We start from the raw sequence: 144,179 nt of genomic DNA on the forward strand, positions 1-144,179 counted from the left end.
TACATTTTTGGGAGTTGATTTTAATCAACTCTCCTATGCAGTTATTCAGAATAACCGAAAGTGAAACAGTGTTTGGACCTCAGCACAAATCATCGCTGCTGACAAGACTTGGTTCTTGAAAATGATCGATGAATTCGATGTAATGTATGCTAAAGCATTGTTTTTCAAGGAAACTTATTTATAAATACCTTGAAAATAGTCAGATTTTAAATGGTACGAACAATTTAAATATTTTTTGTAGTCGTATATATTCCTACGCCAGAGTTCAATATAGTCTCTGTCAACTCGACGCTCGGCTGTCTCCGTAAATGCTTGTCGGAGATTTATGGTGTCAGCCGAGCGTTTGGTTGTACGAGACTAGAGTTCAATATTGCTTGGATCCATACAATTTTCGAGTAATATTTTGTATAACTGATACATAGTTTGATTGAATTAATTTTACTCTAAATATTATTTAACATGATTCATATGGGAGGTTCTCGACATTCTTGTCGAAAAAGTCCAAAAATTCATATTATAAAAATGTGCGTAATTCAAATACAAATTAGAAACTACATGTACTTGTCATGCAAAATAACATATAATCGATTTTAAGATAAACAAACACGACAAAATCAACTCCCGTCAGTTCTTCAGTACTTTGATTTCGAAACTTTCGGTTTATTTATCTTACACTAAGCCTTGTTTATGAAATATATGCTGATCTCTAAGACCTTTTGAACGAATGTTTTGAACGAATTTAATTAAAACATATATCATATTGGTCGATCAGATATAATTGGCACCCGATATAGGATATTTGAAACGGCAGGTCTTAACAGATTAGCAGTTTCATACCTGTAATGCTATGGTATTTCGAGAAAGTGTAAATTAAAATACCATCCCTTCTATATCTACTATAGTACATATATTAAAATGGTGTAAATCAAAGTTTGTTTCTGCATGCAATATCAGCAATGCTACATGTAACGTTAGGATTAAAAAGATGTAAAATTGTGTGCTCTAGCGATATTGCAATACTGTATTTAATACAAAAAGGTGTAAATTAACAAATGCTTGTTTAAACCGTGAAACTGTAATCAAAACTGGTATGTAAACAACCTTGCAATACTGTATTTAGAATCAAAAAGGTGTAAATTGAAAAAAAAATTGCTGAACCCGTAAAGCTCTAACCAAAACTGGGATGAAAAACAAAATTATATGCAGTATTGGAATTAGTTGAGTTCTTCATTTAAGTACATGTATCTATCAAAAAATGCTTAATGGTGTTTTAAACTCATTTCACATTTTTTAAGTTGACTGTGGTATTTGTTTCTGCTATATTCGCTCCCTTCATGCCTTCCTTTGTACAGAAACGTATACCTATACATGTACTTATTATATTACAACGTATTGCCCTTCATTTATTTGTATTGTCAATATTATTATAATGTAGTGTGGTCTCTTATTTATGCAATTATATTGTACTGTATGCTGTGATTTTACATTATTTAAATCACCTTGTTGAATATGATCAGATTTATATATTGCTATCTGCAATATCGACTAAACAAAAAATTGAGTTAAAAATATTGATCTAAGAATGAGATTTTAGATAGAAATTTAATAAAACAAACAATAAAAATGTATATATCATTAACATATCGTTTTCAATATGCTTCCATTTTTTTTTTTGCGAGGCTAAAGCGTAAATATTGTTTCGCGGCCGCTCAATTGTTACATCACATCCCTCTGAGTCTAGCTCTATAGATAGCACATGTATACATACTGACATACTGACAGTGAAAGGTTCTGTGGAACAATATACACTGACAGTGACAGCTACTGTAGAATAATGTACACTGACAGGTTCTGTGGAATAATGTACACTGACAGCTATAGCTAGTGTGGAATAATGTACACTGACAGCTATAGCTAGTGTGGAAAAATATACATTGACAGTGATAGCTACAGTGGAATAATGTACACTGACAGCTATATCTATTGTGGAATAATGTACACTGACAATGACAGCTAGTGTGGAATAATGTGCATGTACATTTTGAATGATTGACCAAAATTTGAATGTTACCATTTATGTTATAAGAGAGATACAGAGGTAAGAATTCACTGTTATGTAAACAAAGCTCGAGTCTTATATTTGTTAACAAGTAACGTAAAGTATGGAATTACCATTTCTTTGACAAAATTACTCGTAAGAAACAAGGCAAACTTGTTCAATTTGTTTATAAGATATATTATCAATAGAAGAAAGCGACATTTGATTAAAACTTATACCAATAAAACACATATGTAAACAATAACAACGCTCGAGCTTTGTTTACAAAACAAAGAATTCCAAACTCTGTATCTTGCTCATAACTAATCTGACTTTCAAACTTTCATAAGGCATTAAAAATACCCATATTAACCATTCTAATTATTAAAAATGGAAAAATAAAATTTAAAATATTGAGCTCAAATCGTGTCCAAGTCCCTTTAAACAATAAAATGCCTTCTTTGGTGATTCATGTCGGTATGAAGGTAGCCGGCATAACTCATCAAAGAAAGCATTCTTTTGTTAATATTTAATTATTTCTGTCCATGAATTATTACAATAATTTCTAAACGTTAATTTAATAACTAAAGTCAATACCAAGATATTTATGCAGCACATTTGGACGATTTTGAAAAAAAAATACACATACCTGTGAGAGAAGTGCAATTAAAATCGATTAAAGGGAAAATATCCAAGATATCTTTGTTGACATATCTTTATTGACACATTATCATCTTTCACGGGGAAAAATTCACAAGAACGACAACCGATTTCTTAAGGAGATTTATGATGGAAGTGTTTTTATCTTTTCTCAATGCGGAAGTTACTCGGAATAAGTCGCACTTTTCTACTTATCATCCGGGTACATTTATGATATCTCTTTTGCAATGCATGGAAAATCCCCGTAGACTTTTATTTTCAGCCGTGTATTGAAACCTGACAAGCTAAAAGGGGTTTTCAAAGGTGACCTCATCGGAATTTTCATAGTATTAATCGAATTAAAATTTATTTTTTGGTTTAAAATTTTAAAAAATGCCTTTTATTATAAAGTCTTTGAAATGACTGTTTAAACTTTTTTTCCGTAGTTTGTGTTTGTTCGTTCGTATTACTTTTTGCATCTTTTATTACTTTTGTCTCATTGCCCTATAAATACCATGCACATCTAAACCATGTTTTTTTTAAGATTTCGAGAAAATTAAGAAAGAAATGAACTTTATCAATTTAAACATACACTGAGTTGTCGATCAAAATATTTACGCAAAAGCTAGGTTGCAAAGGAACGATGTTTTACCCATTATCTCTTAAATTCCTATGATGATGAAATTCGGTGAAATAGTGATTAATTAATCTAAATGAAAGCCGTCAAGAAGAATAGTATCTTTTGCCCATCTTTGTACTTCGACCTACTGATAGTATGAAATATTCTCTCCAAAGAGGTAAACAGACAAAACCATCCATGAAGCATTTTCCTTTCTTTATAATGGTAACATGATCATCAAATCGCCTTTTTATTTTTGTAGTATTATAGCATCCTTTTGCACAATTGTGTTTGTACATTGCACCAACAACCGATTAATAAAACAGAAAAAATCGTCTCTTTCAATCATTAGCGTTATACCTTATCAACTCGTGTAACGAACGATAACTCCAAGTTATGAAAATATCCGAAATAGTGTACCCGATACACATGGGAAGTCTATGTGCGCTTTACCCGGGGACGCTTTGGAATTTAATTTATTTAAAAGATTTTCGTACAACGAACTGAAATCTGTATTTAGATTATAGATAGTAGTAATATAAATGACTGATTCTTCTAGTCCCGGAGAAAGGGGTGGGGCTCCAACCCCTGGAACCTTCCTCTTGATCCGCCAGTGAAGTAGCACAATCTACCTCGTCTCGTGATAACTAATAGGCGTAAGGAATTTCCATGTACAGATGTACAAAGAGAATTACAATATGGGTAATAAAAATGTTAAAGTTTAGCTATCAAACATTGAAAAAGTTCCTTTACATTTTACATTTGTATATTCCAGGCACGTAGCATCGGGGGGGGGGGGGGGGGGGGGCAGGGGGGTCTGCCCCCCCCCCCCCCCCCCCACTTTTTCTCGCAGCAACAATTTTTTTTAAATTTACATATAAAAAATGGAATTATCATGGAGTTGCCCCCCCCCCCCCACTATTTTGGGAGTATGTAAAAAATTGATATGAAAATAAGGAAATGAGGAGTGAAATTGAAGTTATATAGTACGCCTGCACCCCCCCCAAAAAAGATTTTTTGGATGAGTCTGCCCCCCCCCCCCCACTTTCAAAAACGATGCTACGTGCCTGTATTCTATATGCTATAAATAATAAAAAATAATTATACAATTCGGTGACCCGTGTTTCTTCCAGGTCGAACCTAACAACAATATTTTTCCATTTAATAACAAAATTTAAGTACCCGCTTGCCGTTTTTTCGATCTTCTACATGTACACATTCAAAAGTGTTCCGCATTTTCAATTTTGCTAAAATGTTTACATTTAGCAGTGATATTTTTATTCCATTTGCTCACTAACAGATTATTACATAAAAGATTGTTTAGAAGTTTGTAATTAAACTCTGCTAAGGCTTTGTGTTCAGTACAGTGTATTTTAATTTTCTGAATGATTGTATTTCCATACATTTTTGTGTATTAATACACACGCATGTACCATCTTTTTAGCCACTTTTTGTCATATCCGATGATTTAGATCTTTATTTAACACTGAGGTAATTGATAGTCTTAGTCTATCAAAAGTGAAAAATAGTTTACAGAGTTATTTAAATTTCAAAGAAATAAAAAATCAAATAGTCCTAATTTATGTACACTCTGATGTTGAAATAGATATTCACGATAAAAATGTTTACTGAATTTTTACTCACAGATAATGCTCAAAAAGTCTTCTTTTTTTACGAATAAAGGTTAAGGTGGTATGGGACTCCTCGTTGCTTATGACGTAAACTTTCTATAGAAACAATAAAATCAATTTACCCGAGTATAATTTTATTTAATGTTTTGTTTTCCCAAAACTGATACCTAATTTAACGGCGTAGCGCAATGGGTCATCTGAACAATATTTCAGTAGCAAGTTTTGAGTTCGAATCCCACTGGTGCTTTTATAATTTTTACCTTTCCAAAAAACTTTTGAGGATTTTTTTTTATTTTATTTTTTTTTTTTTTTGGTCAAATGCACAGGCACCTGACGTCATATATTTTTCTCATAATAAAAATAATACACCGCTTACCTAATAATACACGTGTATTATTAGGTAAGCGGTGTATTATTTTTATTATGAGAAAAATATATGACGTCAGGTGCCTGTGGTCAAATGCTATAAATTAAAAAAATTTTAAATCGGTGAAAGTATTTTTTTTATTTATAATTAAATTTTATATAATGTACGTTAGGTTAATCCTATGCATCGCTTGCCCCCCCCCCCCTTTCCAATATTGCTGGATCCACTTCAGCTAAGAAGTTAGAGGATTTCATTTTTTTACTATGCAAAACCTAGAATTCATGGTCTTCCGTGTGCTTCTACCCGGGCCTTGCCTTATAAACCCGTTGTTGGGGAGGGGGGGTCGCAGTCGGTATATGCATACCGGAAATCCTTAGCTGAAGGTCAACATCTACAGGGTCTGCCACATGTGTTTACTCGTGTTTTGAAGTGGTCAGTATAACTAGGACAGATTTACGTACTACATGTATTGACCCCTGCCGGCGGTCATTTCGCTTCGTACGGCTGTACTACGAGATCACGTGATGACATACTAATATTTGATTGGCCAGTGCATCGGTCTGTCTAAATTTAGAATCGACAATTTACGTAAATCTTGTTTATCGCACATGCATTGACACGGGACTACGTGTTTACCCACTAGGAAGACCAACCATTAACACAGTTGCAGTACAATTTGACGGAAAGAAAATGAATCTCTTTGATTTTGGCCAAGGAATTACTTTGAAAGAATTATTGGAAAACCCAGATTTGAAGAATCCACCCAAACTGGTCGGTAAGTAGGCAATATTTTAAGCAAGAAAGCCTTAGTCAGACAATTTTATTCTCGAATCTTCTAAGTTTCTGTTGCAACTGTAAGTGGAATTTGCATGCTCATCTGTTCAATATTAATCTAAAATTGCATCATTACATATTTGCGACCAGTCTTTGCCAAATACTATTTCTCGCCAGTGCATTTTTACGTCATTTTTAGTATAATTATTATTTTATGTGTTGATAAAATGACGTAACAATGCACTGGCGAGAAATGGTACTGGGCGAGAAATGGTCGCACGCCACTGGCACAAGTATAAATTGCCTTATAAATGCATTAAAACTATAGCATACATGCATATCCAGAGACAGAGAGAGAGAGTAATGTTATAAAATTTGCAGATGGCAAAGAAAAGGGAAAGACAGCAACAGGCAGGTTTGATTCCTCCTCGGCATTTCTGGGGCCTAATCTCTGGAACAATCCTGAAAACAATGACTTCAACTTGGAATTCATGGATCTTGATGAGTTCTTGTCAGAAACTGGAATGGGTTCTGGTGACAATTCAAACTCCAGTGAGGGAAGGTTAGCAGCTAGCCCTCCACCATCTCCAGAAGGTATGATAGCCTACTTCCAAACTCCCTCCATGAAATTTATGTCATTTATATGCCCTAGATATAAACCATTTTAACAAGTGCTTGGAATTTTGATATTTGTGTCAAACAGCAATGTGACAAAGGCCTGTCTATTTCATTGCTGGCCTCTCAGCCATGGTTCGTTGAAATCAACAAGATTTATCTGGCTTTTTAGCTTAGACTACGCAATCGGTGTATATTTTGCTTGAAACCCATCATTTTTAACTTGTTTTGATGCAAGAAAGAGATAGTCCAACCGAATGTCCAAGGTCTTGTTAAAATAGTTCTAATTTCTGCATACATACCATCAGGTTGTTCAATAAAATCAAACAATTAATTTAACAAGTTTTATGTTGTAAAAAATTGCATTTCTGTTTATTGTCTGGTCAGTCACTTACATTCTGAATTTCAATTTTGTCATGATTGACTATCAAGATTCAAGATCAATCATTTCAACAATGTAACTGATAACATGTATGTATATTGAAAACCATATTTATTGTGGATACTTGAAAACACAGGGATTGGGTCAAATCCTGCGTTAGAAAAATGTTGATAGAATTATTATATATTCATGTCTGTAAACAACAAACATTGAATAGAGACATTTCTACAGACTTCATGATAGCAATTTAGCACTAAATGTTGTCTTTGAAATTTGACAGATCTGGCAGATGTTTTAATCCCACTGATAGAATCACCTCAGAAAGAGGAAACTACAGTAGTCCCATCTTCACCAGCAAAGGATAGCCCTACTGCTACCTCGCCCCCTAGTCCAAGTGTCCAGTATGATATTGACCCCACAGATCTTGCTTTGGCATCAATTCCAGGTAAAAAAAAATTCCGTATGTTTAAGTGGTTTGCAAAAGTAGTTTTCTTACTAAAGTCTGTCAAGTTACTGTACTGTCACTTTTGAACAATGAAAAAAAAATTACTTTAAATATTTATCTTTGTAACCTATTTAGGTTCAAACATTTATTATTGTAAAGTTAAATCAAGGTGGAAATTTTCATTTAAGGTCAGAATTTTGATCCAAAGAGAAGGAGGTTCACTGAAGATGAATTGAAGCCTCAGCCAATCATTAAGAAGTCAAGAAAGGTAATTACTGAATGTATTGCCATCAATGACCATTTCATCTAACACAACCAGCAGGTCTGACCTTGTTGTTTTTCCCAAGTAAATCATCTGAAATGTTAAGTAATGGTAATGAGATGACGCAGTAGATCTTTGTTTCTGTTCTGTAAACAACACACACACAGAGCGAGCTTGACCTAATTTAAATACAAGCTTTTCTGAATTATCTAGACTAAATAATTTCATTGCAATATGGGAATAGTAATAAAAGTTTCAACAGGTATTTTTTAGAATAAATTGATTTTATTGTACACATAAAGTGTGGATGAAAAAAGTTTTTGTCATAATTATAGACAAGGTAATTCTATAATATGGGCTTACATTTTCTACATTCTTAAATGATAGTATCTGACATGTTCCTGTACCATCTAAAAAAAAAGAAATACACAGCTCACTTCTTTGCTCAAGCATAAATGCCAATAGTGTTTATGGAAGGCAAACATTTTACTGTCATTTATTGTCAACAATTGAGTGAAAATTGGCCCAGAATTATTAAGCTGCTGTGAATTGAGACATTGTGAGAGTGTCGATAGAGCATCCATTAACTGTTCTGTTGTAAATGTTCACAACTCATTAGGATCAACTTGTTTTCAGGTGTATGTACCTGATGAGTGCAAGGATCAGAAATACTGGTCGCGAAGAAAGAAGAATAACGTCGCAGCAAAGAGATCCAGAGAGGCGCGCCGAATCAAAGAAAATCAGATCGCGCTGCGAGCTGCCTACCTGGAGAAGGAGAACAGTACTTTGAAAGACGAACTTAAAAATCTGAAACTTGAAAATACACAGTTATCGACTCGGCTCGAAAAATATGAAGGAAAACGACCATTGCTGTAGCTCCCATTAAGGATCAGAAGATATTTGTTTTTATGCGTCTTCATCTATAACTTCATTTCCTCGAATCATTCTGTTAGTGTAAATGGTTGTTATTGAAATATATGTACAATTTCTACCTCTTTTTCATCAAGCACACTCTACTTAAATTACATGTAAAAGTAACAGGTTATCAAAATATTGTTAAAGTTCTTCTAAAGACACAAATGACATAAAATGGAGGGCATTATATATATTTTATCTATATTGTATACTTTTTATATTCAGGATTTTGTTATAATAGAATTAAGTGTGTTTTAGATCATGATATTATAAAGACCTGGAAATGAAGTGTTACGATATAATATTATTGTTTTGATTGTTATGACAATCATTGTAAATATTCATTGTGTATAGAATTCCTTCATAAGAGGGTTGAAAATAGGCCTTTAAATATATATTATAGTATTGTTTGCAAATTCTGTTGTTTTAAATTTGTTATAACAACATATAGTTCCTGAAGCACATTTTATTTGTCTGATTGATGGAAAACTGAACAAAATGTAAAAAAAAAAAAAAAAAAAAAAAAACCAACAAAAGAAACAACAAAAAAAGTTTAAAAAAAAAAGAAAAGAAGAAAGATATGTATTTTAAAAAATGAATTAAAGTTTTTTAGTTCTAAAGTTATATGCTGGTTAGTAGAATGATTTTGTAGATTCACAGTAGTCAAAGTGGATAGAGAAACAAACTGGTACATATAGCTTGATACTGTGCATTTATAGTTATACATGTACAATGTTAACTTTTTTAAGTCGTTTTTTCTGCATGTACAAATCATGACATATTAGTAATGTTCTACTTTACCTGACATTTGTAAAACTTTATTTTTAATTGTTAAATTTTATGAAGCAAGGTAATATATTGTCTGTGTTAAACCTGTTGCAATTTCATATACTATGGTTCCTATTTGAATAACTATTATTCTGTTTAAAAGCAATATTCTTTGATACAGGATTTTTGACTCTATGGAACACTTATCTACATGGTTAAAAAAAATCATGCAAATTTGGCTGTGATATGTGGCCCCTTTATTGTGTTTTGTTAAAAATATTAAAAATTATAAAACTCCATTTTTCTGTTTCTTATTTTAATGGTAGCAAGAAATAAATTACAGTACACTGCTACTTCAATGTGAAAAACAATTGACATGGACTTTGAAAAAAACATAATTTTACCTCTTTTGAGACCAATTTTAAGGTTACAATTTGATGTATACTGATCTGCAAAACTTGAGTAAAATTGATGTACATTAATTGTGGAGAAGAAGGTTTTGGAGGTAATGAGCTACATGAAGAATTTGCTTAGGACAAAATGGTACAGAACATTAAAAATATCGAGAACATGGTTTCGACAATGTACTGAGAATTGCTTTTAATTACTAAAAATGTACCGCTGTACATTTATGGACATCAGATTTCAGATTACCTAGATTAAATCTGGTTTTCTTAGCATCTAAGATATAAATATACCTAGATTGTATGATAAGTCAGGGTAAGTATTAGTATTAACATTCATGTTACTAAGTTATATTGAAAGGAAGATCTAGATTTGGGCCTTACTGAAAATTAAGCAGCAGGTTTTGTGTCCAAATTCATAGTGTGTATGATGTTTTCTGTGTGTCCATCTGAATCTGTCTACCACCGCATACATTTCCATAGCCATGCATATCTTTTAAACTAACAAGATAATTACATGTAGTCTATCTCAACATCATTATTCTTTCAAAGAATACAAACCGGTTAAAGGCTTAATTTTATTAAGATATGATTATGCCCGGCCAAAATTATCAACTCATAATACTCAAAGAATGATTTCCTTAATAAACCAAAGTCTTGAGTTAACAGTAAAACTTGTTCAGTATGAGCATCATGCATGGATATAGTGAAGTTTGTGTGGTCCTTTATAAAATTCTCAACTTTTCTTTATAAGAGTTTTAGGTTATGATTAATATGAATAAAACAATGTTATGAAGAGTCCAGGAAAAATGAAGCATACAGGTATTTAAAATTTACATACCAGGTATCATTAAGATCGAGTTTCAAAAGTTATCAAGTTAAAATTGGCTTTATTTTTTTGGTATATATTTATTTCAAATGAAAGGTCAGAGGTCATAATCAGCAAAATGTCTAGTTTATTGATAGAGATCAAAGGCCAAACTTTTTAAGGAACTTGAATATTTTCAAGGAAATTAAGTTTTCATGTTTAAAAAATCAATGTGTTTTAAAAATCAGTATACATGTATATTAATAATACATTTTAAAAAATCAGTATACATGTATATTAATAATACATACTATTTTTCAAACATGTCTTATTTCTTAAGGAATACTCATAAAGAAATACCAAGCATTTTGATGAAATATAAATTTATTCTACTGTTGCATATAAATAAAGACAAACAAGAAAATAAAGTTTAACTGAAATTAAAATCCCTCAGTTCTTTAAAACCAGGGATTCAAAGTTAAACTACTGTAATCAAAATGCATGCAGTTAAAATCCTAAAAGTTGCTAAAAAGGCCATTTCTTTAAAGAAATGGTAATTTGAGTGGACATACCTACATGTATATCCAACCCAAAATGCCATTTTTTCTCTCTTGATAATATTAATTATGTATAAAGTTTAGAATCATGTACATAAATATTATCAGTCTTGTAATCATGATTATTATAATTAAATAAAATAACAGGTTTCTATAAAATAATTGCTGTATAATACTATCACCAGCTATGACAGCTAAATGTACAGGTAAAAAAAACAAGTAACTAAGGAACATGCATAAGTAAAATATATCAAACAAATAAAATATATATACATAATTATATGTATAGTAAATGCAAAACATTAAACTGCAAAAACAGCAATACATTTACAGATTCATTCTTTTTTTAATTAGTTGATACCATATAAAAGTATCAACAAAATTAAATCCTAAATAAAATTTTAAATACCAGTACATGTAGTCATACATGTATGTTTAGAAAACAACATATTACTACAAAACCATTTTAGGTTGCAAATCAACAAAATTTTATTAGAGAAAAAATTCTGATTCTACAAACAATTTTTTTTCAATAAATTTACTGTGGAATCATTATAGAATTTGTGGTGGTTCAATTTTCACAGGATCCTCTAACCCACAAAGTAACATTAAAATTAATTTTGAAACAGACTTGTTGTATATATCTACAAGTAAATCCATAAAATAGCATTCCCATTTATGGACAATGCAGAAAAAAATGGCCCCCACTTATTAAATTGATTCCATGCATTCTAATGACATCATGCCAGTGATTAAAATTTTATTTTCACTTTTTACTCATCTTTCTCAAAAACAAAGCCTGGAAACTGACCAATAGAAGTGTTTGTGCCGTTCAGTCCATTGTCATTAGGAATGAAAGTAAAAGTAACATCCTCTTCGGTCACCATTTCTTTTCCAGATTTACCGTAAAAACTTGTGGGGCCCTTCATTACCATTTCCACAGTGTAAACAACATCTGCCACAAATTGCATAGGTGGACTAATCCTGATCAAGTGGTATTTTTCCCTTCCATCAGATGCAAATTCCTTGTTAGGAATGGCCTTTTTCACCGCGCCATTCTCTAGTATTTTCAAGTTGACTTTATAAGACCCTTGCCTTTGATGGCTTCCAAACAAATATATCCCATGTAAATATCCAGAGTGACTTGGAATGATTGATATAGCATCTGGGTTATCTCTTAAGTATGCCTTTCCACTCAAGATGCCACCAAATCTCCAAAGAGTAACAGTATTTTCTATCATGGCATCTTGAAATGGTTGTGCACCAGCTAGCTCAGTTGATGAGGACCTTCTAGCTGGCTGGGCCCTTGACCGATTCAAATTATTATTTCCTCGAGGAGGAATGGGAGTTGGACCTTGTCTTCCCGATGCAAGAACATGTTCCGAGGAACTATATGGATCCGTCTCCAACTGCAGTATAGAAGAGGATTGCAACACAGATGTTGAGGGAATTTGGGACGTTTGTGAGGCCATTGCCTGCAGGCCATTGGGTGACTCTGTGGTTGGTGAAGATTGTGATTGGTTTACAGCTGCACCTCTTTCATTGGATGCCAATGACAATGTTTTTTTACACTTTACCAATTTTTGGAATATACTGATTATTTTTGTTGGATCCAAAATTTCTGTATTTGAAACATGATTTGTAAAATACTCCATATCCATTTTTTCAAACTTTATACAATCAACCACGGGTGCTAATAACTCTTTGATATTTCTGTCATTTACTTCACGATTTTGCCTTCTGCACAGACTCTCTGCCCAAAGTTTTGCTACATCAAACTTTTTCTCTTCTGTTAAGGTTATTCTGTCACTTTTAAAAATATCAATCAAACATTTTTGAGGTAGCTCAAATATACCCTCAGAGCTTAACAACTCTTCAGCATCTCGATAGAAGACTTTTAAGGCTCTATCTTTTTCACTTTGAGAGTTCGTATCATATGCCATCTTTAGAAAAAGGCACACATTCTCTTTAGAGATATTTTCTTTCATTTTATTAAAGCACAGTTTCTTTAATTCTTCTATTCCGTATTTATTAGCTGCTTCGAACAACTTTGTGGCTGAACCAGAGTTAAAATCAACATCATCTGTGTAGATAAACCTAAAATTGTGGCATAAATGGATTATATACTGGTACATAAAATATGTTCTGCAATCATAAAACAACTTAAGTTTCCACAAACTGCACGTTTTTCAAGTGAGTGTCAGGACTTCAAATAATTTGCAACAGCAATACGTTGATTCATAATGGGCCATCCTTTAAAAAATATTTGTTTGGAATTGCCGCCTTGAGGTTTCTAGATCCAGGAGGGAGGGTGAATTATTTTTTACTTTTCAAACTTGAAGTTTAACTAATTAAAAATAATTAAAAAAGAAAAATTTCCATATTATTAAAGCAAGTTCTTTATATTTTGCTAATAAGATTTTATTAGTGGGGGTATTTCAATGAGGCGAGAGGCAATTCCAAACAAACAATAATTTTATTTTGGCCTTGACAAAGTTTTTTTTTTTCCATAAGAAATTTTTTTGAAGTTGTTGATTAAATAAACTTAACTATCATAATGGAGAGAAAAAAACACTTACTGTAACATTTTTTTGAATATGTGTGGTTCTATATCTTCCACTTGAATTTCCTGGGACATTCTTTGACGTGTAAGTTGTGATTGGAATACAGCACTGCGACTGATCAGCATGTAACGGTGGGCTCTAATTTCTTCCCCTCCCACAATAAATGTTACATCGCCCTCCACCTCGTGATCAAGCATGTACTTGTTACACTGCACAACATTCCGCCCTATTCGCCAATCCATGTTCCCACCGGTTGCCATTCTTCACTACTCGAGGTGTTAATTTCACTGTCCTATAGTTTAATCAGCAGGAACTGTGCAATAATTCAGCAACTGAAATATATACGAAATTAAAAAAAAACTAATGATTAATAATTTCTTAAATGATATTAGCACAATACGTGCCAGTACCTAACTTGTCCACTACTAAGCCAATTTATATGAAGTATTTACATGTCATACTCTAAAGAATATAGGATAAAATGGTCCAAGATGGAAAATGAAAGTCTACAATGACCATCATTACAGGATGGACTTTTCTTACTGGTATATGTCACTGAAAATGTGTTGTGATGTATACATAAATTCTGAGAAAAGGACTAAGTGCGGTTTTATGCATTTTTTGCCCCCCAAAATCAAAGTTTTAGAAAGAGCTTTAAAATAAGGGGAAAGATAGTTAAAATCATATTAGAATTAGGGGTGTAAAAGGTTATTACCACAGTGACGTCATAATGTAGAAATGACGTCATGAATATTGCATTATTTTGATTAATTGATGTTTTGTAACAAAATATGGGTGTTTTCCAATGGTTAATCGACTGGGAAACATCGAGCGCAGGCTTGCTCAAGTACCATTTTTTAGTATAATATGTATAACTATCTGAAGAAAAACATATGTTAAAATCGCACTTGAGCAGACCTGCGCTCTATACTTCCGAATGCAAAATATAGAGCAAAATTGAGAATATCTTCATTTGTTTGCAAATTTGTGGGAATTATGTCATTTAAGTGACGTCATAGATAAACAGGGAGTGAGCAATGATGACTAAAATCAAGATTAAAGTTATAGGCATCCTCTTTACAATAATTTGTGAAGATTTCATTTTTATACGATACTATTTAAAAATTGGTTGAAATCGGGGGCAGATATTTGACCATACCGCACATAGTCCTTTGCTGTTTAACCTAGAAATCGAGCCAAGAACTTCTGTTCTTCTGACAAATGCTAACGTTATGAAACAGAGATGTACAAACCATTATAATCAATGAATCCACCTTCTACTCAAACTACTGCAATTAACAAAATGGAACAGGGAAAATATAATGAGGTGAGCATCAAATCCTAGATTGCATGAATACAAATTCAACATGTTAAGCTGAACTATAAGTAGACTAACTATACTGTAGCAGAACCTGGACATTCTATCAATATTCAGAATATAGAACAAAATAGGAAAAAATTTTCATGGTAGTCTATAGCATTTAATACCCCAAAAAAATCAGCAGAGAAAACCAATTCACGATGACCTTATGTGAATGCATTGGGTAAAAATTCAACAGTTCTACTTTCGTTTTGAAAATTTGCTTTTATCAAATCGGTATTACCTCGCCCATTTAGAGCTATCTTTGGGCATTTGCATAATAGTTTGATATAAATGAAAATCATCGATTGACCCATTTCTATAACATGTCACCAAATTTAGTATATTGTCCTTTGACAAACTCAGTTCTTAACTTACAAAAAAATCAACTATCAGCCATTTTCCATCAGGAGCAGATAACTCTCTGGTACTAAAAGAACTATAAAAATAAAAGATTTTGTATAAATAATGGAACGAAAGTTTAATTATCAGGAAGAGTGCCAGATGATAGACACAACGGTATTATTATTTATGACCAACCCCCACCCCCCGCCTTAAAAAAAAATGTACGGGTAGGCTCATGGGCCACATGGCTCACCTTGGTATGGAGCAACATAAGAGTCGTCCAGGTGATCACTGTTCAAAGAAAAGATCTATACATTGGCTTGCTATATCATATCATTTTGACCCAAAAATCTTTAGAAAATTCTTCAGAAGAACTTCTTTTCTATCTTGTCTGTGAGCTGTAAGATGTAACTCAGTATGATGAATTCCAGTATGCTCCTCCTGATCTCATCAAGTCATGGTTTTAAAAAATCGCACCAGCCTATTTTGACAACTTTCTTAACAGTAACTTTATAAAACTCTGAAGATTCTTTGATGTAAAATTGAAACATGTAACAACCCCCCCTCCCCCCAATCCTCCTACAGAAAATATACATGATTGTATTTATATAAATATATTTTAAATTTTTCTCCCCCTTGAATGGAACCTTTATCTAAACAACCTTGAAAGACAATAACCAAAACATAATTTGAGTTCAGTTTGATTGTAGTTCTTGAGAATAAGTAAGTCAAAATATGTACATTATGTAAGAGGCTTAAAGACTGACAAAACAAATGCTGTAGATAAGTAGATGTAGATTTTGTTTTAGCACTGTACTTGATTAATAATGGTCCATACTCAGCGAATGTTAGGTTGAAGTGGTGTCTTTTCTCTTGAAAATATTAATTTGACACTTTATATAATTAAAAAGTCCAATATTTCATGTTAACTGATTATTTTTTCGATCATTGGAAACCAATTATTTTTCTCTTTAGAATTTTAGATTTAAATCAGACACCTGATGTTATATATTTTTCTCATAACTAAATATATATACCCCTACCTGATAATACACAAGGTACACATCACCACCATCTTGGGTTTATTTAAGTTGATTGGTTATATTTATCATTGACAGGAGTAATGCTCCGTTTTGGTTGAATCAGTTAAAAACTCAGGTATTAAAAAACCAATCGGATGACAGAGAGGGTCGCAAAATAAATTTAATGATGGGTTTTAAGAAAAAATTCCACCTTTAGATGTGACAGTTTTAAATAAATTCAAGATGGCGGCTATGTGTACCTTGTGAGTTATTAGGTCAAAGATATACATTTTATATCATGAGAAAATCATATAACGTCAAGTGCCTGTGATTTTAATGTGATTTAAATGTGTTGCTACATGTACCAATGCAGTTTTATTATCTCAAGGTCAGTACATGAATTCTGTGATTGTTCAGGAATGATAACTATTTACTTATTTTCAATACAGTGTATTCACACCTATCAATAGAGCAACTATACACCTAGAACAAGTATGCATGTCTTTCATAAAGGGTAGTAAATGTGTAAGATTTGGAAGCTTTCATGCAAAGGTATCATAACTTTTAATGACCACTGACCAGATAAGCTCACATGAACTTTCAGTTCAAGTACAGGTGAGCTAAAATAACAATCAAGAGTGTACATACCCTGTTGAAAAAGAGAGGCAAACACATAAGAGCAATATTTTTAATTTATTATGGAAAATTAACAATGGTTAAATACACATCATTATAGGCAATTTTAACATGTAATTGCACATTAAAAAGCACCAGATGACAGTTTAATATAGTAGACTTACAAAAATAGCAATGATAATACGGAGTGATCTACACCCCCTCAGTTTTCTTTGATCCACTCCTCTATTGAGTCCCTAATCTTTAATGAGCTAGCGTCAAAACAAAAAATCCAAAACAAACCGGGAAACACACAAGGAAAAGGGACAGGGAATGTATGTCAGCTTATTAAGGATATGGTGCTAGCAGAAAACTTGTATAGGGGTGGTGGTGTATTTTTCTGGTTCAAAATATTATGATGATCTTGCATAATTAGATTCAAAAGATAAATTTGAATTCTTCAGTTATGAAACTTTCTTTAAATTTTCTTTTTATACCCCTACTAATTTTGCACACACACAAAAAACTGAATGGGCAAGGGGTTGAAAGAACATATTTTTTTTTAAAAATGCATATCAAAAAAAAAAAGTTTAAAGAAGATGGAGACAGACCAAGAAGACAGACAAGATAATGTCTGAGTTATTGAACAGTTAGGGAATCTCATTTATGATCAACCAACAGGATATGTTTGGCTTGATATCAACTATCATCCCAAAAATATAACTTCCCTGATCAGCACTATATAAACAAAGCACTATAGGTAATACTCAATTCATAAACCAGTATTCTGTATACAAAGCAATTAATCTTTACCCAACAAATATAAATGTATAGGAGGTAGTTACATTTATAAAAGCTTTACTTTTGTGCAGAGGTTATCAGATTTGGTAAGAAATGTAAATAAAGTAATTGTAGCAGATTAACCTCAGATAGGGATAATCTCAATTAAAATGAATTATGCATCAGATAAATGTACTATTAATATAAAATATTACAAAACATGCATTTTTCCTAATTTCTTAAGTGACATACATTCTTTTCTTCAAAATTCCATATTTTTGATATTATGAAATATTTGTATTTTACAGTATGCATCTTTCGATGTATATATGCAATTTAAAGTCCAAGTTCAAGGCAGAAAAACAGATCTTATAAACACACCATGAGAACCAAAATTTGTTCAGACTGCCTGTAATAACTAGTTGGGGAAAACTAAGAATTTCAGAGGATAAAATTATGATAATGTACATGTACCCCCGGTACTTAGAGAAAATATGACTGGATTAATGACAAAATATACATCTGAAAATATAATATTTCCTTAATATATGAACCTACACTGGAGCAAGAACGTTCATTTCTCTGTTAACTTGTTGACAGCTTATAGTTTGGTAGTTGCATTTTAATAAACTTGAATAATTTTACTTTTTTAACCATAAATATAAGTAATAAATAGCGCAGTCAAAAAGTTTACAGGGATATGAATTTTGTTGGTACATGTACATTTGATCAAATCTTCTGCCTTTCTGGCTTCACAATAAACTTTATAACATTGCTTTCTCTATCAGAAACCAAATGTGACCAAATTATAATTTTCAAAGTCCATGTTACATCATGTCATAAAGTTTAAAAGATTTAGCACCATACAGCAGTGGAAGGATAAATATTGATGGTAGCAAATGGCTACAATTAATAAAAGTAAAAAAAATAATGTCAGATTTGAGATATTCAGCTCAGCATTTAAACACAAAATAATGGAATAAAATACACCTCAACATGTAAAAATAAACCACTGTCATTCTATCATGTTGATAAGCTTTTTACTTACGGTAATATGAGCTTAATTCAGTATATGAAAACAAAAAAATTAGCTTAGCTAAACATAATCTTACTTAATTCTGGCCTTGAACATTCATTATTAACTTTACAGAGAAAGAATTGGATTTGATTAATTAAAGAGAACTTCTAGCTGATTTTCTGTGGAAACCTCTCTACAGATATGAATTAATGTATCACAAAAACAAATTCTGCATTTTTCTTTTACATTTTACCCTACATTTTAAAGAAATTGATACTTGACCATGTGCTTTAAAGTGAGTTTCAGTATTTACTACATTTTGTTTTGACACCAGATAACAAAGGGAAACAAGTCATGGCAGAGAAGATGTAGTAGTTAATTATTGCACTGGTTACTCTTTTGTTGCACCAACTGTATGTAAGTGCAGATATATATATTAAATTATTTACAACAAAATTAACAAACTTTTTTTTCATCTTCAAACTACACCACTCTAATGCTTAAACATATAACAAGAAAACAATCATTGAGAGAAAAAAAAACTCACAAACAAAATCACACAAGGTAACATTCTATCACAGTACGTAGCCAACTTAATCTCAGCTTGCTTTGATAATTATTTATCACATACAAGATACCTCTAATTATGTGTGCAGGGACCGAGCATTTCTCCATTACATGGTACTATAAAATGGATTACTCCTTCGATTTTCTAGCTTGGTTAGAGGGTGACTCCGCCCTTGAAGCTTGCGAATTTTCCGCTTTCCTTCATCCATTTCTGGGTCTAAATCCCCTGAACTGTTCCTCTGTTGTAAACGGGATGAGAGTTTTTCTCTCACCGTCTCTAAAGCACAGCCGGGGCTTGTGTTGGAACGCCGAAGCTCTATAGATGGAGGTCTATTGGGAGAGTAGATATTAGTCTTCCGTAGGTTTTCCTTCAAAAGTCTTAACTGTATGTTGTCGGGGGATGAAGATTCAGACTCGCTGTTCGAGTTCTCCTCTTCCTCTGTCTGAGCAGTACACGTAGTTTCTTTTTCCTTTGTTGCATCACTCTTGCACTCAGAAGCTTCTGCCTCGAGGTCAATATTTGAAGGTGGGTCACTTTTGACAGGTGAGTCACATTTAACATTTGGAGGAGATTTTCCTTTCGTTTCAATGAGACGAAATTTTCCAACCAAGTTGCATACCCTGTCTATATGATCCCCAGCTAATGAGCAGTCACTTGAAGATGTGCCAGGTGACACTGAAGATTCTGCAGGTTTTGACTCGCTTGATTTTTCTCCCTCCCCTCTTTCACTACTACCCATCCCCTTGTCTCCTTCTTCCAGCACAGAGATTGGTTGACTGACAGATTTGGCCACTGGTCTTTTGATTTCTTCATTAGCATTCTCACTGCCAGGGACTGGAGCACTGAATCTCCAGTTTCTTCTCTTTTTTTCTTGGGATTCTTTGTCAATGATTATGATCTGTCTTGCAGGTTTTCGTTCCTTTTTAGTGCGAGTTTCGATGTCCCTTACAAAATGCCTTACTAAACTAAAATTACCACTACTATCTAAATCAGCATCAGGTTCGATTTCACACTTAGCTGGACTGTTCATAAGGGCAGAGCCAATCTCCCGTATAAGTTCAAGAGTTTCAGAATCAAACCTAGCCTCACTCTGAGATTTCCTCTTTTGTCTTTTTGCAATTTCTGGACTATCCATTGGAGTAGGAGTTGAAGAAACAGAACTGATTTTCTCAAATGTCAATTTCTTTTCTGCAAAAGAACACAAAAGTGGATCAGGAGATTGGGGATTAGGAATTTGGGCATCCATGGAATCCTCTGATTTGGGACTAGATTCTTTTTTACACGATTCTTCAGGAGTTGGGCTCTTCTCAAAATTTGACTTCATTTGGTTTACAGATTGTTTAGGCACATCTTCCTCAGCTGACTCAGGAGCATTACTGTTGGCACTCATATTTGTGTCCAAGGCACAGTCATTTTTATTTGGCACATTTTTGAGATTATCAGTACACAAATTTAAATCTTCATTTTTCATTGCAGAGGATACCTGCACACAAGCTGTAGTTGGGTTGACTCTGGCTGGATCTTTGGCTTCACTAGCGGGTGAACTCTGACGATTCTTACCTTCGATGCCTACAAACGTATGCAAAATGTAGTTCTCATGGAAATATATAATTCTGAATTACTGTAACCCAATTTTTATTTGCAATGATTCAACTTAGTAATTTACCAGTGAAAACTGATTCACTGTGACAAATTTTTGCAATCCACCCCATGTTTATCATCTTAAATACAAAGGATTCAAAAGAATATGATTTGGTTAATATACTACAAGTATGTACATATACAAGCTGTGTATGTAAGATTGTAAATTTATACCACCTAAATGACACAATAACTTTTTCTGAGAGGAAGCTCAGTAGAACCTCTAAAACTGTTCATGTTGTTACCTTCCTTCTGTCTTCTGACAATGCCCTCTTCCAGTTTGATCTCTTCCCCCATCAGTCTGTACACAGCCTGCTTAGTCTCTGCAGAGGTCGCTGTTTCTTCACTACCAGACTTAGAAGAAGAGAAGGTTTCCCCCGTGCTGTGTCGCCTCCATTCAAATTCCGCCTCCTCCTCAGGACTACGAGGGGACCTGATCAGAACTGGGTTGCAGGTCTTGCGCCTTTCTCTGTCAATGTGGCGGCGTCTAATGTTTTCTCTTGGACTTTTGAGACTCGCTGATCTCTTGAGCTGAAGGGATGGCAAATCCTTACTTCTAAATACTCTGCATTATAAAATTCAATAATTTAAACCTGCAAATCTTTTTCTTTGACATCTAAAAATGTTATTTATATCATATTTTACATTATTTATAAACTCAGCTTCAGTAAGATAATTCAATATTTGTTGTTAGCCTTTAACTTATTTATTCCAACCATTTCCTTGTAACTCTCATTATGTCTCATTCTTATTTCAAAGTACTTCTTATTTTAATGGTACATGTGGTAATGTAATGGCAATGATGTTCTCATAAAGCTTTACAAACAGTGAAAGTGAAACACACACTAACCCATGCTTTTCTTCTATCTCTTTCAGAGTTCTTTTAACAGTCCCTGGTGCCAGGGGAATTTCCTCCTTCTCATAAATGGATCCAGAATTCTTGCTGCTATCTGATGTAGGAGTGCAAGTGTCCTTACAATAGTCAGAGCTGTCAGTCATTGTCACACCAGCCAGATCCAGTTTTAGATCCTCTCTAATCCCAGCATTCTCTGCACCAACAATTGTAATGACTTGATCAGGTATTTCCCCTCCTACCACAAAGTCAGCCTTTTTCCCTTCAATGTTTTCCTTAGTCTTTTTCACTGTGCCTGGGTTCCAAGGTATATTTTCTCTCAAATGTACGAAAGGACTGTTCATTTCCAAACTGCTCTCATCCACTTTTGGCTCTTCTTCCTGAATTTCTTCGTCCTCTTCCTTCTCCTCTTCCATGACAACTTCCACCTTCACACTCTCCTTCCCTTCACCATCTGTAACCTCTTCCTTGATCCAGCTTCCATCAGGTTTGATGATTTTGAATGCTGGAAGAGGGGTGGATTGTGGTTTGTTCCAGTCCACCTCTTCCATCCCTTCCGACTGATGTCCATCATCGTCGTCATCATCCTCCCCTCCTATGAAACAGATTAGACTCTTCTCCCCCTCTGGTTTTGGAGATGGATGATCGGACAGGGAATCCTCTGCTGAGTCAGCACTTCTGGATTCTCCCTCCATACCTGGTTCTAGGTTGAATGAATTTAAATCTGAAAATGAAAGAAAGTGAAGACTGAAAAAATATATACATGTACAATCACATATTTAACTGAAGATGATCATATTTTGTTAAGTGCATTGACAATATTAACATAAAAGCTTTCATCTCATTTACAATATCTGTGTACATTCTAATATCTGCAAGAAACAAACAAAAATTCTCCCCCAAACTCATCTCAAGAAACTACTTTCAAATGAAACCATGCTGCATCAATTATTATTTGATTTTTTACATCTGCCATCCCTTCAGCTTACCCATATCATGAAGGAAAACAGAATTATCCAGATCAGGTAAACTCTGACACCGTGTCATATCTTTGTCCATCAGGATTTCATAGTTTCTGGAGTGTCGGTTAAAGTTCACCTCATCATCAGTGGGTGCATCTAAAAGATCCTGCTGGGACTTGCTCTTGAAAAGTTCCAGCTTTCTCCTAAAAATCACACATGATTTATCATTAAAATTTCTTTTCTATAAATCAACACCCAAGGTAGGCAAAAGTACATGTACCGTTACATGTAATAAAGATTATTTTACCTTAACTGAATGTTCATAACAAAAAATCACTAACATCAAACTGCATGTTTATGTATGTATCATTTATAACAAATGAAACAAAAAAAAATTAACAATACATTAAAAATCTCTAATACAAATACTTTTCATTGGATAATTATTGAGCAATCTTTTACTAAAGAGATTGATTCGGAAGTTGCACAACAAAAAAGGTTGGATGTATCAGAATACACATAATAGATATACATATAGTAAGAATGTGGTGCACTTGGTTGAAAAGGAACAAATCAGAAGGGGGAAGGGGATTCATCAAACAACTGCTTAAATAGAGACACCATATCTACACAATGAAAAAGAATCAAAACACCTAACCGTACATACCCTAGCTTTTCTCTTTATTGTAAATCTTTGCTCTGAATAAGATATTTCACTAATTAAAAAAAATTGTTTTAAGTATTATTTCTGTTTCAGCCATACCTTGTGTGTTCGTGTGAAAAAACAGTATTTATAGTATCACAGAAATAAAAATTTAAAAATAAAAATAAAAAATCACTGTGTTTATTGTAACAAAAAAATAAAAATTCAAATGGAAACTAACTTTGCTTGTAGTATGCCCTCATATGTTTCAAGCTGCTTCCAGAAGGCAGAGTTAGGCATGATGCAGCTACGCTTCTCTTTGACAAAATCGTAGGCTTCCTGTCTAGTCATTCTGTACTCCTTCATCAGGTAAGCCATCACCTACATTCAAATAACAGTACGAAATGCTTACTGTAAAATCCATCATTAAAAGTAAAGTGCTTTATTACAAGCAAGGAATTAATGTCCGCATATAATTGTGAGAAGCACGCCTCGACCAGGTGACAACTTACTGTAGATGCTGATCTACTAATCCCCATTTTACAGTGCACAAGAACCTTTGAACCTCTATTCCTGGAAAATTATGAATATATTTATTTCATTATTTTCTGCACATAACAAATGATACAGTACCTATAGTTATTTTAGGTGAAATGTACTTCTTTATACAGTGGTTTTTTATTTGGTTCAATTGGGGTTTTGAGGGGGGGTTGCCTTTCAATGCTTGCAAACAGTTTTTACCATTTCAAATTTGCCCAAACAGTTAAAAATACAAATGTATATACTCTTTCTAATTAACACTGACAAGGCAAAAAGGCAAAAATAAAATGGGGGCAAATATTTGCCTGTTAACATTTTCTCTACCTTGCTTCCCTAATGAAAAGGAAAGTTCTGTCCCAATGCTTCATAAGGTCTGTTTCTTCCGAGTCCCATTCTCTGATGTTCTGATACTCAAAACAGCCAGGGAAGAAATTGTCAATCTCTCTGCTAACATTGAGGATGTGACCAACACTACAGTTTAAAAGATATCCATGATAATGCTATATCTAAAAAACAAAATTAGCTTCATTGTAAAATATGTCTACAATGATACTGTAAATTCCTAAGTAAACATGAGGAATTAATATCCGCGTAAAATTGCGAGGACGCACATCTCGCGGTTTTTAAAATCTCGCTTTTATTTTTCTGACAGATGTAAACTATTTGAAATTATGAAAAAAAAATTGCCATTTGTCATTTTATATTCTCGCGATTTGATGCAAAACTGTCAAATTGCAGAATTTAGTACTTAAGGTACATAAAATAAGTAATCTACGCTAATTACTATACTTTCAATTACCAAGTACTTGAACATCTGTATTATTTTTTTCAAATAATGAAGAAATTTTAAAGATGTGTTATAATGCAAGTTTCCTGGTTACCCATTGTTGGTAAGTTCATCCATGTTGGAAGCATTCCATTCAGATCCTAGGTACAGGTAGTCTTTGATGAGCGTTGGAGAGTCCATCTGACCCAGAATTCGCATCATTTCTTGGTCTATGTAACTCTTGTGTTCCGACAAATCCATGTTCATAGCTGCCTGTAGCTCTGTTCTTATCTGAAACAAATCAATATACAAGATTGTTTATTAAAATATTTGAGTTGGGGACTTTTGTCTCAGTCAATTGGGAAAAGGTAAACAGTTTTATTAATGTATCGGTATCTATTTTGATTTTTTTGTTCAATAATCCGGTACTGCTGTTGTCTAAAGAAGAAAGGAGAAAAAAAAGGCTTAAAGCCACTCACAGCTTTGCATGTTGCTTCCTCTAGATCCATTCTCATCATGACATTCTTCAGCTCCACATTCAGTCTCTTCTTAAACTGGGACTCTTCACTACGAAAACATAATTTGAAAATTTTATGCCGAATTTCATTGGCTTTATGCAGTGCCTTATACAGAAAAGCTTAGCAATGCTGTGTAATGGATTGTGTAGAACTGCCACAGTTTTAACAGCAGTTTTTTTAGATAAGTAGAAAACAAGAACATTTTATTGGAAGCTCAGTAGTGTTGCACATACAACAAAAATTTGTAATGTTATTTACAACACATGTATAAGATGAGTTTGGGTTTTCATAGAAGCAGAAACTTGGCAACATTTATTTAGTGCTAAAACACTGTTTAAAAAAATATTATACGGCAGACAATTGTAAAATAATTTTAAAGAATCAAATTTTAAAATGTAATCTTGATTTAGGCCGACAATACATCACCTGTCAGTCGTACAATTAAACCACAAGAAGACCTGATATTTTGGAAACTTACTCGTCAGTTTCTACAAACACAGGCATGGACTTGAAAAATTCCACATCTTCATTTGTGTACCTTTGAAAAAAAAGAGAATTCTAGATCAACAAAAATAATTCCATAGCACCTTTTTGTACATATAAGAAAGTGTAAAAATTTTATGAAAATTAAATTGTCTGCTCTTGCATGAATCTTCAGTTTAAAAATAGTTTCTGATGATATTGCTCTACACTTCTTATTTTTTATTACACTGTCTGCAACAACTAACGAACAAAAGTTAAAAGACAAAAAATCTTTTGCCAACATGAAATTTCTTTGAAATTGAATTCTGTTGATAAGAATATACAACTGTTACCGGTATATCTTCTAACTTGATTTATTAATTTCAAGCTTAACTTGATATGCAACGAAGTCTTACCACTCGGATATTTGAACTCGAGTTGATCTGAGACTGTTAGAGTCATAATATCCTGTCCATGTGTGAGATAATCCGGTGGGAATGTAGCGATTGTCTCGAGCCATCTTGATGATCTTGTTCAGGCTCTGTAGAGCTGACCTACAAATCAATTTTAATAAATTCTATTGACAATAGTCACAGAAACAATTCAAGTTTGTTGCACAAAAGCTGTAGACAATACCTTAAAATATCTTTGGACGTAAATACTCAGTAAGCAAGAAAAGTTCTCAAAAAAATACATGCTTCCCGAAAGGAAATCTTCAACAAAATACTTAGATTTCGAATAATATAAAGATTTAGAATGCAATTGTTCTTACCACATTGCCTGTACTGACACAGGTTTGAACACATGAAGTTTGCCATCAGATGACACGACGAACCCACTAAAGATCAAAGAGAAAATACATCAAATCATATACAACACCAACAGAAGACATATCACACAATCTGTTCACATTTACTGTTGATTATGGAATGATCTTATATTGTCTTAAAAATTTCATACATCAATAAATACACCTACTTGTACCAATTAAACCTAAGGATCTAGATACATTATATTAAGTAATACTGAAAAATGTAGTACTTTTGTATTGATGTTTAATCATAAAGAAAGCACATATGAATATACATTATATATGATTATGTGATATTCATCATCTCTCTATTCCATCTTGATCTTTTCATACATGACTTATGTACCAAAGCTTTGATATATCTGGTGTATACTAAGCCTACCCATCCCCATCCAGTTTGAAGCTTGTGTCAGCGTAGATAGGATAGACCAGTCCTATGGTGGCCGATTGCTGACAGTCTATACCAAGTATCACAGACTCCTCCGTATCTTGACGCCCGATACACGATACGACCGCCATGTATCGTGGGATACCTGTGGAATTTGTTGTCTCTAGTCTTACAGCCTAAAATGTAATTACTATACTGTATACTATTATATGTACAAGTCTTTGTTTTACCGACAAATCTTTACATTCTCTTAATATTTGTTTATTAAACATGTAATATTAACCAAAAAACTGCCTTAAAATATATTTAATCTAAATACAAACAAGGCTCTCCCAAAAGATAAAACTACAGTTTCTCAAGCAAAACATTTTAAAATCAAGATATATAGCAGAGAGTGATTTTATTATTGGTGCAAGATTTAAGATTAGAATCACTTAATACTCTCTTTTTAACAAAAGGATGAAAACTGAGTCATTTCCTTTTTAAACTGGCAATAAAACTAATTGATGCAACATCATAAGAAATACTACAACAGTGGCTTAGTCTTTTTTGGCTTAATAGAGTTTTAGCAGAAGTGTGCAGCTAATGCCTGTAGGAATTTGACAATTAATCAAAGGATATTATAAAACAATTTAATGTGTGAAGCCCTTAAACTTTCAATGATAACTTCTTGAACAATACCATGCAGTGATTAACAATGAGACGTCTACATTAACATGAGAAAAAAACCTGCCCTTTGACAAAATAAGCAATCATTTTGAAACTATATGCACACACTACGACATGTGGTTTCTTGTAAGAAATAAAACTGTCTGATATAATGAGGTAAAAACTATTGAGGTCAGTTCTGACAACCCAGACTACACCCACATCTCAAACACAAAGTCTGGGATAAAAAAGAACTGTACAGTAACACCTGAAAAAAAAACCAGCTGATCACCTGAGGTGTCAGTTATCGTGCTTTGACAACACTCACGATTTTGATTGTGTCCTGTGGCCGCAAAAGGTAGAACATGGACTGGAGGTGACTCTGGATCTCGTCTGTAATCAAACGTATGTTAATTAGTGGTGATGATTATCATAGCGCCATAAACAAATAAAAAGTTGGTCGATAGATTAGATTGGAAAAATGACTTGTGTTATATAATATGCCATTTCACTTCTATGAAATAATGAAATTTTCTTACTCAAAAAACCTAAAGCTGTCTAATTTACCCACATACTAGTATACATGCTGAATCAAGTGTTCTTCTCGAAAAATTTGCATTTCATTATTAAATAATTGTGTTAATAAATTTTGTAATAAAGTTTAATATGATAAACTTCTCTACGTATTCATTAAACAAATATTGATTTGATCAAATACATGTTCTCTATTCAATCACGTTTACTTTAGTCACTGAAAGTCTTTGTCAATTCAAACACCACTAACAAAACACACACATTTAGTACTATAACAACAAAATCTTACTGTCACATGTCTTTGTTATTCTCTTGGAGGCGTACAGCGATTCCTGTTCACTCTGTGGCAAGATCAGAGCCGCCCCTTTAACTGTAAAGTAACTCTCGCTAAAACTGCAAATAAATTACATCTGAAAATTATATCTTGCATGATGCATAAATTTATATCACGCAGTTAAATAATCAACACCTGTACAAGAATTATTTATGTTCAGATTGATGTTAATCAAAATTGATCACTTTGTCATGTTTTATACACACACAAAACAGTGTCAGCTGTCACTCTTTGTTAAAATGTTATGGTGTAAATCAATAAAATAACTGTCATTTTACTAATAATTACCTTAACTTAGTTATATTTCATATTCATCATACTTGTAACTTTTGTTTCTGATTAATTTTTCTTGATACAGTATACACATATGTATATGCTTTCATTCCCTTCACCTCACGAGTACATGGTATATGAAATGAATGGTTTTTAACACTAGCAAGTAGCAAGAAACACAGGCTAGAGCATATGTAGCATTAACGCACTGTAAAAAGAGAACATACAGGTTACGTTTGCCATGCTAAGTTTTAATGACATTGCATGAGGCTAGTCCGATTATCAGAATCCAATGTTAGAAGCTTTAATTAATTGCCACAAGTTATGTACTACCGAAGTTAATGTAAGTTGATGAATGAATTTGTAGCTCTGAATTATCTCCCTTTTTCATTTTCTTGCCCTTTTCCAGCTATCATCAAGGAATAGGAATTAGAAATGAAATATAGCAGTCTGAGACATGTTTGGGATGATATCTTTTCTTGGTATTACTTATGGAGGATTGAATGTTACAAAATATCACCAACATTGTCAAATGTTGGACCATATTAATTTAAATTTGGTTTCAAGTCTAATCAAAATGAACATTCTTCACAAAAGGATCGATTCGGTACTATATAATAAAACTTAATGGAAGAATATCCAATCCATTGTAACACAGGTTTACTGCTAATTGACATAACATTGGAACCACACACACATTAAAATTCTTCAAATCATATATTAATAAACTATGTCAACATCTCCATGCTGTTTAAACCTCTATACTAACAGAAACACACATCACTACATTGTACTACCTTATTTTTCTGACATCAAATCTATAACCTTGAATTCAATCCTGACTATCTAACCTAAATTGCTTAATTTTAGTACTGTCATGTGATAATAATGTCAGAAACTACACATTGTAATTCCATTCATGCTATTATATTCTCTGACTGTTAATGTCTAGCATACAGGTATATACATGTACATCTATCAATTGACCACACATAATTATATGTGTACCAAAAAGCAGAACTGGACAGGCTTGGATATATATACCGGTATATACAACGACACACAATTGCATACATATGGTACATGTAGATGTAAAGAGATGTACTGGCCGACTACAGAACATGAAAATGACATGAATTTCACATGAAATATAGTATACACATGCACGTGCATGAGGAGAAAGACAGAGAAACTCACGGCCTCAATTTGGAAATGAATCGGACCGTATGGAAAAATTTCTTGAGTCTTTTGGCAGCTGCCTTGGTCCTAAAAGAGTTTTTTGTTACTGATCAGGAAGGGTGGAACAGAACATGCTGAGAGCATTATATACATAGAGGAATAAAAGTTTTTTTAAAAACAATATCAATTTGAGGTCAAAATGTTGATGGATTATGACCGAGGGGCGGCTTACCTTTCTGTTTCAACAACCAGAGACACCTTGCTGTAAAAATGCATAATTGGTCATTTACCGATGTCAATAGCTGTCATTTTGTTTATGATGGTGAATTTTAGAGCTACATTATCACAAATTCTGTTTGTTCAGCTTAAATTGCTGTCCAGACAGACTGGAATTCTTTCAATAATAAAGTATGAGCCAATAAAAGCATTGAAATTTCATAGACTCCACATTCGTACAATTATATGAATCTCAAGAATTTGTATCTTGCTTTACAAATAGTTTTCAAGTGAAATGTTGATTGTAAGTGTACATGTTTTTGTAAAAGTTAAGATTGCAAAAAAATCAATGCACAATCTTTTAAAATGAAAATTATCTGTAAGCCAAGGACAGTGTGTAAACTTTGTAATAAAAAGATCTGAGGTTTTTGATATTTAAAGTCCCCTTTAGATAACAAAGTTTTTTCAAATGCACAGATTTGACATAATGGAAGACCGACAATTAATGGATCAGTTCAATCAATGTAATTTCTCATAGTATACGGTATTATGTCTCTCAGATTGTATACAATCCTTGTTTACAACATGAGAATTACATAAACTGTTGTACATGTTCCTAAAATAGGCAAATACTCAAGACGCTTTGCATATTGTCTTCCTAAGACATTGAATTACCAACAATTATATCAAATGGGGAGTTGCCAGGATTATTGATAAAACAATTTAACTAGACTGTTCAACTTATCAGCTATGTAGATTTATTTTTTAATTCCCTCCTGATACATTTTTCAATTCTGTAATACAACAATTAATAATTTGTTAAAACGTGCAGTACATATATTTAATTTGATTTTTTTTCTGCCTTTATCAAGTTTTATAAAAAAAAACAGGTTTTTTTGGCTAAAACTTTTCTCGTTTAAATTTTTTAAACTTTAAACGAAAAGACTAAGGTGAAATTAAGGCATTGGTGAATAGTTGACCTGTCCACAAGAGAAGGACCTATTTCCCTTCCATTTCCTTCCTTTTATGAAAGGTCCTTGTTGATAAACTTGCACCGATACCAGCGCATCTAACTCGATTACCGTGGTAAATAAATAACAATTTGACAGTACCAAAGAATGTGAGACACCCTTTCACTACGAGATACCTAAATTTTGCTAACATGAATTAAATTCAACATTAATATAAACAAATATTTCTCTTAATCTCTTAATTATCTTTATGAGTTTGCATCACTACAAAAAAATGTACTAGTATTTAAACCATTAAATTAAAGCATGTATTATATAAAGAAAAAATAAAAAACTTCAAGGAAATAACTGTTGGTTTATTTTTTCCTTGATGTGATAGGCTGTCACCCTTAGAAGACTACAATAAGTAAATTCTTGTACCAGTAAGTACATTTAACCAGGGCCCTGTTTCCTTGTTATTTATTTCCACAAACCCACAAACTCCACTTCAAAATCTTCTTTGGTACTTACATGGAGAGAGAAAGAAAGAGGCAGGACTCATGGAGAAATTGAGCTTGTAGTTATAAAAATTGACCAGTCAAAAACAAATGTTAATCACACTCTTTTTTACGTTTCAGAAAATGAATGCGACTAACATGTGGAACCCAGTGATGTTAAATGTTTTTCTGTTCAGCACAAGATCAAAAGAATTTTGTGCCTTTTTCTAATGCATTCATGTCAGGTCCATGTGTTTAATGATGGCGTCAAGTCCCTGAAATGATTTTACTAATCACTTTCAATTAGCAAAATCAACATTTTAAATCCACTTGAAATTACCCAAGCCTTCACGAAACAAGCTAATTCTTCAATAGTAAAAATCTATGAGGTTGCTAAAGATATTGCAGTCTATGTAAACAGAGACAGAGCAATAGATCAAATACTGTGCTTATTGAGTAAATTAAGATTACTACAAGCCAATTCTCTGAAATTGCATGATTCTCATCTGTTATGCAATTTAATATGAAATAATCTATAATAGTCAATTATTGTCTTCCCCTTGGTACTGTTTAGTAATTACACATCATGTACTTTACAAGAAAACAAATTTGAAGGGTTTAAAAAAAGTATGAATAAAAAAAAACAAATTTGCGTATGTAGTGATATATTGTCACAAGAATCAATTCATTCAGGGGACTATTTTTATTCAACATGCTCAAAAAGAATGAAACTTCGGGAATATACCTATACGAATTTCTATTTAAACGGTAGATTCATGATTACTAGTATTCATTTAACTTGAGGAATGCTGAATCAGTTCCAAAATTAATTACTCAACCATTGACAGCAATTTAAAAAAATATATCAAATACATGTACCTGTATGTATCTTTATGCTATCACTAACATTGAAAATGTCTACATTTTATGTTCTATTAATTTTGGCTGATATCATATTCATCAAAATCTTTGATTCATCTATTTTAAGAAACTGATACTAAAATGACATCAGAAACAAGATGATAATTTACCTGTGGTCTAGCTCTTTAACTTCATGCAAATACATACTCCTAATCACCTCTGTATTTCTTATTTATCCAAACCACATCCTCGGACAAGCTAACTAGCTTGTTTTATTTTCAACAAAGCCAGCAGACATGATCAAAATCTTTTGTCTTCTGCTTGAATTCAAAGCCTATATGAATTCCAGCACTGTCCTTGATTCTGTCGAAGTTCAAATACGGCACTTGTCACTTATTTTACTACACTATATTTGACAGTGCATGGCCCACCGTCAGGGATGATTCCATCACAAGTAAAAAATGTTATAGAGCTTGTTGATGATGGGACAAACTTTAATAATTGTTTTTTAAATGAAACGTCACAGTTCACATGTAAAGTATGTGGTAACACTTCACAGGAATGTTTTCCTACAAAACATGTGTACACTATCAACAAACACCGCCTGCTCTCAAAATAAGACCTTATTCAGCTGCGAGGCGTATTTTATACTCTTAGGTACATGGACCTTACTATGAAATAAGAAACTTTTAATGAGATTCATCTCAGATAAGCCATGGTAGAACAGCCTCTAAAGATGTTTATTTTTTGTTTTCCCAGGTGTAACATGCCAGGTACAAAATAAAATACAGATCACTCGACCAATTATGGGTGTAAACTTTCTCCTGTTACGATTCATTACATAGTCGCAATAAATTGAACCTCTTGATTTCAATATCTTTAAAGCATCTTTACATACCAGAAAGCTTAATGAAATTGGCAAAGTCTAATAATCTATACAATTTGGTTTTTTTTTTAAATGTCTTTAAAATTAAATCTGAAATATCTGCTCAATAGATAGAACAGACAAATTACATTTTGACAGAGTTCATAAAACTTTGAAATTGAAAACTTTTTAAAAATGTTTATCATTGCGCCATTAAAAGGCCAAATCTCGAAAATTAAGATGTATTGATTTTTAAATATTTGTTTGGATTTCAAGTCCGACAACAGTGTTGTTGGTGTTCAAGTGGGGTTGCTGACTGCGACATTGAAAGCTATCTGTGTTTGACATTAACAGGTCAGGGGGGTGGTCTTTATCTGTGTTGATAGTGTCATTTAAGTAAAATGATGTTCTATGGCTGATCAACAAAGAAAATGGCCTTAAGCCACGTCCCATTCGAGTACAGTGATTATACACTGGACAATCGAAAGAAAAATTATCAGGTATTCTTCAATTTGATGGAGACAGGAAATGACAATTGCTATCATTGCCCAAATAAGGGAAAGTAATCACCCCCCCCCCCCCCCCCCATTAAAAATGAAGAGCTACATTGGATTGGTCTACATTTTTTCATCATAAATATATTTTGATGATATATTGTAATTTTCACAATGTCATGAAAATTTTTTCTGAAAAGTGCAAATGACAGCATTTTAAGACACGCAATAAAACACAGCTATGAAATTACAAAAATATTGCTCATTAAGTCATTTTTAATACAATAAATTTGAAAACTCTTGCTTGCCAAAAGAAATTAGCTGGGCTTTTGAAAGTCTTATCTTTCATCTGCAACTAAGTCAATCTGTTTCCATTCCCCTTTCTTTATAATTTTTCAATTTAAAACCATTTCCCTGTACAATACTAGACTCAAATTATAAGGTATTGAGTTACAATTTGGGATCTATAGCCTGTGGACCATTGTTAGTACAACCCGTCATCACTTTAAATATGTAAATTACAATATATATTGGTGCGTACAATAACCCTTCTATAGTTATTTCCAAATTTAGGTCACCAGGGAAAAGGGATACTAACAATAATTCCAGTACAAAAAGTAAGATGCCTAGCATTTTTCACATTTTTTATACTTCGCAGTGGTATATAGAGTAATACAACACAAGTTAACACAACTCAATCTGCCAGCCCAAAAATCTTCAAGTTCAACCTGCAATTTTTCCTTCGGGAAGTGGTAGAAAATCATGTTTTATCATGTACTTCTCTTTGTAAACTTGTTGGATAAAATAAATGTGTTTATTGTTGAATTACTGTGATAACCCAGCTAGGTGTAAAAGAAGAGTACGTTTTCTCACAAAAGATACGGATAACCCTGTCCTTGCAATACCCTTGTTATTTTAACTGTTTGCATGCTAATAAATGTATAATTAAAGAGACCAATCTACAATAGCTATTGGATCAATGGTAGATGCATTATTTGCAAAAAAATATAGACTTTTCAATCATGTAAACACCTGAAGTTTATTTATTGAGCATGTTATTGCTCATCTTCGCTAGCCAAGGGTTTTCGGTCCACTTTGCTCCCCATAAACCCTTGGCGGATTTCATTGCGAAAACTCGGTGATGTGGTGGCGCTATCTAGCGAGCAACTTGAGTTGCGCCCCTTGCATATTTACATTTTAATCGAATTAAACAACGGGTTATATGTACACTACGGCATTAATACAACTTGAAAACATGTTGACTACCGAATATCGGAACATAATTAACGATGCTATTAAGTACGAATTAAGTTATAAACTAAGGAAAGCATGGAATGTTTTATTCATAGTGTTTTGTAAGGACCTGTACCAGGAGTGAAAAAGTCGCGATTTATATCAAAGCTTTCATGTCATAAAACCAGGTATCGTTGTCGTAAATAATGTGAACCAAAGAAATTTAATAAAATAAATCTCATTGAACCTTTAAAAGCAATAACCATAAGCAGGAACGTATATACTAACGGGATGGGCAGCTTCTACATTCGCCATGTTTACTTCCCATGCTATCACGCGAGCCTTGACAAGTTTGTAGAACTATGTTCAATCCCAGTAAAATATATAGGTTTTTTAAGCGATCTGGTTAGACCATCGTTGGCGAGGCACTGTACTCGAGAACTTGTGTCTTAATTTGTTAAAAGCCCCGAATGATTTACCTAAGATCACACACGTGTTTTCTTTTAAAGTTTATATTTACAAGCACTGCGATTGGATCAGCTACTCGCAGCTGCAGCCAATCATAAAACGGAGCTCGTCACCGAGTTTTCGCAATGAAATCCGCCAAGGGTTTATGGGGAGCAAAGTGGACCGAAAACCCTTGGCTAGCGAAGATGGTTATTGCTATAAATATGTACTAAAACCCTGTTCAAATTCAAGTCTTCTAGGCAAATTTTAGCCGACCATATTTTTGTTACAAACCTGCGTTGCCGAGGGGGTGACGCAGGTTTTCCTGCCACATCGAGTTCATCTGCATCTTCTGATACAACATCCTCCTGTCAACGAGAAGTAAAAAATTGTAACACTCCGTGTCATCCACTTAAAGACTTGTTACCATACTTAAAAGCTTTAAACCTCTAGCTTTATTAACATGTTTTGTCTCAGTTCAAATAAAAATGTACAGTTTCTGCAATATTTCCTTTTTAACTACTTTCATCTATCACTTTCACACCTGTAAATTGCCAATCATTGCAAAAACTTACAGTTGAGTGTGTCACCATTTTGTAGCTCCATACAATGAAGAATAATGAACATGCAGTTTTACATTAATCTTGTCACTCTATCTCCAATATTCTCCCTTTTCATTTATCTATCTCATGGGTGTATATTGTGTATTTGGACATGTATTTATGAATGACAGTGCCGGCACTCATTGGTACTCTCATGAGGTAATTTCAGACTGGCATGAACCCTTACATCATTACTGGCTATTCAATGGACTGCAAGGGTACAGAGTTAGCCTATTGGTAAATGGTTTAATTGAAGAATAAATATTTCCCCTCATAACTCTCTGTCCTTGACAATCTAATTCCAATGCAAATAGAATGAACTTACCAGTATGTGAGGGATTGAGGGGATTTAGATTGAGTACAATGAAAGATGTCCTTTTAAATATTTGAAATAATAGGTTCAGCAGAAATCTTATCAGTCAATAACTGTATATAGATTTGCTATACAACATATGCTGATTGCACAATTTATATTTTATACAAATACATGTTCCTGTAGATTTGATGTACACCATGATGTACAATCTTTTTGATAGTCATGAGTGAAAAAGATTGTATTATTTTAAATCAAAATACTACCGGTATATGCCAGGAACAGTTTAATAATTAATTTATAAAAAAGATAAACTGGGTTTTAGAATGGGGTATTACTGTATTACCTCCTTAAAGTAAATCCATCCTCCTGTGACGTCATACATTTTACATAAACCATGAATTCATTTAAATTCTTGCAGGTAGATTTGTAATTTCTATGTTATCATAGGTGCACATTAAAAACTCAAATTATTGTTTACTTGGAGATATTTAATAAGCGTTTTTCATCCTTATATTCGACATAATTCAATAATGACAAAGGGAAATAACTCTTTTCTACTTTTCTCTAAGTGATATATCTAAATGCTATAATTTTTCTAATGTAAACAATTTTTTCTTTTTTTTAAAATTAATTTTAGTTTTCTGGCATAGTAAGTAATAAAATTTAAATAGACAAACAAGTATCCATCCACTTATATTTAATTTTTAAACAAAAAAGTGTGATTTTCAGATGATAATTTCAGCCTTTGGTTTTTATTACCTTACATCTTAAATAGTATGGATACATATATATTTTATTTATTTTTTGATGAAATTCAAGTCCAATAAGTTAAAAAAAAGTTAAGTTAAGTAAAAGTGAACCCATAATTTTATAGGTACGGAGTTACCTTAAACATAGAACTTACTCCAAGCAAGTATTACATCATAATAATAACTATACATAACTAAACTAAACTAAACTAACTAAACTCCTTATAATCATCCATTTTTTATTTATTTTCATACTATCAATTTGAGTAATAGGAAACTATAACTGTCCTTTGTTGTGGGCTCGGTAAACACACTTCTAACATCCTTCTCCTTTATAAATAGCCCCTTGTGTCACTAGGACTATAATGCTCCATTGTGTCTATTTTACATGTACACAAACTCACACTTTTATAAAATGAGTTTACATGCAGAGGAATCAAAATGTATAATGACTAAATGATCTGGGATCAGAAAATATTAGAATTAAGAGTCTAAGTTGTTTTTTTGGAATTGATACTTTTGTGCAATGGGCAATACTGCGTATCAACTCTGTATTTATTAATACTTAGGTTAAAAATTCATCATGGATTTAATTTCATTGATTTATTATGCCAACGAAAATAACAAAATTAAATCCTCAATTAATATTTCTGCTTCTACAGTATTTCCAGCCTGGTACAAACTCTCATACAAACTGACTATATATATTGCAACAGGAATTTACATTTTTGAAATATTAGTGATCACAGTGAAAACTTTGTTTATATACATAAAGAACGATTCGTATGTTGACCAATAACCATGGTTCTTCTTAATCACAATGGGTTACAACGGATACTGATTTAAGGGTCAGTAACCCTCACGATCCCTGTGGCCTCATTTCAGAAAAGACATGGGTAGTGATGAAATGTGTTACCCTTGATTCTTTTAAACCTCTATCGAGACACGGATATTGACACAATTAAGGGTCTTCTTGTAACCCTTGCTGCAATGCATCATTTTTTAATAGATGGTCATACTGATGGAATGTTATCTTAAACTTTAGGATAACTTTACATTTATAGCCAATTTATCCATTCTCTGTGTGACTGAGTTTGAGAATTGCTTTACTGAGAAAGAACTAAACTGTATCAGGCCGTAATATGTTTACAATGGTTATATATTCATGTCAGAACAGTGTATTTTCGTGGCATGAGTTTTCCCCAAAACAATGTCATTTTCCTAATAAGTTTGGACATTTAATGTAAAAAAATCTTTTTTCGTCATTATATATAAATAAACAACTGAAATTATGTTGCGTTCAAAGGTAAAAATACTTGATTTTAAACAGATATAATTTGACCCCCCCCCCCTTTTTCAAAATCATGGCAATGAATTTAATGTGTTTCCAAACGTATGATAGTTAATAAAGAATATGAACCAGTAAAAAATTTTAAATTGCATAAGAAATAAACAAAAGAGATTCTTACACTGTAAGTTCATTCTATTATTTAACAAATAAAACAATGAATCTTACTGATGCAGCACTGTTACTTGGGCTTGGCGATCGCTGAACTGTCACAAGAGCCATCTTCCACTTTCAGTAAAAATCACTATACTTTAAAGCTTTTCACATCATTTCAGTTAAAAATTAGCAATACTGTTAGACACAAAAACCAAAACAAATCAGGTTCTCTTCCTGAAACTTATTCAACTTCCGATTCACAATATACGCATGCACGGAAGCCAAGCACCTTACCAAAGCGTCCAGAAGAAACAGACTTCCTTCCTAGCAACGAATAATGGAGGACTAACAACTGTTTACAAAATGTGAAAATCTTTTTTTCTTTTAATCTAAAGACCAAGGTTGGTATGCATCAAACATACTTGGTTATATAAATTGGATGCAATAGCTTGAAAATGATTTGAATTTTAGTCCTGCATTAAAAAACTATATTCAAAAGTTTTTCAAATTCGGTGATTGTTTTTTATCCTTGTGCTAAAAGATTTTGTATTTGACATTTAAAACATTAGTAAATAAAACTCCTTTCTTCGACGAAGAATTGATTTTATCATTGATATCAGGATTATTAATGAAATAACATTATGACAATGTGCAGCAGTAATTACTGCATAAATTGTTTCAGGTAGGGTACAGGCACTTGTTTCTGTAATGAAAGTATACACCATAGTACAGGAATTATTAGAGATATTTAACACTAAACAGCACGGAGTACAGATGTCCACGAGCATTGTCGTCATTTTCACTTTCAACCAAATTCAGTTAAGACGATTAATTGTTATTACACACCCCTTTCCATTTATCTGATCAGCTATTATAAGACGTAAAATTCAGTCTGCATCATTCAATTCTGATGTCCAAGTATGACGTCAAATAATTACGTCGAGGTCAACTTGGTTTACAAACATACAGCTTGCGCAAATTTACTTAAAAGTTTATAAGAGACAAATATATTGTCATGGAATGATTTGTTGACAATAATCTTTCACCACATGCTTGTTATATTGTTGTTGCTATATTTTAAACAAGTATATGATTTAAAGATCATTTATACATGCATTTTTGTATCGCATCCAATATTAGCCCTTGGTCACTGTATATCCATCTGAGCGCCGTCAGGCTAAAGGGCTGATTTACAGGGACCTCGATCGGGCTATTATATAGGATGCCTTCTAATAATCTATATATATTTTGAGGAATTCTATACCATATAGTCTCAATCACCTGATCTTATACATTTTTCTCATGATGAAAAATATATACCCTCAACCTAATAATACACAATTATATAGGTAGAGGGTATATTTTATTATGAGAAAAATATATAACCTCAAGTGCCTGTGCATATAGACTGCAAAAAGTCTTTTTCAATCTAATTTTTTAAAAACCATTTTCTTCTTCAGCAACATTTTCTTGACTAAAAATATATTGATACAAATTTGGCTTGATTTTTATTACATGTACTTTCAAATTGCAATTATTTACAGAAATGGCAGACATACAAAAACCAGGAAGCCCTACAAAGAGGGTAACCATGGCTGCTCCTCATAGCGCTGGTTCCTCAGGTCAAAGGTCAGCACCAGGAAGTGGGAAAAAATCACCTACGGATTACTCCCGTCCCATTGTAAGAAGTGCTGTCAGAAGATGGAAGCGTATGCATGAACAAAGCATGATGGAGAAACTAGTGGGAATGCGGAATGAGAAAAAACAGCAAGTCAAAACTTCCAAAGAAAGCGCTAAGAAGCTTGCACGCAAGATTCCTATTGAAGTTCTTGCAAGAGATTGGTTAAATGAAAATGAGGCCACATTGGAAGTTAGAACATATATGGTTGACAAAGTTCTTCCAAATTTGATTCTTGGAGTAGAAAAATTATTGTCAGAAGCAGACAAGCGAGGATTGACAGATGGAAATGGTGAAGATCCTGATTTTAATCCTATTAATTTCTTAGCCCAATACATGATGAGAAACAATCCTAGGTATAGCAACTTTTCAGAAGCCTCACCCTATGTGAGAGGAATCAGAGAAGTTTCTGAAGAATTGAAGAAACAACTTTTTAACATCGAAGATAATAGGTAAATCAATTTATTGCTATAGGCATCAACTCACAACTTTAGATAAGACATTGCTATTCTCTAAAGCAAAGCTTTTTTAACTTCTCATTTATACTTGAATAAAGAGTATGCAACAGTGTGCCTTTGGATAAGTATCAAAAAGTGTGAAAATTCATATTTAATAGATTAGCTAGAATTAAAGCTGAAGCCAAACGTCGACGGGAAGAGCGAGATAAATTGGAGAGACTAAAGCAAGAGGAGCGAGACAGGAGAGAGACAAAGTTCATGAAACAATTTGAAGAATGGCATGTTCAGCCAGATGGCAGAGTAGAACTCTCTCTTGTAAGTTTCTTAAAATATTGTTATTTTGAATAAAATCTAGGGGTTTTTCCAATGAATAAAGTAGTTCACAGTAAAAATTGGATGAAGTACTTTTGCAACAATGTAGTTTGTTCATTCAAATAACAGCACATTGGTTAACAACAATTCTTTATATATTTAGGTACAAAATGCCCTAAGATCATTTGCTGAAATAGCTGAGAATTTCCCAGAAGATTTAAAGGATGGGTATAAACTTAGCCGTGCCCTGGAACCAACGGATGAGTCAGGGAAAGCACTATCTGTCAAAGAATTTGCTAAGGTGGGAAATTGGTTTTGCAGTGATAAGAAACATCATACTCTAAATGGTCAAAAGTCAATTTTCATTTGCAATTTCAAAACATGGATATTATTGAAAACGGATGCTTTCCGGTTAATGAAATACACGAATAAGATGCGACCAAGCTTAGCTTAGCTTAGGCCTCTTCATGCCAGGTGGCACATAAGGCGGCCACACAGTCTCTCCACCCAGTCTGATCCTTTGTTTTTGCCACCGCTGCGACCAAGATATGTACAATATTGATTTCTTTTTTGTTCCAGTACTTGACAATGTTTGTTGATGACTTTAACTTTGAGGTGTTTGAGCAGTTCATGCAGCACCTGTCTCTATGTGCTGACTCCTATCGTGCTGCCTCTAACAGGGAACAGAGGAGAATTGTACTCACCAATCTCTTCATCTCGTGCGACCACAGTGGAGTAAGTCAGCCATCAAAAGTATTTAGACTGCCTGGTATTTTGCAGATTGATTTGTACCCATTAGTCTAGTCTAGTCCCCAGAAAAGTTTTACTATAGGCTTCTTAATTTAAAAAAAAAAAGCAAAATTAGAGAGCTCAAACAAACTGAAATTATTATTTTTTTTTACGGAATTTTATACAGGACAGTTATTTACCATATTTGGTTTTTTTTTAATTTTCTCATATTGTCATCAATGTTAATGCTCCTTGTTTATAAGCAAGTACATTTTTGGTCATTTAGATTGGGTTGTTAGACAGACACAGAATTCTCAGTCTTTTTGAGGCATTCTGGGATTCAATTAAAGAGGACATCAAGAAGAATGTACGAAACCCTCGCAGATGTAAGTCAACTTTCTTTAATCAAAGTCCTAATATTGCATATAGAAAAAAAACTCTCATACTACTATTATTAAAGTCCACATGTACGTAAAATTTTATAACATAATTAAATCAAAGTCCTAATACTAGAAAGAACCATTTTGAGTCACGTATTTTATACGCCAGTTTGACTAAAAACTTGTATGTGTAAAGTTATTTTATTCTCCTGCATGCAAAAATGAACTACTCATATTCTATATGTACAAATCTTAAGACAGACAAAATATTCTATCATTCTAAAACAACATCCCAATAATGAATTACACAGATTACATAATTAAGACCCTACCCTACTATTGTTAAATTGTGAATTAATACCATTAGCACATATTTGAAATTAATGCCTGTGAATTTGTTTCTTCATTAGGGCCTGTTGCTGAGGTGGATGAAGTGGAGGATATCTTTGATGATGATGGAGTGACCACTCCCGTTCCCAAAGGTCAGTTGTTGCTGTCTTTCTGTGGCCAAACTCTTTATTTCTCTTTTGTTGTTTTCATCTTGTTTACTTGATTTTTTTACTTGTTAAACAAAGTTAATTTTTAAGAAATTTAATTTCTTGACCTGCTGTCACCAACATCATGAAATTACTTAACTCAGTTCTCAACTCAAATCCTTAAAAATATAAGTGCATGTATTTTGAGGTAAAATCGGATATCTGAGGCGGAGAATTGATATGACCAAAGTAGTGATAATGGCATCTGATATCAGAGAGAGTATGGGAGATGGATTGCAAATTAACTTTTATTTTTTTAATTCTTAATTTTAATTTCAAAATTTAATGTCACAATAAGGAACCTTAACATTTAATCTTTTCATATTTCTGCTTTTGTGTGTGATGAATTATTACCCGGTATCTTTTGTGGTGAGGCTTCAATCCATCCTGCTGTGCTTGTGAAATCCGCATTTTGTTCCATTTCCCACCTCAGACTAGACAAATTTTCAAGAACTATCATTTTAAGATAACTAAGCATCAAATGTTAAAGGTTCAAAACTTACTTGTCTCTTATCAAAATATACTAGCATAATTCTTTAGATAATGCACCAACAAAGTACCACAAGAATTTAAAAAAAAAATTGGTTATTGGTACATGTATCTCCAATTTGATGCTTAGTCAAAGTTATTCAAGTTTTTGAGAAGTTGTTTTCCTGCATGTTTTGTTTTCATTTACCTGTTGTAATCAGTGGCTGAGCCGACTCCTGCTTCCCCAACCCCTGCACCAGCTGAACCGGCTCCAGAAAAAACAGAAGAAACCGAGCAAGGAGGTGAAGAAAAAATAGAAATTCCAGCCACAACTGCTCAAAGTAAACCTGTTACACCAGAAGTTGAACCAGAAACAAAACCAAGCACAGCAGAGCCACCAGCTGAAAAACAAGCTCCTTCACCAAAACCAGAAGAAGCTGGAAAACCGGGAGTGGAAGTGTTGACAGTTTCTGTGGAAGAATCAGATGAGGCCAACAAGTCTGAAGAGCCCAAAAAGGAGGAGAAACAAGAGGAAAAACCAACAGAGGCAACAGAGGAGGCCAAAAGTGAGGAGAAAAAAGAGGAACAAGGAGAAACTAAAACTGCTACACCTCCTCCAACTGAAGAAAAGACAGAACCAGAAAAATCTGAGATTAAAGCTGAACCAGAGAAGACAGAAGAAAAGGATGAGCCAAAAGTAGCAGAAAAAGAGGCATCTTCTGTAGGAGAGGGAGGTTTGTTATACCCCAACTGGAATTTAATTTCTGTTCTGTGAATTGCATGCTTTCTTGTTCAGTTCTGTATTCAACTTGTGTTTGATATATGTTACTCAAGAGTGTGACTGTTGATAAACTGGAAGATGATAGCTTTCTATGTAATCCAGAAGCCTATGCAATATGCTTAACATAAACTGTTTTTATGGCTTAAGGATCCCATCTTTTGCGCATGAATTTCTCTGCTTACTTTTAAGTACTATATTGTGGATAACTTAAAATAAAGATCCAATGTATTTGAATTTTCTAAAGAAAAAGACACAGCTGTTACAAAAACGTCTGAGGCTCCATCTTCAGTGGCTACAACCACAGAGGAAGAGAAGGGTAATGTCAAGTTTGCTGTTGGCACAACCTTCAACAGAGAAAAGACAGGTGATTCATTGACACACTGCACCAAGATAGAACTAGTTGTCAAGACCTTCTGATCTAGTATAGATTACTGAAAAAGTTTGGGTGTTCAAATGACAAGAGTTATTGCCCTTAGTAGAAAAGATTGATGGGGATATGATCATATGATGCAAGTGATGAGCCCCTTGATAAAACTTAAATAAGTATTATTTGTATATTAGCAAGTTTTATACTGCAAGAGAGTAAAGATATGCAATGCAAAACTGAATATTATCAATTAATTCAAGTTTAGCTATATGTATAAAAACATGCATGATCAAGCCATGTAATCAGATTGAGATTTAAAAGTTGCTCCCATTGTACATGAATATACATTTTTATGATCTGTTTCTAACCAATTGTAGCATTAACCACTATGAGCAAGGGCTCTGGACAGTCAGCCTTTGATGAGAACTCCCTCAATGTCTCCCAGTTTGTCACCCTCACAGAAACCTTCCTGGGTAATGAACCGACCAAGGAATCATTTAACATGCTGACTAAATATGTCAAGGATGGCTACGAAGAGACAGAGGAGGAGAAGATGGAAAGATTGATGAAGGTAACAATGCAGTGACGTACCATCTTTCTTGTTTTACATTTAAATATGTGGTTCTAGATTATAAAACTTTTTGGCATTTAAGTTAAACAGTTTGAAAAATTAATGCCATTATTTGATACTCAGAATTATTCTGGAATCATAGGAAAAAGAGTGTGGTGGCATATATACAACTTTTAGCATTAAGATTAAACAATATTAAACATGGTGGTACATTTGTAGCATTTTGTACTTCAAACAGTTATTTTTACCATTGTCTGATGCTCAGAAATACTCTGGTATCATAAGGGCAAGAGCTGAAGTACATGTATAAATGCTGGTTGCTATATAAACATAATCCCTTTTGTTCAGTTCATGGAGAAGCTTTACTAAATAATGTCACACTAGGTGCAATTTCTGTTTGTGTACACTATGTAATTCAATTATCCAGTACAAATTATTTGTTGTGTATTTTTTTGTTCAGCTCTGATCAGTAATTCTTGACTTTGTGAACAGGCTAGAAAGGAGGCGCTGTCTACCCAGAGGAAGCACATGATGGACTCACTCTTTGAGAAGTGGGACAATGACGGCTGTGGATATCTGGACATGGAGGATGTTGAAACTGTAATGCAGAAGTACAAGGAGGGCCAAGAAAACGAGGCCATTGTTAGAGGTAAGACAGACAAAGACCAGTGTAAAATTTTTATTCTTAGGTTGATATATTTTGGGGGGGGGGGGGCTTTAAAAGGATGAAATCATCAAAGTTTCTTAAGAACTGCCAGTAAAATTCTGTATATCCGTTTTTCACAGTTAGTAAAATTTTTGTGAGAATGAAGAAATTGAGTAAATATTTCATTTGTGTAAGTTATATTTTGTAAATATCAAAGCTTTATTTAGTACACAATAACTGATATACCAGTCATATCTTCTGTTTTATTCTTTGCAATTATGAAATAGTATATCACAAAATATTACTGGTCAGGACTTACAGTTTATACATGTACATATGTAATGGGAAATATGTTTTCTTCTAGCCAAGTCTGGATTGAAGAAACAGTCTAAATATGCTGATAACAGACTTAGTAAGAGGGAATTCCGAACGTTTGTACAACTGGTGGTCGATGAAATGCCAGGAGCGGATTCCTTTGATTACTTTGTTGAGTTCCTAGTCAATAGTGTGGAGGTAAGTTTATTATTATATCTAAACGAAAAAATTATACAATAACTCCTGCTTATTTACATGTAAAACATCTTCATGCTACCAGTTATACAGGTAATGTAATTCAAAATTTAATTCCATATTCAGCATCCTTTTGAATGTCACGTAACCAGTAGATAACCTCATCATTTGATGTCTTTTATCAAATGTTAATTGCATTAAGAATTTTGAGGAAGTTTCCCTGATTATTGATATCTATGATTCACACAGCGATCCTATGCTGAAAGGATCCGTGGAGAAGCCAGAAAGAAGTGGCTGCAGCAGATAGTGACAGCAGCAGAGACTGGTGGAGCAAGCATGGAACCAGTTTACAGGGCTGTATTCAATGCCCTTTATAAGGTACACAGTGCAAGACTGTAAATTAAGATAAAAACTGCAAATAATGTTGCCACCAATTTTTGACAATCTATTCTTGATATCTCTTTGGCAGTGTTTTTCTATGAATCATATTGCCGGCTATCAGAAAATAGGGACACATTAATATCTAATAACCATGTTTGACAGATTTTCTATATAACTATGATCTAGGATGCTGAGGCACATGGTGGAGGAAAGAGAATAAGCGCCAACATAGCCATGCTGGAGAGAAACACCATGGATCCAGACCGAGGCAGTGTCTGCCTACGTTATGTGGCAGCTACCATGGAGGATGCTGACTACCTCCTGGGAAAAATTCTGTACAAAGACATGAAAGGCATCAGGTCTGTGCCATGAAAGAGATACTACATGCAATATTCGAGAATCATTTGAAACAAATGCATGGACTTTAATTTTAAGATTTATCTACATGTACAGTAAAAATTTAAAAACAATCCAATGACTGAAAAGAATTGCAAAGACAATTTAACCACAGAAATTTTTTTTGATATTTCTGTTGGTTTGTAGTTTTGCTGCAGTGGAGAGTGGTAAACCAATCCATGTTCCAAGAGTGGCTAACCATGGAAACATTCAGTTCTGGAATCCATATAGGCAACCCGAGGTAAAGAGCAATGCGATTCTTTATCAACATCTGTATGCAACAATGAGCACTGGAACCTTCATACTGATTTTAATTCAATTATGAAATAAGAAATGGAACTCTTATTAGAATATGTATGGATTTTTTAAAATCTGAGAGGTGTTTTTGTGCAGAACATTAAGTATTTCTTGCATTTCAAGGGACATAACTCTTCAGTTATCTCCTCAATTTTTGTAGGACAGGGAGGGCTCCTTTATTGTGGTGCCACTGAAGGACAAGAGGAAGAGAGTGTTTGGCTTGCTGGGCATTGACACCATGAATGATCACCACACCAAAACCATCTTCATCACTCATGAAATTCAGTTCTTCCAGGTAATTTTGTTTCTCATGTAATAAATTACTGTTAACCGTGTTATCTTCACCTCAATGCAATTTACTCCTCAGAGTCCTTTTTGAAGAAACACACTCAGTAGACAAATATTTGTTGAGATTATGTACTTCCTGTATATTTGAGAAGGGACAAAAATTAACCCCATAAAGCAGTTCTGTGGGGCAAAGATACCTGACAAAACCTTTACTTTACTATTCTTATATTCAAACTTTTTACAAGCCCATACCAACAAGACTATGAAAATGATAAAATTTCAACATTCCAAACATATTCTTAACACTTTCAAAAATTCCGCTCTTTCTCTTCACTCCAGGGAGTGGCCAAATCTTTCAGTATTTCATACCACAACATAGATATGAAGAAGAAACTTCTAAGAATTACAGAAAGTGCAGTCTCCTGGATTCATCGCCGAAGTCCGCATGTACAAGAAATCGTTACTTACATGGTGGAACCGGGCATGGATCAGAGCGACTACATCCTGCGAAAGATGATGATTACGGATGAGAAGGGTAACGTCCAGAACCTACTCAGTCCACCAAGGCTTGAGAGAAAGGATAACTTGTTTAGGTACAAACATCACAGTATGATAAATTTGAAAGTTTGATTAAAATTGCTTTAACATTTGGCATTATAATAAACTGTAGTTTTATCATTACTGTATACAGGGAATTTAAATGTTTGCCCTTGATTTATATTCACCCTTTGCCATTGTTCACGGGCGAATTAAAGACTGGGCAATTCCAAGGTATCAAATTGTCTCTCTTCAAACACAACTGTCTCTGGGTGAATTCGAATACAAGACGGGGCAAAACTGCAAATGCAGAAGGGCGAATTAATTACTCAAGGCGAAAATAACCCTGTATACAGTATTCATTGAGCACCAATTTTTGTGGATTATATTGTTAAGTCAATTCATGAAATCAAATGTTCATCAAACTGAGAAACACAACAAATGGTCATTGCCCTCCAATTTACGTATCCTAATAACTTTTTTTTTTAACGTCTACAAAAAGAGATGCCCACAAATATATAGATGAAATCACAGTAGTATATACATGCATTTGATGCCTTTTAAAATAATCATCCAATTAATAATCAATTCTTATTACCTGTTTTGATCATCACTTAATGATTATTTATTAAAAGAATGATTTTTTACAAATGTCCTTTGCAGAGATTATTTATTCAAGTGTGTAGACAACTCAGAGACAGTATCAGCAGATGCCTATGGACAGCGCCATCTAGCGTTCCCTCTCCGTGACGACCAAGGTAAAGCAGTGGCAGTGGTGGACATCAGTATAGGAGAACTCAAGAACTTACCCGAACACGAGAACAGGGAGGTTCAACGAATGCTCAAACTTCTGAACCAGGCTCACAAGGAAATCACAAAAGAGTTCTCTGGGGAGGCAGATAAAACCGTGGTTCTAGGTAACTCTTACTTTAATTCGAAATATAACATCTTTACCTTAAGTTTATATGCATACTATCATCTGAAATGTTACTTTATATCTGTCTTGATATAACTTTGACCTCATTTCTGACATTTAAACATTTAATCTTTTATGTTCCATCTCTTTTGAAACCTGATGTGTTTTGTCTCTTGCTCTCATCATCTTTGATGAATTTATAGCAAGACCAAAACTAAATAATTTAATATTTACTCATGGTGTAAAATACGATATTACATGTACTTATATGTCATGTGTAGATATTTATCAGTATCAATACATGTATAATTAATGTTTCTATGAATATGAGAGAAAAACCTAGTCTAGCAAACATTCTCAGTGTGCAACATAATTTTTTTTCTTTAGAGGCTGAAAAAGACGATGACAACAGAATGGACATCATGTTTGACAGACTTATGCTGATGGAACTCAGAGAAAATGTCTCCAAAATTGACTCCAAGTCTTTTGCTGAATTACGTAGCTACAACGAGCCACCTAAAATTGTACAGAATATTGTCAAGGCAGTGGTTGCTATCTTCCATTTGGAGCAGGTGGAGAGTGGAGAACTGGATGATTGGACTAATCTGAGAAATGTAAGCTGCTGATTCTGTCAAAATCTTATGACATTTTAAACCACTGAGGCCAAAGTTAAAGTTTATTGTGATCAAATGTTGCTGCAAGTGATACTGGAAGGGGAACAACTCTTCTCTTTTTTTTTTCTTTTTTTTTATGGATTTATTTTTTCTCTTTTCAAGTCTTGCAATAAAAATATATCTGTTGTATAATAATTCTTAAGATATTTTGTGGCCCGAGAAACTAAAGATTATTTTTTTCTTTTTAGGTCGAAATATAAAATTTTAAAATTAGTGGAGAAATCCTAGTTTTAAGATGGTTTTATTTTGATTTTAGTTTATCAACAATGAACTGCTGCAAAAGATAACAGAATATGATCCCACAGCAGCCAGTGACCATGCTCTCATCCCTCCAGAAAAACTAGAAGTCTTCTTGAAAGGTTTTGATTCTTTTCAGATATAATATATCAATAACAGATATTTCAGTTCATTCATTATGTGGTAAAAATTTGATATAAATATGCCCTGTCTTGGATGTGACTGGGGCTTTAATCAGCGGTGAATTTTGTCTGCCTTCAATCCCTCTTGCAGTAATTTTTTTCTTTCCTACTAAATAGAAAGTATGATGACATGTATTAACTGTGTAAAACAAGCTATATAAGTGTATAATTAACATAGTTTATCCTCTATTGACAGATGTACCCCATGGAGAGGTTGGAAAGTTTGGATCAATTCCTGCCCAGAATATGTATAATTGGGTGTTTGTATGTATCTCGCTGATTGAGCACACGATAAAAATGAGGGAGAACAACGGAGGCAATGTGGCTGCCTCTACACATCACTCTGACACAACACGCTAAAATGAGAATATGACCTTTGACCCACAAGATTGAACCTAAAATACATTCATCAGACATTATTGTAAAATTCATATACGACTGTAAAGACTGTAATACGACATTATACCATTTGATTACACAAAAAATATATTAATTATTCTTTTTTTTATCCCTTGATTAAATAAATAATGTGCTGTATTGATGTACATATTGATGCTCCTACGTCACATACTGTAGTTGAATTCTGTCTGTGATACTTGGGAAACATTGTATATGTGTGATATTAAAACTGATGTTTGAAATATCAAATTGAATATTTCCATTTTTGTTGAGTATACAATGTCACTTTTGAATTGTTTTCCACTGACTGCCAACTCAGCTAGCTGCTATGTTTTACAGTACTTAGATACAGACAATGACTATTAAAATTGTTTCTTTGTTGTCAACTATATACATGTCATGAAAATTGGTTTAAACAATTTCTTGAACTGTAATCTGTGATCCCACTTTGAAAAATTTATTTTCTTTACTTTTTACTGCTTTTGATGTTATTGAATATAATGTTAGTGCATGCATATTGGTGTACTGATCATTGAATTAAACACAAATGAAAGGATGCTACTTGTTTTGGTTTTAACTAAGCCTAATGCAACACACTGATTTAAAATAAGAATAATTTATGTACCTGTACTTATTTTATATTCTGGTAGGTAATGAAGGAAATTGATATCCCAAGAGAGATGTAAACAATAAAATGCTTTCTTTGGTACGTCATAAGAGGATATGAAGGTTGTGATTATTAAAGAAAAAAATTATAATACAGGCATGAGCAGATTCTTCATTTTCTGCAATGCTTCCTACCTTCATGAACCAAAAACGATGAAATTTTATTTTGGTAGAATTTGGTAGGTTCTGGAGAAGTTGAAAATATTAAAAGTTTTAAAGAAAGATTAACAGTAGCTGGACAGAATGTGATTAGAAAAGCTTTGTACTATGTTGATAGCTAAACTTCTCCAAATCATTAATTTACCCAAGAATCAAAATCAAAAAATTGTGACACAAAATTCTTTATTTTCTATATATTTCTTTCTTAATAATTTCAGCTAACTCAGTCTGTTCCTCAAAGAATGTCTTTCTGTTCAAATTGAATATATATTTGTCCTTTGATTTGTCCACCACATTATACTTTCGCGCAAACTTTGCACTGCAGGCTCTGGTTTGTTGTCCTGGAAACGCATCTTTCCCTGGCCACAATGGATTATTTTCACGATCGTAGCGGAGGTACTCTGTGTTGATGTGAAGATTTTTGGGTAAATCTAGTTTTGTGAGGTCCTCTAAGCATGTTGTGTCTCTCACTTCCGTTAGGAAGAAATTCACAGCCTGATCAATGGTTTTCATATCGTGTAGCTCTGTATTGGGAATAAAGTGGTCAAACTCCTTCATCATCTTTGTAAGAACCTAAAGGATAAAAAGCATACAAATAGTACAATAGCTAGTATTCAACCTGTGAATACGAATTTATTTTCATTGGAATCAAAAGTTAATGATTAAATGGGAGGAATGAGCCAAATCTAATCTTCAGATATAAACAAGTCAGCAGTACCGGGTAAATGCAAGAATATTATTCCACAGTAATGTACCATTTGCATTATATCAACCAAGAAAACATTAATTTTCAAAAAGGTAGAATTTTTACATTTATGCATCATGTAAACGTGAAAGTTTTGTTAAAAATGTGAACAATCTGCAAAATACAGGTATAAGAGTTTGACACTTACTGTAAATTTCTTGCGTCTGTCTTCATCCAAGTCTATGTTCTGCACATCTGCCGTCTTTCCATAAACTTCTTTCACAATGCGATGTACTTTACCCTCCACATCTTCTGGTGGCAAATAAGCCCTTCTTGTTTGAATTGATCTGTTTTCAAAATAAGAAATTTGATATGCCTAATAAAACATGAGATATTTTAAAAGGAGTTAGTCTACAATTTATTATATTTCATGGTTTGTTAAATTGTTTCAAAGTAAGATTTTATGAATTTTATCAAAATAATACAGTACATAATATGTAAATTTATGCAAAATTACGGTAATGTATAATGTTCTATAAATATAATACTCTGTCAATCATTTCGAAGAACAATTTGACTTATTGAATCTGAGTTTATTTGTCAATTTACGTCAACTTCTTTAATCTTACAAATAGGTTTCCCTGGTCTGTGGAAATTGTAACTTACGTTCTTTTTTTCAAGTTATTCTCTGTGTAATTGCTAAACTTTACAGGAGCTCTCTCTGGTTCAATTTCTGCCATAGGTTTTGGCTCCTCCTCCTTAATTCTTCGTTTAAAGATGTTCGTTAAAACTTTTCTGTTGCAACTTTGTACATGACCAGGCTTCAAAATAAGAGTTTTAATTAATAACAGAAAACAAACACATGAAGTCACAATTATTAAAACATTTAAATCCAGATTTATTGACATCCAAAGCTGGCTTGACAGATTTCAAATTTCTTGTCTTTCTTGACAACAATTCTCCCTTGCATCAAGGTGCATGTATAATAATAAAGTATAAAAAATAAGTCTGACTACATTAATTGCACTATGAATTTTTTGCAAGTATTGGTTGGGGGCTGGCGTAGTATATCTATTACTATAACACAATAACAGTTAACTTCAATTCACTCTTGATTTCCTTATTTTCACGTCAATTTTTTTACATTCTCCAGAAAAGTTGGGGGGGGGGGGGGGGGGGGGAGGGCAACTTTATGATAATTCAATTTTTATATATAAATTTAAGAAAATTAGGTGCAGCAAGAAAAAGTGTTTGTGTGTGTGGGGGGGGGGGGGGGGGGGTGGCTGGCCCTATGTACTGCCTAATCCGAGATTCCTCTGACTCTAACCCCCGCTTTTATATTGTGACGTGCGTCACACTATAAAAGCTGGGGTTAGAGTCTGAGGAATCTCGGATTACGTACTGCCCTGCCAGAGGGAACCAGCATAACTGTTACCACAACAGTTGTTGATAAACAATTATGTTTGTTGTCAACAAATTTCCTTCAGCACAAAAATTTAACACATTCTAGGTGGAAATCTTAGAAAAAGATGTATTCTACATTGATACATGTTTTGAATATCCCAAAAATGTTGGGTTCTTACATGTATATTCATTTTTCCTAGAATAACTTTTTTGAGCAGAGCATTCATGATAAAATTTCCGTAGTATCAACTATTCTCTTTTGAGAGGTGGACAGGCATAGCACTGTCCACTACTCAAAAGAGAATATGGTATCGACTATCATACATATTTAATGCAGTTTTCAAATGCAGTTGACAATGCACGACAGTTTTATTCTAGATTTAACAAAACTTTTATGAAACGCGTCAACATTTCCATTTAAAATCTGCATTTGACTAAACAGTGCCCCCTTAAACGTATGCTATTTAAGGCAACAATAATCTATACTTACGTAAACTGCTTTGCTTAAAACTAAAAATGGTTGTGAGGAAAATGTTGTCCTTGCCAAACTCATCTTGGACATGTGTTGTCTTTGTCATTACACTGCGATGCACTGATAGTGATTTTTCCCTATCTTTCAAACGCTCGTGTGATTATTTTGCAGAGTATATAAAATACGAACCAAAGTTGCATGTTGCAAGACGACAAAGTTAATGGGTAGCTTAGTTTTGTATCCATGTATATTTCTTAAGATTGAGGAAAATAATCGCTAGTCTCTCTTGAACTAGCTTGAATCTTATGTACTAAACTTTTCCAATCATATCAGAGGATTAATCAGATGTTTATATACTGTACTGTAGGTGAGTTTTGTGTGTAAAGTTACCGTTTTGTTTATCCATGCAGTAGGCTTATACTGAGTTCTATATGAACGGTTTTAATTATTGAAATTGGACATATATATTCTTTAAGAAGACTATATGCCTGCCCTCTCTAAAGAGATCAGATTTAAGGATATATGGTTTATTTTTGTACAACAGTTGTATTAAATGTATTTCTCTAAACCTTTTTCTCTCAACAAAATCTTCATAGAAAGTTAAAGAAGGGGTGACCATGACTGATTCATAAGAAGTCTTATACCCGACTGAAGGAAGATCTATATTGGAGGACCTGTCAGTGCTCTTTGCAATGTCCATCATTACTATACAGCTTGGACAATGCGGAAACCAGATCGGTGGCCAATTGTTTCACACCTTTATGGAAGATGTTCACTCTAAGCCACTGGCCACACAGGTTAGTGCCTGACAATTAACTGAAGTTTTTTGGCCACAGGAGTTCACCAGAAGTGAGTGCTCGCACGCTCTCACCAAAATTTGTGTTGTAGATATAGGGAATTTTGCAGAGAGCTCAAGAGCACCGACTCTGCTGAACACGCCTCTAAATCTGATAATAGGTCAATATATTTGCAAATATAGTTCTCAAATGTTTGCTCCTATAATAAAATGTATTACTTTGGGATGGTCCGACAAAACTGAGTCAGACTTTTTCCTGGCTTTTTTAACAATTTTGATATTTTGCAGTTTTGTTGGCTAGTGAATTATCAAAATTCCAAAAAAAAAAATAAAAACCCAGAAAAATGTCAGATATTGTTGAGATTGTCAAAAAGCATATATAGCAAACAGGATCGAATTCTCTCCCATCTGGCCATGGTCAAATGAGTATAAGTTGGATGTCTCAAATATAATTAGAATATATGGACTAATGCAAGTAATGTATAATCTGAAATTGCATGACCTAGAACTATTAAATACAACCAATCAGTTTTAATACATATACTGAAAAATGGTGTCATATGCAGATGCAATCATATCACTAGGTGTATAGAAATCAACTGAGTTAAGTCTTGACATCACATAATACATGAGTAACAGAAATTTATCTGATCAATCAGCCTAAGTAGCTCTGTAGCTCTGCAGACTCTGGAGCTTGGCCTGAGGTAGTGTGAAACAAGTTAAATTTACCATCTGACATACGAAGTAAAATCAAACCTAAGCTAGAACATGTACATATTTATAAATATTTTAAAAGTTATTGTTTTCTGTAATAATATGCATACATGTCTAAGTTCGCCTTGTTTATCCTATTTCTATAGGTAGCTCCAGACAAAAATGAGGATTATAAAGATGAAGTTCTGTCCAGATTCTTCTACCGTGGAGAATCAAGGGAGGAGATGCCCAGAGCAAGAGCTGTCATGGTGGACATGGAACCAAAGGTACGTACGTCCCTTCATCGCAAATTAAATGTTGCTTCTTTATGTGTATTTTTAGGCAACTTCCTCCCATGTTCTTTTTTTGAGTTTGGAATATTTCAAAAAGTAAGACTCTTTTCTTTTGATATTACATGTATCAGTGATGGAAATATAACAATTGCTGTACATGTATGTTGTATGTGCACTTATGTCTAATTTTGCATTTTTTTTAACCTGTTTATATAATACACAATCCAGTCTGTCTATTTACGATTAGTGATTAAGGATTTACATTTATGATAGCAGTTTTCACCCATTTGAAATGCATCAAAATATACCTTATTCACAGGTGATTGCTCAAACATATCAGGATGCTAAAAGATCCGGAACATGGTGCTACTCCGAGAAACAACATTACTGTCAACAAAGAGGTTCCGGAAATAACTGGGCCCACGGGTTCTGTATCCATGGCCCCGCGTGTCAGAGTACTGTCATGGAACTAATCAGGCGCGAAGCAGAAAAATGCGACAACCTAGGTGGGTTCCTCTCTCTGATGAGCCTGGCAGGAGGGACAGGCTCAGGGGTGGGGGCATATGTGACTCGATGTTTAAGAGACGAGTTTCCTCATGCGTTTATCATGAACCAAGTTGTGTGGCCTTATAAAATGGGAGAAGTGATCGTTCAGAATTACAATGCCGTTCTGACACTGTCTAGATTGTATCACAATGTGGACGCAATTGTTGTCATGGAAAATGACCACCTCCATAAAATCTGTCAACAACTTTTAAGCATCAAGAAAATCTCATTTAAGGACATCAACAAGGTGATTTGTCATAAGTTGGCTACAATGTTGCAGCCCTGTCCTCTCAGCAAATACACTGGAGACACTTGCTCAAATTCTATAGGTAATCAGTTTGATATTCATTGATTGTTGATACCAATTTAAAAGAAAATAATTTAATCAGTTTTGGGGTGGAACTTATTAAACTTATAGACAAAACAGATCAAAATTCATACTTGCACACAAGATATATGCTTTTCAATATTGCTCAGATTAAAGAAAGACAACTCTGTAAATCTTATTTTTTATGTTGATGAAATTGCATCAGTTTATAGAAAGGGGAAATGTTCTCAAAAACAAAAGTTTGCCTACATATAGCTGGCATTTGCATAAGTATTATTAATTTTGATTTGAATTGCTTTAAATCTTTTTTTTTACATGGTTGTTTTGTTGTTGTTTTTTTTAATGAATACTATAGTAACCTAATATGTTTGTTTCCCTTGTAATTAAAAGGAGAAATGTTGGAACACTTGGTGCCACATCCAGACTACAAACTGCTCACTGTTAAGAACATTCCCCAGATGTCGGCGGCTGCCCAGGAGTTCAGCACCTACCAATGGCATGGCCTGCTGAAGCACCTCCGACAGATGTTGATCTCTGATGCTCCCATGGAAGAAGGTTGGTCTGCATCATATTCAATCATTTTATTCATATCCCATTAATTATGTTGTAATTGATAACTGTTGCAAATCTGAAAGTGTGTATGAGATCTATTTACACATAGAGATCTTACCAAAGCAAATAAATTCTCCCCCCAAAAAATACATGCAAAATTTAGAATACTGTAAGTTGTTTTTTTTCTTGGGAATATATCAATTTTAATAGTTTTATATTTCTGTGCGGTATTTTGGTTTAGTTTACAGCATCTGGTTGATATATTATCATTTATTGATAAAAAGTAAAGATATTATCATTCATATATTTAGTTATTCTGGGTAGTTAAGTTTATCTGTTTTCTATAGGCATTGATTGGCAAGTCAGAGTCAGCTCCCGAGGCTCCCACCACAATACATCCCTGGCCAATCTCCTCCTCCTGAGGGGCAAAGAATCTTTGTCTGCAGACACCGCCCCTTTCTCCGACTCGGCCCTCTATGCTCCTTGGATCCCTCCAGATGCTGCCCTCATGACAGGGGTCCAACCCAGGGCCTTTAATCATTACGAAAAATCTGCCTCCTTAATCTCCAATAGTCAGTCTCCAGTCACTGTCATGGATTCAATGGTGGGGAAGGCTTGGGACATGTTCTCCTCCAGGGCTTATGTGCACCAGTATGCCAAGCATGGCTTGACAGAAGATGAATTTCTGGATGGATTTGCTACTTTAGAACAAGTTATTGCTAATTATAAACATTTATGATGTCAGAATGTGTTCCGGTATATTAGCATTTCTGTTCCTTTATTACAGTAATCTATGCAGTGCATATTTTGACTACAGATACGAAGTCACGGTATCATTATTTCTTATTTCATTTAATGTACACTTCATTATAAACTGAAGGGCACAAACTGTCATAAAGCATTTGGATAATTAATGAATAAATGACAAACAGTTGCACTTAATGTCTTATTGAAATGCTCTGCTATAAAACAATATAAATTGCACTGCATGTGGATGTGGAGTAATGTCCTGTGATTTCTTGGAAGAAGTGCACTGTATTTCAAATTCTGTTTTCATCAATTTCATTCTAGTTATTAATTTTGTGTGTGTTGTCTTTGAGAGGTACAGAATGTATGTACCTGTCAAATGATGTTGTGTAACATGCAAATAATGTCGGCCATTTACATAGATAAACCAGTGCTTTTACATTTATTCCAACACACTGTACTGAAGGTCCTGCACCTAAGTAATTTTGATGATGAAATTTTGGTATGCCTTAAAACCATAATTTATTAACAGCGAGAAAATTTACATTGTTTTATTTTTTTTTCTTACCGATAAAGACTTCTGTGAAAAATTACTCCCTTCCAATGCCAGTCTACAATAACTGATTTCACTATTTGAAAAATTATCATTTATGCACTATTCATCTAATATAAATATAGCTTTGAGTAACCTTATCACCATTACAATAATTGATAAATCACAATACAAGTGTATGTACACTGTACTTTAGCAGCATTTCAATTTTAATTTTCTAAAACATGAATATACAACAAAAACCTTATGTACTGCACAGCAGTCAAAAGTATATACATCATATACATGTATGCATTTATTATTCATATGAAAAAAACATTTCATCATTCAAATTATTTAAAAAAAAATAACTATGCAATGCCAACAGTAAATCTTGGCACAGTTTATAGGAGACAGAATGATGGATTTTAATTAAAGCTTTTCAAAACTGAACATCCCAAGTATCTTTTCTTCCTCAGACATGCATTTCTTTCCTAATGGCAATATATCTGATCATTTTTGTACAACACATGAACTTCTTAATTGCCCAGCTATATCAATCAGTATGCAATTTTTTTTATCATTACATACTAGTTTATCCTCTTTTCCTTGTTATTGTTCGACTTCCTTTGATCTATCCACTCCTATATGATTGCTATACCCAGCACAGAGTTCGTAATTCGTGAAATCCTAATCCGTCGGGGAGAGGGAGGGAAATTACTATATGTATAACTTTCATTTTTTGCACTTCAAATTTTAAAATGCTCCTCCAATTTTTTTTTTTTTTTTTTGGGGGGGGGGGGGGGGGTCAACTCCATGATAAATCATTTTTTTAATGTAAATTTAAGAAAAATGTTTCCTGCCCCCCCCCCCCCACCCCACCACATGCTACGTGCATGTACACATCATTTGTATAGTGATCTAGTGTCTTTACCGTGACACTACGTAACAATGTTTTAGATTCCTTAATACCGACAACATTCTTCATTATATGGACAACTTTTCACTTGTATTAATTTTTTTTAAGTTTATACTTTTCTGTCCGAAGCGCACGTATTCCCATATTTAAAGTACATGTATATGGTTTTTTTTTATTAAAAGGCTTAACCATTTGGAGCTACATGTACCTTTTTTATTTGAATAGAGGATAATCGCACCGAGATGCCAAGGATACCCTTTTATTTTAGATAATCCTTGACATTAATCTATCTTGTTTTTTACTCCTTTGTTATTTTTTTACGTAAACAATTAGGCAGGTTGGATAGATGCCTTGGGAATAATTATAGACCTAGAGAAATAAAATTCTCTTAATATAGGAAAATCAATAAGATCCCCCTGGATGCCTAGTTATTGTCACATTTATGCAAAGTAATGTTTAATATGAGACCATAAAATATTGTGATGGCTTCTCGTTTGAGTGTCTATAGCAACTAATCCACAATTGTTTTGGTTCGTCTCGTAACAATCTATGGCTCGATCAGAATTCTCCTCAAATTGTTTAAAAGATTTCAACGTTTTCTCCTGAATTTGAGCGGGCAACATGCCATAGACGTACACTTCGTCTGACCAGTATGGCGTCATATGAGGCGCCGCGTGATATATGGATAAAATCATATCTCGAGTCATCATTACAGCTTTGCTTTTGCAATGGGGTATTGTTGGAGATAGGTTCATCTTTTTCAGGTTTTCGTGATCCATGAATTTTATCCTTTGCTTGACAAATTTACACATCATGAAATTTTTGGTGCAGCTGTACCTAGATTTATAATCGCGTAATATTTCAAACATGTTTAGAATTACAGTGTCCTCAATTCGCATTATCATTTTTGCCTTCAGACAATATTCAGCGATCCATCTGAGACCCAAAAGGGCTTTTTGGGGGAGGTTGTTGGGTGCTTCAGAAAATCTTCCCTGCAAAATATCCACGTGTTTCACTGCCTCCTTCTCAACGGCTTTCTGAATTTTCTTAGAAGGTGATTTTCCCACCAAGAATAAAATTCTGAAATTCCCATACTTCTGGTAGCCTGGGAGATTCACGTCTCCCCAAGTCATGCGTATGACTTTCCTCCGCAGAAAGTGATTAGGTTCCGTGTTGATCAATACAAGGAAATCTAATGCATGGTCATCAAAACACAATCCTGGATTCTGGAGGTGAAAAGGGTTATGTGCCCTCAATGAATACGAATGGTTCTTGTTATTGGGGTCATTGTGCAGATAGAAATGATGGACGTATACATTATTTTCACTGTCGTTACACACAGACTTCGGAAAATCATATTCCACTGTCAACTCACTTTCATTTCCCTTAGAACTTAATACAGTCCACAGGAAAATTGATGCAGCCAGAGAACCGAATAATTTCCATCGGAATTTGGTAAATCTCATTTTCTTTTCCTGGTGCTCACTTTGGAAATGGTTTACTTGACCTTCAGCCAACGATGTAACGGCTAGAGTTCTTCTTCTGTGGGGTTATATTTATATTCAGTACAAACGTCTTTTTTATTGCCAGTCTCTTCCATTTGTTTGTGCTTTCTGTGACTGATAACAACCATCTGCTCCAAGGATTTTTTTTTTATTGTCCACTTTTGTTTACTTCAGTACCTGCAATTAAATGTTAAAGCGTTCTTCAACTCAAAGGTCTACCTGTAATGTATATCAAGGTAAAAATATGCCAGGTAGATGAAAATCCTTCTATTGTTATTTAAGGGGCCATGATATTTAACACAGCTTCTTCTTTGAAAATAGTAGTATTATCTCAGCTCTTTAGTGTCAGTTACGACCTACAGAATTCAGCCAAGATAGTGTATTAGACCTTTTACAAATTCAAATAAGAATATTCCAACAACTTTTAAGTCCATCGTTCATTTAGAAAAATTCCAAATGGCCGTAATTTTAATTAATTTATTTTTTTGAAATTTTAAAAAAGAATCGAAGAGGCTACAAACCTTTTGCAAAGGAAAACAAAAATGTCAATACACGTATAGTTCTTTTCACCGAGTCTTATTGATTAAAACTAGGGACAGCCTTATAGAAAACCGGTATGTGTCCTTCCAATAAATTGTTATTAGTTTGTCCGAGTCAATAGTCAATACGATATGCTAATATTTGTGGCAATAAAGGCAAAATCATGTTGTAGTTTAATCAAATAATAAGAATATATGCAAGATTTTCTGAATGTCTTGTATATGATTGTCTTTTTGGCGGTGCATGCAGTTCATGAGTCATTTTTGTCCACAGGTGATAAAACACTGTGACAGATTGCAGGACACCTTGTAATCAGCAGGTGTCTGTCTCGTTAAGTATGACTTTTGTGACTGTCTGAAACAGGTTTACATTTTTTGTCTACCTGGTCATTACTTTATTGCACCACAGGTTGAGAGAGAGAGAGAGAGAGAGAGAGCGATCGATTACAAATATATTAAAAACAATTTGTTTATTTACTTTTATCAGATTTCACTCAATTTTATGTCGACCAATTTGCTCAATATACTTGTAAGCGTTCAATAGAATTTCTCAATAATCAATTAAATGGCAACAAACATTCTCGAAATGTCTGGTATTTGATATAATGCTGCCAAAAATATGGAATTTTATCACAAAGTCTGTACCAAATTTAATATATCTGTAAATATATTAAAATTAATTGATAAAAGCATTAGCATTTCGTATTTGAAAATTGATTTGAATATAGGGAACCATTCTGTGGTTTGCCAAAAGTTCCCACGAAAACAGTAAAAAAAAACAATAACAATTAATATCAACCACTAATTAAGAAGAGAGTACACAGGTATATGCATCACACAATCAAGTCTTTAAAATAAATTTCTAAGACGCACAAAATCCACGCAGACTTGCATTAATTAAATGGGTTATTCTAGCCGTTTCTCGAGTTTACTGAGTTGGGTTGCGATTGTCTTTTTTTCTTCATCTCCATATAAAAACCTTTTTTAACGTTTAAACTGACTAAATTTTTGTTTGATAAAGCTTTAGTTCTTTATCTTTTGCTTATAACAATTTGAACGCATGAATCTGAGTGTTCTTAAAAATCTACGAATATCGAAAAAATTAAATAACGATTTTTAACATGCTCTTTCACAACAGGGTAATTTAAGTTTCTTATCTTACCTTCCACAGGAGGTGTCTCCAATACATATGTCAAGCTCATGACCAGAGCTGTAGTGTCGAGATAGCCATAAAGAAAGAGGACTTAATCCTTAATGACAAGTACTAGTAATTCCTATATTACATAACTTTTCTAAGCCCACTTTTCTTTTCCTCGCCGCAACTGGATGGACAGCAACACGTTGAAATACAACAGTTATATCCATTGTCCGCTGGTAGCATTCACAGGTGTACTGACCTTTTTGTATAATTATATACTAAACATCTTCATGTCAATCAAGTGCCTGCAGTGGTCAGGCAATGCTATGGTAGTATAGAGAAATGCTTTCAATCAATATATCGGTTTGGTGCAATCCAGAGTATACCCCCATCAATTGGTTTAATGGTTATGTATTTGCATCAAACATGAATACGCACGGCCATGAGAAGGAAAGGAAAATAAAAACAACGATGAATAAATTATTAAAAATGAACACCTTGCATTTCCATTTTGTGTAGGTAAAGCTGTGATAATTAATCATCCGTCTAATAACCACAGAAGCATTTATTACTTATATTATGTAAGTTGTATTCCTTAACAATTTTTGCTTTTCAGTCCTTACTTAGACATTGCACCAAACGTCTTAATGTCGTACGGTAGTAGTTCAATTAAATCAATACCAATTAGTTTTGGACTGGCACAGACAATACACACTGGTACATATATAATAGATATATATACAGAGCTGAAATTCAGTTGATGTCATTTAAATATCCCGTCAGCATGCACCGCATCATGGTGTTAATGTGAATGGTTGTCATATCTTTTACAATGTGGCTGAATATATCAGCATTGACGGACACAACAACTTGCGGTTAGTGAGACGACTGATCGGACTCTATTGGAAATAACCTTCATAATGTAATTTCATCTTAATGCAAATTTGGTGTTGACTACTGCAATATTAATGATACTTTTAAATAGCACATCAATTTGATATTCGAAATTTTCTCAATGCAGAAGATCTTTAGATCAAGGAAAATCATTTCTATAATTGAAATAAATGAAGATTTTCACAATTTTGGTATCATATGACAAAGAAATAAAAAGTAGTTGTGTCATATTTTCTTCCCAACGAAAGACAGCAATAGTAAGGTTATAAATATTTTTACATATGAACATTTCGAAAGATATACTATACTATTCATATTAAATGTGAACAGCAAAAATGTTTATAAAATATTCAGTCGGACTGCAGATGTAAGGAATTGGTCGTGTCTTCTTAAAGTGTAAAAATGCGTATTAGAGGTACTTTTAATCTGCGCACAACTTCTTTAACCAAAAGATCCTTAAAATTCTTTGAATAAATAATCATGTTAGGCAAAGCAAAAGCTTTGGTCACTATCATAAACTAGTAAGATATAACCAGTGTCGCGATTACCTAATTCTGTCAAAAGATTTCCACTGAATATCTCCATTGGCATCCTTTCCATACGAATGCCAACTCCAAGTTTCAAGTAATGTGCTCTTTGAGTTTTTGTACGTTGGATCCTGCTATATAGCGTCGGACATCTCTATAAAATTTGTATATCGGGCCAGTCAAACAAGTGTCTGATTTTGGTCGCAATTTTTTTTACTCATCCAATGTACGAGTCATCATGTATGCACAGATTTTAGAACATGTCTACATTTTAATTCTTTGGCTAGGCTTTTGTGGCTTGGCTTCAGAGTAAGAATCAAACTTTTTTTACACAAATTTCGACGAAAGACAGTCTGACTTAATCTTACTGTGCAGTGTTTGCTAGTCATATCGTATCTGCTGAAACACCTGATCATCAGACATATTGACATTCTGCATACATTCTTGAAATTCAAGAACTTTATCCACGAGTTGTGCTCTATGGTGTTCCGATTTAATAAAAAAAAATGTTTCCCATATAAGTGACGTCGAAGGGCTCGACGAATGATACGATGGCGCAAAAATCCTTATCTTGTCACGCAGTAATTTTTTTCAGATTTTTTTAAAAGTGATCGGCTAAAGACGCTATGACGCTTTCATTTTCTCCTTGTATTTGTGATTACACTGCGTCCCTGTCGCATACTCATTTGCATCAGTGTTTATAAATGAATGATTGGAAAAAAACGGAGTTTGCATAAGTCTTCATCTTCGAGCATCAAACGATCGATTCTATAGTCCTTACATGTACCAAAGCTTTTTCAAACTTGTGTAGCGATTTTGCATGGGAGTGAAAATTTCTAAAAAAAAAAAAAAAAAAAAAAAGCACCAATACTAGCTTCCTAAGCCCAGAAATAGTCTTATTTCAGTAACATTACCTCCCTTGGTCGAGTTTCTTACAACTCTGTTTTCCTTGGCGCTTTGGCAACACCGTGTGGTCAGTTTTGTTTCTTCTTCGCTTTTTGGGATCTAGCTGCCCAACAGGGCTCAAAGTAACATCAACTGATTCCGTCTACAGTATGTGACTGTATGTCCCATCCAGCACATTCTTACCAGTTCTTACCTAAGTTAATTCACTAGCACACCTAAACCTTTCTTTTCTTGGTCCCTCCATCTAGCACATTCTTAACCTTTTTTTACCCAGGTTCCTTAACCCGCACATCTATAGCCTTTCTTTTCTTGATTCCTTCATCTAGCACATTATTTCCAGTTCTTACCGAACTTCCTCTAGCTAGCACGTCTATAGCTTTTCTTTTCTTGGTTCCTCCATCTAGCACACTCTTGCCCTTTCTAACCTATGTTTATGGTGTTCCCTAACTAGCACATCTATAGTCTTTCTTTTCTTGGTTTCTTCATCTAGCAAATTCTTACCAGTTCTTACCCAAGTTCCTTAACTAGCACGTCTGTAGCTTTTCTTTTCTTGGTTCCTGTATTTGAATGATCTGATTTCTTGGATGTTGTATGTTGTATAACTCATTTTAGGGTTTATATTTTAGATTTATAATTCTAACGATAGTCATATTAGACTATTAAAGAGTTTTTGCAAGGGATACACTAATAATCTTGTAAATTTTATGCATGAAGTGAAATTTTTGGTTTTTCATATTACAATTTGTATAATAGTCATGACAAGACAACGTCATTTAGATTCAATACTTTAGAAAAAAATCTAATATAAACACGTCTGTCCATTTAGTCTATTAACAAGTATTAAGTTTACATAGACCTTATCGCGTTAGAAAAGAAAGTGGAAAACACTTAATGAAATTGTGAAATCCTTCATATGATGACTAAAGACAATCATATGACCAACAATATCTAGGTAGTTATTTATACATGCGATTTTAGAAAATCAAAGCCATGTAATATAACCAGGAAGTTACCGGTCATACTATAAGATCGGAGCTTGTCACATGCATTGTGATAACTGAGACTATAAGTGATGTGTGTGTTTTAGCCATCAACATCTTCACGGACTAAATCAGTAAGTGCATATACATACTAGTATATTTTTCTGTAATAAATCAGGACCATGAAAATTAAAATTTCCTTTATAATCTGGTTGTTTGGGTTTCAATGTTTCAACAACGAGATTTTTTATATCATACACACCTACATGTATTGGTGAAAGATCTTGAGCAAAACGATACCAATCTGTGTGGTGTGGGGAATCAGTTTCAAAGAATGAACCCTTTGGGGGGGGGGGATATTCCATGAATGTTTAAATTCATGTTCGTGAGTTTTGATATATAGACTGAGACAATTTAGTGTTAGAAGCAATATTTCTGGAAAACAATACAATGACATCAGCATAAGGAATAACTCGGGGAATGGGATGGGGTAAATGTATCTGATATGAAGATGATCAAATGCCACCTGCGTTGTCTCACCCAGACGAAGTCAATGACTCTCACTCGCTTAGTAATCATAAAACTGTTAATGCATTAAATCGTGCAAAGTGTGCATATTCAACTCAATCTTCTAAAGCCTAAAACCATACACAATTCAATTCCAACTGGCATATGAAATCACCCACTGAAAATTATTTCGAATCGCGGGTCAAAAAACCCCCCAAGAAATACATGATAGCATTTTCTCTCTCATAATTTTGAGAAACTGGTATATTAATCAACATTCATTATCATTTATTGCTTAATTACTTTTTTCAGATATGGGTACCCCACAATATGCTTTGATGTGTGATACCTGTTGTAAAAACAGGACTCTTTCCAGCTATTGTGTAGACTGCTATGAAAGTATGTGTATAGAATGCACGAAAAACCATCAAAAACTGTTACCAAACCACATCAGTCTGCCGATGGCAGAGTCAAAATGTCCAGACCACCATAAATTTTATTCGGTTTACTGCAAAATGTGTGATATGCCAATATGCAGGGAGTGTCTAATTGGTTTCCATAATGGTCACAAGTATTCTGATATGAATGTGGCCAAACAAGAGAAATTGCATGAAGTGAAAACTTACATGAAAGATCTGAAAGAAGACGTGTGTCCACTGTACCAGTCCTCAGAAGATCAAGGCAACAGGCAACTGGTGGATTACGCTTCAGAAATAGACACAGTCAAAATCATGATGAATGAACAAAGAGAAAGGCTGAAAACTATGGTTGATGTTTTGTGCGACTCCATGATAGATTCAGTTGAAACAACTCTTGAAGCACACAGCAGTAAGTTAAAGCAAGAATTAAGCATCATAGTAGATGGAAAAGCCAAAATCCAAAATGAAATTGAAAGGTGTGTGGTTTTGTCAGATAGGGGAATTCTAGAGATTAAGGACTTTCTAGTAACACTGCCTCATTTACAAGACACACCAGCCAGACCCCCAGCTTTGTCAAAACCAGTTCCATCCAAATTTTTCCCTGTAGATATTTCAGAAATAACCCTGAAGCAAATGATTGGTAGTGTCTTACTGGTAATGGTTCACAACAGTTTCATCTGTAAGCTGCCTGTGTCAAACATCCAAGCCTGTTCATCAAATGAGGTTTGGGTTAATTTCCATGACGAAAGGGTGCTCACTAAGTATTCTTACCAACAAAACACAAATATGGCCATTGAAAAGGAATCCTTGAAGCTGGATTTTAAACCCGAATGTTTCCTCCTGATGAAAGGGGATTACTTCCTAGCTTCTGATAGGTTTAACCACTGCATTTGGAAAGTTGACGAAAAGGGAAACACCGAGTCTTTCATCAAAACTTCTCCTTATAATCCAAAAGGATTGTGTCTGAACAAAAAGCAAGAACTTGTTGTATGTCTCTCTGGGCTGACAGGTTGTCTCAGAGTTTACCAAAACGAAAAAAATTACAAAGAACTCGGGGACAATCTGCTTAGCGCTCCAAGCAAAGTGGCACAGAATGGAGATGATAATTACATTGTATTGGATGATCATCTTCAGTCTCACTTTGTGGTTGCCATAGATCCAAAAGGAAATTGCAAGTGGAAATTCTATGGCCTAGAAGAGAACAAATTGGCGACATTTTCCCCTAAAGGTGTCCTCTGCGATTCTCTTCAGAACATCATTGTGTCTGACTTTGGAAACCATTTAGTTCTGCTTTTGGACAAAAACGGAAGGTTCCTGATGAATCTTCTGTGCAGCAGGTATGGTTTATGGAGCCCGCGAAGCATGTGTCTGGACAGTGAGGGAAAACTTTGGGTGGGGCAAGGAAAGGATGGGATGGGAGAGTGTCATGTTGTGCAATACATCAAATGATTTAGAACCGTTTCAACAAGAGCTTGGACTTCGGGGAGTACGTGATAACTCCGATTTGATAAAAACGGGGTCTACACATGGTTAAGCATACATTAAACGCAATGACACTCGTCCGACTTCATCAAGGGATATATATTTCGCCGAAACAGCGTCAGTTTCACACAGCAGAGCAACGGTTTTGAAAGTCTATGAATATTAATGAGGTTCTCTTAGCGAATTAGAAGAAAGGAGGTCAATGTTTGACAGCTTGTTTTGATGAGCAAACTAGATAGTAACATCCCACCGAAAGTCCAAGCTCTTTTTAAAACGGTTCTATGTCATCGTGCGTGGTAACTCAATCTTCGTGGAATTCCATGTCACCACTACTTTGTACTTATGACTTTGCATCCACGCGAACTTGGTGTTACAATAGTATCGATATACACATATGTCTTGTCAACTGGACAGTTACCCTTAAAAATACTAAGAATCAGTAATGCTTTGACTGTCAACCAACATTAGTATAAAATGAAAAAAGAAATAATCCATTAATCTGGTGGTTAGGGTGATAACTTCGAAAAAAATAATGGAACACTTTTCAAGTGAAAATAGACAAGTTGATCGTACAAACGGGAAATTCACATGGCATTTTAATTGTTGGTGTGTCATTTTTATGCTCTGTTAACGTTTATTTTTTTTAATTGTAACACATTATAAAGTTCCTTGATTGTGTTGTTCAACTTAGTTTTAGGGCTTTATGATGGATTTGATCACGCAAGGACGTAAAAATCACATCGAAATATTCGAAAGATGATTCCTTATTTAATACTGGTATATTTTCCGTAATTGTGCGATTAGATTCACGTTATTTTCGTTCCGTCATTCCTCCCCTAATGTACGTCGACGTGTCATTTGCGTCATTGATGAAATTATTGAACTATACGTTACAATTTGATTAAATGTGTTACTGGAAGCAGGCACGTAGCATCGTTTTTGAAAGTGGGGGGGCCAGACTCATCCAAAAAAAAAAAAAATTTAAAGTTTTCCAAATTCGTCAAAATCCTAATCCGGGGGGGGGGGGGGGGAGGAGGGGGGGACTGGCGTAGTATATTACTTCAATTTCAATCCTCGTTTCCTTATTTTCATATCAATTTTTTACATAACCCCAAAAAAGTGGGGGGGGGGGCAACTTCATGGTAATTCAATATTCTACATGTAAATTTTAAAAAATTTGTTGCTGCGAGAAAAAGTGGGGGGGCCAGGCCCCCCCCCCCCCTGGCCCCCCTGATGCTACGTGCCTGACTGGAAGATGTATATTTATACAAAGCCTGATATAAATAATGTTGACGCTGGCTTTTGCAACAACCTATACGTTCCAGCCCAACACTTCTTTTTAAAAGCATGTTTCTTTTGACAAGTTTCTCTAGAACACTGGTGTCTGTTTTCTTTTCTTTTCTTTTTTTTAGAATATGGCTGTGCAGATCTAATACAAGTTTATAGCTTATTTTCAACTCAATTCTCCCAATTTTGAAAAGCGATATAAAAAACGAATCAGAGTCTACCTGTGTTACATATTTTATTTTTTGTTCTCACTGAAAGACAACAAGGGTAGGGTGATACAAATTACTACAAACACTGTGATGAGAGATATACTGTTAAATAATTTATAACAAAAAAATCTGCTGCAAGACTTCTACATGGCTAGGCACAACGTATGACCATCAAAACACTGGTGGTAAATAATGTGGAATCATTGGAATTCGTGGTGGCTTAATTTTCGTGGTATTCCTAAGTAGCTTTCCCCCACGAATTTACATCCTCCACGAAAACAAATTTTAAAAAGTTAGCTTTCTTATTGAAACTAAAAACAGACGCACCCACGAATTAAAACTCCCACGAATATGTAAAAAACCCACTGTCCGTGAAAATTGATCCCGTGAATCTAAATGATTCCACAGTAATAATCTACTGTATCAAAGCAAGGTGTTATTCCACCTTCATGTATATGTACATGTACTAGATACATGGGTCTCATTTTAGCTTTACAAACATACAATTAAGTTTTCTGTAGTTATCTTCAGGGCAGAAAAACATATATATTCAATAATAGTAAACACATCATACAAGATATTGACACATCATTAAATACTAGTTCTGTATAACATTTATGGTCTTAAAAATTGTAAAACGAGATGAAAAAAAACCTTAATACAACAAAATAGTATGCTCAAGAGTTCTCTTTATATAACTTCAATTTATAGCCCCTTTAATTGGAGAAATGCATTTCAAGAAAAGAAAAAATGCTTCACAAAAATTGAGAGAAAATGCTTGCAGTGTTTATATCATGGTTATAGTAAATTCTCACCACCAGGGTTTCCTTGGAGAACCTTTTAAAATTATAACTAATAATAGAAAATGAAATAAAAATTATGGAAAATTATTTACACATCAAGCAAATTGATGAACTAAAATATGAAATGCAAAGATAATGATTGACATTAAAACTTAACAAAATTTCTGTGTATTAGATATATTGTACACGATTCTACCTGTATATAAATTAATGTAACATTTTGGTCCGCAGAATGATAATATATACAATGTACATGTACATATAAAGACACTGAATGTAACATGCAAGACAACTGCATATGACACATTGCAATTTTCCAACAACAAAAAAAAGACAATGGAACAACATTGTAAGATCACATTTGTTTAATTCCACAACAATTATTTACTGTAGATTTTTACGTGAGGAATCAATATCTGTGTAAAACTGCAAAAATCCTGGATTTAAAAATATTGCTTTAATTTTTCTGACAGATGTTAACCATGAAAGTATGATAAAAATTCAGTGTTCATGATTTTACATTCACAAAATTTGATGCAAAAGGGCTGAATTGCAAAATTATCCCTGGTGAATACTGTGGAATCAATTTTATTAGTGGGGTCAATGTTCGTGGGTAGCCAAAATTTTCCTGGTTCATTTGGACGTAATTTCTACGGTAGCAAGTTCTATTGTGTAAATAAATATTATAAACAAAAGCTTGTATATATTACGTTCAAGGGGATGTAAATTCGTGTGCAAGGGCTACCCATGATAGCCACGAACATTGGTCCCCAAAGAACAATGATGATTCCACAGTACTCGTGTAAAAATTGAATTTATAATAATTTGGAAACCAGGATGGTGTAGTCTTATCATTTCTGAGTCTTTTTTGTATCTATGAATGATCTACCAGTAGTCCATGCTAGTTCAGTTCTTTACAATCATACCTATTTGTATGTTACATGTATCTGTTAAATAATTCGCAACTGTACAGCTACGTGTACATTTTTCAATTACATCTAAGTCACTGTTAGAAACAGTTTTACTGACAATGACAATATGATATCACAGACAACAAAATACATATAGTAAAAACATGCATCACCGCCATTGATGGAGATGGTTTTCTGAATCTTATTGTTGAAATTCTCAGTAAATTGAAGATAAGTAGAAAAAAAACTTTATAATTAATTTTTAACTTTGACGTTTTTACTTTGAATCTTCTTTTGTATGCTATTTAAATAAAAGTTATTCATTCAAAAAGTTGACCAGTTTATATTGGCATATGGTTATAGCACTCTTCTTGGTCTTTATGCTTAAGCTCTAGCCAACCTTAAAATTGTGCAGCATGAAAAACCACACAAAAAAACATAGTGCATAATCATAGCATTCGGCTCACATTGGACCATTAAATGACAATAAAATCTTTCATGCAACTCTCTTTGTTTTGACTTTGTTCCTCTAGAGATCAAGATGAAAGATTTAAACAATGCTGCAAACTGGGGAAAAACAAGGCCTGAATTCTGTGTCAATGACTGACATGTGACTAGCACTTGGGTGTGGGACACTCAGGAGAGTTCAAACCCAGTGTTGGAGGAGATTGCATATCTCAATTTGTCTCTGAGGGTGGATTTCTTCTGATAATTTGGCAGCTTCAGGAGGTTGAAGCATGTTGAAGAAGTTGGGAGGCGCCCAATGGGGTCTTTTTTCTTTAGATTAAAGAATCCCTTCAGAACACTCCCAACTGTGTCTCCTGTATCCTGGAAGGCAACAGAACAGATTATTTTTTATGCAAATTCTTGTTAAAAAGTTAAATTGAAAGACTTTTACTTGTGCCTTATTTCAATGGCAATAATTTTTCTTTCGGCACAAGTACAACCGTAATGCTCTGTTGAAAAAAAAAATTAATTGGTTCTCATACGAATTGATTAACCTTTAAGGTATCTTTTCCCAATAAAAAGGACAATCATTTTTAATACCTGATCTCTCAAGTTATCAGGTAATGTTTTTAATCTCTAAGTTAGCCTAAAACAGCTTTAATACCTGATCATCACTGACTTCCACACAGCGAACAGAAAATGGTGGTTCCAGGTTGGCAAACCCCAATAACGGTGGTTTAGAGCAACTGGTTACAAACTGAGGGAAAGACAACATTCACGAGTTACAAATTTTGTATACACAATGATTGCAGTTTAAATCTTTGTTTATCAGTTTATTATTTAGATAAAAACCAACTCAGATTCTTGTTACTCCCTTTAATTTGTTGAAGTTAACAAACTCTATTACTTATTAGGTTTGTTACTGACTGACTACAGAAATATATTGGGTTGATCAATCTCATTTCAGTCCAAGGGAAAACAAAAGTAATTAATTATGAAGATAAAAATGTTATCTGGTTTTTTTTAGTCAAAAACATATGACCAAGACATGAAATGGACAAACAGAAAAACGGAAGGATGGAAAATCCCTGCTCCTGGTATATACAGCTCATCAAAGACAAGCATATGGCATATAAAAATCAACTTATCATAAATACATATTAACAACCTGAGAAACTGCTGTTAAAATTGAATATTCATAAGCATAATACATGGAACTTTTAAATGAAAAAAACCCTAAGGAATACCTTAAGAAACAAAGCCCTTTCCTGGGGAGTGAAGTCATTGGTGACAATATCCCACAACCAGCTTATGACTTTATGGCCATTGTGATAACCTCCATAGTATCTGGTGTGACGCCTGTCCAATGGAAGAAAAATGAAATCGAGTTTGAACAATTTATGCACTATTAATTGCAAACCAGATTATCAAATACTTTTTCACACCAATTGAATATGTAAAAACTGGATAACTATTGAACATTTCTTAAAATTTTGAAGTGGAAAGGTCAATTTGACTTACCTGACATGAATTTAAAATTGTTTAACTTTAATTGTTATACATGTATTAAGAGAATAAATATGATTTGTTTTACCCTTATTTTTACTTTGAAATAAATAATAACAAACCTGAGATCTTGAATATCCAGATCAGCATTATCTCCAGATATAAGTTTCTGGAATTCTGGAGCTGAGAACATTAGCAACAAATCTGGATTAATGACAGATCTGAATCCCCTCCTGAAAGCTGCCGTCTGCTCTTTGATTTGTCGATACATTCGGAAATGTGCCATCAGGTGAACATACAGGATTCTACATTTGGTGAAAAAATTATTTCAACATTAAATACTCTACAAGCTATTAGAAGACAGTGTGAATCAAACTCTAATACTGCATTTGTTAAATTGTGGTTTAAATTTAATTTTTTTAACATCATGGTCATCATGCAAAGAAAATCTGTTTGTCATGATTGATTTTATTTATGCATTGTAAAAATCATTTTTGAAACTTTTTACTAAAAATAATTTTAATAAATCTCTAAAAGCCTAACAACCAATTCACATCAACAATAATAAAAGTCTGACTTATTTTCATTGGTGACTGGCATTGCTTTCCCTCCAGGTACAAGTTCATGAGTTTCTAATCTCCCCATACAGTCCTCATCACAGGAGAAGGTCAAGTCAAGGTCACCCACATCTCCCTCATAATGCTGCAACAGAAGTATGTACGTGCATGTCCAGTTTTAACACTATTCAAAATTACACTTTCTATCATTTTAATGCTAATGTTGTATGATGATCGAGATTTGACCAATAGTGAGACTTTTCCTATACCTGTAGCTTCCATAAAAATTTATAGCATCTTCTACTTTTGTGAAGAGACGCTTTATAGTGACTGGTCCCAAACCCTATCCCCATTTCTAAATGCTTGATTTGGATTTTAATTATTTGACAGTGCAAAATTCTAATTATTAGCCAATTGTCTACTTGGGAAAATATTTGGTCCATCCTCTCATGCACTAAATTTGAGCTTGAATCACAAAAATTTATTGATTTTTTTTTTTAATTTCATAAATCCAAGGACAGAAAGTTCTTTGCTACATGAGTTATAACTTACAGTGCATGTTAAAACAAAAAAAATATTGCTTTCAGTACACAGTATGACATAAAGGCGACTTGAGAACAGGAAATACCAAGTGCTTGTAAGTAACCTCGTTATAGTTCACGTTTAAACAACCATTTACACTTAAAATCCTAAGAGGGAGTTTTGATAGACTGCATAAATATATAAAGGTAAATCAAAGTACTGCAACACATTTAAGATGTCAACATTCCTCAATTGTTAATACATGTTATTGTCAGTTTCTCCCTGCCACTGCACTTGTCTGGTTGTCGATAAATACCAATTGTTGTATTTACATGTTTATTTACATATTTACAATATACTATGAAACAATTCCCCACAATCTATCCTTTTCAAATCCTAATTTTTCTCTCCTCTTTACCTATAGTCAGTATTGTTAACAAAATTTAGACTGGGTTGTAATGCTACAATTTTTATATGGATAATGTACCATTCCATACCAAGACTGTTTATTTCTCCTTATAGATCCATTATGGGACAGTCAAATTGCTCTCATGCATCAAACATATCTTAGTTTGAAGTTTGATGAAAAAATTCTCAACTTTTTAAACTGTTTTAAACACCTAGCTAAAGGCTTAAATGGACAGACAGCTAAAGAAAGACTTGACAAACACTATGTGCCCTGGTCATATATGTGGGTTGGCATAAACACTGAATACCGTACTAATTTCCTTAAAAAACTGAGAAAACCATCTTATTACACCATGTACACTGACTCAATTCAATCATGTGAGCAGCTATTTATAGATAGATGGTTATACATACAGTTTTGGAAAATCATAACAAATAGTGTATAAGTATACAAGGAAGTTACTAGTTTTGCTGATCACATGCTTCGTTACATTGGAGCAAAGAACCGATAATCCACAGATTTAGTGTTTTACTGATAAGAATTTGCAAAGACTGAATCAGTAAGTAAACATTAGATTTTTCATGTTATTTTCATGTTATTACAGTCCCTGAAATGCTCTACTTTCCCATTTTTTCATGTATTGATAAAGCGTTCACATTGCGTTCATCGTTAGTTCACCGTTCACTTTGCACTTTGTTTGCGCTCTGCATTCGCTCATCGATCACCGTTCATTAGCGTTCACCAAATTCTGTTTCGCATGCGCTCACCATACGCTCAGAGGGCGCTCACCGTTCACTCATAGTGCGCTCTCCGGACGCTCAGGGTGCCCTCACTGATTACATACCATTCAAGTGGGAAAGTCAAACATTTAAGGGACTGTCCACTGTTAAAATTCCAGTTTTTACAATGAAATGTTCATAAAAAACAATCTTATCATAAAATAGATTTTTATTTTATTTAATGAATTTAATTACTAGTACTGTAGCATATGATCAACATTATTTACCATGAATAAAAACATTTTCAATTAAATGTTTTTACTCATGGTAAATAATGTTGATCATATGCTACGTGTGTAGTACTAGTAATTAAATTCATCAAATAAAATAAAAATTGATGCAGTTATGCACAAGTATGCACAAACAGGAAATATTAAAGCAATTTTCATTGACCTTGATGTAGAGAGGAAAATAAATAAATGTCCATTGTTAATTTTTACTTGGTAGATATGGGTACTCCACAATATGCTCTGATTTGTGATACCTGTCGGGAAAACAGGACTCTTACCAGCTACTGCGTAGATTGTCATGGAAGTATGTGTATAGAATGCACGAAAAACCATCAAACACTGTATGCAGACCATATCAGTCTGCCCATGGCAGAGTCAAAATGTCCAGACCACCTTAAATTTTATTCAGTGCACTGCAAAATGTGTGATAAGCCAATTTGCAGAGAGTGCTTAACTGGTTTCCATAATGGTCACAAGTATTCTGATATGAATGTGGCCAAACAAGAGAAATTGAATGAAGTGAAAACGTACATGAAAAATCTACATGAGAACATTTGTCCTCTGTACCAGTCCACAGAGGATCAAGGCAAAAGGCAACTGGATGATTACGCTTCAGAAATAGAGATGGTTAAAATCATAATTAATGAACAAAGAGAGAAATTAAAGTCAAAGATTGATGAATTGTGCAACTCCATAATATATTCAGTTGAAACAACTCTTGATGCCCACAGTGATCAGTTAAAGAAAGAATTGAGCAGCATAGTAGATGGAAAAACCAAAATCGAAAATGAAATTAAAAAATGTAAGGACTTGACAGAAAAAGGAATTCTGGAGATAAAGGAATTTCTGGAAACTCTGCCTCACTTACAGGACATATCAGACAGACCCCCAGCTTTGTCAAAACCAGTTCCTTCCAAATTTTTCCCGGCAGAAATATCAGAGATAGCCTTGAAGCAAATGATTGGCAGTGTTTTGCTGGTTAGGGTTCACAACAGTTTCACCTGTAAGATGCCTGTGTCATACGTCCAAGCCTGTTTGGCGAATGAGGTTTGGGTTAATTTCGAAGACGAAAAGAAGCTCACCAAATATTCCTATCAACAAAACACTAAAATGGCCATAGAAAAGGAATCCTTAAAACTGGATTTTAAACCCGAATGTTTTCTTTTGCTGAAAGGGGATTGTCTTTTGGCCTCTGATAGGTTTAACCACTGCATTTGGAAAATTGACAAAAAGAGAAAACCACAGTCCTTCATCAAAATGTCCCCAAACAATCCAAAGGGACTGTGTCTGAACAACAGGCAAGAACTTGTTGTATGTCTCTCTGGGCTGACAGGTTGTCTCAGAGTCTACCAAAATGAAAAAACTTACAGAGAGATTGGAAATGATGTACTAAATGCTCCAAGAAGAGTTGCACAAAATGGAGATGAAAATTACATTGTATTGGATGATCATCTTCAGTCTCACTTTGTGGTTGCCATAGATCCAAAAGGAAATTGCAAGTGGAAATTTGATGGCCTTGAAGAAAAAAAACTGACATTTTCCCCTAAGAGTGTCTGTTGCGATTCTCTTCAGAACATCATTGTGTCTGACTTTGGAAACCATTCGATTCTGCTTTTGGACAAAAATGGAAAGTTCCTGATGAATCTTCTATGCAGCAGATATGGTTTATGGAGCCCCCAGGGCATGTGTCTGGACAGCGAGGGGAAACTTTGGGTGGGGCAAGGAAAGGATGGGATGGGAGAGTGTCATGTTGTGCAATACATAAAATAATGAACTTTTATCCAGTGAAAACATTGTGCAATGCTTACATTTTATTTAAATTGGTATCTTCATAGAGAGAAGACAGTGTATATATAAGTGCAGTAAATTGCTTGTACATGTAGTAAGAAAAGGTAGGCTAGGAAACAGTTAAGACTGCAAAATAAAAATACCAACTTATTAATTAGGGTCAGAGGTGACCTATTTTCCATTTCTTCTTTTTTTCCTATCTCAACAAGATTTCTACTATTAGAAGTAAATCTATAATTATACTGTCATGTTATATGATACCTTTTTTTTTAAAATTTAGATATAAAGTGTTCAATTGAAAATATATGCATGCAATATGACTTTATCTAAAAGCATTCAAATGCATTTTGCATGCTATTTTAAGGATGATTCTAAATATTCTAGCTCCAAAAAGAGCCTGGTAATGTACCCTGAATTTTTGGGAATTAATTAACAGGTTTAAATGTTAATAAATAAGGAATAATAAATCAAGGAAAATATAATAAAACTGAGGAATGTCTCGCATGTCCTTAACTTTTTAAAATCTGATTTCGATTATAAATATATATATTACCGTATACAAAAGGAAATATGAATTTTTTTTGTGTACTTATATAAGTTCAATACTCGAAGAATATATATATATATATATATATATATATATATATATATATATATATATATATATATATATATATATATATATATATATATATATACAAACTAGTGTAAGCATACCAAAATACTCAAATAGTGTCATGATTTAGAAAACTTTCATGATAGTTATTATGTAGAGTGAGTATGCCCTCCATATTTTTGTGAAGGTTTAAGTGTGATAATAAAAGAATACTATGGTTTCATAGATATTCTTTGTACATGATTTTTAGTGGATTTCATTCTTGCTTTGATCCACAAAATTTTATGCTCATTGAAGTGTAATTTCCCATAAACATATTGTTTTGTATCCTTGAAACTGTGATTTTCACTATTATAAATCCATGAAAATTAATGCCTAAGAATATAAATTAAACCACAGCAACAGCTTCTAGCAAATGACCCCCTATACATTTGATGTACTGTAAGGTACCAGGCATTCAGTGCTCATATTTATATCTCTGTATTTACCTGGGTGTGAGAACCTGATCAGATAACTTAACAGTATGAACATGTATTTGTTAATGCAGCTGCAAATGCATTCTGCAAGTTTTACTGATGTATTGGTTACTTAGGAAATATGTATACCGTTGGTCATCTTCTGTGTACATGCTCATGCTTTAATAAAAACATCAGAAAACTTGGAGGTTTTAATCGTTTATATATATCAACATTTTATTTTTTAACACTAACATTCAAACATTTTATGAAAGTATGGGTACTCATAGAAAGTCTGTAGTTGTGACTCTAACATTAGAGACAACTTTGACTACCGGTAATCTTTTCATGTGTCTGGTAAAAAATATTTTACTTATCATAGTTTAGCATGTTGCTTAAGCATCCTTTCATGTAATGTAATAAATCATTTGGTTAATACAAGTTTTTTTTTAAATTTACATTCAAACCCACATGCATTAGCACTTGTAATACAAGTACGCTTGAACCATTTATTGATGATATGTTTCTCTCAGAATTGATGTTCATATTAGTCCAGTCACTGATGAATATTTCAATCAACTTCTTTTTTCAATTTTTCAGTGTAAATCACTCCTAAAAATTTAACGTTTACAGCATTAGAGTGTTACTTTACCTTGGTATAGGAGAGATTTTTGGCTAGCTCCGGGTCCAGTGATGGCAGTTCATCCAGGGGACTGTACATTGTGCTCTGGTTGTGCTGCAGAATCTGGGTGAGGAAAAATGGGGCAAACGGCACATCAACAACTATACCCTGGAAGGAAATCAGAACAATTATAAGCATACAATGATGTAAGGTATATGTTTGACATTCTACAAATGTTACTGAAATCAATCAGAATCAAAAGCATGACAATTTACAAACATATTGTCCATCCAATACATTTCTATGGTAAATATAATGAAAAACTGAATGAAATATGAAAATCAATCTCTTACAGACCCCCCCCCCCCCCCCCAAAAAAAAAAAAAAAAAAAAAAATTTAATTATAGTTGGACCTGAATGTCAAGAAAAACATTAATTCAAAAAAACACCAAAAAAAACCTACCTTTGTGAAAATTATACACTATATATGCAAATGTGATTTTGATCTTACTTCATAAACTGCTTTTGCCAACATCTTTCCAACAAAATCAAACAAGTAAAGATGGTTTTCTTGAATAAAAGATGTGGAGGAGGGGTACAGTTTCTGTTCTGTAGTGACCTAGATTAAGAGATAAAAGAATCAACTACATGATATTATTCCGGTACATGTACGTGAAAAAATTAATGTAACTTAAAAGACATTTCTTCTGGCTTAATCAACATCTTCAACCTTTTTTTGTCATGATACATTAAAGGGACTGAAATATTGCTTTTCTACATTTTTCCTTAAACTTATTAAAAATCTTCCAAAAAAAAATTTAAAAGTGCAAAATAGTATTGGTAAAGTTTTGTCTGTAAGATAATCTTTAAATTGATCATAAAATGCCATTCCAAATTTTGTGTTTAAGTTTTCATAAACAATTTTTAAGAAAAAAGACAAAACATAAAAATTTTTGATTTTTGAAGATTGCAAAAATATGTACAAGGCATCTTCAAAACCTTTTAGCACAGTTCAAGACCTGATAAGTCAACATACCTTGAACAAGCTGAGAGCAGGATCAAACACTTTGGATATTGTTTCCTCCAGAAACTCCTTGAAGACTCCATCTTGGTCAATGCCTGCTTCATCCAGGCCTTGTTCATTGACAAACTTGACACGAATCACTCCTTTCATAGATTGGACTGGAATCTGAGCGAGTTGTCTGTAGCCATCCTTAATTGTAGAAAAAATGCAAATATATGAGCTGAAATTTACACATTCATCATTCTAGAATTTTTCCTCATTGCCCAGTTTTTGTAGTCAGTTATATGTATAATGATTGTACCAGGTATTCAGTCTAAATTTTTTGATATGAATTCAGGTAAATGTTAAGAAATTAATGATTAAACATTAACCATAGTCCAGCATCTTTAAAGAAACATATACATGTACAAACAATATACTGTATATAAGGAAATGTTTGCCGCCGTTTTATTTTCGCCTCTTTCACCTTTGTTAGCAGTGGGCGAATTTAAGAATTGACGAATTCCAATGTCTCAGATTATCTCTCTTTAAACACAACTGTGTCTGAACGAATACAAGATGGGGTGAATTTGCTTGCAAGTGTAGAAGGGCGAAAATTACACAGGGTGAAAATAACCCTGTATACAGTAATGAATAGGCAGACACAATTTTTCCAACAATTTTTTCCTTTCATAATTTGGTTGAATAGGGGTGGAGTACCATGGTATGATAGATTTATCACATGACAGAGACCCACCTCCACCACCCGGCTTCTGTGGACAGTAATCAGTGTGGACTGGGGGGAGATGGCCGCTGATTCTGTCAGTCCCAAACTCTCCTTCTCCATTCTCACTCGAAGTCGAAAAGCTTTCACTCTCTTTATAAACATAAATAAGTTTGAACATCAGATTTAATTTTTCTAGCTTTTATATTAAACATGTATATAAGGTTAGGTCTCATTCTACAGGTCTACATCTTATTTTATTTCTTGGTTTTTCAAAAAATCAAAAGCCTTTCTAAAAAATTTATTTTTAAAGAAAAGAAAATTTTACTTCTGAAAATGGAATGATAAAGGGAGTCTTTTTCATCAACAACCCCATAGCTCTGTCTTTGTCTGTTTCCTTCAAGAAAACACTAGGCTTTACATCCCTGCAAGTGAAATGAATAAAGCATGTCATCTACTGAGAGCAAGACATTAACAATTAACATAATTTTAATTGCTTTATCGATTATTTTAAAATTATCATAATTTGTATACTGGTATACTTTTTAAATGCAATCCCTACGATACTATATGCACACAAATGTATCATAAAGAACATTCAATGTAAACTAAACATTTAAGGGAAAAAGTATTCTGAAGCAATATTCAGTTTATAACTTGCAGTGAATTAGCTGATATAAAAGCTTATATTAAAGGTTTTCATTTTTACTGGTTTTAGTTCTGTTTGACTGACCTGTGAAGCCAGTGATCTTTTTCTGCATATGGCCGCCTACAGTCTCTCTCATACAACAAGAGCAGGAGATTGTGTGCAGCGTTGTATACTTCAGATTCCCCATTCTCCAAAATCTTCAGATCTGTAATGATATAAAACCTTTAAGCTTTAAAGAATTACACACACATGCTTAATGATGCTATTAAAAAATAAAAACATTGTCAAAAAAATTGAGTTGGTATATTGAGGCTATGGTAAAATCACTTCGTTAAGGAGGCTACGTGGTTAGGAAACCATCAGACCTGCGTTAACTTTTAAATATAGTATTTATTGGCCCAAAACTAGTAAATATGTAGTGATATATTTCTAAAGGAGAGAAACATAGCCTAAAAATGGGCCACATCCAACCATCAAGCTCTCTTGAATCTTAATGAATTTTAATTATTACCGGTAAATACAAATATAAGACCAAAGGAAATGTTGGTACATGTTTGTTATATTTGTATCAATAGCATACAAAATAAAGGATGCTTAATTAAATGTTGAAATAAAATATTTACCAATTAGATTGTTCCATGTCACTTTGTACACAAACAGATTGAGGAATTTGCTCATTTTGATGTAATCCTCCAGTGTAAACATTCTACGTTGTTCATACATCTCCATGTCATCCAGTGTTCTGTTTACAAGTAAACATCTTCAATTCATTAATTTAAAAGCCTCTCCTGAATATAAACCTTATTTCAGTAATTTAATAATTTCACTACTCAATCAAAATGTTTAACTTTTATCAAAAATAAAATCTGATTTGCTTTAATCTTAGCATTAAAACCAAACCTTCTGACTCATCTATAACATGCTCCTCTTGAAAATAATCTTAACACACTCATAAAATGGCAAATAAAGTACGTAAAAGCAGTGAGTTTAGCATAAATGACGTACACTATATAATGGGCAGCAGCCTCACAGAACACAGTCAGGAGGCTGAAGACTGGATGTATGACACTGTTGGGTGTCTGGGTTAAAAGGTCAAGGAAAACCTTGAGACCACAGTTAGGGCCAAGGTCACACAGAAACTTCCACAAGGCCGGCAGTAGGATCTTGTTGTAACTCAAACCTACAAGGATATCAAATTCAACATCTTATAGCCTATGTAACTTACTCCTGTCAGCTAGGATATCAGGAAGGAATCAGGCCATGTATCATCATTTTACCAACAAATCTTGCAGTAATGAATGTTAAGATGTGAAATATATTGATGCTCGATAAGATAAATTACTAGGTGTTTAGTCTTTGGCTTCACTTATCAATCAACTGGTAAAAATTAACATCATAAAACCTCACAATTAGCTGAAAAATCCTTATCAATAAGTATCTATTGAAGAATAAGTGTCCACAAGTTGAAGGATAAAAAATTCTAAACATATATTAAGCTACAGATATTCTTTAATGAGATACATTTGCTCTTTGCATTAAATTGACCTAAGCCAAGTGTCTGCCAGTGGGTTAATATCTATAGTGTCATTGACTGACAGACAAGACAGACAGACAGACAAGACAGACAGACGGACAGACGGACAGACGGACAGACACAGACAGACAGACAGACAGACGGACGGACGGACGGACAGACAGACAGACAGACAGACAGACGGACGGACAGACAGACAGACAGACAGACCGACCGACCGACCGACTGACCGACCGACGGACAGACAGACAGACAGACAGACAGAAAGGCAGAAGGACTAACACACCTGACAAAATATCCATCCTGAGCTGGCTGAGTGTGTTCATCATGATCTGATACAAGGCACATGTGTAGCAAGTTGTCTTTGCCAGGGGGGCCTCCAACTTTATCTTTGTGGCAGAAGATTTAGAGGAAGCCTTGTCTATAGCTTTCTTTAGTATATCTGTAAGTATCGGTAAATCAGCTAGATTTTAATTAGGTAGGGAAAACATGTAACTACTGAAGTTTGATAAAATTCATTCCTCAAGATCTTATGAAAAAGTATACCTATAAATAAAACTACATGTAAATATACAAAAAGTAAATCTGTAGATGCCTTACTTTGCAAAAATTAACATTATGATACTAAATAGATATAAATGGACTGAATCTTGGTTAAAACATCAATATGTCCATGAAATAAATGGTATTATTATACCTCAATATGATTATTCTATATAACGCGTTATCTGATTGGTCTAGAAGTCATGTGACATGGCAAACAAAACATCCTGTCTCCCAGGGAATAAATATCATATTCCACCTCTTGGAAATCTCGGGTTTTTCATTCCAAAGGTATGAAACAACTAACATGAGCATACAATGTAGACATCTATGATTATTAAAATCAAAAATATTTAATCATTTTAATTTTATATTAGAAAAACCAATTTACTATCTATGATTTGAGAATTATGAAAGAAAAGTTATACAATAGCATAGAAAATTAAAGAATCATGACATTATTGTTAAATATTAAAAAGTCTAAAAACTATTAGAAATCAACATATTTTGTATAACCATATGTTGTACGGTACAATAAAATGTTTATTGCATGAATGTTCTGGAAATATGAAGATTTATTCCCCCAGAAAAATCAAATTTCCTTCGGGTGATGCTCTCAGGAAATATGATCTTTCTTTAAGGAATAAATCTTCATATTTTCTTCACCGTCATGCAATAAATAAATATTAATGGAAAAACAAATTATCGTTCTACTCTTACAATAATTGATATACTAGAGTTAATTGATATGTTTATATTAAGAAATTTGTGGTTTACGTTCCATACATATAATATAAATGAGATTTTCTATATTAAAAATCAATATGCATAGTCTTGAGTCACTCATAGTTTTGGACGACATACTTTTTACGATACATGTACTCATCAAAATAGTAATGCAGCTAAATGAATAAAATAAAACATAAACTAGGACAACTACAAACATGACCATTGAATTCTATACACACTTTTTGATGGTGAGGGTTCTTTTTTTGTGGCTGCTTGCTCCTTTTCCACTTCAACATAGGTCAAAAGGTCAGAAAACAAGATCTTGATCATCTTTTCAGACCAAAGTAATTTAATCTGCTCTTTCACGTGTGGCATGGCTGCATTTAAGCTAAAAAAAAAAGATTTATGTTCATTTCAGAATTTTGATATATTCAAGATATAACACAAGTGTAATATCCCAATAAGTATGTACTGTATACTGGGAAATATTCACCCCTGTTTCATTTTCGCCCCTTTCGCCCTCGTTGTCAGTGTGCAAATTTAAAACTGGGCGAACTCCAATGTCTCAAAATATCTCTCTTTAAACACAACTGTGTCTGGGTGGATTCCAGATGGGGCAAAACTGTTTGCCAGTGTAGAAGGGCGAAAATTACACAGGGTGAAAATTACACAGGGCGAAAATAACCCTGTATACAGTATTACACTAACATTGTTTTTTATGGTGTCACTTGATCTGATTAGTATGTATATTCCCATGTATGATAAAAGAGTTTAACATCTTTCATGGAATGTATTGATTGTAAGAATATTGAACATAATATTTGTATGAGTATGAAGTGTAAACTGGTACCTCTCATCTGATTTATGTGAGAACCAGCCAATGATAGGATGCCAGTTTGTCAGGTTGGATTTCTTGTTCATCACATATTTCTTGCAGCTCTCAAGTAGGCGGATTACCACAGACTGCAAAAATTTGATTTTTACAAGTAAAAATATTATTTACTATCAATACATGTAATAAAATTATTCTTAAAACTGAGAGAGAGAGAGAGAGAGAGAGAGAGAGAGAGAGAGAGAGAGAGAGAGAGAGAGAGAGACATGATCTTTAACATAAGATATACAGGTAAGATAAAAGTCATTCTTGTGGAGAGGAGATTGTGAAGGAAAAAATTAACATATAAATGTAAATTAATGAAAAAAGAATTACCATAAAACTTTGAGTATTTTCCACCAGTCCCTGGAAAAATCATTTTGAAACTAAAGGTTAAAGGTTGGAATAAGTCAATGCAGACACACAACTATAAGAAACAAAGATAAGTCAAAGATCTTAGCATATTCATTCAATATTCACCTCAAGTTCTGCCATGCCTAAATTAACAAGGTTTGCTGAAAAGCAAAGAAAAAAATACCAATTTATTGAAGTATTAATTTTTAAAAATTGAACTACAGTTACATGTAAATTTTCATTTTTTTCTTCAAGAAAAATCTGGCATCGCTAGTAGTAAAAATAAATGAATAATAACAAATCCAAAAAAAATGTTACCTAGGAGGCAGAGGGCATAGCTTCCTTCCAAGGAATTGAAGATGATCCTGGTGCTCTGTTCATTGGTCAGCAAGTCCAAAGCACGCCTGAAGATACGATGAGTGATGAGGAGGTTCAGGCACTGAAATTAACAAAAACATTTGATAACAATAGTTCAGTCAAAAGATTTTGTATTTTTTTTATCTTTATATCCTTTTTCAACTGCCTAAGTTTTAATAGAATCTCAAACAGACATAGAGATTTCATGTCTTGTTTCTTGGGAATATGATGATTAGCAAGTTGTCATATTTAACTTCACATGTCCTTCTATCCTGTACTTGCTTAATACTGATAAATATGGTGGAACATAAAAAAAAGGACCGATAAACAAATTGGAATTGTAATTTCAGTACACTGCTATATTCTGCAGGGAGTGGTGCAGTAACATTTTATTTGGGTTAATTGACTGCAACTCCCTAGTTTCCTAGGATAACAAGATTACCTCCCCTTGGATGTTCAATAATATAAGATTACCTCCCCTGAGTTGACAGACACATGATGAAGAAGAGCTGGCACAGACATGATGTGAAGGACGAACACTGTCATCAGATTATCAGAGAAGTTGGCAGCAATCAAAGGCCTGAAAAGATTAACAGGGAGAGTGTTAAATTCAACACATCAAAAATACTATTTTTTTTATTGACCTCAATAATACCAAATGATCAGTGATTTATGAATTTGTATAATGAGTTAAATTTTAATCAGAGAGAGAGAGAGAGAGAGAGAGAGAGAGAGAGAGAGAGAGAGAGAGAGAGAGAGAGAGTGGAGTGAGAGAGATAGCTTAAATGTACCTCAGAGAGAGGCTAACAATAGCTGACAGGGTAGCGGAATTGAATAGAATCTTGGTCCTTGATAATCCTTGTGCTAGGAGTCCCTACAAAAGGAATACATTTTCCTGTATTGGAATAGCTCTCTGCTTTATTTGCCATGACTATATAAATCATTTGAAATCTTTTGCAATTCAAATTTTAAAATTATATAGCAATTTAACTGAATTTGATCCGATTATGAAATGTTATTTATTTCCTCATAAAATATGTATGTTTATATTTTAATTAACAGCCAAATATTTACCGGGGTAAATAAAAAGTCAATGTCTTAGAAAGTTGTATAATCTTCAGTGTAATTTTTGTATTTAATTCATTCATCCTAAACCTTTTCTATCTATAATTGTACCTTTAAGACTGGATACAATCCTTTGGTGTTCAGATGGCCCATAATATTGTTACAAAGTTGATTCATCCCTGGTGTTAAAGTCTCTCCTGAAGAAATAACAATTTATTTGTTCAATGTCATTGCAATGTAGTGCTACTTTAAACACACGAGAAAACATAATTATTACATCAAATAAATTACAACAATTGTGTAACAATTTCAAAAATCTGAAGTAATTCATTCTTGTAGCATACTGACAAAACTTTGGGAAAAGTTGAAAACTATTCCAGTTGATCAAAATTTTAGTTGGTCAAGGTATGAGTACCTGGTGATCTTACCCAAGAAGTCCTTTTCATGATTCTGACAGAATATGCATATTTCCAGTAAAATATTTACATACACTCTCTTGCACTAACAAATAGGAAATCTATAACTAGATTGAAAGGACTGAATAGTAAATGACCTTTTGCCTTACATTCAAAATGTTGTTTTCTTTATACCTAGCTTTCCTTTGAGAATCTTCCTGCCTCCTGCACTGGTAAAAGTTATCAGCATTGTTAGATATAGGTTGACTCTCTTCATGTCTGCATGGACCTCAGGCTAAAAACATATTAAGGAGAAAGCATCAGAATCACATACATGTACAACTTTTTAAAAGAACTTGTAAATTCAATGTGAACAGTAATCAGGACTTCAGGGCAAAGGAAAAATGTAGATGAAATAGTTACTCATTTCATATGCATACCATAAATCCTAGCTGCAATAATGTAGCCCTCACCATTTTTTTTCTTTTGAGAGGTACTAGTAACTAGAAAAAGTCAGATTTAAAAAAATCAGAGAGGGCTACGTTATTGCAGCTACATATATCCTCAAATCCTGCGTTAGAAGACATGTTTTTACAATAGTGTAACATATATACAGTTACTTAAAATATAACAACATACCTTTAAGCTCTTGAGAAAAGTGCAGCACTTCCATAAAACCTCTTTGATCTGTGCAATCCATGGGAGGACAACAGTTTTGTTCAACACCAGGTACACATAACAAACCTGGAAAACACATGAATTCAAATATTCCATAAAAAGTATACAACCAGGGTTAAAATCATGGGTCTTCAATTTCAAAATCACTTATGTATTCCGTGTGTGTCTATTTAACTGTCAACAGATGAAACCATGCAATAATCAAAATATTTTGATTTCAGACAGGATTTTTTTTCAAATTAGAACATGCAAATTTCTTAACACACAAGTAATTAATCATCTGTATGATATAGGTACTGCGGTGCTATCATGTTATGAGAAAACAAAACTGAAATAATGTGTGAATTCTTTGATTGATTAAATAAAATCAAACATGTTTACAAATATTTAACCTTCATGTTGTCTGCAGTAATGTCCATGGAAGCTAAAAGGTATCTGCACAGGTAATCAAATTTCTGTAAAAAATAAAAAATTCAGACTTATTGATGAGCTATTAAAGACTGATCTATTACATGTGATCTGAGTCCTCTATATAAGTATCTTTAACCCTCATGGAAAATATGCACAAGTCAGAAAAAGAAACAAATTTATGACCACATTATAATACCACAACATACATGTACACATGTATTAAAAAAATCCATTGTTTTATGTTTGAATCAAACAAAATACAAGTAGATTTTAAATCTTACTCCATGCATGATAGTATTTATCTACCGGTAGTAAATTAAAAAATACCCCTGCATCTTTATCCTTGTTAAAGATGAAGAAAAACTTCTGGATTGCCTTGTATACATCCAATGCTAAAAAAAAAGAACGACATTCAGATTTGGATATACTAATGTTTTCCTTTTTGTGTACAATCATCTTGCTGCGCAAAAAAACTGACATATGTTTCATGTTGAATTACAATATTTTGAGAAAAAAAAAATGAGAAAGGATGTTAATTAGTAAGTACATATATCAAAATTTAATTTAATTAACTTTTTTACAAATCAAGAAGCAAGCTTTCAAATCAGGTGTTTTTGCAGCTCTTGCCAAAATGATATTGCTTTATTTTTCTACAGATGTTAATGATAAAGTTACAAGAACTCATCTGTAAGGTTACCTTGTTTGAGTCTCGGTTTGTACTCAGCCCCGGGATCTGGTGGAATTTGCAGCACATCCCCAATCTCCTTACTAAATGAAAATGTAAAAAGGGAAAAAAAAACATCTTTAAATTTCTTATTAGTTAATATCAGTAAAAGAAATCTTTCTAAAAAAAAAATAATAAAAGGGCAAGGAAATTTCATGTGTACCAGCATATTGGACATACATTAACAAATGTATAATGAGGTTATGACCATTTTTTTGTTCAAAATATACATTTAAAAGTATAATTTGCCTTATGTTGCATGAATAAAAAAAAATTGTCACATCCACATGCTATGGATATTAATATCATTTACCAAATCTCTCTGTGTAATCTTCGCCTGGTAATAAATCCTCGAGCACCAGCCTGAATGAATAAAAAAAAATTACAGAATTTTGCATCATTTGATGCCTGCATGCAGATCTGCCTTTGAAGATAGGAGGACAATCAAATGACACAAACCTAATGTGTACGTCTATCACTTTCTTTAGAAAAAAATAAAGCGACTGATTCGTGTCAATTGATTTTCTTTTTTGTCAAATGTTTTACATCAGACCAATTAGAAATAAATCGAGTCCTCTAATCATTGTCTTAAAAGTAAAATAAAATGGTATAAAATGAAAAATATTATCTCTCCTTTCAATGATGCTCTCTCTATTGTGAGCATGCAGGAGATGTTAATGAAATTTTTCTTAATGTGACCTGTTGAGTATTATATGTATTTACATTCTTATTTCTATAACCTCATTTATCATTTCGTTCTAAATACTTCAAAGTACTACATAATACTACAAATTAAAATTAACATATGCATTTATTGTTAAATCATACTTGTATAACAACGGCTGCATCATGCTTCAGTTTGTCCTGGGCCCTTTCTTCCCTCAGTGCTTTTGTCTGCTCCAGGAATTGATTCTTTTTTGTGTTATCAACTTTGCTGAACATCTTGCTGATAAATTAAGACCATGTGCGTAAAAAAAAAAATTACAATACCCTATTTACTACACAACAGAATAGTTTTAAGTTTAGATTTATTCTTAAAATTATAATTAAAGATGTTGTTTTCCCTGGAGTAAATTTAAAACACACCAAATTTTGTACAGTTACAGTAGAGTGTAGGGTGTTCCGATGGGGCCACTTCGACCCTTGCACTTTCAAAATAGGGTGAAGATGCAAGAGAGCAAAGTTACGTAACTGCAAAAGCGAAGGAACAAAAGTGCGAAGATGCGACTACGAAGCACAAAGTAGCAAAGTGTGCAAAGGTAAAGAAGCAATACTACTATTGCTTATTCGCCTTTGCTACTTCCCACTATTGCTGTCGCAACTTTGCACTTTTGCCTTCGCCTTTTTTTATTGCTTTTAGCTAGTCTCGGTCGATTACATGGAATTTGATGCGAGAATTGTCCTCGCCAAAGGTTTGCCAATTAACCTCAGATATTATTGGTACGCATACACTAGGCCATCATGCTTACTATGATTGTTTATTAATATTTTAATGTGTAATGTGACATATATATAGATATATATATTAACCATTGCTGACTACGCCGTATCATTATATACCGGTACTCCACATAAAATGTAATGCCCACCATAATGTGTACACATGCACATCAGACTGCTGTCACTTACCAGCTGTGTATCATGGTAACATTTTAAATTTATTATGCGGCAGTCCTTGCTCATGCTTAAATCTAGAGGAGGAGAGGGGAATGTTTTTATTACTGTAAAGAGGGATGATCTCGCTTTAGTGAGACTGTCATGCTATAGGGGAATTGTTACCCACCTGTTTAAACAATCAATAGAGAACACGAACATAAAATGGCAAGAGCTTAAGTGCCAAGGCAAAGGAGCGATAGTAGTATCGCTCCTTCGCCTTCGCAACTTCACACTTTTGCCTTTGCATCTTCGCACTTTTGCTCCTTCGCTTCGCAACTTTGCATAATCGCCTTTGCAACTTCGCACTCTTGCATCTTTTCTTCATAGCGAAAGTGCGATGGTCTACGTGGCCCAATCGGAACACCATAAAAATGGGACCAATTTATTGACCAAATGAGTTTTTAATTTCCAAAATCTGGAAAAATGACACAATGCTTTTTGTTAAAATTTGGCATTTAAAATTTTAGAATCTGTAATGTTACCGTGAAAAAGAACAGGATTCTTTCTTTGTACTACGAATATAACAGATGATATCATCAATATGAAATCGAAAAATTTGAAGGCAAACCTAGGTTTTAACAGATCACTGTCCAAGAGATTTTCAGGAAAAGCTTGTTGACAACTAGGCTTTATATGTATTCCGAGCCCGAGGTTTAGCTTAAAGTTCGGGTTTGGTATTTTGATGTAGCTTCGGGTTCTCTGCCAAAAAATGGCAACAAAACTGTTATATTCTCTTGGAACTCGAGGTATGATTAATGCAATATGTTTAACTTGGTGCAATGAATTCACAGTATTATTCTTCCAATATGTATTTTTTTAAATTGTGACCAATTTGCCCATCACCTTGGCAAGGTTTGGGTCCGAATTTTCTCTTCCCCAGGTTACAAAACATAGATCATGTAGATATCTAATCATTTTGAAAAATAAGCTATGCAGTTATTATTTTTCCATTCATTTCATTTAAATCTTTTTCAAAAAATGCATCACATATGAAGATTTTTTTAATTCTATGGAGAATTAAAATGAAAAATTGTACAGTACTGAAATAAAACAACATACGTGCCTGTGTCATCAAATTATTTTTATTTTAAAGTCTGTCCAGGTTACCATTTTCTTCACTTTTTGTTAATTTTCAAACTTGTCTGTGAAAAACAGTTGAAATCAATGGGTGAAAATAATTTTAAGGTATCTTCTTTCACATGTTCCCTCCTTATACCTGGTTAATTCGCAGGAATGGAAATATATGTCATAGAGGGATTTATTATGGGAAAATCTTACATCTTTTAACCATTTAGAAATTCTTAGGACTCTTCTCAGAATTTTTCAACATAGTATCACCCGGGTACTTTTCATGTCATGATAGTAGTATGCAATGCCGTAGACTTTTTATTTTTGGTTGTGTATTGAAACCTGAAGAGATACTGGCAGAGGGGTTATTTAAAACATAAAAACTCAACTTATGATTTTGAAATATAAAGCAAAAGGTGGTAAAAGCAGAAACTTGGAACAGAGTATAATTAACACTTTCTTCATTTGAAGTTGTATAAAGATTGTTAAAAATTAGGAATGCTAGTGCAGATATTTCAATAGTAAGTCTTATCAAGTTCTGAATATAGGGAATATTAGAACCATAAATTATTCTGATATTGATATTATTCATCTCCACAGGCCAGCAATGCAGAATATTTAACCAAGCCACCAGAGCATTCTCTACATCTCAAAACAGAAACAAATATGGTATGTGCATGGCTTAATTATAATTTTTTTTTCAATGAAACTGATTTTGGTTTCCAAAAGTTAGACATTGTACGAAGTTTAATCATTTGAGTCTGAAAGTACCAATTGATATGCTGGTATATATTTAATATACAAATGTATCAGTTTCTATTCCACACCATGATTTTTCACTGATTTTGGCTGAATTTATATACTTATTACCTTTGGTGTATGCTTTTTTTATGGTCACCTTAAACAATGCAGAAATTGAAAATAGGTTCAGAAATTTATATGGCCCGAAATGTCAAGTTTATAGACCACATTGCTCAATTGTCATAGAACTGTGATCAGGTTATGAATGCATGTACATGAATAAGTATAGAGAAAACAAATTGATCAAGATTTTTTTAAGAGTATAATATCTATGGTGAGCTTATTTCTGGTGTTGATTTTCAGTTATTGTATCCAAAAAAGAACCTGAGGTCACATTTGAAGCAATGACAGACAGATTTGTTTTTTATACATTTCTCCAGGAGATTATTGCAGGTAAGTTTAAAAAGTGGTATGTTCAGCAGAGCAGGTGCTTGCTAGTGCTTGCCAAAATTTTGTGTTGTAGGTATAGAGATTATTAGCATGCATGCATTAAATTTTCAAGTACTCACTCCACTAAACACACCTCTGAGTTCTGATCAACTGCAAACTTGCCATATTAACAATCTTCTGTCATGTATAATGTAAATAATAATTACATTTGTAGAGGTGTTTTTTGTTGAATATCAACTGCTAGACAAATAAAAAATACTGTTTTTCCTTACCGGTATTTTATGTTTAAAGTTCAAAATTCTGTGATTCTGCCATTTCTATCAAATTGCAAGAATATAAAATTGTGAGTGCTGAACTTTTGTTATGTTAATATGTAATTCACAACTTTCAGAAGAAATGAAGGCAAGATTTTAAAATCCACTTTGGGATCTTCTCGCAAATTTACACAGATAGTAATTAATTCCTTATGTTTAGTATTAGGAGTCTACAGAACGCCTTGCTATTATAAACTGAAAAACATGATTGAAGTATGTTTTTGCAATTACAGATCCATTTTAACAAGAACTTGGACTTTCATTGGGATTTTACTATCTATAGTTTGCTCACTAAAACAATTAAGCTGTCAAATATTGACGTCCTTTCTTTTCATTTGATAAGAAAAGCTCATTGAATTCATAGCCTGTCAAAATCAAAAAAGTGTTTTCCTCAAGATCTGCTTTGTTGTGTGAAATTAATGCTGTTTTAACTAAAATATACAGCCCTGGATAAAATTGAACAAGTGTCATTGCATTCAATGTATTCATATCTATTAGCCAATGACTAGACAGTCTATACCCACCTTCATCAAAATGGCTGCCCCATCCAGTTTGTTACTTTTTGCCCAAATTCTAAGCTCTTGTTAAAATGGCTCTATACTGTGAAATCATTAGAATTTGTGGTGGCTCAATTTCTGTGGTATTTGTGGGTAGCCCTCACCTATTAATTTACATCCTTGACAAAAATAAATCATGAAATAGTTAGTTTTCTAACTGAAACTGAAAACTGACACATCCACAAAATTTCATCCCCATAAATAAGCAAAAAACCCGCAGTCCACAAAAATTGGACCCCATGATTTCACAGGAAATGCCCCAGGATATGAATATATGTACACATTATAAAAAAAAAATTTCTCTTTGATAAGGTGCAAGAATATTCAATTTCTTGTTTTACTTCATAGGAGGAAGAACTGTACTTGGTATGCTTTTTAAGGAGCCAGCCACTATAAATTATCCTTTTGAAAAGGGCCCCTTGAGTCCACGGTTCAGGGGTGAGCATGCCCTCAGAAGATACCCTTCTGGGGAGGAGAGGTGCATTGCTTGTAAGCTTTGTGAAGCTATTTGCCCTGCTCAGGTATACTTTTTCCTCAAATTTACAAAATGAATGAGATTTTTTAAGCACTATTACAAATGAGTCTCTCACCAAAATTAATTTTAAAAAAAAGCTTCCTATTACAAATAATTTGACAATGCCAATGATGATGTGCACAGTTTAAGCTCACCATAACTTAAAGCTTAAAAAAAAAACAGGAAAATAGTCAGCTCTGTGGCTAAGGTAGAGGAGTGGTTACCTAATGGTACTATTTCTTCTGTAGGCTATTACAATCGAGGCTGAGACCAGAGCTGATGGTAGCAGGAGGACGACACGATATGATATTGACATGACGAAATGTATATATTGTGGCTTCTGTCAGGAAGCATGCCCAGTGGATGCTATTGTTGAGGTGGGTGTTTGTTGTTTGTCATCTCCCAAGAAGGACTTTATATTAATCAATGCGCCAGTGAAAATATGTTCCCAAGGAACAATGAGCCAAAATAGTGCCCACAAAATTTACATGAAAGCATCCTTTCAGAGTGTTGTTTGAAGTTTGATGAAATGGTGATCTCAGGGTTCAAAACAGGGCCACAATAGGAGTTTGAAGATTAACATAGACTTATTCTTTTCCCTCAGTTAAATCGATGTTGAATCATCATTATATAGTGTAGATTTAGGTATATCAAAATAGGAGCCAATGGGTCAGGATTGAGCAAGAGTAGGGAACCAAAGGTTAATATAGGTTAAATTAGGGAAATATCTTGAAAAGCATTCTCCTTCATAACAGCAAGTTGTATAATTTGTGAAATCCTTTAAGTGTATGTTCATTTAATACATTGTAAATTCCAAACTTCTGCTCTTCCTAATGAAGTTGGATGCTCTGGTGAGTTATGTGGTTCATGAGTCATTTTTAACTTCATAAAGTGCATACAATTTATTAGTAAGTTTGGTGAGAAGGAAATAAATATCAGACACTTTTAGGGAAAGAACATTACACTAAGGAAATACCAGTATACATCGCTATTTTCTAATAACAGGTAAAAGTACATTAATTTCTCATATGTACATGTGTTTATTTCTTCTTCAAAAAGAAGAATCAAGTATACAAATTTTACTATCAGTTTTTAAATTTTTACAGGAGATTGTGTAAAAATGTCAAATTTGTTATGTTTCAGGTGAAAAGATTGTTTTGTTATTTTGTAGAAGTGGTAGAAGACATATTTTTCATTTATTTGCTCAATAGCAGTATTTGAGGTGAAAAAATGACACTAATGTTTGCAAAACATTTAATTTAAGACAAAAAATTTCTTAACATTTTCAAATTGGAAATAATTGAGCACAGCTTTGAACAAGTACCGGTAAAATTTTGCAGTCAGTAAATTACCTGGTAGTCTAGAGTAGATTATTCTTTAATGAATATAGTTTCTTCATTCAAGAAAACCGGATTGAAAATCAATGCAAAACTTGCTAAATTTACTTGAAAAAGTTAAATCTATGTCAGTTTTCAATATCAAAAGCATTAAATTTGATTCATTATAGAAATAATTTATTAAAAACTTTACATCTAATATATACAAAATTTAAAGTATGATGCTCATATTGTGGAGTTGTTTTAAGACTCTTAATATGTAGTCTTTTATTGATATTATATATATGATATAATCATATTTAAAAGATTTTTTCAACATTTTGGTGTGGATTTGAGTTAGCGTATTTCTGAATGTGCCTATTACAATACATATGAATGGCATTTAGGTATGTACTTGATTTAGTGGAAGCAGCTTTCCACCAAAAACACTAAAAAGAATACACAGCCAGATGTAATATGTTTACAGCATGTCATGCACATATCATGTAAATAGGTACATTCAGAAATGCTCTAAATCAAATTTCTGCTAACCTGTTGGAAAAAAATCATTTTCCTCCAAATGTTGTACATGAACATGCTAAATATGATTCATTCACAGTATCAACTTCTCTATTTACTATGGACATATCAATTCACAACCGATTAAATTTAGAATTGAAAAATATTAGTTTTTAAAAGACACTTGATCCAAGGCTTGTTATGCAGTGTTATGTAATACTAGTAATAGTTTTCTCTCATGTTCAAACAGAAACATATTGGACTCTGTAGAGAAAAAAAATATTTCAATAGTCAAATGCAGGCTTATAAATTTTAAAGCTATGATTTGAATATCAGTTGGGAATATTTTCTTTAAAAATGGCCAGAGAGAGAGAGAGAGAGAGAGAGAGAGAGAGAGAGAGAGAGAGAGAGAGAGAGCGAGTGAGAGAGAGAGAGAGAAGCAATGGAGGATTGTAACATGCTTGATGTTTATTAATTTCAGGGTCCTAACTTTGAATACTCCACTGAGACGCATGAAGAACTTCTGTACAACAAAGAAAAGCTACTGAGCAATGGAGACAAGTGGGAGGTGGAGATTGCAGCCAACCTGCAGGCAGATTATATGTACAGATAAAGTGTTGAATGGACCAGACACCGTCTTATTATAATGAAAAGATCTTGAGAGAGGCTGCATGTAAATACACGCTTGTTAAATATCATTTAATAAAATACCAAAAAAGAAATTTTGGATAATGTTTTTCATTTATATCCAAGTCTACCTCTACCATTTCTGGTTCTGACGAGATACCCATGAACCACAACACTAACCTGTGCAACATGGATACTGTGGAATCATTAGATTTCGTGGTGGCTCAATTTTCGGGGAATTCGTGGGTACCTCTCATCCACGAAATAACATCCTCCACGAATTGATAAATTAGGAAAATAAAGTCATATTTCCTTTTGTAGATGTATAAGAATACACGAAATTACCTCCCCACAAACCTGTAAAATTTCAGACATCTACGAAAATTGGCCCCCATGAAATTTAATGATTCCACAGTACATGTATTTGATAATGTTTTTTATTCTGCAGTAATAATATTTATTGTTTAAAAAAAAAAACGTAATGTAAAAAATCATAACTTCACACATTTAAATAGAGCCAAACAGCGACAACCAACATTGTTCTTATTCTAGCACATTTTCCCCATTTTTATAATTAAGCCTATTCTTAGAAATAAGCTATTTAAAATATTAGCCTTTACTTCCTTACTAAATATTTAAGTACTTAAAAGCCCGAGGCCCAATCCTGATAAAAATTTAAAATACTAGATTTTGTTATGTTTATTTTCAATATATCAATTGAATGCATATGTGTGCTATAATGATGTAAAAATACAAGCAAACCAATATTGTTCTGTCTCGATAGATGGAAAAGTTTCAGGTGGTCTAAGATTATCTGTTTTTGTATGTATGATAGCTTGTCATTCATTATTAGCATATCATAATCCACTGTGCCATTGTGTTGATAAAATTTGTGTAGCATCTTTCACAAGGAGAAAGCAAATGATGATTATACCTTCCCCCAACACTAAATTTTTGAAGAAAAAAAAAAATTCTCTACTCCCCAACAAAAAAGAATCAGCAAGACCAAATGGTGATACTTTGTAATGGTGAGCAAGAGTGATTCTACTAAACTTATAAAATACTGTAAATTCCTTCTTATACGCAAGTATTAATTAGTACTTAATTCCGCGATTCATCCGTTTTGCATCAGATCGAGAATATTATATCGCAAATGCCGAATTTTTATAGTAGTTTTATTAACCGGGTTTTCCAATGGAAAAATCCGGTTATTAAAATGGTGAAAATGGTGGGCGGGCGGGTGGGCGGATTGGCGGGCGGGCGGCTGCCAAAAGGGTACCCTCATTGTACGGATAACTCCTCCTACAGTTCTCAAGATAGGAAGTTGTTCTTTTGCAGATCAATTGTACATATATCAGAGGTGTGCATATTGCTAGGATTTTGATTTCTGATAATTTATCAAAAAAATACCAGCTTTTGAACTTAGTCATTTTTTGGCAAAATGTTGCATATAGGGTACCCTCATTGTACGGATAACTCCTCCTACAGTTCTGAAGATAGGAAGTTGTTCTTTTGCAGATCAATTGTACATATATCAGAGGTGTGCATATTGCTAGGATTTTGATTTCCGATAATTTATCGAAAAAATACCAGCTTTTGAACTTAGTCATTTTTTGGCAAAATGTTGCATATAGGGTACCCTCATTGTACGGATAACTCCTCCTACAGTTCTCAAGATAGGAAGTTGTTCTTTTGCAGATCAATTGTACATATATCAGAGGTGTGCATATTGCTAGGATTTTGATTTCCGATAATTTATGAAAAAAATACCAACTTTTGAACTTAGTCATTTTTTGGCAAAATATTGCATATAGGGTACCCTCATTGTACGGATAACTCCTCCTACAGTTCTCAAGATAGGAAGTTGTTCTTTTGCAGATCAATTGTACATATATCAGAGGTGTGCATATTGCTAGGATTTTGATTTCCGATAATTTATGAAAAAAATACCAACTTTTGAACTTGTCATTTTTTGGCAAAATATTGCATATAGGGTACCCTCATTGTACGGATAACTCCTCCTACAATTCTCAAGATAGGAAGTTGTTCTTTTGCAGATCAATTGTACATATATCAGAGGTGTGCATATTGCTAGGATTTTGATTTCCGATAATTTATGAAAAAAATACTAGCTTTAGAACTTAGTCATTTTTTGGCAAAATGTTGCATAAACATGTAGGGTACTCCATTTCACTGGATAAGGGTTGACATGGATTATGGATACAGTTTACATAAAAGAAAACCCGGTTTGCTGTCACATTGACAGCTTTTCACTTGTTTAGTTTACATCTGTCTGAAAAATAAAATTGAGATTTTAAAATCTGCAACGTTTGCTTTTCATGATTTTTTGCGTATTTATTCCTCCATTTAATTAGGAATTTACAGTATATAGTCCCAGACCTTAATTATCTTCTACTGTCAGTTTCTCGGAAGCAAGATCAGAATGAGCTTAGAAATTCATGACCTACTGTAGGTGAATCGGGGGATCAAGTGCAAAGTTGGGACACTATTGATTGTGTATTTATTCTTTTAAAAATCTTCTTGCTGTCTAGGTCACATGATCAAGCAGACAACCTATCAGTAGATCATGAGCAATAGTGCTTCTATCAAATTCTGAAATTTATTGCCTCATGATTAGGAGTTCTGGTGTTCAATGGAATTTTATTGATCTTAATAATATTTTAGCAAATTTGTGCGAGTTAATTTTTTTAAAATTTAAATTTTAAAAAGCTGGAAATCTAAGAAGCAACACAAGTACATGTACATGGTTAAAATGAGCATGGTGGTCTCTACCAGAATTGTCATTGGATGATGTAAAACATGATCCCCTGGGAAAAGAAGTAGGTACAGTTTCAATCATATTTTGCCCTGTTTTAGAGTGATTCGTATAGATATCACAAGAAATTGAAATGTAACGTTTATTTACACAATGATACCCATATATTAAGAATCTATATATAGTTACCAGATTAGACTTCCTTCAGTTTAATTGTGACGTCATAAAGTGCATTTTCCCATAATTTTCATAAAACTGAGCAGAAGACACCAATTCCTTAGTAGTTTTTTGAATAGAAAAATATTTCCGCAGCTGTCGCCCACAATGAAACTTGCATTATAACTTTTTCATGTGATATCACATAAAACATATTAATTTCGTTGTGGTCGACGGGTTCAGACACATTTTCCTCTACAATAAACTATGAGAAAATGTGCCATTTTTCATCATTTTTTACAAATTCTTAGAAATATGCAAAAATATTTAAGTTGTACCTATTTATTTATATACACACATGTTCAAGATGGTACATGTGTATTTTTATGAGATTTAAACAACTTTTGAATTTTAGGGCAAATATTGAAAGAAACTGTACCTTCTTCTTTACAAGAAATAAATATTTAGATTTTATTGTATTAATTTTTTATATGTGGTACCCTAATAGAACATCTAGAATATCTGACATAAAACATAGGTAATCACAGATTACAAAGCTCACCGAGACGAGACATCACCCTTATGAGATTTCACCTTTATGAGACCATCTTTATCATATTAAATGAAAATCATACTTTCAGATCTTGGATATTCATGGATTCTGTTTTGACACAATATCGTATATCATCTGTTAAAAAATTGTATGATAATCATATGTTTATATGTTAATCAATGCAATAATATAAAATTAAATATTGCATCCTTTCATATTTACAACATATATCATATAATATCATAAAATACCATAATAAACAATGATGAGATATGATATTGTAACGTATGATATGACATTGTATACGTTATTGTATTTGATCAAATAATACAATATCATAATATATAAAACAATGATATAGTATTATATTTCAATATCATATTACATAATACATCATAACATTGAAACATATGATATTATAATGTATAATATAGTATGATATTGTATAATACTGTATCATTTTTTATACATAATATGATATTGTATCATATGATACAATATAATTTGATACAACATTGTATCATATCAAATGATACAATTTTATGTGATAAAGTAAAATATTAAATAATACAATATTATATTATACATATGGTTTAATATGATACAATAATATATTATACAATATCATACAATACAATTTCATGTGATGTGATAATATATCATACTATAAACCAATATCATATTATACAATATCGTATGATACGATATTATATAATATAACAGTATCATATTATACAATTTCATGTGATATAATTCTCTATTACAGAAACTAATATCATATTATGCAAAATCGTATGATACAATATTATAGAATATACAATATAGTATCAATATACAATATTATATTTTGCAATATCTGATGTAATAGTATCATGTGATTAGATAATAAACTAATAATACAATATAATATTTTACAATATTGTATCATAATATACAATACAAACATAATGATATCATGATGCAATATCATTACATAAAATATCAAAAAAAATTATACAATATCATATCGTATCATATAACTTTTTATAATTTTACATATGATATTATATTGTATCATATTAAACAATATTGTTTCATACCATACAATACTATATCATAGGAATCATGTTATATCATTTATCAACGAACACATCTATCTATCGAGCAGGTTTGAGTGAGGTAGGAGATTTCTTTAGCATCCTTGATATAAATGGAGATCAGGCTTTGCATCTGAAGCAACCTCTGCGTTTCATTTATAATATAGTTCAATCAACTATGCAAGCTATCATCTATAAAATATTGACCTGTTCCAAAAAAACTAAACCTCATCCAGCATCCGAAACCTATGGCTCAGATTCAGCATTCAAGCGTGTCAGGTGCATCAGTATACATAAGACGCATCTCCATGCAAGTTTGGTGAAGTTCAGACCAGTTATAACTAAGATATCATCATCAGAGGGCACTAGCAATTAAAACCTTAACCTGCTCCAGCATCTGCAACCTATGGCTCAGATTCAACATCCATGCCTGTCAGGTGCATCTGTATCATAAGACACACCATCCATTCAAGTTTGGTGAAGTTAAGACCTGTAATAACTAAGATATATTTTTTAGCATCCTTGATAATGGAGATCAAGCTCTGCATCTGAAGCTTCCTCTGTGATTCATTCATACTACAGTTTAATCAACTATGCAAGTTTGAAAAAGTACTATTATCTATTTAACATGTGACCTGTTCCAAAAAACTTAACCATATCCAGCATCTGAAACCTATGGCTCAGATTCTGCATTCAAACCTGTCAGGTGCATCAGTATCATAAGACGCACCATCCATGGAAGTCTGGTGAAGTACGGACCAGCAGTAACTAAGATATAATCATCAGAGGGCACCTGCAACAAAAACTTTAACCAGCTCTAAAAACCTTAACCTCCTCCAGCATCCGAAACCTATAGCTCAGATTCAGCACTCAAGCCTGTCTGGTGCATCAGTATCATAAGACACACCATCCATGCAAGTTTGGTGAAGTACGGACCAGCAGTAACTTAGATATTGCTATCAAAGGGCACCTGCAACAAAAACTTTAACCAGCTGAAAAAACCTTAACCTCCTCCAGCATCAGAAACCTATAGCTCAGATTCAGCACTCAAGCCTGTCTGGTGCATCAGTATCATAAGACACACCATCCAAGCAAGTTTGGTGAAGTACAGACCTGCAGTAACTTAGATATTGCTATCAAAGGGCACCTGCAACAAAAACTTTAACCTGGTCCAACAACCTTAACCTCCTCCAGCATCTGAAATTTAGGACTCAAATTCAGCATCCAAGTCTTTCAAGTCCATAAGTAGGTCCAGATGCATCATCCATGCAAGTTTGGTGAAGATAGGACAAGTAATAGCTTAGATACAGGACCTGCAACAAAAACTTTAACCAGGTCCGGACGCCGACGCCGACGCCGACACCGACGCCGACGCCGAGGGTATAGCATAAGCTCCCCCTGACTTCGTCTCGGTGAGCTAAAAAGGTTTCAGGAAAATATGCACAAGCAGTTAATTATGGTAGGGGTACACTAAGTACATACAACTCCCACAGACAGCACTGGTTCCATGATATTTGAAATAAATAATAGAAAAATCAAGTTAGCCTTCCCAATTACAATTGTCTGTTATAAAATGTTTACCTGTAGTGAATGCGCTTGACTTTTTAAAATGTTACTCATCTGTACATGTAATATGTCTGGAATTTACATTCTGATAAACATGTTTTGATTGTATAAGCCGCATTTTCTTCTTTTTTTTTTCTACATAATACATATTACTGGTATATGCAGATTGTATTTTCATCCATTTTTATTTCCATTTGCTGATCGAGGTTTTCCTCAACACGAACATTTGGAGATGTCCATTGTCATGTGATACTTTAATTTATATCATCTGATATTATATCACATTATATAATTCAACACACTGTGATATCGTATAAAGTGATTGGATATCATAAATATGAAATAATTTAGATTTCATACATTTTATACTGCTATGGATTGCTGTTTTCAAAAAACTAGTAAATATTCTACAACAAGACAACTCTGCACCTTATCAAATGAAAAAGAACCTTTTCTAATTAAAATTTATTTCAATTATTCTGACATAGTCCATGGTCTCTCATTGCGTCTCTGTTTATCAAGGGATTTTAATGCTTTTTTGGGGGGTACTAAATGATCTGTAACTCCTGCCCTCTTTTTTCTTTTGGCATTTGCCATATAACTGTCATCGTCTTCCAGCTCTGGTTCAATATTTTGCACAGTCATAGAATGGTGATGAAAATCAAAAACAGGTTTTTCCTCTGTTATTGCTGCAGGTTTTGAAATCAGTTCTGAACTTAAGTCATGAGAGTATCTGCAATTTTTCCCATATGGACACTTGCCTTTCTTATACTTAAAACAGACTTGACCCGCTTTTCCTTTGGGGATATTTCTCTCCACCATTTTCACATGTTTTTCCAGAACTGTATTTTTGGCTTGCTCAGCTTGTTCATAAGGGTTTGTGAACACAGATAGTAATTCTTTATCATTGCCTTCTTCAAACACTGGCCGAGGAAGACCCCCTAGCATGGGGTTCGGAAGTTTTTCTTTTCTATCAGTTTCTTCCTCTTTGCTGCTTTCTTCAGAGCTGCTTTCGCCTGCATCAAAGAAATTTGGTTTTGCTTTTTCTTCCTGGTCACTTTTTATCCTGCACAGAGTAAACAAATGATGAGTTATTTTCTAGAATTTATATTGAGGCCTATATTCATCATTTATAAGTATTATGGGAGGGATCTTAGATAGCAAAATATATTATCAAAAGACATCTCCCTAATGCTGATTTGAACTGATTAAGTATAACTGACACAGCTCAATCTGTTAAGGATTTCAAAAATCTCTTCAAGTTATCAAATTATGATTAAATGCAAATGTATAAATTAAACATTAAAATGTGCAAAAGGCTTTTCTAGCACAAAGATTGATGAATATTTAGAGTAACTTTAAAAGATGTTTGTGGAGACATAACACCAGAAACCATGGCAAATTCTTGTTATGAAAAATCCTGAGTTTTTTTTTTTTCTTTTTCTACACCATCTTTGAAATAAATGTATCGATCTGTCATGAGGGATCAGATGATAACATTGCTTAAATGCTTAAATTTTTAGCTACATACATCATGTCATGTATGCTATAAAAACTAGTACATAACAGTATTAAAAAGCAGATCAAAAGGACTAAATGTGGTGTTATTCAGAAAAATAAAGCATCTTAGTGATATTATAAAATGAAAATTTCACATTAATTGTGAAGATCATCTTGTTTCTTGTACGTGATGTTTTGAACCAAATATTTGATATTTTCCATTGGTTTATTTAAAAAAAATGTGCACTTTCTTCCAAAAGTACATGTACCCCAAAATATGGATTGGTAAATTAAAAATATGTAACACCATATTAATTGAATGTCTAGATCCCCTACTATACTTTGTTTTCCCTTGAACTGAAATGTCACACTTTCATTTGGTTTAAATATAGCACATGACCGCCTGATATATTTCTATGTCCATAAGTGAGGATAACCTGTAATATTTGGCAATATGGCTGTCACTGGCCGACGCTTTGCCTATTCATTTCGACATTTCATGTTATTTAATACAGAAACAGCATGTTGTTAAGTTCTTAAAATATTTGGAGTAGTTGCCCTTTGAAATTCTTTAAAATTAGAGTAGTTGCACTTTAAATATTGACGTCACATTGTTGTGTCTGGAGCAGAACAAAATGGCAGCGTCGAGATTTGCTAAAATCTCTATAGAGGAAAGGGGAAAACATTTAAAATTGAATAGCAACAAAACATTGTAAGTGAACGTGGGTGAAGCAAGGATTTTCAAAGAGTACCTGAAAGGTGAGATTGATAATTTTGAAGAAATTAAATGAGTTAAACTTGTTGAGATGTTAGGCAAATTGTACATGGGTTTGCGATTTTGCGTAGATCATCGCTTTTGTGAATAAATGTGTCACATCATAGTCCTCGTGAAAACAAAACACTTATTAGGTTTTGTTACTGACTACAAAAATGTATAGGGTTGATCAATCTCATGGACAGCTCGGCTTTGCCTCGCCATCTATGAGATTGATCAATCCGATATATTTTTATAGTCAGTCAGTAACAAACCTAATAAGTAATAAATATAACCCTGTTTTTTATCTCGTTCATTGAGTCAAATTGATCCTGTGATACTGAACACTACAATTCGTGTGTTGAGACACCAAAATATGTATTGATAACTTTTTGTTTTTTATGCAAATGTTTCACTAATCTTAGCAATACCAGTAGTTTTCATGATTATTTATTTTTCGCTTTTCTCATGACCACTTTTAAATTGCAAATAATTGAATACACAGATATTATATCCTGTATCATTTCCTATAAGAAACTTTTTAAATTGCAAAAAATGACTGACGCAAATAAAAATGCAAATTTTTGTAACTTTTGTGACACGCGAAAACCCCCCATATATATAGTATTTGTTTAAACTCAATATTATTTACTGATTTAAAGACATTGTAATTTTTTAGCATACTCGCACTTCGCTTTACGAGGCCGGGTCTAATTTGTTCTACCCTAGATTTTTTAATGAATTTTTTTACACGAGTTTCTACTGATAAAATTATTATCTTAAGATAAAAAATAAGACATTTACCACACCGTTTGTTTAAGGGGTCATCTCCAAGTTTGTTAATTTTTAACATGGGACCCTATGGGATTTTGCTTGAAATGTATCAACTTTGCACATTTTTTACATTTTTTATAAATTTCTGCCCTAGGGATTTCCTTTTCTGTTCTACATATTAAAGTTATTGCTTAAAGGCATAAAATGGTCAAATAAAAAAACCTTTTACCTCCTGGTTTGTTCCAGGGGATCTTATCAAAGTTGTGTTTTGTATGCCCAAATTCCCAGTTTGCCAGATTATCGCTATTTTTTATTTGTCAAAGACGGAAATGATGATCTTTATTGTATTATCAAAACATTCAGACACATTTAAGTAATAAATAAATATATAACATCACATATTAAGGGTCTTTAATATAAAATACATGGTTACTGTCTTGAAATATATGAATTAAGCTATATTATTTAGGCAGGTTAAGAAAACATGACCGAGGGCTAGGCTTGCTAAACCCTCTTCACGTTTTCGACCCGAGCCCAAATATAGCTTATACTTCCGAGACATTTATGTTTATTCCATAATATAATATAAATTTTACGCATCAAACGCGCTATTTTCAACAAATTTCGCTGAATATCTGCAGTTGAAACTATCCGCCATGGCGTCAACAAAGCAAAAAGATGACGTCACAATACAAATGAAACGCTGCGCGAAAGCCTGCTTACTCGTTCTGTACTCGGCCTCGTTTAGATTAATCAGCTGTTAATCATTCATGGTGATGCATTTAAACTATCTTGTTGACCAGGGTAAACTTTCACTGGCACTGGACCATTTTAACTGTTAAACATAACTGGTTTTCATTGCCAACTTGCTCTTACATTTTTGTTCCATGAAGAGGCTGCTTTTTTTGAAAATTATATTGCATGTCACGTTTTTACAGTTTTAAGGAACAATGTGGTAAACGAGTATCACTTAATTGGTTGCGACCTTTACCGATTTGGAAAGAAAAATATGTATCTAGCTTAATTAAGCTGCATAGCTACCCAGTATTGAGCTCAATCAAGATTGATGCTTCACAGGACCTGAAAGCATACACACAGATGTCTTATCTATCTCGATGATTATTTTGCATTTATCAACATGAAAAATATTTCATAAGCTTCACTAACGTTACAGAGTTAGATGCATTATCATCAGAATCTGTATATGACGAATCTTCTTCATCACTTCCATAATTAGCGATAAGTCCAAGGGAAGCCATCTTTGTTTACTCTAGCTCCGGAGTTTAATTGCGTTCTCAACAACCATTCGTTAATATTGCCGGCTTAAAGGTGTCGTCATCGGAATGTGCCCGAAGTAGATGAAAAATATATCAAAGACGCCAAACTTGTGAGTGACATTCTCTTGTATTAATTTTGAAAGTTTACAAACGTGGCCTAGACGATACTTAATCTATATTTGATATTATCTATGCATCTTTTAATTCGGGATCATTCTCCGATCAGCTGACGGAAGTAGTCGTGGAATGAAAACTGAGGAACGGAGGGGTGAGTAGAATATTGCAAAATTCCTAATGCGAAAGAGCTTTTAACCGTCAATTAAAATATTTTTGTTTAAGTTATACTTTTTCGATAATAGAGGTAATGTTTGTTTCAAATGCCATCGGAAAATTTCGACGATTTTTACTGACAATTTTTCGTCTTATTGCGCAGAATTGTTCGAAAGTCATGCGCAATCTCCGTTCGGTCTCAATAAACTGTCTGCTCGACTTGACAGGAGCCGTGTGATGTCTGGCAAAGTTAAGCAGAAATCGTCGGCAACGGCTGCGGACTCGTCGACCCAGTCCATCAACGAGAAGATTCTGAAAGAATGTCACACCCTCTACATAGACCCAGATAATGGTGAGTTAATTTTTTCTTATTTTGCAAGGGGAGGCGGTTTGAATATTACCCGTGCAATTTCACAAGGGCATGGGCCGGTGAATTTCCGTCATTTCATTCATTTATAGCCGACTCGGCACTTTTCACATTCTTGGACAATTACCAATAAAATTTTTCAGTTCAGGCTTCATATTTTATTGAAGAATATCAGACTAAAGTTTAAGTAATGAAATATTAACGTGGCGTTTTCTTTCCATGTCTTAATTCTCCAAATAATTTATACCCGTCTAGCATGTTCTAAATATAATCCCGTCTGATCAATTCAGACTGGTCTGAGGGATTTTTTTTCTTTATTCGTTCGTGGTCATTCCCTCCGACCGTATAAGTACTTTTTATTTGACGACATCTTGGCAGACTATCAAAAAGGAGATTTTTTTCTCCTGCATAGAGCAAGAACAATGATAGAAAGGAGAGGGGATCGATGGGTTGATGCATCATTGCAGCAGGTTGTGAGTGTGTCTGGATGAATGATGAGTCATAGTACTTTATGACCTTCAAATAAGCTTTCCTTCTTTAATTTTTAGTAATTTGTTAAAAACATTTTCTTCATTTATGTCAAGTTATATACCATTAGATAAACATGGGATGGAGAATCAATTCTTATGTAAACGTCCTTTGTTCACTGTTGTTCAGCCTTCTAGCTGTGGCACAGGTGAGTATTCAACAATTTGAGTCATGTGGGTGTGAACATTAGGTTACATGTCAACAATCCAAACCACGACGTGATTTGCCGAATTGCCAAATACAGAAAAAAATTCTCTGAAAAGGATTTCAAGTAGTTTATTTTAAAATTTATCCAATTTTTTTTTTCATTCTTTACACTAATTATAAAGTTAAAATGATTAGTGCAACAATGGGAACTGTGTACATTGGGTACACCTAACAACTAGAAAAAAAAAAAATAACTATATATCTGAAAAGTGAAGATATTAACTACAAATAAGAATTGCATCTATCATGCATGTCTTAAACACAAAGAAACGTTAAAGTACTTTTCAAGAATATTATTTCATAGGAGTAAATTAATGGGATAGGAGTAAAGGTACAATGGGTAGGCCTATATGTATATGTACCCATATTCAGTAACACAATTAAATGCCATGAACACAAAGACAAACATACATTAAGCAAATAAAGAAGCCGTGCCAAAACAGTTTTGCTTTTAAATTTTTAAAATAATGTACTTAAACTTCCTGCATTGGCAGTTAAAATTCATTTTTCTTATGTTGGTTAAAACTAATGAAAAATTAATTTTATCAGAAATACATTTGTACACATGAAGTTTCATCTAGAGAAAAATAAGATTGGGGAGGGGGTAATAGATGGGTGTTTATATATATACCAATTATTTTATGTTCTGCAGCAGAGTTATCTCATTTTGGAGTCTGTGTGTTACAACTTTACAACTAAATAAATAAGACACTAATGATAAATCAATAGATATGTATCAGATGGTTTTTTTTTTCAATAAAAAAAAATCCCAAGCAAAGTCTAATTCTATTCTACCTTCTTAATCTCGTTTAACTCTTCATCAGACAAATAAGTTTCTTTCTACAAAAAAAGGTGAAAAAAAGATTTGTAGTGGCCAAAAGCTTAGATTCTGATCACCTATAGTGATTTAAAGGTTTAGTGATCTTGACCTAAGTTTATAAATACGTGGTCAAGGTCATAGCAGAGCTTTGAGCTAAATCTCTGCCCAAAGTATATTCTCTCTCCCTTTGGCCAAATCTATCCTTAACTTGGCCCAGATATTATCAAAATAGGATTTTTGTGTAATCTGATGTGACCTTGACACTTCACCTACAAATATCACTCAAGGTTACTGCATACCTTTTGATGAAGGGTTCCATGTGGGTGATGTATGGACCAGATTGGAGCAAAGAGAGAGAAGATATGCTCTGGAAAAGGATTTTTCATACAGTATAATTCTGTTATGACCTTCACATTTGACCTTGAAAATTGGTTCAATGTCAATTCACACTGTATTCTCAAAAGCTATGTTTTTGTGAAATATGAGCCAAATAGGGCTGAGAGGAGTTAAGCTCTGAAAAAAGGATTCTTGGTGGTCTGATATTTATTCAAGGTCACTGAACACCCTTTGACCTTAGACACTCTGTAAACAAAGTGTGAGCCAGATTTGACTAATGAAAGAGAAGATATGCTCCAGACAAGGATTTTGTATATAATTTTTATATGACCTTAACATTAGACCTAGAAACATGATTAAAGGTCAATGCACACCCTTCACCCAAAGGTACTCTGTGAGTGAACTCTGAGCCAGATTGGGCCAAGTGGAGAGAAGATATGCTTCAGACAAGAGATATCGGATGGAAAGACAGACGGACAGACTGATTACTATAGGGTGCCTGCAGAGCAGGCTCTAAAAAGTAAACCGAGAGGGGTTTACTCTAGTGTTAGGTTGGGTCTGATCTGTACTGTATAGTAAATTTCAAACTCTGATAATTCTTTTTTTTTTTATCTTAATGTCATGATTAAAACAAGACCAGTCCCTTTTGAAATAGTCATTATAATAACGCAAGAGAGAGAGAGAGAGAGAGAGAGAGGAGAGAGCATATATTGCAAATAATTGTACCCTTCAAGATTTAGCCTGTTCAGGTTAAAAGACATACAGACCTGGTCTTGGCCTCATCAGACAGAGAAAGGGCAAGATAAGGTGACATTAGGGACAGGAAGGAAGATACAAAGAATTACCACCAATGCAAAAAAAAAGAAACAATTTTAAAAAATGCAGAAGTTTTTTGCAGGAATGCCCCTGCTTTGTGATCTTCAGGCTCTTAAATTTCATTTTGTAGCACAGTTGAAGTGTATACAATTCCTTGCAGTAGAGCATATATGAAAATAGTGGTCCGTATGGTTTGCAGTGGTAATTTTTCATATCCCCTCTTCAGAAGGAAATTCTTCAAAACCCCCGCATTGAATGGATTTTCACTATAGTTCCAATACTTAGACACTATTAGACAAGTCTATTCTGGTATGTTCTTTGTTATAAAAAATTATGGTAATGTTAAGGGTTGTCCTACATTTTGGACCAAGAAAAAAAACATAAACAAAAAATGGTGTTTATAGGGGCAAGGGCAATAAATAAGGAGATTAGAGCAAGATCATTGAGGTGAATGGGGCAAGAGTATTGCATAAGTAGAATATATTATATGATATTAATTGGAGATAATATTGATAGGTATTCTTACCTTGTATCATTTAAGGCCTTGTAAAGATTGCAGAGAGTTTGGGCCTAACATTACTTGCACCCAGAAAAAAGATCTCCGTCCTCTTAATCGGCAATCACTCAGCTGGAAAGAGTTCTTTCATCAACTGGTAAGTATATAGACACACAGTCAAACCTTGTTATCTCGAACTAGATGGGACTGTTAAAAAACTTTGAGATATACGAGTATCCAAGATATCAAATTAAAAAATAAGTGGTTGGGACCTACAAATCGCTTCGACATATCCATTGTATTCAAGATATCAGTGTTCGAGATATCGAAGTTCATCTGTATATACATTATGGAACTTTTCATTAAACAATGAATGCATAAATTATGTATTTCTTTATGTTATTTCAAAATCGCATAGCCTCACAAGGTGCATATATTATTTGTTGGTATTGATACCAAGAGGTCTGGAGACAGTTTTGCTTGTCATTTCACAAATATCCTGGTTCATTTCATCCGTGTCATCCTTTTGTCACTCCATGTCTCTAAAGGATACAGGATGTGTGATTGACTGGTGTGTAAGTCCTTATCTCGCGGTACACTGCTTATAAAACCTGGCACCTTTTTGACTTGAAGCTAATTTTGCTTACCAGGACTATTGATTTTATGTAAACAGGTAGAGATTTTGACCATATTGTAGGAAGAGAAAACATTTTAAACATTTTTCTGAATCGATGACAATGAATGCACATAACTTTAAAAATAGAAAAATGGATTAAAATTTGATAAGAAAATCAGTATATTTGTGTAAGTTATAATGCTTTCATGGATGAAATTTAAACTAAAATATGTATCTAAATACTTTTCTAAATGAAAAGTGACGTCAGGGCAAATTCTTGATAATTTAGATCAATACAAGAATTGATATCATGATGTCTGTTCTTCGGCAATGTTTTACAACTCTTCAATGGATGAAAATTGACTGTATCATGGATTTGTGGAAAATGTATTCATTTAGTGTTCATATTATATACAAGTGCATTTTTGAGTGGAAAACATCATTCATGTCAGAAGAATGGGAGTTTGATCCTCCAATTCACAATTCAAAATTATTACACAAATCTCTATTTTTCTTAATAATTTACAGCTCAGCTGGGCTAACATGCTATAAATTTGTAAAATACTTTAAAGATTCAGCAGGTTTAGGGTTTGGAAACCTTATATTTTAGAACCATTGCATATAGTTACAGACTAAATCATCTAAATACAGGTATTTTTGATTGGATAATTATTAGAAATGATTATTGAATTATTTCTTATATTTTTATAAATTCTATGTAATGATAATTATCATATTGTAAAGACCAGAAAAAGTTTTTTTTTCTGCTTTGCCTTGAACATAAAACAATGGCTCAAATGAAATATCAAATGTCATCAAGATGAAATATATTCGCATAATAAATTTTTTCATAGACATTCATATATACCGGTAGGTGAAATGTACATTTAAAACCTATAAATGGGCCTTGATTTTACCAATCAAACTTTTCACAGCCAAATATTCCATGATAAAATAACCTTCAGCATGTTCAATTGAGTCATCAATCAATTCCATTGTTTCAAGTTTCCTAATCTAGATCATTTAATTAATACCGAAGAATAAGAAGAAAAAAATTTGGCCATGAATAAACTTTTGGCATTCTTTTTGGAAAAATCACTGTACTTTGAGTTTTTCTGAGGTTACATAATTTTCTGTCATAATTTTGAGGTCTTGTGGAAGGTGTTGCTTCTATTTGCATTTTGTTTTTGCCAATGTCTGGGATTTGGTCTAAGTGGCTCACAAACTACAAAATCAATAATGCTAGTCTGCAAATAACCCACACAGAATAGTCTCTTCTCGCATCTTTTTACTGCTCATAGTCTGTACTGAACTTCTGAGCTTGCCAAATCACACGGATGCATACATAAAATACTTGAATCCCGTACAACAATCAAATAATAATGTAAAATGGTAGGTGTTGCTTTTATAGATCGTGACCTTATGCAAGATGCATGCAACAAAGTTGCAATAGTCGCAGTATTTCAGTTAATACTTGCCAGAAATGGGATTGGCAACAACCACTTTTCAAACCCAAGGGGGCCAGGGGGTCTATATGTGTGTATGCTTTTAAGTGTTATTAGGTATAATATATTGTTGGGTAACAAAAACTCATTTTTCCTCATAATTCACAGGGCGATTGAGTACTTGTACTGACTGAACAAGGCAGTGTTTTTAGCACTTAAGAGAGGTAGATGCGATTAGAATGTAACATTTGAACCAGGAACCTCACTTTTCCTGCTGGTTATAATGTCAAGGTTGAACTTGGATTTATACTTGAACGTTTATTTATAAATAAATGTGATTTATCTTTTCAGAGATATATATTCTTGTTGGCCTTTATAACTTGGTGATTTAGGGCATGCTAACTTATCTTAGCAGCCATTCCAATCAGTTTAAGTCATCATCATCATCATCATCTTCACTTACTCAGATTGCATACATAACTATAATCATATTCCTTAGATTTCTCAAAAGCTCTGTGTTGACCAGGAATAAGACAAGCAAAATTAACCTTTAATTTTACCCAGGTTTTCATTAAATCCATGAAATATATAATTGTACAGACATATAATATAAACCCCTTTTATAAGCACTTTTAAAATTATATTAATAATTATTTAATTTAATGGGATTATATTTTTGGGCATTTCAACTTTCATAAATTATGATATATCCACAAGAATCTTGAAACTGTTTCAATTAACATTAAAGATCTCTATTTTTCTGTAACCAGATTAATGGGTCCGTTGCTTAGTTGACAATAGAAATTATTATAGCACATTTGTGTTGCCGTTCTTTTTTTTAATGTCATTAATAAAAGGGAGATAATGCCATTTCATTCCTGACACTTCTTCCCTTGAGAATAAAAAAATTACTGAGAGTAGAAATTCCTCAACCGTTAAACTAAGCTCTTATCACCTCGAACAAGGAAAATACATAGGCACATACATGTATTTATAAATCACATTCCAGAACGTTCAGTGATTGCATTTTATATGTATAGATATACCTTTCAAACCAGACTGTTATTTCATGGTTATACAAAACTCTGAACTTCATAAGAAAGGAGAACATGATTTATTGATATTGTGCAAGCAATATTGTAATGATCAAATTTCTCATCATTTTGACTCATTTATATGGCTATAGATATTCATAGAGAAAGGATGAGGGGGGGAAAAATCAATTGGATTGTATATATCGTGAAGACTAGGGACTGACATGTATTGGTTGGTTTTGCTGAATCAGCTGTTTTTGATAGTTCGCCAGCTGACTGGCAGCCAGACAAGGCATTAGAGAATAATTGTTTGTTTGATGTAACCATAGCTTGGTATGTGAAGGTGAAGTCATTGCTAACATCAGGCCTCAGTGAGTGAACTGTACTGTGACTGACTGTTACTTGTGTGTAGTGCTCGGGGGATACAAGTCGCTAACCCCCTCTCTCCAGTCTTTGCATGGAGAAAGGATTTCTTTGTACATATTACGGCTTCGGCCCTCTGCCCGGGATATAATCTGCTGACATTGTATAAAAGATGGCTATTGAGTGAATTTAAAGGTATGACAGGTTGGATCGTTGGGTGACAATCTGGAACACTCGGGGTACAAGAGGTACTTGTAAATGAAGAATTAAATCTCTCAGCAAGTCTTTTTTTTTCTATTTTTCGGTTTTATTCTACTAATTGCTTTCATTTTTTTATCGCACCATAGGCAGCTGGTGTTATCGGTGGTTACCGCCCAACATTCATTGATGTTATATTGATACTTTGAATGTCTGTCTGGGTGTATTTTTTTATGTAACCATAGGATATATCTGAAGGAACCGGGGATAACTATTGTGAATTGCTTTATGTAATCCTACCCCTGTAATATCGATGTCCTTAGGTTTGAATAGGAAGCATATAAGAGCCAGGCAGAAATCAGATGATCATGCATAAATTGAAGAAAAACGGAAGTATTCTTGATAGGAGGTCAAGCAGAGTTTACATATTTCAAATGTTTTGATATAGTATAAAAAAAAAAAATCTGTCGCTACATGGTGCCTTTTTGTAATGTCAGCTTTTAACCATTATTTGCCAGCACGCGGTAGTATGCAGTCATTAAATGTTCAAGAATGTTCAAATACCCAATTACGCAATCTTCTAACTTTTGTAAATTTATGTGTCTGTTCGGAATTCTAATTAATGCTCTTCATATAGATTGTCTTGAAGCCATCACATAAAAAGGTAGATTAATCTTGTACGTTTGTATTATAGACATTTTTTTTTTCCTTTTTACAATTGGACTTTTCTGTGTTCAGCTTTTGTGGTTTCTTTGCTTGAAGGAAAATAATTTTGTTGCAAAAACAAAGTGATTTACAAGCCCATGAAGATTACTGACTCTGCAGAAATGTTGCACCCATGTGCACTTTTGAATATAACAAGCTCATTATTAAATACATACTGAATATGTCTGAGGTCGGGTTTTTTTTGTGGATAATTTTTTCGCTTGTTGCAAGCTTTTCTGCTTGGTTGGGTCCCTGCTATTCAGAAATCATGTAGTCTAAGCTCCTTATGAACTTTTGATATTAACTGCATGCATATAACTCTGACGTACCATCCTGTTGCGCCTAAACTAAGCAATCAATATACCCTACGTCAACTGGCAAGAAAACGTTAAGTCTTGCCTAATTATAAGGCCTGGCCATTGAGTTATATCCAGTCTGGGGTCATATGTCTGGAGGTCCGTCCCAGCTGTATCACATTGACCTTGCTTTGACACATGGAGAAAGTTGTAACAAAGACAAAAGGGGAAGAAAAACAGCCTTGTCCTCAAGTGAACTTGTTACTAATAAGTATATTTCGCCTTCTTCTGAAGGTGACAATTGGGTGACATTTTCTGCTTATCATTGATTTATAAATTGTTTGGCACAAAGTGAGAAAACATATAATTCCCAAAGCGATGTCATTGAGTAAAATTGTCCACACGCTACCAATTACAGCAAAGATGTTCCGTAATTAGAATTAGATGTGAATTTGTATTAAGCTATTTCTGCAAATCATAGTTATGAAGGAAATAATGATTTTCAATTGGTGAATTGTATTTTTTTATATCAGGTATGTTGAGGAAAAGGTTCAAAGAACAGGTGTTGCCATTGAAACGCAAGGCTTCTCCATTGTGACTAGTGGGAGGAAGCGAGAGTCGCTGACTGTGAGTATAAAAGTCCTGTCCTCTATCTGGTTTTTTTTTTTTGGCGGGGTACTACTTTTTTTTGGTCAACCTAAAAAAAAAATAAGATTGCAAAAAATGGTTTTACTTATCAGTTCAAAAAATCCCAGAAATATAAATTTGCATTAAAATAAATGTATCTAAATATTTGGAATCAAGTTTTTCACTCGAAGAAAAAAGCCAGTTATATATAGGTTTTGACCATCAAGGAAAACTGCTTGCCAAAAGGTCAGACAATGATCTGAGTGTTTATTACCTATTGTGATACAAGAGGTCATACTCTGTGTGGCTGATCAGTTGAAATTGGAGTAGTGCATAGAAACAGATTGGGTATCAACCAGCTATTTGAGTGACTTGACAGCCCCACCCCACATATCAGTTAGGCACTTGGTTAGTTCATCCTGAACAAGGTCAAGATATATATCGGGTATAATGTATGGCTTTTCCCTCATTCAAGGAAACTTATCCCTCTGACTGCGATTTGTTAAAAAAAAATCATGATTTTCATGGTCTTTGAACTCTAGCATTTTAAAAAGTAAACCCTCAATTTCATATTCTGAAATTGTGTAATGGTAAAAAGTAGAAGTTTTTTGAGAAAGACAAATACAGATGTTTATTGAACTCGACATAGTTTACTATAAATATAAAAAAGAGACTTAGACAAGTGAACTTTCATTCACCTGAAGATTATTGTCATTAATTTTAGAAGCAGTGTTTCAGAATTGAAAAAAGTAGGATATATATTTATTTTGTTTTTCATAAATAGCATATCTTCATTTGACAGTAAAACCAATAAAGAAATTTTGCAAAATGACTATCAAATGCAGATTGCTGGAGTAAAGAATTGGGTGCAGAAAATAAAATGAAGGATTACTGGGTATTTTGAGATTCTTGTGTACGTGGTACATCATTTATATGCTTAATGATTCACACATTTGTACTTGGAGAAAAAAAATTTCCAATGTAAAAAATTATCAGATGTTGCATAACTGAAAATAGATACAGCGACATGTAGTGTAAAAAGGAAAGTAATTTTTTTAATGCCTTAATGTTGTTTTAATGTTCTGTAGAATGTTGAAGTCAGTTTTCGACTTATCAACATGGTGTACTCTTGCATAATGAAGGAATTTTAGCAGGGTCTTCACAGTAGAGAGTTAATTTCCACTCAAGGAGAACAGCATATTTAGAGAGAAAAGAATATTAATCCGCAGATTTATGTTTAAGAATCGTAGAACATGCATTGTATAGTGTTTGAGTCGATTATTAGCTTCCTTGAAAGTATTTTTTTTTTTTCAAAAATTTGAAGTATCTGATTTGTTGCCAAGAATGTATAAATTCAGATAGGACATTGTGAGGCAGTACATTGGATCCTGTTTGGGCATGCATCCATAAAATTTTGGTATATTAAATAAAGTGACAGGAGAAAAAGAAAACTCATAAAAAGAAACTGCTTTGAGTTGTGTAAATGTAGTAGTCTGGAAGCGATAGTATTTGAAATTATTAAAAGCTGTACTTAATTGACTCATGATTAGCGAAGTTAGATCAGAAAGTTATCTCTTATGTAACTGTTGAAATTAGAAATTGTTTAAAAAGAAAAAATTCCTTGTTCCTGGTACAAATGCATTGTCAGCCATGCAAGACCAAGGTTTTTGGGGGGTTTTTTCAAACCATATGGGAGTGTGCTCAAGCTGCAAAAAAGCCATGGCAAGTTCCACTAGATAAGACAATGGCAGATCTTGGACACATATGGAAACTATCACTTAATTTCTTTAAATTTAATTTTACCACAGTATCGTTATAATTCGCAGAAAGACAGTGTCATTAAAAGATGATTATTTTATTTTATTTTATGATAGATGAATGATAAGCTGTTAAGATATATTCAATACATGTTAAGTGTTGGGGGCAAAATTCAGTTTTTGCTGCATATTGTTTTCAAAGCGTTATGTGGCAATGTGTTTCATACAAATCATCATGATGCCATCCATTTGCTTGTTTACTTGTTTCGTTTGGGTATGGGCCCACAAGGATAGTTGTTCAATCAGCTCCCCGTCAGCTGATTTCAGCTGTCACTGGTTTCACCTAAATCACCCTGCCGACTCTGTCAGGCTAAGGTCAGCACACCCTCACCCTATGTGTCTGCACTTGCTGCATCTTACTTGGCCCTTTAGATTAATAAATAGACATTCTACCCCATAATAATTGATAAAACTCAGTACAAAGAGGGTCACCCCAGCCTGATAGCAGAAATTATATAGGGCACTAGGACACAGGAATGTCACAGTCCCTCCCATTTTAGGGCTTTTTTTTCCTCCTGCAGATTTTCTGCTTTTTGATAGAATATTTATGCTGGGCTAATAAATGAATAATCAATAGTTTACAAGTTTGATTTTGTTGAGGAAGAAGAATTTTCCATGGGCTTGTCGCTCAATAGATAATGCTTGGCAGGCAATGTGTATGGAGCTTACAAAATGTGCTGAGTGGGCTGTTTTTCATAGCACACATTTGCTTAGTCATATAACGGAGTGGGTTGCCTATTGTATGGATTTTTCTGAAGTTATTCTGAACATGAAGAGATTTAAGATGTAATGTCATAAGGAACAATCTGCTGCACATTCCTTTTTTTTCAGAGACTAAAACAACTTTTGTCGAGGATTTATCGTTCTTTTCACATTGATCAGCTTTATTGTTGCAAATCCAGCACCGTTGGTTGTTAATTTGGTGTACAACAAAAGATTAGGGACTTTGCAAACATGTGCAGTTGAAGAAATTAATGATTGATGCATTCCCAAGTAACTGTTAAAAACTTGATATCCGTCTTATCAAGTATTTTGATATGTTCTCCATTTCCTCTACCTGGTGCATTTATTAACTGAAATACATAAAGATTTTTGAAATGAGGGAGCACAGGGTTTAATTATATCCTGATAGTATTAGGTTGATTCAAAACTTATAACTTAGCTTTCCTGTTAATTACTTCTCTGAAACAAGTGCAGTTTTTATTACTATATTTCGTATCATAGTTACTTTAAACGTAATAACCTTTTGACACGTCAAGAAAAAATTTAGAGAAGGAAGAAAAGGTGACATTTTGGTTTTAGTGATGAAGATATGAAATAAAGGATTTGTGCAACATTACATAGATTTTATCACAAACAAGATTTTTCACCTATAGGTACTTTTGTTCAGCAAAGACTAATAGATAATACTGAACAATACTTGAGAGATTAAATGTCCAAAATGTAGTCTGGCAGATTGCCGGAATCTGGATAAAATTGTTGGCCGAGTGTGTTGTTTGGAAAGAGTTTGGGAGGTCAATAGTGTTTCTGTTGTTGACCATGTGTAGAGAAATGATGATCTCCCGGTCATGTGCTATTGACCGTTTGTAGACAAATAGTCAGGCCAAGTTTATGTAAGGTCAAAATTTTGTTTTCTCTCCAATATGGTTTTTGTACACGATATTAAGTATGAGCTGTGTGCTATATTGAGCTGAAAATTTGTTGTTAAGGATAAAGGAAGGAATAATAGATATGTGGGATATGAAACCAAAACGGGTTTTTTTTTTCTTTTTGGCATAATGCAGTCTGCAGTAAGGGGAGTAACTCTATGTTACATCGCTTGCTAAATGATTTTCATTATAGCTGATATTGATTGGCAATGCAGTAGACGTCTGCATTTTTAAGTTGCACTTGGTGTTGGTTTAACGTGCCACTGTTCTGCCGGCTTTTTCATGTGAAGGATTAACAACAGATTAGCTTGGTTTGTACAACTACAAAATTTTACTTTGCTGGAAATTTACTTTAATTTTCTGACTGAATAAAATTACGTACTTCTTTAAAAAGAAATTGATATTGATTCAGTATTTCAAACATTATGCAATAAATTTTTTTCTCCTTGTATTGTAATGAAAGGAATGAAGAAAAATTGAGATCTTTTCTCTTCAGGTAAAAGAATGATTGAATACACAACCATTGTTCAGTGTACCCTACGCAGTATTTAGGGTGTGTCTCCTTAATACCTGGCAAGCATATTGGTTGTTGTCCTAAGGAATTTGTTAGTTGATGCTCTGAAACTATTCAGACTTGTCTGTAGCATGCCACTTGTTATGTAATTTTGCAATTATGATTGTATGATTGTGCTTTGAAGATTCTTTGGTAAGAAAAAAAAAATTATGTAAGGTTGATTTGAAATGTCAGATGTTTAGGTCTGATTGAGGTTAAAAGAGGAGGACTCTGAAGATTTTGGGGTTCAATAGAATGGCCATAGGTGAATTCAGTTACAGTAGGATGGTGTAATGGGTTTTGAATACCTGCAGTTATAAGGTTCATTTGGTACAGCTATGCAGGTATGTATGATTCACACTTCTATCTGCCAAAAGGATAGGTTAAATACAGGAATGTTTATCAAGTTAGACCAAAAACAAGTTTGTTTGGGAACTAGACTCATACAGTATATGTGAAATGCAGTGGATATATTATAAATGAAAGAAATTGAACAGTTAAAATGTTTTATAACCTGGGGCTTTAGTATCTTATAAGGACTTGTGCAATCTGAGAGAGGATGCCAAAAGGGCATTTAAATATTCAGCCAGGAGTTGTTGACAATTCACCATGCCGATTATAATGCTTAGTCATAATCAGCTGATTGCAGATACGTAACAATCATTCTAGAGCTTTAAACACCGGCACATGAAGTCGCAATGGACCCTAGGAGAGGGAGAGGAGAATATTTGAAAGTTCAGAAGGGAGATATTGAAGGGAGAAATTTTCTAGATAATGGTATATATTGTCTGGTGTGATTATGAAGTTCAAGGTCAGATCACACGGGGCTGTAGAATGTATGGGTTTATATGTGTATACATGTAGCTGTTGCCAAGTTCTGTTGAATAACACTGTCAAGGTTCATCAGTGTACATGTATGTATTTCAAGCCATGGCCTTCATTTACTGTTTATCTCAATCAAAACTTAAACCAATATAGTCTATGTTGCGAAAGTTTTTTTTTTAATTTTAATTCAGAACATTGACCCCCCCTCCTTTTTCTTTATCTACAGGGAAATGCTACACTCCATCTTTATCCCCATTTCGAGCCTCTTAGGCAGATTGAAGGTAAGATTTGTTTCATAATGGATCATTACTACAATCATGTGACCCAAAATTTTGTTTCAGGTCTTTTTTTCTGTCCAATCACATCGCAAAGGGAAGTAGGAATTTGACTTCCTTTATTGTGATTTATCTATACTTAGATATTATTTATTAGAATCAATTGTTAGATTTTGATTTTTCTAGGAAATATTTCAACTGATCAATGACTATTTTTTTTTCAATTCTTTTTTTGATTTAATATTTCTGTGAGCGATGAATAAAGTCTGTAGACTTGTTTTGGAGATTCACTCATGTTTTATAGCTTTACATTCCTTAACTGTGAATGCCTCCTAAACCTTGGGGGTTAAAGTCCAATATCCCTTCCTTGTAAGATTAAAATAAAGAAAAAAGTAATCCATTCTATGTTGAAACATATATACTACATGTATAAAATAAAAATTACTGATTGCCAGAATCAGTACATCACAAATTAAACAAAGAAATGGTGGGCCTTAAGTCATAAATAAACTAAGCACTCAGACATTGAAGCTATCTAAAAAAAAAATACACAGACAATTTTCATAGGAAAAAAGGCACTTAAGTGCTAGAATTTTTTTTTCTTTCTTACATATCATGGGTAATTATATCGGACCAAGTCAGGAGGACAGGTTGCAATTCAAAATGGAGACTGGATATTGATGCTGATGAGCAGACGGCCCTTCACTAGGTAGACTTGAATGAAATCAACAAGCTGCCTGATGAAGAGCTGTCCTGCTTAGATGCATTTTCAACTGAAAACATAAGTAAAGTGCAACTTGAAACATAAGTAAAGTATGCATATCATTTTCCATCTTTATGAAAAACAAGTTAATATTTCAAATCATTAACAGATTTTCTTAATACGATATGTTCCATGCAAAATCTAGCTCTATCATTAATTCCATGACAGGTCATTTGCCTTTTACAAAAGGGCAATGGCATCTGTTCAGAGGAAAACCTGATCTACAGGGTCTTGCAGAAGATAAAATAGATGTGCTCATTTTCTATTAACATAACTCGAGAGAAAGAGATGTAAATTGTTGGAAGAGACTATGCCGAATGATGTTGTAATGAGACAACTCCGAATTGCATGTGGAGAAAATTGTTGTATTCTGGAGATGAGACGGCTAACCGTCTGGAGAGGTCCTCAACCTGCTACATATTGATTTGTCTGGCATGTTCTCTCCGTCAGCATTTACCCGATATCTGCATCCATTCCTGTAATATCACGGAAAAAAGCCTTACATGCCAGCCACCATAGACTGGGAAGCTAGTGAAGTCAGTCCTGTTTCACCATTACACAGAGATGCTTTTGCTCCATAGTCAGCATGATGCAGATTCAGCCTAATCTGATAAGAAGTTAATGTATTACTGAAAGGCTGTAGGTCATTTATCCTTTAGTCATTTATTCACCAGTTTAATTTTACCATAATTTGCATGCATTAGGAATTTTATATCTTAGAATGTTGTCTCTTTGAGTTCACAAGTGAAGGCTTTTTCTCAATGACAAGCTTGGAATGGTAGTTTTTCCTTTGGCCAGCTATCTCGTGCAATTCTGAGCTGAGAGCTGCCAAATGAAGGGCTGTTGTTTCTGCTCACCAAGCAAACTTCATCAAATGAATCTTGAGTGCATGCTAGAACACTGCTGTGTCACCGGAGTAGCTTAGGAATAGCACATTCTCATTTAACACTGTGGTCATTTTTATACCATAGAAAGACTAGAATGAGAGTTTCAACCCTTTTTGTTATTAAAAAATGTATCAGTTGACATATAATTTAATCCAGTCAGAAGTTGTTGAAATTTGTTGTTTCTTTGGGGGTTTTTTCCCTTTCTCTTTTTACATGTAATCAGATAAGAGTAAAACTGATTTTAACATGTAGACCATTTTATTTTTTTTAGTTACAAAAAATGCAAAACAAAAAAGGTCTAAATAAAGATATAACATTATGGAAAAAGATTATAATGCATTAAGCCTCGTGATAGGTGTCAATCTTGATTACTTTATGGGAAGGCTCTTTTCCCTCAGACAAGGTTGTCTGCTTCAGTAGTATATACATACAATATATTAATGTGTGTGGATTGATTTCTGCCTCAATAGAACAATCTGGTAACAAATATTACATGTATATGAATAATTCAGGAGCCCATGATATTGTTGGATTGGCTTGTGACTCTTTGGTGACAAGTCGGCCCTGAACAATGGAAATATTGACCTTATGCTCACTACCAGTAAAAAAAAAAATGTCTATAATAGGATACATCACAGCCGTGCGGAGGGGTTATTATTGGTAGCGTATTATGACGCTTTCGTAAGTCCACACAAATTTTGTTTTTGTTTTAAAAGTGAATTGATTAGAGTATGGTAACTGCCTCCTTTTTCAAAATGTACCTTGATTCAGAAAAGATCGAAACTTATTAGTATGGATTTCAGAACTGATATTATAATCTTAAAAGCAATTTTGATTTGAATTCATTGTACAGAATGGAGGACTGGGCAATTTATTTTAATTTTTTTTTATAACAAAGAATACATGTATTTGACGTACACTTAAGTGTACACACACTTAGCCTCTGGAAAGTGTTATAAGCCAAGAAATGCGTAAGCCATAGACATTTTTGCACAAAAGCATATTTCATGTCTTGCAATACAACACACCTGCATACTCTCATAACTCTCATGAGCTCTACACCTTGCACTCCCACACAGGTATGGTACTACTGTATTATACTGTGAACCTTTTTAAGTGTAAACCTTTCATCTTGACTGCTTTAGAAGGAGTGGAAATATCCCTTATTTCATTTCAGTATGCCATAGAAGCAGAATATATGCAATGTTTCTGGAATTTATATCAGACAAAATATAGATTTACACTTAGGTGGTCTAATACTTGTAAAATGCCATCAATTAAAGAAACATCTTTGACTCCAAACTGTATTTGATTTGAATACAATGATTCCACATATTCTGTCTTTGATACATTGATCTGTTGAACTTTTGGTATTGGTGTTCAATGAACAGAAATCATTTCAGGTGTCACTGATTACCTGACAACTGAGATTTCCACGTCCAAACAGAAGCGCTTTAACCTCGTCAAGTTCATAGACACGCCTGGCTTAGTGGATGGAGACATGCAATATCCATTTGATGTCAACAGAGCTATTCTCTGGCTTGGTAAAAAAATCATTTTTTGCATCTTTGTCATGTTTCTTTGATCAACTCAGGCATTCATTTATAAAGTGGTTACTCCATCTGAAGAACATACTTGGAGTGTGTTTTGTGCGAAAAATTCTCTGGTATCTGAAATTAACATTTTTTTTATAAAAGGTAAACTAAACTGCAATTGGACTGACATTAATTGCAGCAGAGAGCATTTCAGAAATTCTTATGAAAAACTAACCCAAACTTTAAATTTTAAGAGGGCACATTTATCTTTAGATTTTTATTTTTTTTTTGCACATGTATGTTTTATTATATGAGCCAATTTTTTTATTATAATTTTTTTTTTCCATAACAGGGGACTTGGCAGATCTGATCTTCGTGTTCTTTGATCCCATTGGTCAAGCACTTTGCAAGAGGACATTGAACATCGTGGAGGAGCTCAGCAATGACCACTCCGAGATAATGAGATTTTATCTGAGCAAAGCAGATGAAGCCGGAGATGAGAGTGACAGACAGGTACACTTGTCAATCCAATTTAAGAATGGATAATTTGTGACATATGATACACTGTACATGACAGAGAAAGAGAGAATGAATGATCAAGTAATTTGCAAAGAAGGAATATCCAATTATAGCATCTGTACCATTAAGGCATATTGATGTCATAGAAAATTTTTCATAGAGGGAGATTTTTGCTTATACATGTATTTATAATGGGCATATTTTAGATGAGGCATATTTGTATCTCTGTAAAAATGAGTTTCAAAGGAGGTAAAATCTGCTACCAGTATGATTTGATGAAAAAGAAAACACAATGAAAATGATGTACTGTGTATAGTAAATTGAGCTAGACATGCTAGATGAAGAGAGGCAAATGTAATTGTCAAGTCTATCTTCAGAATTATGTACAAAAATATGTTTGATTGAAAAACTTTCAAAATTAGAAATACCTGTACCAATATGATAAATATAAACTATTCTTGCATTGTGATAAACAGGAGAAAGGCAAGCAAAGCCAGCACGGTGGTTTAATTTCTGTAGTTAAGTTGTTTTATTTCAAAACCTAGCATCACAGTTTATAGAAGAATTCATCTTAATGTTTTATAGAGAGTGCTGATGCAGATTGTACAGGAGCTATGTAAGCGTCCCAACCTGAACCGTACAGGATTTGAGATGCCCACCATCTATGTCCCAAACATGAACCAGAAAGGTAGCTCTTGTGTCAACCAGATCGAAGAGGTGTGTCAGGACATTGAGAAAACGATCAACCAAACCATCCAAAACACCCTGAATTCACTGGAGCGCGACTGTGACCAAATTGCTACTCTAGTGGAGGAGAAACTTCAGAAAAACTTGTACGTTCTCATAAACTTTTTTCCCCTCAACTGAGCTTAAAAGACATTTGTTATAATAGGTGTATTTATACTGCATGAAATCATTTTTTTTTTATTAATTTTTTTGCGTATGTGTATCATAGCTGACTCTTTATTCAATGTAAATTGTGGTATTTTAATGTGAAACAAATATTTTAGTTTGTGTACTATTCAGTTGAAAGCAAGTTTTGTAGGAAGTCAAGCAATGTTTAAGGCCAAAAATTTAATTGCGTTATTGAAAAAATAAGATATGGAAATTGAGTTATTCCCCTTTGCAAATATTGCAATAAAAATAAAATACCTGCCTTAAATGTGTAACATTTTGAAATTTTTTGCCAAGAAAACTAAAGATAGATTTTTTTGGGCATTAGTTTGTGTGCTTTTCAGTTGGATTGCTACATTTCGTTTTTGTAGAAAATCAAGCAATGTTTTACTTTAGTTTATGACCTGTTTAACAATCAATGGACAGCAAGTTTTCGATTTTGTAGGAAAACAAGCAGTGAGAACCTCCAGGCACGGTTCCGTGGGGCATCCTTTGGGCTGCTTGGTGTCTTCATTCCATTCCTGATGCTGACCACGTACCTCATCTCAACGCAACAGAAAGTCATGAAGGACATATTGGGAGAAAACATTCTGGACACGCTAGGCATATACCTCGTAAGAACAATGATAGAAATCTCGACCACAGAGTTTCAAAGTTGTTGATTAAATATCTGTCCTAATTTATGGCACTTTTTCGATTTGTATACAGTTCAATGAGGGATTTAAGCAATGACTGTATAATGAATATTTTTTACCCTACAGGGTCCACTAGCCAGGGGATGGAAGGCAATCCCCGTCCAGTATTCTACTTACATCCTGTATTTCATCTTTGGGTTTACCCTTATTATGCTGTTAATTGCAAGATATGTCTCAAGGTATGTTTACCTTATACTTTATTACCGTTACCAATCAAATTATATCCTACTGCATTACTCATAAAAATGTAACTTGTATAGATTTTAGAAATACCACCAGGCTTTATTGGCAACATAGTTTTTATGCTAGACAAATTTTTACTATTGGTCATCTTTTTAAGTATACAAAGGGTTGTACTCTAGTTCATGATAAGTGACATCTGGTGCATGTATACTTAATAAACAACAGTTCATCATTTCTAGTTGACATTTCCACATCTGGTCCTTGAGGTTATAAACCATACTGTCATATACATGTATAACACCTAACACCATACTGTCTGTACTTCAACGAAAAAAAGCTCCTCTACTCCACAGCCAGTGTTCCCTGATAGCGGAAATCAATCGTTAGAAAGTACTTGCATGAATGACTTGCAGGAATTAACCTTATTTCAGTGGCTTACGTCTTCTGGCTATTGCAACGCCAGCATTAAAGTATGCACATGTAACTAGGTTAGGAATCAGGAAGTTAAAAACTTAACCAGCATGTTATTAATGCACCTGCTTCATGTTTCAGAACAAAACTGACTCTATCCAGGAAGGAGAAGAGACATTTGTCAGAAATCAGAGAGTTTGTGCAGAACACAGTCAAAAAGAAGAAGGTACAGAACAAGTGTTAAAAAATTACATCCATGTGTCTGATTGATGTGTAGTAGTTGGAAAATTTTTTCCTCATCTTTTACATTATCCAATGCAAGAATTAGAATTTTTGGTATTTAAAGGTTGTATATTGTTAGCAGCATTTTTGAAGGAAATGGCTTATCACATGAAGGAATTTATGAAGGGTTGGGGTTGTTCAGTAAAGATAGACATTTGTGAATGTATGTAATGGCGATTATGAGTTTGGTGACAGTTATAATTTTTAATTATCCTTTTATTGCAGGAGTCCCTGTACTCTGACTACCTGAAGCAAAGCGTGGCAGACCATGATTTATGAGAGAGACTTTGTCTCAGTGAAAAGAACTAACTGCAAAATGTTTGCTCTTGTCTCTAAACTGTTAAGTTATTTGTGTTCATTTTCTTATTTATTTGATTTTTTTCTGGAAACATCTTGATTTTGTAGAATATATATTGAAAATTGTTAGTTTTGATTAAAGTTAAGTGTTGATTAAAACAATGCTCAAATCTTTTGGGTCACAAAAAAGAGTTGGTTGAATTTTTGTTCACATTTATAACTTACACTTGTGAATGGAAGATATTTATACAATGTATTATTCAGATAATGGTTACGATTCATTTTTGTTGAGCAAATATGTTTATGGCACAAACAAATACTTCTTTGTATGGACAAGATAATCCATTTTGTGTTAAAGGCAGCTTTGATAAAAAGTTTATTTTTGTGGAGTACCATGATGAAGATCCATATATTTAGATTATTTTCAAATCATAGAAAATATTCTCAGGTGGTTCATTGTGTTCAATTGGCAGCTTCATTACCCATTAAATATAATGAAATCATTTCATGCAGTTTGTTGTAATGAGTTTTTTAAGCAGGCAAATAGAGAGAAAAGTTGATAGCTTAACTTTTTGGAAATTTTAGATAAAAGAATGATTTTTGTTAAGGTTCTACAGGTATTATATGAAAAAAAGTCAAAAGTTCAAGTTTCTATAATGTCATAAATTGGGCTATTTGCTTTCAGTGAATTAATATTTTCGAATATTATCGCTGAACAGAGACATTGACCAATCAGTAATATTACATATTCACATATACACTATAAGTACGACAGATTTAAATATACCTGAAGAACCAACCCTTCCTCATTTTTAGACGGGGGTCAGGTGACCCCGTCAATTGGTTTACTGTCAGCCGAAGTCTCAAACCGGAAGGCACGCGTAGAACGCATGAATTGAGTCTACGCGTAAGAAAATAGTGCAGAAAGTTTTCATGCATTTTAGTAAATATGTATTATAAAAACACGCATTAAATCTTTTTAAGTCCTCTTTGTATAAACAATATTCTATTTAGAAAATAAACAAATAGTTTTATTGATCAAAATATTCTTGCTCGCGTTCAAATGTGGAATGAGTTGCGTAACTGAATGCACAGCGCCGTTGACGATTCAGTTAGTTTACGAGCTCATTAATCAATAGAAGAGGTTGATGGTGGAATCGAAGTTAAAGTTCCCAAACGCAATGTGCCATTTTTGAAAAGTTGTGAATTTTATTTTGACAATCTTTCACCTTAATACTACCAAACTTCATGCGCAAGCCGAAGTTAAAATCGGGATGGGTTATACACAGATGTTTTACAAATTAAATAGGTGTTTCATTGGCTTCCAGTCTACTTGAAGTATGACTGCTGTTCGTCTCTAAAGAAATTTTTTCCTTGGGGTCTTATTTTACATAATATACCGTTGTGTCAATTTTCTACAATTATGAAAGCCGGGATATAGTAAAATTTAGATAAATTATCAGACAATTGCAAAAAAGCCAAATTAACATAGATTGTAACAAATAATTCAAACTCATAAATTTTGGAAGCTTATTCGAGGAAATCCAGGACAATTACAAATTCAAACTTTCAAGACCCCGTCTTTCAGTACTCTCAGTACTTTGATTTCTCTCTCTCTCTCTCTCTCTCTCTCTCTCTCTCTCTCTCTCTCTCTCTCTCTCTCTCTCTCTCTCTCATCAAAACCCGTTGTTGATAGTGGTCATGTCTTAGTATACTTCTATTTCTTAAAAAAAAAAAATGGACGTTGAATTTTTACGGAACATTGAATCGCGATGTCATACAAATTTACGCAAAAATTATATGTGGTGTACCAGGGCTTAAAGCAATATGAGCTGTTTTTTTTTAGAATGTTATTTTGCTGCAAAAACCTGCTAGTATAAGAAGTCTGCATATAACTTAAACTTTTATGATAAATATAAAGATTTGAACAAATCATTAATTTTTGTCAAAGGAAATATTTCTCCTCTAAGGAATAAATAGCTAATCAATTTTTGTACAGGGCGACAATAATTCAATTTTGCTCCAAATGAGGCTTCTTAACAGCCTTTTCCACAGAAATTTTAAAACCATGATATTTTTTGTCATTTTGGTAGAAAAGAACATTTTAGTAAACAAAAATTCAAAATGAAAAATGCAGCTCATATAGCTTTAATTTTAAGATAAATACGGTGAAATGTCGCGTTTTAAACTCATTTTCAGGAATATGAAGGAAACAAGCTGCAAATCTTGAAGTTTTTTTACTCTGTTTTTGACAAATGAAATTCAGAATGCTTACATTTTCAAAAAAAAAAGCGGCATATAGAATAAACTTTACCTCTCTTTAAAATGATATTGAATTAAACATAGGTATCGTGAATACATTTTATAGGATTTCAAATGGAAGGTCAAGAAAATGTTTCGTTTTCTGTATAACTGAAATCAAATATAAGCACTTTTTTCAAGCCATGAGAATATCAAATATACAGGAAAATGCGATATTTACAACCAAAATATGCACATAAAACAAGAAATAAATTCACAAAATCCAAGACCACAATAGGAAATACACGGCGGCCGTGAGTTTCAGGTGTGCAATTTGGTGAACGGAAATTAAAGGGTTTATATAACTGCCTATTTATGAGTGGTGTTCAGCATAAAGTTGTAAGGGGACAGTGTGTTGTGTGATGACGTCGGTTTTTCCCAGTGCTGCTGTAAATGATTCAATCTGAACCCAACAGGAGCAACAACAAAAAAAATCCAAACCCAAAATCAAGATACTATACACCCCCCCCCCCCCAAAAAAAAGACACCCACCACGTAAAAAAGGAACACAATTCCAGATGTGGTAACAGTAGACATTTCAGCTATCCAGATATTCACTTAGATATCCAGGATCATGAAGCAATCTTAGACTTAAGTAAAAAATTGAACACTCTCTTAATGTCTCTAGATTGAAAACACTGACAAAATTGAAATGCTACTAAAATTGACTTGATATAAATTTGTTAATTACCGATTTTAATCGTCATTTTATAATAAACAATAATTGTATGGCTGACTGAAATTTTAACTTAAGTCTGAAATTTCTTCATGATCCTGAGCCAGAGGGTTTGTCTGGAGGAATGAAAGTCCAGCTCAGCGGTATCTTTACTCAGGTGTTCTCTTTTTATTAAAAAAAGGTAATTTAAGTTTAATTGAAAAAGATTTACTTCTTCCATTCCTAATCATACGGTCAAAACAATCTCGGATTTTGAATCTATTGATATGATTTAATCAACCTGATTCATATTTCACCTGCTATCCACATATACAATGTACAGTGTTCCTATTTACAGCCTGAGTACGAATATTATGATTGTTTATTATCGATGTTGTCTTCTTGCGTCATCATTTTGTCTGCCTTTTTCATTTTCAAACTGTTGAACAAAGACGTTTCAATTTTCTCTAGAACATTGATATCAACACGTGATGGTTTTCAATAAAAATAGGTGGGCCTACTTGTTCAATTACATTTAAGGATTATGTCTGATGACTTGAATTGAAGTAAAACAAAAGTTCATTTGGGTACCTCATTCTTGAAAGCAATGCATGTATGGCACGCCAAATTCACAAAAATGGGCTAAACATAGTTTCACAGTTGATAAATTATGTTTATAAAACTCTTAAGTATAGTTTACGAACCGCAAACTATAGTTAACGATTCGTTAACAATAGTTTTCATTTGTAAAACTATGATTAACGTTTGTAAACTACATAGTTAACGAATGTTAATCTAAGTTTATCTGTCTGCAAATAACGTTAACAATAGATTTTGCTGAAGAATATAGATTCACATCTGTAAACTACAATTTACATTCGTTAACTATAGTTAAGAGTTGTTCACCATAGTTTCACAATCGTGAAACTATATCTATCAGATAAATCATTTTTGCAATCGCAAATGATTGTTTTCAGTGTTGATTATAGTTTTACACTTCTGAAACATAGATGATCGCGTCAACTATGGTTTACAGATGTGAAATATCGATGAACGGCGTTAAATAAAGTTTCACAAATGATAAACTAGGTTTATTGACTGTTTTCAGTGTTGATTATAGTTTTACACTTCTGAAACATAGATGATCGCGTTTACTTTGGTTTACAGATGTGAAATATAGATTATCGTCGTTAGCTATAGTTTTATGTCCGTAAACAATTATGGTGGCATATTTCTGGATATTTTTTCAATAATTCTTTTAATATATTTTTTTTAAATATAAGTCGGCATATTTATATATTCATGTTAATTGCAGATTCAGATATGAGGTTTTCCGATTAATCCATGATATTATTGGTACGCATGCGCTAGGCCATTGTACTTACTATGAATGTTTTTCAATATTTGAATGTGTGTATGTGGCATATATGTTTACCAGTGCTGGCTATGCCTAATCATTATATACTCCACATAAAATGTAATGCCCGCCATAATGTATACATATGCACTTCCATGCTCCTGTCACTTACCAGCTGTCTGTTTACCGTAGATCAAACACAGTAACATTCTAATTTCATTATGCGACACTCCTGATTTAGAGGTGGAGAGGGGGTCTGGCCCCCGGAAAATTCAATATAAATAACTTCACACATGCAGTAAAGGGGGAGAGAGGGTCCAGATCCCACCCCCCCCCGGAAAATTTTATTTTATTTATAACATATAATAAAATCTCCAAAATATGTCTCAACCCCCCCCCCCCCCCAACAAATATAATTATCCCTCGACCCCCCCCCCCCCTTAGAAAAAGTAATGGATCTGCGCAGGCTGTTGAAATAAATTATAAAATGTTCATCGTCTGCCTATGTCCTTTTATACAGCTAAAATTGTCTTTAAACGATAGAGATCCACAATTATAAAAAGGCGAAGGTGAAAGTGCGAAGATGCGAAGGCAAGAGTGCGAAGTTACGATGGCGAAGGAGCGATAGTAGTATCGCTTCTTCGCCTTCGCAACTTCTCACTTTCGCCTTCGCATCTTCGCGCTTCGCCGTCGTATCTTCGCACTTTCGCTCCTTCGCCGTCGCACTTTCGCCTTCGCAACTTCGCACTCTCGCACCTCGACCTAAAGGCGAAAGTGCGAAGGTCGAAGTGGCCCCATCGGAACACCATAGTTAACTACTAGTACTAACAATTTTCATCGTAGTGAACAAAATATTGTAAGCTATTTGAACAATGTTGAGCATATTTATTAATTGTGGCAAATGTGAAAGTTCCGTTAACAGCTAACTTTACGTGTATAAGAACGCATCGATAAAGAATTATTATATAACAAGAGGCCCATGGGCCACATCGCTCACCTTAGCAAAAATAGACATGATAAAATCAGCTTTACAGAGTCGTATACAAAATATCTGAATAATGTCATATAACACATGTAGATCCTGTATAAAAATTTCGCTGCATGTTCTTATGTTTATCATTGAGCCCCTTTGTAACAGGATGATTTTACAGTTTTAACACATATTGGGCATTGCAGTTCTCGAGAAGATCTTAAACAACTGTTTATACATTGATTATAAACCTTCATCAAATTTTGAACCGCTTATGTGTTGTGAGGCCCAAGAATTTCCAGGGGCAAGAGTTATGATTTATATTTATATGTTTTCCTTTGTAAAATTGGAGCGCCCCCCCCCCCTCCATTGTGGCCTAACCCTACTCCTGAAGATAATGATTTTAACAAATTTTAATCTACAATATCTGTACTAACTGAAGTTACTGCTTTTCTAGGCAAATTGTGTTTTAGAGGATGTTTTTAGATTTTTCCGTATATATTCTTATGTAATTACTTTATATATTTCTATGTAAAAATTTTGACCCTCCATTGTGGCCCCAATCTACACGTGGGGATCATGATTTGAACAAACTTAAATCGACACTACTTGAGGATGTTTCCACACAAGTTTTAGCTTTTCTGGCGATTAAATGGTTATTGAGAAAAAGATTTTTGAAAAATACCAATTAATTTTTAATGATTTTTAATTATCTCCTTTTGAAAGAGGATATGACAATTCATTTAAAAAGAATTTAAATTCCATTTACCTAAGAATGCTTTTTGCCAAGTTTTGTTGAAATCGGCCCGGTGGTTTTGGAGAAGAAGTCAAAATTGTAAGAAGTTTACAGACAGACGGACAGGCAGACGCTGGACAAAAAGTGATCAGAAAAGCTCACTAAAGCATTCAGCTCAGGTGAGCTAAAAATGACACCTATATCAGCTTCTAGTTATTTCATATGATTTTTTGTGTTTGTATTTTTAGTAGAAACCGGAAACATCGTTTTAGCTGCGAACAGGATATTTCATTTTAATCTACCGAGTATGATTCCATCTATTTTTTACAGAAACTTATACATGTAGTTAATTCATCGCTCCAGACTGAAATATACACGCCTCGTTTATCGATTGGTCGAAACCTACAGCGACCTAAGAAAAATCACACTTTTTAATGTTTAATTTGTTAAAAGAAAGATGAAAAAATAAACAATAAAATGAGTTCTTTAATTATTAATGCGGGTGGTAGCAGACAAAATTTCTGCTAACGCGGGTTATGGATTTTTTTCTGCAATGTCATCAAATGTTATTTTAAATTATGCACAGTGTTCTTACTGAATAGGGAGATTAAGAAGAAAAATTTTTATGAAGGTGTATAATTTTTTTCGTGACCTTTTTGCACTTAAAATCATACAGGAAATTCATAAAATGGCTCAAATGGGGTTTCTTTATGAATGTTGTGCAACTATGAAATAATAATCTTTCTGTGATGATTAAAGGGGCATGGTCACGATTTTGGTCAAAAATCATTCTTTCGATTTTAATGTTTAAACTGCTTCAGTAAGGCATTTTTAATAGGCAACCAAAATTTGAGTGTCATTTGTTAAGTTGTAAGCGAGTTACAGAGCTTACAATTCCTCGCTATGTAAACAAAGCTTTTGTTTACATTTTGAACGTTGAAGTGAAAATTCCAGTTTTAGACCTAAAATGAATGTGTTAATCGTTAGGAACTGTTTATTTATGCTTAAAATGAATAAGAATATAGACAAATCATCTTGAAAAAGATTTTTTTACTGGTATATTGAACCTAAGTAAACAAAAACAGGACACGAGCCTTGATTACATGACGAAGAATTGCGAGCCCTGTATCTTGCTTATAACTCATCGACGGGCACCCAAATTTCATTTGATCATTAGAAATGCAATCATAAAGAATTGTAAGTAATAAAAACAGAAAAATAAAATATGACCAAAATCGTGACCATGCCCCTTTAAATAAATAAAATCATATTCATTTGACCAAGTCAACACAATTTTCAAAGTGCTTAATTTTTCAAAGGGCTCACTGTCTAAAAGTGCATTGTAACAAAGATTTCTGGTCATAATTAATAACTAGTGGGTATTTTTTCCGTGTAATATTATTGTTCTTTGTTTCTAGTTTGAAGTCCTTCCGTCAAAGCATATTTAGGAAATTAAAGAGAATTGGTTTTTTTCTTATTTAACCTCAAAACTAAATTATTAGACCATGGTGAAATTTTTGGTAGGATTCAGTTAGGCTACATATATACCATATATCTATGAATGGCACAACTTTAAAATATGCATGATTATGATCAAGGAATCTCATATTATGGTTGATAAGATATTATTCCGAAAATACTTGACCTTGAAAGACAAAATAGGTCAAGGTGATAAAATATGGGTAGGATTTAGCGATCATCTATCTACTAGTATGGAATATTTTTATAAGCTGTTTGATAGAACCATGTTAACAAGAATTTGAACTTTGGGTAGTTGCTAACCCACTCAGCCATGGCTTTTTGTGTCTGGCTTTTGAGCTAAGACTACTGATGCAATTGGTGCATATTTCGCTTGAAAATTGCCTCATTTAGAACTTGTTTTGATGCAAGTCCAAGGTATTGTTAAAATGGTCCTAAAGAAATTTCATGTTATGGTCCTGTACAATGCTTTTTTTTTTGCAGAAAATGATTGACCTTGAGATACAAGATAGGTCAAGGTAAAAAAAACTCTGTTGGCACTCCTTCTCAATGTTTTATCCATGTTCCAAGTTTAAAGATATTGAAGTCAGTGGCGTCAGACGGAAATTGATAGTGGTGGGGGGAGGGGGGGGCTAGACTAATCCTCAGAAATCTTGACACGCCCAAAAAAACCCTAATTCCCAAAATCATATGAAAATCCTAATTCGTGGGGGGGGGGGGGGGGGATACCTATAGTTCCCCCCAAAAATTCTTACGTACCATACTTATGACTCCAACTTTTCAATATTTCAAACTTTTCAAGGTACCTTTAGGAACAATTATGTTTGCTGCGAGAAAAATTGGGGGGGGGGGGGGCTGAACCCTCTATGATGCTAAGATGCTTACAAGGGGAGACCAAGTGAAACTTTTCACTAATACTGGTATTAAATTGTTCAATAAACTATAAATAACATAGATGTAATGTGTACAGTCAATATTTATTATTTATTTCGATTGTTGGAATTCATACAAATACAAATTATATTTGATAATACTTGTAATCTGAATTAACCTGATCAAGCTTTTAAATTAAAGGAAACATTCATATTACAAAACCGTTTGTACAATACACACACACACGCACACACTGACTTTGAATAAAACATATACATTGTATCAATATAAAATTCATTAACTATAGATATCTATGATGTTAAAAAAAAAAATTGTTTTTCATGTGGTATCTAGATAAAATCTATTAAAAGTTTTCTCGAAATTCATGCCATCATTATAAAATCAAGGGTAATGATAATATAAAAACATTAATCTACCCAGTACTGCCCATTTCTTTAAAAAATATTACAATAAATAAAAACCCTGCATTGCAGTGGAATGTATAAACAAATACATGAAATCCACACAAGATATTAAAATACATGTAAATGAAATCAGTCACCAGAAGGTAACTCAAAATTTTTCCTCAACTAAAACATCCTTACCTTTTAAGTGTATAAACTACATGTACCAATATTATGCACGTTTTAATGAACCAACTTAATTATGAATGTACAGTATTTGTTTGTATAAAAAATGTAAAATAATCTTGAAAACTATTTGACATCTAAAGATATCAATAAAATATAATATTTTATGTCAATATGCAATACCAGTGTACAATTTCACATGTATCCAAAAAAAATGGAAATAAAAACTCTTCCACTCAAATAAGTAAAAGTTATTAATGAATACCTAAATACATATCAACAAATTTAGGCATTATATTTATCTGTAAGTTTATCTTTAATAACAATACTAAAACATCTAGAGAAACATCTAGAAAAATGGTGAAGTGTTCTTGAAACACAATACTGATTTTGTCTGCTTATGTTACAATATAATTTTTAAATTGCACCACAACCATAATAACCTCCTTGAAGTTAGGCCTATTTTCAAATTATTCATAATCTCATATATAAACTAACAATGAAGGAAACTAAAACCAAAATAGTGACTTACTAAGTCAATGAAGTTAAAACTTTTTTTTACATAAACTGCTACCACCAACTAAATACTTTTACAAAATGAAAATCTAATTAAAAGCATTCCAAAGTGTGTGTTAATTTATATATAATAAATACATGCATATCCCTACCGATATATTGTGATTACTAATTTTGTAACCAGTTACCATCATTACAATCCAAGTAACCAGTTAACTGGTTACAAATATGCATGCATGATAGACAATACTGACTAAGGCTGCATCTATATTCGGCTCTCTTGGATTCAAACAAATTCTCACTTTGCCACTAGGTTTCTTCTACCAAATATCTGACATCTAATGAGAAAAATACCAGATGCATGCAACAGTTAATTCTCTGTCCAATATCTTAATGCTGAACTGACAGTGACAAAATTGTAACTACTATCTATCAAAATTATAATTTCCAAGACTTCAACACAACCTTAAAAATGAAAAAAAAACAACCTATTATCGTAACTACATTGATCTAAATGCCCAATATCTCATTGCATGGATTGTGTGATTGTAATGACTTATTTTTTGGTTTTTTATTCCATTAAACTAGTAATACTGGATTATTAGGTAATTTACATTACTGAACATATCAATGACTTAATGTTTTAGATAACAATAATGAATATTATCTATTTTAATAGCAAGTAACATTGCACAAACCTTCTTTAAACTGTGTGAGCATTATAAATGGTCAAAATTTAGGACACACCTTACAAAAAGTGAGAAGTGTAGGGGTTAAATCAAAAGATCGTATGGTCATTTTTCAAAAAAATATTACATAGATCTACATTAACTGTCTAATTGATGATGGTAAAAAAAAGAATTATCAAGACACCTGATACATCTATCATAAACATGATAAAAACATTTTTTCCGTCACTATTTCCATTATACATGTACAAGTGTATATTAAAACTTTCAATTTGAGACCTAGAACATACTTACCATCATATACCTTTACATACGTATTCTGTGTACATAAACTTGTATTATAATATAATTCACTGAATATGAATGGAAAGTGGTAAAACACGAACCACCAGTAATATACATACAGTCGTTTCTTTCACAAAGAAATAGAATACCAGTAGTAACTTCATAAATTTTCTTGTAGAAATACTAAAAGACTAGTCTGATATTAACTCGGTATGATTACCCGGTACATATTCTATAGACACACTTGAAAGTGTTGCTCAGAAAGAGTGAAACTTAAATAGCATCAAAGTTTTCTTTCTTTTCTGGTCCTCCATTGTATGGATTGAGATGGAAGATCTCGTTAGGATCATCTAGTGGGGACACTATGGAGTTCTTCAATTTCTGTTAAAAAAGCCAAAAAACAAATTTCTGTACAGTTTTCAACACTCTCATAAATCAAAACCATCTATTGTTACAGTATGTTATACTGTATATTTAAAAAAATTATATCCATTCTAATAACTGATTATTTGGGGGGAAAAGTTGCATGCTTTAGCACTCCTAGTAGCGTAGTCTTTACTTTACTGACTACACAAGAATTCCAAATTCCAAAAATCGTAAAAGATATACACAAAACTGTACAAAATCAACTTTACCCTCATTTTAATTTGGCCATCTTGGGGCAAAAAAAAAATTAATCTTTAGTTTCTTGGCCAGAAATGCAGCAGTTCAAGTTCTTTCTTTTCATTATCAATAAATTTTATTTGTGAAGGAGGAATAATTCCACTTTCTTATGTTAGTTTTAAAATTCCCTATCAAAATGGCCAAAAAGTATAGGTTCTCATTTTGAAATTGTTGGCCTGATAATAAAAGAAAAGATTAACTTTTCTGTCTTTGAATGATAAGAGCATTGGCATTTAACCTACCTAATTAAGACATAAGTGCTACCTTTAAGTGTTCAGAAAACTATTCAACCAAAGCAAAATATTGGAGGCTAATAGACATAGATGATGTTATGGGAGTCTGAGATTTATAACCATTTCGTAAATCAATTAATTCAGCTATAAGTTGTGAAATACCAGAAACATACCTGCCACAAGTTATTCCCCTTGGCTTGATAAATGGAGTGTACCATTCCTATAGGTACACACAGGACGGACAGAGCGGCGATAAACCACCCTAGTACTGTCGCCCAGACTGGGTAGTCATAACCATCCAACTGGAACGGACGGTAGCTTATCATGCTGAACAACCATATACCCTACAGCACTCAACAGAAATTGATTTTACAATTATAATGAAACAATAAATTAATATATACCAGGTATATTATTCCTAGAAGGAGAGAACCAGGCTAGCTAAGTTGCCTATAAATCTTCTGACTTTGAAAGCATCCTGAGATATTTTTCGATTCCTATTCAAAGGTTTTTAATTGACAATCACCTTTAAAATGATGATTTTCTGAATAAAATGGTTATTGTGTTCATGTATTACAAAATGAATTTTCAATTAATGTTGATAAATGGTTGATTAAAACCCAATATTAGTACACGCTCTTCTGCTTGAACTTACAAAAATGAACAGTGGTGATATGAAATACCAGCACACAATGAAAAATATATTTGGAGTGCTGCCATTCATCTCCTTGATATTTCTTCCTAATCGACGAGCACCTTCAAATATAAATCACAAGCAAATGGAAACAGTTTCGATACATTCACATAATTATATGTTAAGATAGTGTAATTACACATTTGAAATTTATTGATATTTGGTTTAAAAATGAATTGGGAACATATCTATTGTTTAATATACAATATTGTTATTTGATGAAACAAAGAACTGTTGTTTTTTTTTTTTACAAATAAAAAATAGTTCTTTAATAAAATAATGAGATACTGCACACATGAAAAAAACCAAAACAATATATAATGTATAGAAAATAATGCTTCATTGCGTGAAATAACTTACCATAAAACCATGTGATTGCAATGACTTCAAAGAATGCCAAGTACATGAGAGAGACGGCTGCTGCATAGTGATCAATCAGAGAGAAAAAGTAGTAACCACCCTACAACACAAACAATTCACGTTGAAGTACCATGTAGGGATTTATAACTTAATTTTTTGGTCCAAAATTTAACAACCCATCTCTAAATCAAACATCTGATACCGTAATCATAAATTCTCAATTAAATCTCAAACTTTTCTTTCAAATGATTAAATTCTCTTAACTGACCCTCTCCATTGTGTCAGGTTTCTCATTGCAATATTTCTATAACGATTCACAGATCTACTGTAGTGATATACTCTTCCTTCATCCAGCGATAATATATATTAATAATATAAACTTTAAGATAACATACATGCTTTAAAAATGTTAAAGTTAGCTTTAATATGGGAATCAATTTTCAGATACAGAGGGAGGAGCAATATATGTGTATTGTCCATAGGACCAATAGCTCACCTGAGTAACATTTGGCAAACCACAGAGAAAGGAGAGAAAAGAGACCAATAGCTCAACTGAGTAACATTTGGCAGAAACCAATAGCTCACCTGAGTAACATTTGGCAATCCACACAGAAAGGAGAGAGCACAGACGACTGCCACCAGTACCTCCTTCCTCTTCAGGTACTTCTTGACTTGTGGATGGAAATGGTCGTTGATGGTGGTGACAATCACCTCGGTAGATGCAAACTGAAACACACAGAATCATAATTAGCAATGGATACACTGATGTAGGGGTGTGCTCTTCTAACCTATGCATTAAACATCGATATTATTAATCGTATTAATAGATACAAATACTTGTACCAATTAATGTTGACAAAAAATATCTAAAACAAATGCAATATGGGCAAGGAAAGTTCATTCCAAAACAAACAATAGAGCTGTGTTTCAGGAACTAATTTCTAAAACAATGCTATAATCTGCATAAAACATGTCTTTGATGATCTTGATATTAATTATGTACCTGACTTTGTTTATAACAGATACAGACGAAAATTATTTAAAAGGGCACATGCAATCACAGATTTAATCTCAATTCAATTCAATTCAATTTATTTTCACTCAAACCGTCAACATGACGGTACATGAGGTACATATATATATATATATAAATATTTACAAATGTATGTATAGAGTCAGAGGTACATGTACAGTACAAATTAGAGAGAAAAAAAAAATATGAGAAAAAAGTACAAATGTTCAAGGAGGACAGACTGATTCAAAAATTTCATTTATAAATAAACAGAGTTTTTTGAGTTTTTTAAGTTTTAAAGTAGACAATAACTCACAAAATTTAAAAGTGTTTGGTCTTACACAAAATCTAGGTTCCAAGTATTTTTGTCTAATACATGAAAGAGCATTACATTCTAATATAAAGTGCATTTCATCGGCTATTTGATTTTTATTACATAATGTGCAACACCTTTCATTAAGAGGAATGCCTAACCATCTACCAGTTTCTACAGGAAGTCGGTGATTCGACGTACGGAATTTAACAAGAATTTTTCGAAGTTTTGATGGCAGAATACTCAAATATTTTTCATATCCAAAAATAAATTTGAAAGTTCTATATATATGACCTTTTGAAGAATTTGCAATATCAGCCGACCATTTCTGCACAAACTGGTCTTTAAGCCTTTGCTTGACAGCATTTGTAATCCAATTAACATTTACAGTACATTGTTCATTCCAAATGTTTGAATAACCACTCTTATTAAAAATAGAATGTATACAATCAATCCATGGGTTTTTAGAAAAGTCATTATTATATTGATTCAATAAGTATTTGTAAAGTATATGAACAATTTTATTTTCTGGCCCGGTGAACAATTTTGCCCAGTATGAAACCATTCTAGTATATATATTAACAGATAATGGAAACCTTCCGGTTTCTCCATAAACCATGTATGATGGGGTACAGCTTTTTAAATTCAGTATATGTTTCAAAAATTTCAAATGAATACGTTCTATAGTTTCTATATTTTCAAAGCCCCATACTTCACATCCGTATAATAATACCGGCATTACTACTTTATCGAAAAGGTCTAACTGACACTCGACAGGTAAATTAAATTGCCTTATTTTCCTAATGACCCCATACATAGCCTTCTGTGCCTGTTCACAGAGATGTGTTTTTGCTTTTCTGAAAGACCCTGAACGTGAAAAAACAATTCCAAGGTATTTAAACTCTTTCACATTTTCAATTATTTCATTTCTAAAGTAAAATTCCCTTTTTATCATTGGACCTTTAGAAAATACCAATATTTTTGTCTTATTTATATTAACCGTTAACTTCCATTGCTCACAGTATAAATGAAACTCGTTCAGAGCATTTTGTAAATCATCAGGCGTTTCAGCAAGAATTACAGTGTCGTCAGCATAAAAAAGAATACATAGTTTAAAATACATAAACAGTTCATCCTCTAAAGGTTTGGTAACACTCTGTAACCCAATTATATTTTTATCAATCATGAACTTTTCTAAGTCATTAATATATAACGAAAATAAAAATGGCGACAAATTTTCACCTTGGCGTACTCCAACATTACAGCTGAAAAATTCGGAAGATAAGCCATTCATACTAATTTTTGACTTAACTTCCATGTACATGTTTTTGATATAATTAAAACATTTCCCATTTATTCCATTTTTGATTAACTTACTCCAAAGACCATTTCTCCAGACAGTGTCGAATGCCTGTTTAAAATCAACAAAAGCACAAAAAAGTTTTTTCTTCATGGACATAAGAGTATGGGATAAAAACTGTAGTGTTATTATATGGTCTAGAGTTGAATAGTTTTTTCTAAAACCTGCCTGGCTTTCGCTGATAACGTCAATCTCTGATGCATATATCTCTAATCTATTGCTTAATATACAAGTGTGTGCTCTTCTAACTTATGCATTAAACATCGATATTATTAATCGTATTAATAGATACAAATACTTGTACCAATTAATGTTGACAAAAAATATCTAAAACAAATGCAATATTGGCAAGGAAAGTTCATCATTCCAAAACAAACAATAGAGCTGTGTTTCAGGAACTAATTTCTAAGACGATGCTATAATCTGCATAAAACACATCTTCGATGATCTTGATATTAATTATGTACCTGACTTTGTTTATAACAGATACAGATGAAAATTATTTAATAGGGCACATGCAATCACAGATTTAATCTAACTTATGACAGGTACATACCTGGCTATCAATTCCTAGATTAATCAACATAAAGAAGAACACCGCAGCAAAGAGTTGTGGGACTGGCATCGTTGTAAAGGCTTCGGGATAAATCACAAAAACTAGTCCAGGACCTACAGAAGAATAACAAATGGTCAAACAGGGTGATAATTGATTTCAAGCATTAAACTATCAAAACATATGTTGATAAATTTGCATGGTCTGAACATATTAATTTGATATAGTGATCAATGTGAGTTAAATTGCTATACATAATTTCAAAACTTTTTTCTGATTGAATTTTTTTTTAATGTAATTTTAAT

The 144,179-nt window shown here is 33.4% G+C and overlaps 13 protein-coding genes and 1 non-coding gene across 22 annotated transcripts in view; 7 read left to right on the forward strand and 7 right to left on the reverse strand.

Annotated features, from left to right (window-relative positions):
• Positions 1-5,914: 5,914 nt before the first annotated feature.
• Positions 5,915-9,214, forward strand: LOC105344124 (hepatic leukemia factor-like). The gene is given in 5 exon segments (NM_001305328.1): positions 5,915-6,069; positions 6,450-6,662; positions 7,346-7,510; positions 7,699-7,778; positions 8,409-9,214. Coding segments are annotated over 5 exon segments (783 nt in total). The 5' UTR covers positions 5,915-5,984; the 3' UTR covers positions 8,649-9,214.
• A 58-nt stretch (positions 9,215-9,272) lies between these two features.
• Positions 9,273-15,587, reverse strand: LOC105344123 (BTB/POZ domain-containing protein 6-B). Its single transcript, XM_066078713.1, has 3 exons — positions 15,527-15,587; positions 13,804-14,120; positions 9,273-13,321 (listed from the first exon to the last, which is right to left on the reverse strand). The coding sequence occupies exons 2-3, from the start codon at positions 14,046-14,048 to the stop codon at positions 11,998-12,000; spliced, it is 1,569 nt and encodes a 522-aa protein (XP_065934785.1). The 5' UTR covers positions 14,049-14,120; positions 15,527-15,587; the 3' UTR covers positions 9,273-11,997.
• A 1,606-nt stretch (positions 15,588-17,193) lies between these two features.
• Positions 17,194-38,987, reverse strand: LOC105344121 (uncharacterized). Of its 4 annotated transcripts, XM_011451760.4 has the most exons (19): positions 38,795-38,987; positions 35,906-35,979; positions 30,281-30,310; positions 30,067-30,135; positions 28,552-28,655; positions 28,057-28,121; positions 27,075-27,256; positions 26,654-26,719; positions 26,298-26,435; positions 25,898-25,957; positions 25,381-25,468; positions 25,017-25,192; positions 24,460-24,606; positions 24,108-24,168; positions 23,837-23,976; positions 22,980-23,155; positions 21,988-22,714; positions 21,383-21,702; positions 17,194-21,065 (listed from the first exon to the last, which is right to left on the reverse strand). In XM_011451760.4, exons 1-19 carry the CDS (start codon positions 38,846-38,848, stop codon positions 19,603-19,605), a joined length of 4,140 nt encoding a protein of 1,379 aa, XP_011450062.3. In that variant the 5' UTR covers positions 38,849-38,987; the 3' UTR covers positions 17,194-19,602. The 4 variants fall into 4 exon arrangements, with proteins under 4 accessions (XP_011450062.3, XP_011450063.3, XP_011450064.3 ...); XM_011451761.4 differs by lacking the exon at positions 30,281-30,310; XM_011451762.4 differs by lacking the exon at positions 30,067-30,135.
• A 21-nt stretch (positions 38,988-39,008) lies between these two features.
• LOC105344119 (EF-hand calcium-binding domain-containing protein 5) lies at positions 39,009-51,022 on the forward strand. Of its 3 annotated transcripts, none has more exons than XM_011451757.4 (21): positions 39,010-39,123; positions 40,267-40,852; positions 41,017-41,173; positions 41,334-41,471; positions 41,750-41,905; positions 42,186-42,285; positions 42,690-42,761; positions 43,505-44,017; positions 44,309-44,428; positions 44,809-45,002; positions 45,495-45,651; positions 46,013-46,161; positions 46,408-46,536; positions 46,726-46,898; positions 47,083-47,176; positions 47,393-47,527; positions 47,860-48,113; positions 48,721-48,974; positions 49,361-49,587; positions 49,904-50,006; positions 50,263-51,022. In XM_011451757.4, exons 2-21 carry the CDS (start codon positions 40,269-40,271, stop codon positions 50,424-50,426), a joined length of 3,873 nt encoding a protein of 1,290 aa, XP_011450059.3. In that variant the 5' UTR covers positions 39,010-39,123; positions 40,267-40,268; the 3' UTR covers positions 50,427-51,022. The 3 variants fall into 3 exon arrangements, with proteins under 3 accessions (XP_011450061.2, XP_011450059.3, XP_011450060.3); XM_011451758.4 differs by having other exon boundaries at positions 39,029-39,127; XM_011451759.4 differs by lacking the exon at positions 43,505-44,017 and having other exon boundaries at positions 39,009-39,123.
• Positions 51,023-51,456: 434 nt separating this feature from the next.
• LOC105344118 (large ribosomal subunit protein mL50) lies at positions 51,457-54,027 on the reverse strand. Its single transcript, XM_034480789.2, has 4 exons — positions 53,870-54,027; positions 52,642-52,796; positions 52,184-52,322; positions 51,457-51,863 (listed from the first exon to the last, which is right to left on the reverse strand). Exons 1-4 carry the CDS (start codon positions 53,939-53,941, stop codon positions 51,474-51,476), a joined length of 756 nt encoding a protein of 251 aa, XP_034336680.2. The 5' UTR covers positions 53,942-54,027; the 3' UTR covers positions 51,457-51,473.
• A 1-nt stretch (position 54,028) lies between these two features.
• Positions 54,029-57,996, forward strand: LOC105344117 (tubulin delta chain). Of its 2 annotated transcripts, none has more exons than XM_011451755.4 (6): positions 54,029-54,218; positions 54,448-54,648; positions 55,508-55,627; positions 55,953-56,508; positions 56,898-57,062; positions 57,407-57,996. In XM_011451755.4, exons 2-6 carry the CDS (start codon positions 54,544-54,546, stop codon positions 57,796-57,798), a joined length of 1,338 nt encoding a protein of 445 aa, XP_011450057.3. In that variant the 5' UTR covers positions 54,029-54,218; positions 54,448-54,543; the 3' UTR covers positions 57,799-57,996. The 2 variants fall into 2 exon arrangements, with proteins under 2 accessions (XP_011450057.3, XP_065934786.1); XM_066078714.1 differs by having other exon boundaries at positions 54,452-54,648.
• A 544-nt stretch (positions 57,997-58,540) lies between these two features.
• Positions 58,541-63,643, reverse strand: LOC105344116 (uncharacterized). Its single transcript, XR_010711882.1, has 2 exons — positions 62,464-63,643; positions 58,541-60,939 (listed from the first exon to the last, which is right to left on the reverse strand). It is a non-coding gene; the product is annotated as an uncharacterized protein (transcript).
• A 2,079-nt stretch (positions 63,644-65,722) lies between these two features.
• LOC105344114 (E3 ubiquitin-protein ligase TRIM71) lies at positions 65,723-68,828 on the forward strand. Its single transcript, XM_020073637.3, has 2 exons — positions 65,723-65,880; positions 66,566-68,828. The coding sequence occupies exon 2, from the start codon at positions 66,568-66,570 to the stop codon at positions 68,119-68,121; it is 1,554 nt and encodes a 517-aa protein (XP_019929196.3). The 5' UTR covers positions 65,723-65,880; positions 66,566-66,567; the 3' UTR covers positions 68,122-68,828.
• A 1,547-nt stretch (positions 68,829-70,375) lies between these two features.
• LOC105344115 (ubiquitin-protein ligase E3B) lies at positions 70,376-91,693 on the reverse strand. Of its 2 annotated transcripts, none has more exons than XM_011451753.4 (30): positions 91,557-91,693; positions 90,161-90,278; positions 89,646-89,695; positions 89,306-89,376; positions 88,936-89,000; positions 88,590-88,652; positions 88,159-88,263; positions 87,715-87,814; positions 87,236-87,321; positions 86,851-86,933; positions 86,534-86,639; positions 86,021-86,141; positions 85,829-85,863; positions 85,685-85,714; positions 85,328-85,440; positions 84,717-84,865; positions 83,492-83,647; positions 82,677-82,851; positions 82,295-82,413; positions 81,756-81,876; positions 81,351-81,447; positions 81,056-81,175; positions 80,332-80,508; positions 79,807-79,914; positions 79,326-79,463; positions 73,895-74,019; positions 73,440-73,622; positions 73,059-73,170; positions 72,476-72,568; positions 70,376-72,192 (listed from the first exon to the last, which is right to left on the reverse strand). In XM_011451753.4, exons 2-30 carry the CDS (start codon positions 90,272-90,274, stop codon positions 72,001-72,003), a joined length of 3,207 nt encoding a protein of 1,068 aa, XP_011450055.3. In that variant the 5' UTR covers positions 90,275-90,278; positions 91,557-91,693; the 3' UTR covers positions 70,376-72,000. The 2 variants fall into 2 exon arrangements, with proteins under 2 accessions (XP_011450055.3, XP_065934787.1); XM_066078715.1 differs by having other exon boundaries at positions 91,471-91,599.
• On the forward strand, positions 74,460-78,879 carry LOC109620705 (E3 ubiquitin-protein ligase TRIM71). The gene is made up of 2 exons (XM_020073638.3): positions 74,460-75,364; positions 76,032-78,879. The coding sequence occupies exon 2, from the start codon at positions 76,034-76,036 to the stop codon at positions 77,582-77,584; it is 1,551 nt and encodes a 516-aa protein (XP_019929197.3). The 5' UTR covers positions 74,460-75,364; positions 76,032-76,033; the 3' UTR covers positions 77,585-78,879.
• On the forward strand, positions 91,603-97,189 carry LOC105344113 (NADH-ubiquinone oxidoreductase subunit 8). The gene is made up of 6 exons (XM_011451750.4): positions 91,603-91,734; positions 92,657-92,725; positions 93,161-93,250; positions 94,467-94,639; positions 94,881-95,009; positions 96,949-97,189. Exons 1-6 carry the CDS (start codon positions 91,698-91,700, stop codon positions 97,078-97,080), a joined length of 630 nt encoding a protein of 209 aa, XP_011450052.2. The 5' UTR covers positions 91,603-91,697; the 3' UTR covers positions 97,081-97,189.
• A 6,482-nt stretch (positions 97,190-103,671) lies between these two features.
• Positions 103,672-107,556, reverse strand: LOC105344110 (uncharacterized). The gene is made up of 2 exons (XM_011451746.4): positions 107,417-107,556; positions 103,672-104,287 (listed from the first exon to the last, which is right to left on the reverse strand). The coding sequence occupies exons 1-2, from the start codon at positions 107,506-107,508 to the stop codon at positions 103,696-103,698; spliced, it is 684 nt and encodes a 227-aa protein (XP_011450048.3). The 5' UTR covers positions 107,509-107,556; the 3' UTR covers positions 103,672-103,695.
• LOC105344112 (sarcalumenin) lies at positions 107,538-128,739 on the forward strand. 2 transcript variants are annotated; one of them, XM_066078717.1, is made up of 13 exons: positions 107,538-107,636; positions 107,753-107,794; positions 108,024-108,148; positions 111,412-111,523; positions 116,557-116,650; positions 121,721-121,775; positions 124,823-124,963; positions 125,307-125,467; positions 126,059-126,306; positions 126,813-126,981; positions 127,129-127,241; positions 127,798-127,882; positions 128,164-128,739. In XM_066078717.1, the coding sequence occupies exons 3-13, from the start codon at positions 108,034-108,036 to the stop codon at positions 128,215-128,217; spliced, it is 1,347 nt and encodes a 448-aa protein (XP_065934789.1). In that variant the 5' UTR covers positions 107,538-107,636; positions 107,753-107,794; positions 108,024-108,033; the 3' UTR covers positions 128,218-128,739. The 2 variants fall into 2 exon arrangements, with proteins under 2 accessions (XP_065934789.1, XP_065934788.1); XM_066078716.1 differs by having other exon boundaries at positions 107,620-107,636; positions 107,960-108,148.
• An 8,531-nt stretch (positions 128,740-137,270) lies between these two features.
• LOC105344109 (sodium- and chloride-dependent GABA transporter ine) overlaps positions 137,271-144,179 on the reverse strand; it is a 26,508-nt gene continuing 19,599 nt past the window's right edge. The window contains exons 9-14 of the mRNA XM_011451744.4: positions 143,878-143,990; positions 141,222-141,362; positions 140,637-140,736; positions 140,238-140,338; positions 139,756-139,926; positions 137,271-139,067 (exon numbers count right to left, since the gene is read on the reverse strand). Of these exons, the coding sequence (XP_011450046.2) occupies positions 138,960-139,067; positions 139,756-139,926; positions 140,238-140,338; positions 140,637-140,736; positions 141,222-141,362; positions 143,878-143,990 (734 nt within the window). The 3' untranslated portion in view covers positions 137,271-138,959. The remainder of the gene's footprint in view (positions 139,068-139,755; positions 139,927-140,237; positions 140,339-140,636; positions 140,737-141,221; positions 141,363-143,877; positions 143,991-144,179) is intronic.

This window comes from Magallana gigas, chromosome 3 (genome assembly GCF_963853765.1).
Source record: "Magallana gigas chromosome 3, xbMagGiga1.1, whole genome shotgun sequence".
In the NCBI taxonomy this organism is placed as follows: domain Eukaryota; kingdom Metazoa; phylum Mollusca; class Bivalvia; order Ostreida; family Ostreidae; genus Magallana; species Magallana gigas.

What these genes read in the sequence shown, in the direction of transcription:
- LOC105344123 (XM_066078713.1), bottom strand. Translation starts at nt 14,048, where the DNA reads ATGGCAACCGGTGGGAACATGGATTGGCGAATAGGGCGGAATGTTGTG. An exon ending in ATATTCAAAAAAATGTTACA is followed by an intron (nt 13,322 to 13,803) that starts GTAAGTGTTTTT and finishes CCACAATTTTAG; the next exon opens with GTTTATCTACACAGATGATG.
- LOC105344121 (XM_011451760.4), bottom strand. Translation starts at nt 38,848, where the DNA reads ATGGCTCTTGTGACAGTTCAGCGATCGCCAAGCCCAAGTAACAGTGCT. An exon ending in TTCATTTCCAAATTGAGGCC is followed by an intron (nt 28,656 to 30,066) that starts GTGAGTTTCTCT and finishes ATTTATTTGCAG; the next exon opens with TTTTAGCGAGAGTTACTTTA. An exon ending in GATGAACTTACCAACAATGG is followed by an intron (nt 24,607 to 25,016) that starts GTAACCAGGAAA and finishes TTTAAACTGTAG; the next exon opens with TGTTGGTCACATCCTCAATG.
- LOC105344119 (XM_011451757.4), top strand. Translation starts at nt 40,269, where the DNA reads ATGGCAGACATACAAAAACCAGGAAGCCCTACAAAGAGGGTAACCATG. An exon ending in GACCACTCCCGTTCCCAAAG is followed by an intron (nt 42,762 to 43,504) that starts GTCAGTTGTTGC and finishes TGTTGTAATCAG; the next exon opens with TGGCTGAGCCGACTCCTGCT. An exon ending in AGATGGAAAGATTGATGAAG is followed by an intron (nt 45,003 to 45,494) that starts GTAACAATGCAG and finishes CTTTGTGAACAG; the next exon opens with GCTAGAAAGGAGGCGCTGTC.
- LOC105344118 (XM_034480789.2), bottom strand. Translation starts at nt 53,941, where the DNA reads ATGTCCAAGATGAGTTTGGCAAGGACAACATTTTCCTCACAACCATTT. An exon ending in TTTTAAGCAAAGCAGTTTAC is followed by an intron (nt 52,797 to 53,869) that starts GTAAGTATAGAT and finishes CTTATTTTGAAG; the next exon opens with CCTGGTCATGTACAAAGTTG. An exon ending in ACAGACGCAAGAAATTTACA is followed by an intron (nt 51,864 to 52,183) that starts GTAAGTGTCAAA and finishes TTTATCCTTTAG; the next exon opens with GTTCTTACAAAGATGATGAA.
- LOC105344117 (XM_011451755.4), top strand. Translation starts at nt 54,544, where the DNA reads ATGTCCATCATTACTATACAGCTTGGACAATGCGGAAACCAGATCGGT. An exon ending in CACTTGCTCAAATTCTATAG is followed by an intron (nt 56,509 to 56,897) that starts GTAATCAGTTTG and finishes TGTAATTAAAAG; the next exon opens with GAGAAATGTTGGAACACTTG. An exon ending in TGATGCTCCCATGGAAGAAG is followed by an intron (nt 57,063 to 57,406) that starts GTTGGTCTGCAT and finishes TGTTTTCTATAG; the next exon opens with GCATTGATTGGCAAGTCAGA.
- LOC105344114 (XM_020073637.3), top strand. Translation starts at nt 66,568, where the DNA reads ATGGGTACCCCACAATATGCTTTGATGTGTGATACCTGTTGTAAAAAC.
- LOC109620705 (XM_020073638.3), top strand. Translation starts at nt 76,034, where the DNA reads ATGGGTACTCCACAATATGCTCTGATTTGTGATACCTGTCGGGAAAAC.
- LOC105344115 (XM_011451753.4), bottom strand. Translation starts at nt 90,274, where the DNA reads ATGTTCAGCAAAGTTGATAACACAAAAAAGAATCAATTCCTGGAGCAG. An exon ending in TTACTGCAGACAACATGAAG is followed by an intron (nt 88,264 to 88,589) that starts GTTAAATATTTG and finishes TGTGTTTTCCAG; the next exon opens with GTTTGTTATGTGTACCTGGT. An exon ending in ATTGTTAGCCTCTCTCTGAG is followed by an intron (nt 86,640 to 86,850) that starts GTACATTTAAGC and finishes TAATCTTTTCAG; the next exon opens with GCCTTTGATTGCTGCCAACT.
- LOC105344113 (XM_011451750.4), top strand. Translation starts at nt 91,698, where the DNA reads ATGGCAACAAAACTGTTATATTCTCTTGGAACTCGAG. An exon ending in ATATTCTCTTGGAACTCGAG is followed by an intron (nt 91,735 to 92,656) that starts GTATGATTAATG and finishes TCATCTCCACAG; the next exon opens with GCCAGCAATGCAGAATATTT. An exon ending in TCAAAACAGAAACAAATATG is followed by an intron (nt 92,726 to 93,160) that starts GTATGTGCATGG and finishes GTTGATTTTCAG; the next exon opens with TTATTGTATCCAAAAAAGAA.
- LOC105344110 (XM_011451746.4), bottom strand. Translation starts at nt 107,508, where the DNA reads ATGGCTTCCCTTGGACTTATCGCTAATTATGGAAGTGATGAAGAAGAT. An exon ending in AATGCATCTAACTCTGTAAC is followed by an intron (nt 104,288 to 107,416) that starts GTTAGTGAAGCT and finishes TACTCTGTGCAG; the next exon opens with GATAAAAAGTGACCAGGAAG.
- LOC105344112 (XM_066078716.1), top strand. Translation starts at nt 107,773, where the DNA reads ATGAAAACTGAGGAACGGAGGG. An exon ending in GCCTCTTAGGCAGATTGAAG is followed by an intron (nt 121,776 to 124,822) that starts GTAAGATTTGTT and finishes AAATCATTTCAG; the next exon opens with GTGTCACTGATTACCTGACA. An exon ending in ACACAGTCAAAAAGAAGAAG is followed by an intron (nt 127,883 to 128,163) that starts GTACAGAACAAG and finishes CTTTTATTGCAG; the next exon opens with GAGTCCCTGTACTCTGACTA.